This window comes from Desmodus rotundus, chromosome 12 (assembly GCF_022682495.2).
Source record: "Desmodus rotundus isolate HL8 chromosome 12, HLdesRot8A.1, whole genome shotgun sequence".
In the NCBI taxonomy this organism is placed as follows: Eukaryota; Metazoa; Chordata; class Mammalia; order Chiroptera; family Phyllostomidae; genus Desmodus; species Desmodus rotundus.
Genome location: NC_071398.1, coordinates 34,810,594 through 34,954,772, shown reverse-complemented (window position 1 = coordinate 34,954,772; position 144,179 = coordinate 34,810,594). Strand labels below are relative to the sequence as shown.

Genomic DNA, 144,179 nt, shown 5'->3' with positions numbered 1-144,179 from the left:
ATCAAACCCTTGTCCAAGGTATCATTGGCAAATATGTTTTCCCATACAGTCCCTTTTCATTTTGCTGTTTTCTTGTATTCTCATATGTATTCAATTCCATGTGCTTTTTCATCTCTCTTAAGATGATGATGTGAAATTTAAACTGTAACTTGGATAATGAGTTAGCCAATATAAGTGAAGAGTAAAAAAAGAAAGCATTAGATTGGGGGGTTGAAACTACATCACCCAATCTTTCTCTCTAAATAACAAAATAAATGAAAGCTCCTAAAAACTAGTAATCATATTCTCCATCAGGAAACAAACAAATATAGGTTCCTAATATAATATAATACAGTCACCTTATACACCACAATAACTTCAAAAGCTGGTGAGCCATAGACATGGGAAGCAGAATACCATTAGTCAGGGCAGGCTTTCTGGGCATTCAACCCATATAGTAACAAAGGGCCATGCTCAAAAGGGACCCAAGTTCAGCTTAATGCTCTGTTGTCACCATCTTGGAATTCTCAATAATTTTATGTTTGAAAGTGAAGTCAGATGGGACAATTGGGTGTGCTGATGAACAGAAGAGATAATGCAATATGCTTGACCCCCATTTCTTGCCCGTTTTGCAAACAGTGTTCATGATACCCCATAATGTTTGAGAATTCAATGAGAATCAAAGCAAGTACAAGATAAGTATGTTCCTTCTATAACTGAGGAAGCAGGAACACTGATAACCCCAACTTTCCATTCAAAACAGAACTTGCTTCAAATACAGAAAGAAGGCAATGTTGTTCTAAGAAAACACTAAATGACCAAGAAACCTTACTGTAACCTTTCTCATCCATGTCATTGCCCTGTATTAGCCAACCACTTATGCTGGAAATGATGACATAGAGGAAGAAGAAAATAAGGTAATCTAACGTTCCTTTTTTTCCCCATTTTTACTCAACAGTGACCTGAAAGTTGATAGTGTGGGTGGAATGTGCACATATAAATAAGTGAAATAAAAACAATTCACCTAGTTTTGTGCCACTTTTCTGCTGTTCTGGTAAGAACAAAATACAGATACAGGCACAAGCTGTAAAATATATATTGTATAATTTTGGTAATTCTACATTAAATGCTTGTAGATATACATTTAAAACTAGCCTTCTGCAATATAAAGATCAACAGTAAAATTCTTGCTAATAACTTAAATTTTTTATTTTTCTTTACCTAGTATGATTTTAAATAGCTAACAACAGCAACAACAACAAAAAAAACACCATGACAAGTCAAGAGAGAGACCACTGAAGAAAAAAAGTGTTACATATATATATATATATTTGTAGTACCTTTAATGGTACTTTTATTCTACTATTTTTTAACATAGATCCCCATATTTTCATTTTGCACTGGGCCTTGCAAATTATACAGCCAGTCCTAATTGTCACAGCCTGTAACTATTCTTAACAGTTCTAGAAACCATTGCATCAAAAGGAAGCTCTGTTTCAAAATTTAAAATTATCAAAAATTATGACACCAAAAATATTATTTTTGTAATTTGTAAGTTTATGTTGTTATTCATGGACCACTATTGTCCTATTAGGTTTGATAAGTAATAGAAATATTGTTAAAGGAAAAAACTTTATATTTTGGTACCTGTTGTGGTACATTTTTCCTACTTTTTGAACTAGGGCCCCACATTTCCTTTAGCCCTTGGTCCCACAAATTATGTAGTTGACCTTGTTTGCAGATCAAGCTCTCAACCAAGCAATCCCCCCAACTCATACCTCCACGCCACCCTCCTCTGCCATTCCTTCAGAGCACAGAAAAGTGAATAACACAGGAAATATCCAGCCGTCTCACTCTGTGGCTCCTGAAGGAAAACAAATTGCCCAGATACTATAGAAAGACTGTGAAGAAGTCACCTCTCCTGAGTCACCTCAATAATGGCTAGATGGGCTTACGCACATGCTGAGCTGCCTAAGCACGAGCAGGCTGAAAGAAAACATCATGCAATGTGCAAACACAATCCCAGGAACTCAGCATACAAAACTCACCCTGAAGAAAATTAATGCAAGAACACAAGAACACTTTCCCACAACTGTTTCTCACTATAGAAAGTCCAAAAGTAGTTTGAATTTAGTAAAGCTCAAGGACATGATGAAAAACAACATAATGGCATAAAAAATTAAGATTGTAGGCTTAAGGAAAATGTGAATTTGAACAACATTACAGAACTAATTAAGACATTGGAAATGGCAAGTAACAGACTAGATCACAGCTGATGATCAAATCAATAACAAGGGTGGGGTGGGGAAATGTTTTGCAGGAACAGCAGTGAACAAAGACTCAAACATAAAAAAATAAAAAATAAACAAACCCAACCCTAAAGCAGTTACAGGGAAACATACAGCTATGGAGATCAGATGAAGATGATCACGTATTAGGATGATCAGTGTCCCTGCACAGAAAATCCCAACCAATGGAACAGAAGTTTTCAAAGACAAAGTGCAATATAATTTCCCTCAATTAGAAGAAGTCTACATATCGAAAGGACATATCATACAACAAGAAATTTGATATAAAGAGCTCAAGTTCTATGAAGCCACCGAACTTCAATCATAAGGATTTCTTCAGGTATCAAGTAAAAGAATCAGGATGACCTCAGACTTCCCCACAGCAACATTCATAGCCACAAGACAACACAGAAATGTCCTACAGTGGTGAAAGAAAGAATGTGAATACATGCACATGTGTGTGTCTGATATGATGCTCATTTAATGTTAATAAGTTATTTCTGGGGAGTGAGGTATAAGAAGGGTTATATTTTTTCAGGTTTTATCAATGCAGTTTTCTGTATTATTTCAACTCTTTAAAATGAACAAATATCATTATCAAGCTGATGGTGGTGTTTCTTTTTTTTTCTTTTTTAAAAATATATTTATTGATTATGCTATTACAGTTGTCCCATTTCCCCCCCCACTCCACTCCATCCTGCCCACCCCCTCCCTCCCACATTCCCCCCCTATAGTTCATGTCCATGGGTCATACCCATAAGTTCTTTGGCTTCTACATTTCCTACACTATCCTCACCCTCCCCCTGTCTATTTTCCACCTATCATCTATGCTACTTATTCTCTGTACCTTCCCCCCACTCCCCTTCCCACTCCCCTATTGACACCCCTCCATGTGATCTCCATTTCTATGGTTCTGTTCCTGTTCTAGTTGTTTGCCTAGTTTGCTCTTGTTTTTGTTTTAGGTGTGGTCGTTAATAACTGTGAGTTTGCTGTCATTTTTACTGTTCCTATTTTTGATCTTCTTTTTCTTAGATAAATCCCTTTTAACATTTCATATAACAAGGGCTTGGTGATGATGAACTTCTTTAACTTGACCTTATCTGCGAAACACTTTATCTTCCCTTCCATTCTAAATGATAGCTTTGCTGGATACAGTAATCTTGGATGTAGGTCCTTGCGTTTAATCTTGGGTAATGTAATTATGATGTGCCTTGTTGTGTTCTTCCTTGGGTCCAGCTTCTTTGGGACTCTCTGAGCTTCCTGGACTTCCAGAAAGTCTATTTCCTTTGCCAGATGAGGGAAGTTCTCCTTCATTATTTGTTCAAATAAGTTTTCAATTTTTTGTTCTTCCTCTTCTCCTTCTGGCACCCCTATAATTCGGATGTTGGAATGTTTCAAGATGTCCTGGAGGTTCCTAAGCCTCTCCTCATTTTTCCAAATTCTTGTTTCTTCATTCTTTTCTGGTTGGATGTTTCTTTCTTCCTCCTGGTCCACACCGTTGATTTGAGTCCCAGTTTCCTTCTCATCACTATTGGTTCCCTGTACATTTTCCTTTGTTTCTCTTAGCATAGGCTTCATTTTTTCATCTGGTTTTCAAACAGATTCAACCAATTCTGTGAGCATCTTGATAACCAGTGTTTTGAACTGTGCATCCGATAGGTTGGCTATCTCTTCCTCTCTTAGTTGTATTTTTTCTGGAGCTTTGATCTGTTCTTTCATTTGGGCCATTTTTTTTGTCTTGGTGCATCTGTTACTTTAAGGGGCGGAGCCTTAGGTGTTCACTGGGGTTGGGTAAGGCTGGTTCGCTGAGCTGTGACACTGTACGTGGGGGAGGGGCTGAGAGGGAGCAATGGTACCCGCTCCACTCTCCACCGGACCTCAATCTTTCACTCCGCTACCCACAATCAAACTGGGCCCCTCTGGTGCTGGTTCCCGAGTGGGTGGGCTTGTGCACACTCTAGGCCCCTGTGGGTCTCTTCAACAACCTCTCCTGTGAGGCTGGGAGTCTCTCCTGCTGCTGCCCCAACCCCCACAGGCATTTTCAATCAGAGGTTTGAGGCTTTATTTCCCCGAGCTGGAGCCGTGGGTTGCTTGGTATGCTTTGCTCCCTGCCATTCGTCCGGTTTATCTATGCGCGAATGTGGGGCCGCGGGGTGCTACCCACTGCTCTGCCTGCCCCTCTCTCTGCCACTCTGAGTCCGGCCCTCGGTTTATCTGTGCCCGAATGTAGGGCTGCAGGGCCTGCTAGTGCTCGGACTGCCTGCGCCGTTCCTCCCACACTCCACCAGTCTCAGTCCCGCCACAGCAACGCGAGTCCTCTCTGCCCCGGTGCCCATCTCTGCCCCTCCTACCAGTCTGGATGAATGTTTATTTTATTTCCTTGATGTCGGACCCCCTTGCCGTTCGATTCTCTGTCAGTTCTGGTTGTGCAAGGAGGCGCAGTGTGTCTACCTATGCCGCCATCTTGGTTCTCCTCGGTGGTGTTTCTTTAACCCTGCAGAGGTTGAAGTCAAAAAAATTACAGCGAAGGGACTTCCAGCCAGGACGGAGGCGTAAGTAGACACACTGTGCCTCTTTGCACAACCAAAAGAAGGACAACAACAGTTTAAAAACAAAAAACAACCAGAACTGACAGAAAATCAGACTATATGGAAGTCCAACAACCAAGGAGATAAAGAAGAAACATTCCTCCAGACCAGTAGGAGGGGAGGAGATGGGCAGCCAGGGCAGAGAGGACTCCAGGCAACGTGGCAGCTGGCAGACCCAGCAAGGTGGCAGATTGTAGAGTGGGGTGGGCAAAGCTGCAGCTGGCCAGCAAGGGAGAAGCTGGTGGACCAGGTGACAAACTTCAAAATCTAGAGTTCCCGCTCTGGGAAATAAAGCCTCAAACCACTGATTGAAAACACCTATGGGGGTTGAGGCAGCAGCGGGAGGCACTCCCAGCCTCACAGGAGAGTTCCTTGGAGAGATCCACAGGGTCCTAGAACATACACAAACCCACCCAACTGAGAAGTAGCACCAGAAGGGCCCAATTTGACTGTGGGTAGCAGAGGGAGTGACTGAAAACCAGCAGAGAGTGGAGCAAGCGCCATAGCTCCCTATTGAACCCCTCTCCCACGTACAGCATCACAGTGCAGCGACCAGCGTTACCCCACCCTGGTGAGTACCTATGGCTCCACCCCTTTACATAACAGGCATGCCAAGACAAAAAAAAACAAAAGGCCCAAATGAAAGAACAGATCAAAGCTCCAGAAAAAATACAACTAAGAGAGGAAGAGATAGCCAACCTATCAGATGCACAGTTCAAAAACACTGGTAATCAGGAAGCTCACAGAATTGGTTGAATTTGGTCACAAATTAGATGAAAAAATGAAGGCTATGCCAAGAGAAACAAAGGAAAATATACAGGGAACCAATAGTGATGGGAAGGAAACTGGAACTCAAATCAATGATGTGGACCAGGAGGAAGAAAGAAACATCCAACCAGAAAAGAATGAAGAAACAAGAATTCAGAAAAAATGAGGAGAGGCTTAGGAACCTCCAGGACATCTTGAAGTGTTCCAACATCTGAATCATAGGGGTACTAGAAGGAGAAGAGGAAGAACAAAAAATTGAAAACTTATTTGAACAAATAATGAAGGAGAACTTCCCTCATCTGGCAAAGGAAATAGACTTTCGGGAAGTCCAGGAAGCTCAGAGAGTCCCAAAGAAGCTGGACCCAAGGAGGAACACACCAAGGCACATCATAATTACATTACTCAAGATGAAACAGAAGGAGAGAATCTTAAAAGCAGCAAGAGAAAAGGAGACAGTTACCTACAAAGGAATGCACATAAAACTGTCAGCTGATTTCTCAAAAGGAACCTTGCAAGCAAGAAGGGGCTGGAAAGAAGAATTCCAAGTCATGAAAGGCAGGGACCTACATCCAAGATTACTGTATCCAGCAAAGCTATCATTTAGAATGGAAGGGAAGATAAAGTGCTTCTCAGATAAGGTCAAGTTAAAGGAGTTCATCATCACCAAGCCATTATTATATGAAATGTTAAAGGGAGTTACCTAAGAAAAAGAAGATAAAAAACATGAGCAGTAAAAATGACAGCAAACTCAGTTATTAACAACCACACCTAAAACAAAAACAAAAGCAAACTATGCAAACAACTAGAGCAGGAACAGAACCACAGAAATGGAGATCACATGGAAGGTTATCAACAGGGTAGTGGGAGGGAGAGAGGAGGAAGGTACAGAGAATAAGTAGCATAAATGGTAGGTAGAAAATAGACAGGGGGAGGGTAAGAATAGTGTAGGAAATGTAGAAGCCTTAGAACTTATAAGTATGACCAATGGACATTAACTATAGGTGGGGAATGCGGGAGGGAGGGGGTGAGCAGGATGGAATGGAGTGAAGGGGGGAAATGGGACAACTGTAATAGCATAATCAATAAAGTACATTTTTAAAAATTTTTTTAAATAAGAAAATAAAAATACCCCCCCAAAAAAAGAATATTCACAATTGTCCTAAAAAGCTATTAAAATACTCTTCTATCTTCAGAAAAAGAAAATTACAGCATAGGTCATGTGTATCCGAGAGATAAATTCATTACTAGCATGTGCTGAAATGCAAAAAACAAAATTTAAAACACTGCAATGTGCATTTATTATATTCATATAATAAAATACATGGTTTTTATTTAAGTTCAGTTACAATCTAGAGATTATTAAACAAGGAAATATAAAAACATAAAAATAAAAATTTTTCTTTTCAAATAACATAGATATTGCTAAAAAATACAACCAAAAAATGTTTTTAACATTAATTAATCAGAATCTTCAATAGCTGGTTTGCAAAGCATTTGTAACAGTCATCACAAACAATATTGCTGCACTCAAGGCCTAAGTACTTTTCATGACACTTGGAGAAATATTTAGGTAAGTATATTGGGTAGCATTTGATGAAGTTCTTCAACATCTCTTAGATTATCAAATCAATATATTTTCCAGCCATTTTCAATGGAAAATGAAAAAAAACACAACACTGACTTCAAAGTTTGCAAAATAAAGTGCACCAACATTGACTTCGGAGTTCACAGTTTCTCTCAAATACAATTTACTATCGAATATCACACACCCTTCCGAAACACATGTCAGAACCAAACTGATGGCTTAAACGTTATGATTTAACATTAGTCATACAAATGCACAGCTAGTAATGACCTTAAACCTATGCATCGGATATATGTAACGATATTTAAGAGTTGGTTTGTATGTCTCAGATTAGCCTCAACCCATTCAGGGTTATAAAAAAAAAATCTGACTTCCAGTCAAGATGGCAAGCCCTGGCTGGTGTAGCTCAGTGGGTTGAGGACTGGCCTGAGAACCAAAGGGTCACCAGTTTGATTCCCAGTCAGGGCACATGCCTGGGTTGTGGGCTAGTCCCCCAGTAGGGGGCATGTGAGAGGCAACCACACATTGATATTTCTCTCCCTCTTTTTCTTCTACCCTTTACCCTTCTACCCCCTCTGTATAAAAATAAATAAATAAAACCTCTTTTAAAAAGATGGCAGATACATAAAATGTGGTGTTTACATCCTTCCACAACCACATCAAAATCACAGTTAAATGCAGAACAACCATCATTAAGAACCACCTGAAATCTGGCTGAACAGAAGTTCTATAACTAAGGATATAAAAAGAAGTCATGTGGAGACTGGTAGAGGAGGGGCAGAGACACAAAACCGCTGGTCCTACAGCCATGTGTGGTGGTTAAAAATCAGAAGGAAAACCTTGGCTGCAAAGGTACCCCTGAGGAGCAAGGAGTCCCAGCCCCACACCAAGGCTCCCAGCCCAGCGTTCCAGTGCCAGGGAAGTAAAGCCCCCATAACCCCTGGCTGTAAAAAACCAGCAGGGGTTGTGGCTGAATGAGAGCAAGGGCTCCTGGAGTCCCAGGCAGTTCCTCTTAAAGGGCCCACACACGGACTTACTCAGACTCACTCACACTGAGCTCCAGAACTGTGGTAGCAGCTCAAAAGATGTTATCAGGGACACATACAGGGGGAAACTGAATTGTCTGACTTCAGGGTGAGAGCTGAGGGCCAAGCTTTCTCTCAGGCAGAAGTGCTGGCAGAGACCATTGTTCTTTGCTGAGCCCTCCCCAGACAGAGCCAGCAGGCTTTTACCATATCTGAGTCTCCATCAACCTGGCTAACAGTTCCCCCTCTGCCCTGGTGGTTACCTGAGACCCTACCCCACCCAAGTTGCAGGTCCACCCCAGCCTTTTCCAGTGGCTTTTCCATACAAACACCCTCTGCTTATTCATGCTGAACTTCCCTACAATCTCTCAAGTATTCACAAAGCCCAAAAAAGCATCATCTGGCCTCGATGTGCCCTGTACCTCTTGCTAAGTGGCCCCACGCCCGGCATTAGTGGTATCCAGCCTCAGTTTGAAGCTTGGCCTATCCTGGGCACCTCCAAGCCAAGCACAAGTAGTGGTCATCTACAGATTGCTTTGTAGCTAATGCCAAATATCCCCAGGCAGGGCACAGGTAGCAGCTGATCTTGGCCTGTGCATCCCAGGAGGCCAAGAGCCAGCAAACCCGGTGGCCAGCTTCAGACCACCCTGGAGCACTACCCAACCACCTCCGCCAGCAATACACTCAAGAGGCAGGCTCACCAGTCACTAGAGCTCCACTGAACTGTTCCATAGGGTCTGCCCCTACACAGCAGTTTCTCCACTATGGTCGCAGTCAGTCCTTGAAGCAAATCGGCCTGGGGGTAAATCCATCTCAAGTTGCAGGCCCACCCAAGCCATTTCCAGTGACTTTTCCATACAAATGACCTACCTTGGTTCATACTGCAAACTTTTCTAAAATCCCTCAAACAAACAGCATCAAAGTTCCTCCTTTGATGCTAAGCAAAGTGCCACTTTTTGCTAACTGGCCCCAGGCCTGGCACTAGCCACAGCTGTCCTTGGTTCACAGTGTGGCCTCTCCCAGGCATCTCTAAGCCCACCACAAGTAGCAGCCATCTGCAGATCACTCTGTAGCTTATGCTGGGTGGCCCCAGGCATGGCACAAGTGGCAGCTGACCTTGGAAGGCACCTCCCAGGAGGTCTCAGGGCCAGTGTACCCTGTAGAAAACTTCAGAACATACCAAAGCACCATTCAACTACCTCCACAAGTGACACATTTAAGGAACAAACTCAGCGAACAATAGAGTTCTGCTGAAGCAAGTCCTATGTGGTCCCTGAACAGCAGATCTACCACAGTGGTAGCAGCCAGTCTTCACAGCCAATCAGATAGGGATAAATGTCAACAGTATGTCAACCCATTGGCATGTCAACAGCAATCAAGGTTCGCTATAACAGGAAGGTGCACACAGCCCACATAGGGTCATACCTGGAGCACCCAGATCAAGTGACTTGGTAGGCTGTGCCACTGGGACACCTACTACCTAAGAACACTTTACAAAGACCAGGAGACATAGCAGTTCTACCTAAGACATAGAAACAAACTTAGGGAGGCAGCCAACATGAGGAGACAAAAAAAAAAAAAAAGTCCCAAATGTCTTTCCAGAAAAAGAACTAAACAAAATGGAAAAAAACAACCTACAGATGCAGAGTTCAAAATACTGGTTATAAACCAAACAACTACTTGACCTAATAAGTGAATTTGGCAAAATTCAGGATACAAAGTCAATAATCAGAAATCGAAGGCATTCTTATACACCAACAGTGAAATATCAAAAACAGAAATCAGGGGAAAAAATCCCATTTGATATAGCAACAAGAAACATAAAGTACCTAGGAATAAACTTAACCAAGGAGGTAACAAACCTATACTCAGAAAACTACAAACACTGAAGAAAGAAATTAAGGAAGACACAAACAAATGGAAGCATATGCCATGTCCCTGCATTGCAAGAATTAACATCATCAAAATGCCCAAAGCAATGTATAGATTCAACGCAATCCCTATCAAAGTACCAAAGGCATATTTCACAGATATAGAACAAATGTTTCAAAAATATATACGGAATCATAAATGACCCCAAATAGCGGCAGCAATTTTTAAAAAGAAGAACAAAGTAGGTAGAATCACCATACCTGATATCAAACTGTATTATAAGGCCACTGTAATCAAAATAGCCTGGTACTGGCATAAGAACAGACACATAGACCAATGGAACAGATTAGAGAGCCCAGAAATAAATCCAAGTTTCTATGGTCAATTAATATTCAACAAAGGGGGAAAAGCATAAAATGGAGTAAAAATAGCCTCTTCAGCAAATGGTGTTGTGGGAGATCTGGACAGCTACATGCAAAAACAATGAAGCTCCATCACCAACTTACACCATACACAAAAATAAATTCAAGGTGGATAAAGACTTAAATATAAGTTATGGCATCATAAGAGTCCTAGAGGAAAACATTGGCAGAAAAATCTCAGATATTCCACACAGCAGTGTTTTCACTGATATGTCCCCTACAGCAAGGGACATAAAGGAAAGAATAAACAAATGGGATCTCATCACAATAAAAAGCTTCTGCATAGCTAAAGAAAACAGCATTAAAATGAAAAGAGAACCAACCATATGGGAAAACATATTTGTAAATGACACCTTGGACAAGGGTTTGATCTCCAAAATATATAAAGAACTCACATGACCCCACTCCAGGAAGACAAACAACCCAATTAAAAAATGGGCAAAAGACTTGAACAGACACTTCTCCAGGGAAGACATACAGATGGCCCAGAGAGTTATGAAAAGATGCTCAGCATCACTAGCCATCAGAGAGATGCAAACTAAAACCACAATGAGATACCACTTCACACCAGTGAAAATTGCCATCATAAACAAATCAACAAACAAGTGTTAGAGAGGATGTAGAGAAAAGGGAACCCTAGTGCACTGTTGGTGGGAATGCAGACTGGTGCAGCCACTGTGGTAAACAGTATGGAATTGCCTCAGAAAACTAAAAATGGAACTGCCTTTTGACCCAGAAATTCCACTGCTTGGATTATACCATAAGAACCCTGAAACACCAATCCAAAAGAACCTATGCACTCCAATGTTCATAGCAGCACAATTTACAATAGCCAAGTGCTGGAAGCAACCTAAGTGCCCATCAATAAATGAATGGATCAAAAAACTATGGTACATTTACATGGTAGAATTCTACACCATGAGAAAGAAGGAGCTCCTGCCCTTTGCAACAGCATGGATGGAATTTATTTCACCTAAGGGAAATAAGCCAGTCAGTGAAAGACAAATACCATATGATCTCACATATAAATGGAACCTAATCAACAAAACAAACAAGCAAGCAAAACATAACCAGAGACATTAAAATTAAGAACAAACTGACAGTAACCAGAGGGGAGTTGGGAGGGGATAATGGGGGAAAAGAGGGAAGGGTTTTCAGGAACCTGTATAAAGGACACATAGACAAAACCAAAGCGGGGTAGGATCAAGGGTGGGAAGTGGGGATGGCTGGGATGGAGGGGAGTGGTGGGGGGAAAATGGAGACAACTGTACTTGATCAACAATAAAAAAAACACTGGTTTTAAGAATAGTCAATGAACTTCGGGGAAGAATAGATGATCTCAATGAGAACTTCAACAAAGAGATAGGAAACAAAAATGGAGATAGAAAACATAATAAGAACCAGCTAGAAATTAAAAATATACTAACTGAAATGAACTAGAGGCATCAAACTTTTGTTGGTAATACCTAAGGAACCTCTGACACAGGATGTGTGTGTGTGTGTGTGTGTGTCCGACAGTAGGGTGATTTGAAGACTGTCAGCAGATTTTTCAACAGAAACTTGAAAGCCAGAAGGAATTGGCACAAAATATTCAAAGAGACAAAAAGCAAGGACCTACAACCAATATTACTCTACCCAGCAAAGCTGTCATTTAAAATGGAAGGTCAGATACAGAGCCTCCCAGGCAAGAAAAAGCTAAAGATGTTCAGCATCACCAAACCAGTATTACAAGAAATGTTAAAGGGTCTTCTTTAAGAAGAAAATAAAAAACATGAATAATAAAATGGTAATAAATACATATCTATCACAATTACTTTAAATGCAAATGGATTAAATGCTCCAATCAAAAGACATATGGTAGCTGAATGGATAACAAAACAGAACCCTTAAATATTCTGTCTACAAGAGACCCACTTCAGATCAAAAGACACACACAGACTTAAAGTAAATGGACGGAAAAGATATATTATGAAAATGAAAACAAAAAAATTGGGGGCAGCCGTACTTACACCAGACAAAACAGACTTTAAAACAAAAGCTATGACAAGAAACACAGAAGGGCCCAGGAGTTTCATTTCCAGGTATTTATCTGAAGAAACCCAAATTGAAAAGGCATATGCACCCATACATTCATTGCAGCAGCCTAAGTGTCCATCAAGAGATGAATAAGTAAAGGTGTGTGTGTGCATGTGTGTGTATAACTGTCCTTGTATATATGCATATATACAATAGGACACACACATACACATACAATGGAATATTACTCAGCTATAAAAAAGAATGAAATCTTGCCATCTGCAACAACATGGATAGACCTAGAGGGTATTATGCTGAGTGAAATAAGTCAGACAGAGAAAGACAAATGCCAGATGATTTCACTTACATGTGGAATCTATAAAACAAAATAAACAAGCAGAACAGAAACAGACTCACAGATACAGGGAACATTTGGACAGTTGCCAGGTGGGAGAGAGGATAGAGGATGGGTGAAAAAGGTGAAGGGATTAAGAAGTACAAGTTGGTAGTTACAGAAAAGTCATGAGGATGTGAAGTACAACCTAGGGAATATGGTAACATTGTAATATTATGTGTGGTATGAGATGGGTACTACATTTATTGGGGTGATCAATTTGTAAGTTTTATAAATGTCTAATCATGGGGTTGTACAAATGAAACTACAATAATGTAGTATTAAATGTCAACTGCAATTGAAAAATCAAAAAATTATTTAAAAAACAAAACAAAATAGCCCTAGCTGGTGTGGTTCAGCGGATTGAGTGCCAGCCTGTGAACCAAAGGGTTACTGATTGATTCCCAGTCAGGGCACATGCCTGGGTTGCAGTCCAGGTCCCCAGTTGGGGGCACTTGAGAGGCAACCACACATTGACGTTTTTCTCCCTCTCTTTCACACCCCCCTTCCTCTCTCTCTAGAAATAAATTAAATCTTTTTTAAAAAAGAACAAAACAAAATAAATAAACAAAAATAAAGACTTAAAGCAAACGTGAAGATGTGAGCCATAGCTGATCCTAAGTGGCAGAAATGTGGATGACTGTTGTTTTCATCTTTGAATTTGCTGTGCATTTTTCATTTTCAAAAATTAACAAATAAATAAATATGAGAAGAATGTCCTGGTGAAAGAATCGGCTTATCCGCTGAGCCTAAGGGAAGTAGGAGATTGGTGTCACCCAGGAACTAAAAGAACAGTTGGAAAAAGAAGTACCACAAAGTGAAGGAGAGGGAAGGAAAATCACCACCAGAGCTTGCCAGCCACGCTGGAGACTTGGAATGTCATATAACAGCTTTGCCCTGATGAAAATTCAACCCACTCCAAAAACTGCACTTTCCACCCTCAGCCCACACCTAAAGATATTGTTTAAATACTTCAAAATTGACAACAACATCCAGTTGCCCGCTTACCTCCATAGCTGTGCACTTGGAAGACAGCTCTGTTGTTCAGTCCACTAATAGCTGTTCTGTGCACTGGGACAGTTTGAGTGAAAAGGTTATACTAAAGATGTTAAACATGTCACATAATTAAAATGTTAAATCAATGCCAACAAGCTGCAAATAAAACATTCGTTTTGTCCCAGGTCAGTCTCTGATTAGTGTGTCAGAAAGTTTCTCCAGCTGCACTCCAAACGTCAGTGAAGATGATGGTCAAACACATGAAACTAGATGGCAGCACTTGCCTGACTTTGCAGGTCACAAATGGAAGTCACGCTGCTATCATTTTTCAAACGTCAAAAAAATCAGGAATCGAAAAAGATAATTCCATGCGATGACACAGTTTAATTTTGTTTATAAATTCCAAAGAGTGTAAACGTATCACATAGTTAAGTGTTGGGGGAGTCAGAGGCTGTATGCAGATTGTGACTGTGGGGAGTCAGCACCCCTCAGCCCTGTGTTGTCCTAGGGTCAACTGTTGACACTTTTTTTTAACTATTGTGTTTACCTAAATTAAGTGTAAGTTCATGAGTTTTTAGCAGCCATACTTGTGTAGATATGAGAGAAAGAAAAGATCTACAAGGTCAGAAGGATTTTTATTAAAACCGTCATGGATCCCAAAGAGCCCAGAGCAGAAGACAGACACTAAATGAAGAATTGGTGGCTACTCTGCTCCCACGGTGAAAATCCCCTTAACTTGACCTGTTTCCTGGCAGCCGACAGGCAGCTGCCTTCTCAGGAACAGACACCCACAGCTCTTCTGAGAATGCCAGTAGTCCAGAAGCTCAAATGGCCCAGGTCTCTGCTTCAAGGTCCCACCAAAGGGATGTGGCTTGCAACCATCATTACTGCATGAAATCCAAGCAGTCATTTGAGAAAAGGAGTAGCATCATATTTCTACAGCTCTTTTTTTAAGTATAGTTGGTATACGATCTTATATTAGTTACATTATTTTCATGTGTATAGTATAATGATTCAACATTTTTATGCCTCACAAGGTGATCACTCCACTAATTCTAGTAACCAATCATCTGTCACCCTATAAACTTATCACAATATTATTGATTCTATTTCCCTTCCCTTTTTCACCCATTTTCTCACTCCCACTTCTGGAAACCATCCCTTTGGTCTGCATTTCTATGAGTTTGTTTTTGTTTTGTTTTGTTTTGCTTGACTATAGTTCTTTTTAGTTACCGAGCATTTCATATGCACCATCTTATTTAATTTTCACAACACCATATAAGGCAATTATTAATATCTTCATTTTACAAATGAGATACTATGGTTCAGAGATACTGAGCATTTTACATGAGGTCACAGTGGGTAAGCTGGCTAGAGACCAGGACTTCTTGGCTGTAAAATCAGGGAGCTCTTTGCCTCACAATATTGGACAAAGTAGTTGACCATCCTCTCCCTAAAGTAGACTCCTGGCCGCCATCCCTACTTCAGCCCACCCAGTTACTATCTCATCACCCTTTTACTACCTTCTAAAATTATTTTATATTTTGTCTGTCTCCTGCTTCCTCCCTCAAGACCTGATAAAATGGACATGTGTTCACTTTGAACATATCTCCTAGAACATATGTTCCACCAGGGTAGGGACTTTGTCTTGTCCACCGCTGAATCACTGATACCTACAGCAGTGTCTGAAACATAGCAGGCATGCACTAAAAATGAAATGAATGAATGATTTCTGCACAAGACATGTTTAGAGTCTTAGAACCTATAGCATGCCTCAGACTCACTGTCATATGGGACATTAGAAAGTAATACACTTTGAGACTCTTGGTCAGATCAAGAAATTGACCCAATTACTGTCTTCCAATAAGACTGGCCTTCCAGAAGACATGGCATCCTCAGTTCTGTGCACCATCACATCATGTCTGGCCCCAAGAAAACCAATCTGTTTTTCTTATGGAAACCTGGTTTTGTAAGATATCCTTGATGTTTTCTGACATATAGTTTTATTTATCTTCATTTTTACTGTTGAATTAACACACACACACACATATGCCTTTTCTTTATTAAGGGCCTATTACTTATAAATCATTAGCTTAATACAGTGAGACATAAAAAGTAACCTGATTTTTTTTAAGTAACTTGATAGTAGGGACTTTGTCTTAAGGAATTCACAAATTAGTCAGGGGAAAAACAATGAAGAGGTAAGCAAAGAGAAAATTATAAATAGAAGTCCAACAGAAAATATCACATGGTGGCACAAGGTTAGTCACCAAATTAAATATGAACAATTTTTTTTTGCTATAGAAATTCACAAGAAGAAAAACACGTGAAGCTAGACTGAAAGGAAAAATCTTCGTAGAAAACAGAAAATAAATTTGAATCAGCCCTTGAAGACTGAGTAGGCTTTATAAAATCACAAAGAATGAAAAAGTCATGAAATCTCAAGTAAACTAATTTTGCTAAAGAACAGAGTATGGTTTTGTGAATAATCTGAAAGAAGGCTCAACAGAATGAGGTTGACTCAGTGAGGGCCATTAATGCCAAAATGAGAAGTCTGAGATTTATTTTATAGGCAATAAGAGCCACTTAAAGATTTAAGGTAGGGCCTTTCATAATCAACGTGGTATTAGGAAGATTACTCTGGCACAGAGTGAGATGAGAGTAAAGGATGAGAGGAAGCTGTCACTAATCCACTCCACCTCCCTGTAGAGAGATATCATTTATCTTACATAAGCTTTGAGGAGAGTTATTCTCCAACAGCTGTTTCTGGATGAACATCTCTAGGATGTTCACTCCTGTACATACCTTATTTAATCAGAAAAGACCAAAAATAACCAAATCACAGGCTGACACATTAAAACTCTGCTTCACAATGAGGCTAACGAAGACAAGTCACATTCTTACACTGTATACAAGAATAAACTCAAAATGGATTAAAAACTTAAATGTTAGGTTCTAAACCATAAAAATTCTAGAAGAAAACACATGCAGTGAAATCTTATACATTTCTCATGGCAATATTTTTTCTGATATATCTTCTCAGGCAAGGGAAACAAAAGAAAAATTAATCAAATAGGACTACAGCAAACTAAAAAGTTTTCACATAGCAAAGGAAACCATCAACAAAATGTAAAGACAACCCACTGAACAGGAGAACACATTCAACAATGATATATCTGATAAGTGGTTAATATCCAAAATTTATAAGGAACTTATAAAACTCAACACCAAAAAAACAAACAATCCTATTAAAAAATGGGTAAAAGACCTGATAGACACTTCTCCAAAGAGGACATACTGATGACCAATAGAAAAATGAAAAGATACTCAACATCACTAACCATTAGAGAAATGCAAATTAAAACCACAATGAGATATCACCTCGCACCCATCAGAATAGCTGTCATCGATAAATCAACAAACAAAGAGTGTTGGTAAGGATGTGGAGAAAGGGGAACCCTCATGCACTGTTGGTGGGAATGCAGATTGGTGCAGCCACTGTGGAAAAGCAGGATGGAGTTACCTCAAAAAATTAAAAATTGAACTGCTTTATGACCCAGCAATTCCACTTCTAGGAATATATCCAAAGAAATCTGAAACACTAATTTGAAAGAATATATGCACCCTTATGTTCATGGCAGTATTATTTATCATAGCCAAAATTTGGAAGCAGCCCAAGTGCCCATCAGTAGATGAGTGGATACAAACGCTGTGGTAACATTTACACAATGGAATACTACTCAGCCATAATAAAGAAGGAAACCTTACCTTTTGCAACAGCGTGGATAGACACGGAGAGTATTAAGCCAGTCAGAGAAAGACAAGTACCATATTAGTTCACTTATATGTGGAATCTAATAAACAAAATAAACTAACAAACAAAATAGAAATAGACTCATAGATACACAGAATGGACTGACAGCTGTCAGAGGGAAGGGGATTGGAGGGCTGGGTGAAAAAGGTAAAGGGATTCAGAAAAAAAAAACTTCATAGACATAGACAACAGTATGGTGATTACCAGAGGGAAAGGGAGGGGGGAGGTAGAAGAGGGTAAAGGGGTGGGGTAAATGGAAATGGAAGGAGACTTGAGTTGGGGTGGTGAATACACAATACAATATACAGATGGTGTATTATAGAACCGCACACCTGCAACCTATATAATTTTATTAACAAATATCACCCAATAAATTCAATTTAAAAATAACAATAATAAATAACAAATGTGCATCATGGAAAAATAGGAAGACAAGACCTGATTCAACCTGTGTCCACTGGGCAGGCAGGGTTTGTGCTCCACGTGGCTTCCTCCTCCCCTACACCCAGACAAAACACAAACATCTCCAGGCCACCTCATTGTGTTCCAGTCAGGTCCACTCGTTAGTTTTTAAATGAGATCTGTGAATATAAGGTGAAAACCCTAACACTGTCCCTTACCTTCTCCTTGTACCTGACATCAGTGCTTGTGCTATTGGGTCCTAAGACTTTGGGGCTTGAGATCCTTTTGCTTGGCCTTTCTTTGCTGTGACAGCAATGGTCATCTTTCTACAGCTGAGACAAAGACCAATTATTTGCTTCTTGGTCTCTACTCTTTACCTTTTAGGCCTTTATGTTCTGGAGCAAATGCTACAGAAAGAAGAATGCAGAATGCTATTGCTATGTGATGCCAGTAAATTGTTCCTACTCTTCAAAGCACTGTAAATATAGAAGCTAGTCTGTGCTTTCTGCAAAACAGCATCTTGGGAAAGAAGCTTAAAACACACCCACCCCACCCTGTGGTTGGCATAAAATATACCCACCAGCAGAAAATAGGAGATTGAAACTCCAACACTTCAGCCTCAGACTTATCTTCATTTTATTAAACACTTTAAAGGATAGAACAGTTAATGGTATATCTTCTGCTCAAATGTTATTAATATCTCCTAATATGTCCAAATGAAATCATTTGGAAGGAAGAAAGCTAATATTTTAGGAGGTGTCTTAGGTATCAGATCCTCTTCCAAGCAGTTTTCATACATTACTTATTTAACCTTCAAAACAACACTTGTGGGTGGGCATTATCCCCATTTTACAGATGAAAAAGCTAAGGCTGAAGAAGGTTAAATAACATGGCCAAGGTAGCATAGAATATAAGAAGTGGACCCAGATTCAATCCAGCGCCATCTTCGTGGCGAACTCCAACCCACCTTGCCTTGACATGGCATTCAGGCTCCGAACAGTGTTGTCCGAAACTGCCTCTCCAACCTAGTGCACATTTTCACGTATTTTATTTTGCTATATAAATCAAAGTTGTTTCTCCAATCTAATTTCATTATTTCAAAAAATAGCATTGTAGAAAGCCAACTAGCAGTAGTTGCTAAAGCTGAATATACACATACTTCACACCTAGCAATTGTGCTCTTAGGCAAATGTCAACAGCAACATGTTCATGAAAAGACAGGTACAATCCTCATAGCAGCACTACTCACATGAGACAAGAACAGAAAATGGGCATCTTCCAGTGTTATCCGAACACTGCAAACCCCAGTGTAGCAGAAAGGATAAATATTTATACAGGAAAACATAAATAGCAATGAGAAGGAACCAACTGCCCACAACACACCAATGTATGCATCTCACAAACATAATGTTGAGTGAAAGAAGCTGAGTACAAAAAGTACATACTCTATGATTCCACTTATATGAAGTGAAAACAGGCAAAACTTGTCTATCACATTAGAAATTAGGACAGGGGTTATCTGCCCTCAGGTGGAGGAGAACACACAGGTATGACTGGAAGGGAGCTGATAACACAGCACAAATCAAGGCAGCAGCACCAAAGTGCCATTGCCTCACATTGGGGAAAAACAAAAAAAAATTTTTAATTTTCATTGAAGACTATTCTTTTTTTTTTAATCCTCATCTGAGGATATGTTTATTGATTTTAGAGAGAGAGGAAAGGAGAGAGAAAGAGACAAAAACATTGATGAGAGAGAAACAGTGGTCAGCTATCTCCCATACACACCCCAACTGGAGATGAAACCCGCAACCTAGGTATGTGCCCTGACCAGGATCAAACCTGCAACCTTTTCATGTATTGGACAGTGCTCCAACGAACTGAGCCACACAGCCAGTGTTAAAGACTTTTCTTGATGAAGCATAAATACAATTAACTTTGTTAAATCTTGCCCTTGAATATATATTTTTTTAGCGAGAGAGGTGAAAGGAGGGTGAAAGAGAGGCAGAGAAACATCAATATGAGAAACATCGATCGGCTGCCTCCTGCACACAGCTGACCAGGGACCAAACCCACAACCAAGGCATGTGCCTGGACTGGGAATCAAACTGGTGACCTTTTGGTTTATGGGACTATGCCCAACCAACTGAGCCACTGCAGTCAGGGCAGAATATACATCTTTTTAACATTTTGATATAATATGTAATATATGATAAAGTGGCAAGTATAGAAAGTACTTCTGTTACACATTGGGGTACTTTGTCTCAAGGAAAAGCACTTGTGGACAATTTTCATTGCAAGCTGACCCAGTCACTCTTCAGATGGAATGTCATTTTTAGTTAAAGAGCAACCAACAAACAGATTACTCAGTCTTGGGTATACTGCACATATTTGCTCAAAAATGAACAAAGTGGGCCTATCACTTCAAGAAAAACAACTGACAATATTTGTTGGTAATTATAAAATTCAAGCTAACAGCAAAAATTATTTGGGAGAACTTACGCCTGACAAAAAGAGCTTGACAGCTTCCCACTACTTAAGTCTCCTCTGATAGATGAGTGGAAAAGACTTTAATTAATTAATCATTTGTTTTGCTTTGTTTTGTTTTTGTATAATGAAATGTGTCAACATTTGGAAGACCAGCAGAACTCAATGAGCAGAGGTCAAGAGTGAGTAAACCCTGACAGACAGAATAGTGTTGGCTTGGGGCCACAGCACGTGGTGAGGCAGGAATGGAGAGTGACTGCTAATGTGCATGGGGTTTCTTTTCAGAGTGTTCAGAATATTCTAATGTTATATTGTAGTGACATAAATATACAAAAAACCGCACACTATATACTTTATTTGGGTAAACTGTATGGTATGTGAAATATACCTCAAAAAATTTGTAAAATAAAGACTACCAAATGTAATAATATCATAACATCTGGAGTGTACTAAAAAACAAAACAGGTTGTCAATGCACCCACCAAGGTGTGCTAACCCCTCTTTTACTCTAATAATGTACCATTATTTTTGAGTTTCTCACTCTAGAACATCTTTGGTGCCCAGTATTTCTTTTTTTAATTTTTAAAAAGATTTTATTTACTTATTTTTAGAGAGGGGGAGGGAGGGAGAAAGAGAAGGAGAGAAGCATCAATGTGTGGTTGCCTCTCACACGCCCCAAGCTGGGGACCTGGCCTGCAACCCAGGCATGTGCCCTGACTGGGAATCAAACAGGTCACTCAATCCACTGAGCCACACCAGCCAGGGCTGGTGCCCAATATTTCAAAGTATGTATTTAATTTACTATTATGTTATTCTCCCAACATACCCTCCTTTTATCTATACATTAAAACAATTTTCGTTAAAGTTAGAATTGCTCTATTAGTACAGTGTGCTTACTTCCAACTAATGCCCCACAAACCACACACACAACAATAACAATAAAAGATATCAGATGAGGTTCTAATCATCTGAATACTTGATTGGGGCTGAAGGATCATCAGAGCTCACTCACAGGGCTGTTGGCGTGAGGCCGCATTTCCTCAACTCAAGGATTTCTCCCGTAGTAGCCTGAGTTTCCTCATGACATGTAGCTGACTTCCTCCAAAAAAGCAATCTAAGATACCGCAAAGAAGCAACTCAGTGCCTTTGATGACCTCATTTCCAAAATGTACATTACTTTAACTTATTCTTTTTTAACAAGTAGCCAATCTTGCCCACACTCAGGGAGAGAGGAATTAGTCTCCACTTCTTGAAGAGGGGAGTGTCAAAGAATTTGGGAACATATATTAAAACCACCACAGCCTCCTTGGTATTTTTTTTTAAGATTTTATTCATTTATTTTTAGAGAGAGGGGAAGGGAAGGAGAAAGAGAAAGAAATATCAGAGTGTCATTGCCTCTTGCATGCCCCCTACTGGGGACCTGGCCCGCAACCCAGGCATGTGCCCTGATTGGGAATCAAACTGGCAACTCTGGTTTGCAGTCCATGTTCAATCCACTGAGCTACACCACCCAGGGCCCTCCTTGGTATTATACAGACTCTCATCTCCTGTGGAAAGGCAGAGAAACTGAGGACCAGGTCCAAAATTTAATAGTCAGAATGTCCAAAGTTCAAAGAAGGATAAGTTACTAATGAAGGCAGGGCTAGGCCCAAATGGGAAAAATGGGATGGAATGATCTGGATTATGTCCCTGAAAACCTGAAGTCCCCAGATTCCTCTGAACGCTCTGAGCCTGCAGAAGTAACCCACTCCTTCTCAAAAAGAGATAACTTCTCACTCCCCCTGCTTGGAGGTGATGCAGAGCCTGCTCTCCCACAAGACAGTTTACCCACCCACACCCATCCCTGCAGGGGTGTGGATCCTCAGTATCTGTCCTTTCTGGCTACCAGGATTTTAATCCCAAAACTTACTTACTCTCAAAATTAGAATTAAGTCACAGTTTAACCTGTTGGGACTGAGAAGGGGTAAAGGGACTATACCCTGAAGGAGCCATAGAACTTACCAGCATGTGCCAGCAAAAGCCAGGAGTGTACGTGTGAGACTGGATGCTAGAGTGCCTGATCAGGAGGACTGCAACATAAATTGAAGAAGGGAGAGTTCATCCATTTGCAAGTGCTTTCCAAGGATACAGCATTTAACTTTCACTTCATTAAGAATAGGAATAAACAAGCTACAGATTGAGGGAAATATTCTTGATACATGTACATATCTGACAAGTGACTTGTATCTGGAATACACGAAGGACTTCTACAATTCAGTGATAAACAGACAATACAATTTTTTTAAAGAACTTGAGCAGATAATTAACAAAAGATATATTAATGGTCAGTGAGCAGAGGAAAAAGGTCTCAAAATCATAAATCATCAGAAAAATTTGAATTAACCACAGAGACGGCCCTACATACCTATTAGAACAGCTAAAATGAAAAAGACTGGCAATACCAAGTGTTGTTGAAGATGAGAAACAAGGGAAACACTCATATTTTTCTAGTGGAGTGTAAAATGATACAAACACTTTGAAAACTGTTAGGTACTTTCTTAATTTAAACCTAGTAATCCCACTTCTAGGTATTTATCCAAGAGAAATATAAATGTCCACAAAAAGCCTTGTATAGTAATGTTCATAAAAGTTTTATTTATATCAGTGTCAAAATTGAAAACAGCCCAGGTGTCCATAGGCAAAGAGATAAACTGTAGTATAGTCATATTAAGAGAAAACTACTCAGCAATAAAACAGAATGAAATATTGATACACATAACAACATAGATTGATCTCAACAACATTATGTTGAGTGAGAAAAGCCAGGCCCAGAATAGTACCTAGTGCATACTTCCATTCAGAAAGTCTAACACAGGCAAACTTTATCTATGGTGATAGAAATCAGAATAATGGTTGCTTCTGGAGAGGGGACTGACTGGGGAGGTGCACAAGAGAACTCTGAGGGTGAAGAAATGCCCTATATCTTGATAGGGCTATGATTACATGAGTACATACATTTATCAAAATTGACTGAACTGTATACTTAAGATCTATGCATTTCATTATATGATTAAGAAAAAGAATCAAGAGAGAGAACCAAGATGGCGGCGTAAGTAGACACACTGCGCCTCCTTGCACAACCAGAGCTGACAGAGAATCGAATGGCAAGGAAGTCCAACACCAAGTAGATAAAAAAGAAACATACATCCAGACCAGTAGGAGGGGCGGAGACAGGCACCAGGGCGGAGAGGACTCTCGTTGCCATGGTGGGACCGAGACTGGCAGAATGTGGGATGAACGGGGCAGGCAGTCTGACCACTAGCACACCCTGCAGCCCCACATTCATGCACAGATAAACCGGGACAAACGGTGGGGAGCAAAGCAGACCGTGTGGCCCAGGGCTCCAGCGCAGGGAAATAAAGCCTCAAGCCTCTGACTGAAAACGCCCGTGGGGGTTGGGGCGGCAGCAGGGGAGACTCCCAGCCTCACAGGAGGGGTCGTTGGAGAGACCTACAAGGGCCTAGAGTATGCACAGGCCCACCCACTCGGGAGCCAGCCCCAGAGGGGCCCAATTTGATTGTGGGTAGCAGAGGGAGTAACTAAAATCCAGTGGAGAGTGGAGCGGGCACCATTACTCCCTCTGGGCCCCTCCCCCCATGTACAGTGTCACAGCGCATTGACCAGCATTACCCCGCCCAGGTGAACACCTAAGGCTCCACCCCTTAAAGTAACAGAAGCGCCAAGGCCAAAAAAAAAAGGCCCAAATGACAGAACACTTCAAAGCTCCAGAAATAATTCAACTAAGTGTGGAAGAGATAGCCAACCTATTGGATGCACAGTTCAAAACACTGGTTATTAAGACGCTCACAGAATTGGTTGAATTTGTTCGAAAACTAGACAAAACAATGAAGGCTATGCCAAGAGAAACAAAGGAAAATGTACAGGGAACCAATAGTGATGGGAAGGAAACTGGGAGTCAAATCAATGGTGCGGACCAGAAGGAAGAAACAAACATCCAACCAGAAAAGAATGAAGAAACAAGAATTCGGAAAAATGAAGAGAGGCTTAGGAACCTCCAGGACAGCTTGAAACGTTCCAACATCCGAATTATAGGGGTGCCAGAAGGAGAAGAGGAAGAACAAAAAATTGAAAACTTATTTGAACAAATAATGAAGGAGAACTTCCCCAGTCTGGCAAAGGAAATAGACTTCCAGGAAGTCCAGGAAGCTCAGAGAGTCCCAAAGAAGCTGGACCCAAGGAGGAACACACCAAGGCACATCATAATTACATTACCCAAGATTACACAGAAGGAGAGAATCTTAGAAGCAGCAAGAGAAAAGGACACAGTTACCTACAAAGGGAGTCAGCTGCTTTCTCAAAAGAGACCTTACAGGCAACAAGGGGCTGGCAAGAAGTATTCCAAGTCATGAAAGGCAAGGGCCTACATCCAAGATTACTGTATCCAGCAAAGCTATTATTTAGAATGGAAGGGCAGATAAAGTGCTTCTCAGATAAGGTCAAGTTAAAGGAGTTCATCATCACCAAGCCCTTATTATATGAAATGTTAAAGGGAGTTACCTAAGAAAAAGAAGATAAAAAATATGAACAGTAAAAATGACAGCAAACTCATAGTTATTAACAAACACACCTAAAACCAAAACAAAAGAAAACTAAGCAAACAACTAGAACAGAAACAGAACCACAGAAATGGAGATCACATGGAGGGTTATCAATAGGGGATTGGGAGGGGGAGAGAGGGGGGAAAGGTACAGAGAATAAATAGCATAAATGATAGGTGGAAAATAGACAGGGGGAGGGTAAGAATAGTGTAGGAAATGTAGAAGCCAAAGAACTTATAAGTATGACCCATGGACATGAACTATAGGCGGGGAATGTGGGAGGGAGGGGGTGGGCAGGATGGAGTTGAGTGAGGGGGGCGGGAAATGGGACAACTGTAATAGCATAATCAATAAATAAAAAAATATATCAAAGAAAAAGAAAAAGAATCAAACTCATCATTCTTCTTTCCAAACCTTTTCCTCCCACTTTTTATTTAGTTAACACATCACCATCTATTTAGTATTCTTCAAACCCAACACAACCTAGACTTTTCTCTCCCTCTTCCTGACACCCTCTCTACACTATCACCAAGCCCTTTAGAGTGCAGCTCCTAAATAACTCTCAGATGTGTCCCCTCATTTCCATACTAATGGCCCATGTTTCTTTCACTAATGAAGACTTATCATTGGGCCTAGCTTTTCCTAATTAATTCTCTACAATGCCTACAGAATGATCCTCTTAAAATTCTTAATTTATTTTGTCACTCCCTCACTAAAATTCTTTAATAGATTTACGCTCCCTGTAAAAGAGTATCTAAACTCCTGGCAGAACAGCAAGCCAAGAGCTACCTGGTATCATCTATGAACATGCACAAGGGATCTTCATGTCTGAAGTCAACTAGTTCCCATTGGTCCATGGTTAGATTTTCAGCATCCTAGAGATTCCCATTTTCCCTGGGTATCACCATAACTGCTGCTTTAATTGAAGTTTTATATTATAAACTTCAAAAAGATTAGCTAAATAGTGAGGATTCTTAGTGATCACATCAACTGTCCATGTTTATGGTTCACTTTAAGTTACCCTCAGAGGCTGTTCTAACACCAAAAAGAAGGCTCACTTTCATCTTTTTGAAAATGTTGAACTGCTTTTCTTGGGGTTGTTATTTAGAAAAGCATCATCCAGAACATGGCAGGTTAAAAGATATTACCTCTGAGATTCCTTCTAATGAAGATATTTTTCTAATATTCAATGCAGTGGATTAAAGATGGTCGTAAATTAACACTCCTCCCATTACAGGTGGGGTCTTTGTCACCTCCCTTTACATTTGAGCAGATTCCACAACTGCTTTGACCAATAGAATATCACAAGAGTGATACCAGGCCCAGCCCTTAAGGGACAAGCAGCTTCCATTTCTTGTGCTTGAAACAGCCGCTGTTGGAGCCCTCGGCCACCGGGTGAGAATTCCAACGACCCTAAGGCCACCATGCTGTAGGGAGGTCCTGAAACTACATGAATAGAGAGAGACTGCCAGCCACCCCCAGATGAGATCTCAGACATTATGGAGCATAAATGAATCCTCCTCACTGTGTTTTTTCTGAATTCCTGTCCCACAAAATGTGAGAAAAATAACAAAATGATTGTTGTTTTAACTCACTGAGTTGTGGGGTAGTTTGTTAACCAGAAATTAATAACTGGTACAGTAAAAACCTGATATCCCTGGAGGGTGTGGCTCAGTTGGTTGAAGTGTTGTCCCATGGACTGAAGCGTCGCAGGTCAGAGCACGTACAAGAGGCAACCAAATCAATGTTTCTCTCACAACAATATTTCTCCCACTCTCTTTCCCCCTTCCTCCCTCCCTTCCTCCCTTCCTGTCTGTCTGTATCTCTCTCTCTCTCCCTCTCTCTCTCTCTCTGCAATGAAAAAAATGTCCTCCAGTGAGGATTAAATAAATGAATAAATATAAATAAATAAATAAAACCTGCAGAATTAGCCCTGGCTGATGTGGCTTGGTGGATTGAGTGTTGGCCTGCAAACCAAAGGGTCACTGGTTCGATTCCCAGTCAGGGCACATGCCTGGGTTGCAGACCAGGTCTCCAGTTGGGGGCACACAAGAAGCAACCACACATTGATGTTTCTCTCCCTCTCTTTCACCCTCCCTTCCCCTCTCTTTCAAAAATAAATAAATATAATCTTTTTTAAAAGCCTGATAAAATTAGAAGTTTTAAATGGAATTCTCATTCTACAGAAATATTTTGCTCATGAAAAGAATCTGGTCACATGACCTGGGGAAAATGCCTGCATTAACTGCAGAAAACTTTGCAGCACTCCAGAGTCTGCTGAAGGCCTCCTCCAAAGGTGTTGTCAGACAGCTATGCCAAGAGAGCTTTTCTAGTTCAGTCCTTGGCTCAAAAAATCTCTTGGACATCATATGTTCCAACTTGCCTGTGACCTAGGAGGAGGCAGAGCAACTGCTCCAGGCTCTGCACCACCTCACCAGGCTGGCAGCATTTAGTGACCTGACCTCTGCCGAGGCAATTCTGGCTCTCTTTCCTGAAAGCTTCCACCAGAACCTCAAAAATCTGCTGACAAAAATCATCCTGGAACACACATCTACAGGAGAACTGAAGTCCAAGCAAAGCTGATCTTTCAGCCGTGCCTGGTCAACCTGGACTGGACAGTGAATATCAAAACAGCCTCTACAGCATCAGCCACATGACTGTCCCCACCTGCCTGCTCCAGATGAAGATCCAAGAAGATCCCACTCTATGCAGGGACAAACCCTTCATCTCAGCTGTCACCATAGAGCTGAGTAAGAAAAACCTAGACACTATGTTGGATGGGCTGGGTCACACCCTAGATCAGCTTTCTGTCACGGCCAACAAATGACCTGAGTCAGCTGCCAGCCCCAGCTGCTGTCAGGAGTGGAGTGCCTCGCAACACCTGGAGGGATGCCCTGGTTCCAGCAGCTGCAGCCGACTGCTGGCAGGATGGTGGGGATAGAACAGGGCTGCCATCTGGAAGGCACAGTTTCATTGGGAAGAAGTAACCATGCCCCCACACTGTTCTCCTCACTCATCTCCTCTGTCCTCTTTCCAGTGCTGTTGAGCAGAAGCCTCCATCTTTGAAAGGCTCCTGCATGTGACATAATTACCACTGTGGTAGGTGAGAGGGCCTTTGCCTTGTCCACTGCCTCAGCATGGCTGCTTAGAGACCTTGTCTAATAAGTTTCTTTACAGCATTAGCTCAGAATAGTTCATGCCCAGCCCTGGAGCACATGGAAGGAGTCAGGTGGGCAATGCCAGCAGCTCCAGCTTCTCTGTGGGAGAAACCAGGCAGACCCCACAGAGCTGGGTCACCACAGTGGGTCCACCTGCCCTAAGTCCAGAGACTTCCCAGCTCACTCAGCCCTGCTGGACCACCTGTCAGCACAGGAAGTCTGAAAGGGGAGCCAATTCCTTTCTTCATGAAGCTGGTGTTCCCTTGGTAAATGCAGACACTCCAGGGTGAAGAAGTGGGAGTGACTGGGAATAAACAGCAGTTCTGAAAACTTAAAAAAAAAAGAATCTGATTATAATCTTTATAAAATTGTAAAGTACATCAGTTAGAAATGAAATAAAGAGTAGAAAGTTTGTGTGTGTGTGGTCTTGTTTTTTTAATGAGAAAATTAAGAGGTTAATGTTGAAATACTACCACATTTTGCTCTTTAAAATACACACCCTGGAGAACATATCAAATTCCACTTCTGAATGACTCCTAAATTCACACTTTGACACACTCTTTTTCAAAACAAAGCATTTCATTCAATTATTTATCCAATGAATATGTATTGGATTCCTACTATCTGTCAGGATTTATTCTGATTTCTAGAGATATAATGATTAACAAAGCTGACAGTTCCTATCTTCTGAGAGCTTACAATGAGTGGTAAAATATAAAAAGAGAAAACCAACAAGCCACAGCTGTGCTCAAGAATAAGAAAATCATCTCAGTGGACAACATACGGATACACACAGGGGTAACAGGAACGCGGCCCAGGCCTGCTGGTTGCAGCCCACCGCAGGCAGCCAGGAATCCAAATCCTATAGAGTAGAGGAGTTTTGCTCTCTGCAAGATGATAGTCCCAAGCCAAACTTGAAGATTGAGGCCCTTCCTCTTAACAAGAAGCTGAAAAGGAGAGCTACCAACTGGAGGAGGTGCCCTGACTTCACAGGAAGCTGTGGGCCTGGGAAGGTGAAGAACAGAGACTCCAAGCCAAGCTGGACCCGAGATACCCAGATGTGATCACAGAATAAGAGCAGCAAAATATCATAAGATTTGTTTCTGAGCTGAGAGGGGAGAGGGCACAGAGGACAACATGTGATGGCAACTATGAAACCATAAAACCACTCAACAGGAGGAAAGGAGAAGACTCATCCCTAAAACTATGCCTCTGTTCCTAATACACACAAACCATACACCACTGAAAATATCACCAGAACCTCTAAGGTCCACCTAAAATGCTTGGTCTACATGGCAGAAAAGCTATAGTACTACTTCATAAGGGAAGTTTGTGCTTTGGTTTGTCATCTATGGAGAGTTTTTATTTTTGTTCCTAACATGTTCAGCAATCGCTAGAATAGGGAAGCAAAACTCAGCAGCCTGCCAAGCATCAAGAAAAGTCTGGTGGTCATGGTCACTTGAGCCTATTCAGCAGGCTAGCAGGGGCAGTGCCCCCAGGGAGGAGTCCAGGCCAGTCCAAAGTGAAGATAGGGAGCCAGTGTAACTAAGGAATGGACAGAAATTGCAGGTATTCTCATAGATTTGACTACTTTAAGACAAAAGTGAAATTAAGAGTGTTTTGAATCATAAATAAGTATTTTATAATTTGATCTCAAGTAAAATAATTTCCTAACTAAGGTCTTTGAAATTCATATATGAATGGAACACATCAGGTCACCCTGGGTAACTTTTTCCCCATATATTAGTGAGGCAAATTATTATCCAGGATCCACGTTCCAGATTTTTTTTTTTTTAAGCAAATGAGGTAAATGTTCAGCCACAATTTGACAAGAAACTAGCCTGGAGGCACTGCTGAATAGTCAAGAAGAAAATAAGCTCTGAAGTCCAAATGTTGAGATCCCAACCTTGGCTCTGCCACACATTTAAGTGTGAAATATTTGCAAGGCACCTTTGCTCCACTGTGCCTCAGTTTCTTCATGCACTCACTAACTGTATTGGCACTCACATTATACATTTTAAGGTGATCTTCACAGAGCAAACTCAGTAGTAGAACAATAATAAGAATATATTTTATTTTGTTTTGCATCAAGAAAAAAATATGAAAACATACGTTTATTGTGGCGACCTATATACCTTTATTGCACCAGTCTACTTGAGCTGCCCCCTAAGACCTCTCTTTCATTTCCAGATGCGACTGGGGACTCTGTTTTAATTATTAAATAGGTTATCTTTCACAAGCTCAGAAAGGAACAACTGTATTTAAACCTACAACTCCCCACCCAGGAAGAAGCAAACCACCCAGGTATTGCATTTGTTTTACCATAGGGCACCTTAAGCTGGCGGGAGAATAATGGAAGCACCACCTGGGTAGCAGTCCCACTCCCGATGTGACTTGAGGGCTCGGGCCTAATAAGATGAGGGACCCAGGGAGGATTAAAGCGGCCCAGGGCAGCAGGAGCCCTCTCCAGCCCACCTCGCTGAGCGTTGGCTGGAGCTTCTGACTGTCGGTTTTGCTGGCGCTCCTCTTCTGGCTCTCTGAGCCTCCCAGCCTTCCCAGCCCTCAACCCTGGACACCCCTGCTGTACCCCCTTGGTCTCCCTGCTTCAGATTTCCCGGCAACCAGCCAGAGTCTCCCCAGCGGGATGCGTCTACCGCCCCCTGCTCTTTCCTAGGACACCACTGATGCTCGTCTCCTCACATGCACCTGGCACTACGCCAGTTACATATGTTGTGTCATTCAATCCCCTCTACAACTGAGACAGTGACACAGAGAAATTAAAGAACTTGCTTAAAGTCACAGATCCAAAATGCACTAGAGCTTGAAGTTGATTGCAGGCTGCCTGCTTCCCTTCCACCTTGCATATCACCAAAACTGAACGCCTAGGCAAGTTCCCTAAGCTTTACCTAAGTTTCCACTGTTTCTTAAATCCTGAGAGGGCGGTATTATTTCTACAGCTGAGGGTCCTAAGTGACTTGTCCAAGAATACCAGCCCAGCTTTTCCTGATGGCAAAACCTGGACAATTTACAATATCACACTGGCATCTGTGTTTCTCCATACCTTTTTTTAAACAGCTTCATTAGTGTGAACCCTGAGAAGAAATATATTTACCATAAAGGACTGTTCATGTTTAACTGGACCCAAATTCATAACCAGAGTCTATCGCTGTTGCTGAGGCCTCTCACACTGTGTATTTCAAGAGAAGTCCCAAGCTGAGCTGTCAACCTTCTGCACCGTGCTTGTGCCACCTGACTCAACCCTTATTGGCGGAAGCCAGGTTTCATCTTTCTACCAATGAACTGAGACCTGCCCTATACTATCGTATCAAAACTGGACAACTATATCCTCCTTTGCACCTATACCGACAAATCAGAAGGCACAACGCTGACCAATCAGGACTGCAGATTTTGATTCCTCATTTGCATAAAAAATGTATCAATTGGGAACCAGGGTGGGACCTTTCTCCATAAAAGGTGCTCTCCCCCCTTGTCTTAGTGGCACACTCTCAGTTTTCAACTTCAGCTGAGTTTCCCCTCTTTGCAAAGTGTTCATCTGAATAAAGTTCTCTTTTCCACACCTCAGATGGAGAATTATTGTTGACATTGATATGACATACAAACACCTACACATGTTTAAAGTATATCATTTGATATTACAATAATTATTGATTTTACATATATAAAAATCAAATAAGCCCCTGAAACCTTCAGCACAATCCAGACAGTGAACATATCCACCAACCTCCAAAGTTTCCTTCTCCCGGTCTCAGTCTACTACAACACCTCCTCAAATAACCAGAGCTCTGCTTTTGATCACTCTACATTAGTTTGCATTTCATACAATTGCACATAAATGGAATCATATAATATGTGCTTTTGGAGGGAGGGAAGAATCAGGCTTAATTAATTTGAGATTCATCCATATTGCTGAGTGTCTCAGCAGGTTATTTCTTTCTATTACTAAGCAGTAGTCCGTTACACAGACATACCACACCCTGTTTATCATCACACCATCGTCGGACTTGTCTCCAGTTTCTGGCTCTCACAAACAAAGCCATCAACATTGATGTACGAGTCTTTTGTGCGCACATACGCTTTATTTGGATTAATACCTAGGAGTGAAATGGCTGTCATGTTGTAGGTTTTTGTTTAACTTTTTAAGAAACTACCAAACTATTTTTCAAAGTGGTTGTTCCATTATACATTCCCACCAGCAGTCAATGAGAGTTCTAGATTCTCCATATTCTCAACCATACTTGTTAGACAGTCTAAAATGTGTGTGGTAGTATCTCACGGTAGGTTTAATTTGCATTTATATAATGATGAATAATGTTAAGCACCCTTTCATAAGCTTATTTGCTATCCACATATCTTTTTTAATGATGTGACAATTCAAATCTTTTGCCCATTTTATAAAAGTAGGTTCCTCATTCTCCCACTATTTACTTTTGGAAGTTCTTTCCATAATATGAATGTGCCTTTCAGATATGTGATTTGCAAATATTTTCTTCCAGTGTGTAGCTTGTACCTTCATTCCCTTAAGAGCATATTCCAAAAGCTGATATATTTAATTTTATACTATTTAACTTATAAATTTTTATTTACAGATTGTGCTTCTAGTGTCATATCTAAGAAATCTTAGCCTAACCCAGGCCTCAAAGATTTTGTCTATTTTTTCTCTACAAGTCTTATGGTCACAAATTTTTAATTTTTGCAATTTTAAATTTGTGACTATGATCTATGCTACTTTAATTTTTAATTTATTTATTGATTTTAGAGAAAGATAAGAAGGAAGAGAGAGAAACATTGATTTCCTGTTCCACTCATTTATGCATTCATTGGTTGCTTCTTGTATGTACCCTAACCAGAGATGGAACCTGCAACCATAGAATATCAGGATGATGTTGTAACCAACAGAGCTACTTGGCCAGGGTTTATGCTACATTAATTTTTATATATACAATGTAAGATATGGGTTAATGTTAACTTTTTTGCATATAGATATTCAATTGTTTCAACCACTGTTGAAAACATTATCTTTTCTCCACTGAATTGCCTTAGCTACTTTGTTGAAAATCAATTGGTCATATAAATGTGTGTTTACATAGGATCTCTTCTGTTCACTGATTTATATAGCTATCTCAATATCGATATCAAGTGGTCTTGACTATCATAGCTTTATAACAACTCTTGAAATCAGATTATTTAAATTTCCCAACTTTGTTGTTTTTTCTCAAAGTTCGCATGACTATTCTACATACTGTGCATTTGAAAATGAATTTTTAGAATCAGTTTGTCAGTTTCAACAACTAAAAATCTGTTTTCCTTTTAATTGGAATTGCAATGAATCTACAGATCAATTTAGTAAAACAAATTGACACCTTAAAAACTTTGAGTCTTCCATCCTGGTTGGTGTGGCTCAGTGGATTGAGTGCCAGCCTGCCAAGCAAAAGTTCGCCAGTTCTACTCCCAGTCAGGGCTGCAGGCCAGGTCCCCAGTTGGGGGCATGTGAGAGGCAACAGATTGATGTTTCTCTCACACATTGATGTTTCTCTCCTTCAACCTCCCTTCCTTCCCACTCTCTCTAAAAGATATATAAATCTGGGTGAACAAAGATGGCGGCGTAGGGAGACACACTGCGCCTCCTCGAACAACCAGAACTGACAGAGAATCGAATGGCAAGGGGGTCCGACACCAAGGAAATAAAAAATAAACATTCGTCTAGACCGGTAGGAGGGGCGGAGACGGGCACCAGGGTGGAGAGGACTCCCGTGGCTGTGGCAGGACCGAGACTGGTGGAGTGTGGGACAAACGGCGCAGGCAGTCCGAGCACTAGCAGACCCTGTGGCCACACATCCTCGCAGATAAACTGAGAGGGCCGGACTCGGAGTGGTGGAGAGCGGGGCAGGCAGAGCAGTGGGTAGCACCCCGAGGCCCCACATTCGAACATAGATAAACCGGACGAACGGCGGGGATCAAAGCAGACCACGCAACCCAGGGCTCCAGCTCGGGGAAATAAAGCCTCAAACCTCTGATTGAAAACACCCCTGGGGGTTGGGGCAGCAGCAGGAGAAACTCCCAGCCTCACGGGAGAGGTTGTTGGAGAGCCCACAGGGGCCTAGAGTGTGCACAAGCCCACCTACTTGGGAACCAGCACCAGAGGGGCCCAGTTTGATTGTGGGTAGCGGAGTGAAAGATTGAAATCCGGAGGAGAGTGAAGCAGGCGCCATTGCTCCCTCTCAGCCCCTCCCCCATGTACAGCATCACAGCACAGCAACTGGCGTTACGCCCGCCCGGTGAACACCTAAGGCTCCACCCCTTAAAGTAACAGAAGCGCCAAGACCAAAAAAAAAAAAAAAAAAAAAAAAAAAAAAGGCCCAAATGACAGAACACTTCAAAGCTCCAGAAAAAATACAACTAAGAGAGGAAGAGATAGCCAACCTATCGGATGCACAGTTCAAAACACTGGTTATCAAGATGCTCACAGAATTGGTTGAATCTGTTCGAAAAACAGATGAAAAAATGAAGCCTATGCTAAGAGAAACAAAGGAAAATGTACAGGGAACCAATAGTGATGGGAAGGAAACTGGGACTCAAGTCAACGGTGTGGACCAGAAGGAAGAAAGAAACATCCAACCAGAAAAGAATGAAGAAACAAGAACTTGGAAAAATGAGGAGAGGCTTAGGATCCTCCAGGACATCTTGAAACGTTCCAATATCCGAATTATAGGGGTGCCAGAAGGAGAAGAGGAAGAACAAAAAATTGAAAACTTATTTGAACAAATAATGAAGGAGAACTTCCCTAATCTGGCAAAGGAAATAGACTTCCGGGAAGTCCAGGAAGCTCAGAGAGTCCCAAAGAAGCTGGACCCAAGGAGGAACACACCAAGGCACATCATAATTACATTACCCAAGATGAAACAGAAGGAGAGAATCTTAAAAGCAGCAAGAGAAAAGGAGACAGTTACCTACAAAGGTTTTCCCATAAGACTGTCAGCTGATTTCTCCAAAGAGACCTTACAGGCAAGAAGGGGCTGACAAGAAGTATTCCAAGTCATGAAAGGCAAGGACCTACATCCAAGATAACTGTATCCAGCAAAACTATCATTTAGAATGGAAGGGCAGATAACATGCTTCTCAGATAAGGTCAAGTTCAAGGAGTTCATCATCACCAAGCCCTTATTATATGAAATGTTAAAGGGATTTATCTAAGAAAAAGAAGATCAAAAATAGGAGCAGTAAAAATGACAGCAAACTCACAGTTATTAACGACTACACCTAAAACAAAAACAAGAGCAAACTAGGCAAACAACTAGAACAGGAACAGAACCATAGAGATGGAGATCACATGGAGGGTTGTCAGTAGGGGAGTGGGAGGGGGAGGGGGGGAAAGGTACAGAGTTTAAGAAGCATAGATGGTAGGTGGAAAATAGACAGGGGGAGGGTAAGAATAGTGTAGGAAATGTAGAAGCCAAAGAACTTATAAGTATGACCCATGGACATGAACTATAGGGGGGGAATGTGGGAGGGAGGGGGTGGGCTGGATGGAGTGGAGTGAGGGGGGCGGGAAATGGGACAACTGTAATAGCATAATCAATAAATATATTTTTTAAAAAAATCTTTCCCTGACTGGGCGGCTCACTTGGTTGTGTGTCCTCCTGCAAAGTGAAAGGTTGCCAGTTCAGTTCCTGGTCAGGGCACATGGCTGGGTTTCAGGTTCAGTCCCAAGTAGAGTGCTTGCAAGAGGCAGACAATAGATAAATGCTTCTTTCGCACATTGATGTTTCTCTTCCTCTCTTTTCCCTCACTTCCCCTCTTTCTAAAAATAAATAAAATCTTTTTTTTTTTTAAATCTGGCCATCTTGCTGAACTCCTTCATTCATTTGTGTAGTTTTTTATATGATTCTTTTAATTTCTAGGTTGCGAGTAAAGTATTAAAATCTTCCCTTTTTTGTATGAGAATCTAACTTTTGGTTAATTTTCTATGTTTTCCTTGAAACAGATAAAGATGGTACGTGTCAACTATGTTACTAGACAACACTGCTTATAATAAAAGTGTTTCCTGGTTTGTGAATTTTATTTGACTGGGAGTCACAGCAGCCTTGGGTTCCTTTTCTCACCAGCAAGTCCTTTCGGGGGACCCTGGGAGCCCAGCCTATAGAGTTGTAACCAGAGACATTGTTTGCTGTATGGCATGAAATCAGGGCAACTTGTGCATCTGCCCAGTGTGGATCTTGTCCTTTTTTTAAGTTCTTAGTTTATTAATCCTCTCAAGGAAAATCTGCATAGTCACCAAAGATAAAGTCACCGAAGAATCTTTACTCCTTCTGTTGTTCCATCTCCAGCTCACTTTTTTAAAGATTTTATTTCGTATTTTTAGAGAGAGAGAAAGGGAGGTAAAAAGAGAGGGAGACAAACATCCATCAGTTGCCTCTCACACACCCCTAGCCGAAGACCTGGCCTGCAACCCAGGAATGTCCTGATCAGGAATCAAATCAGTGAACTTTTTGCCCATGGGGCAATACCCAACTCACTGAGCCATACCAGTCAGAGCTCCAGATCACTTTTTGCCAGCACCAATGTTGGCTTTTGCAGTTCCCCTGAGTTTCCTCATTCTGTTCCTGTGTTCCTTTCTATGATTTCTTCCTTCCATACAGGTCATGTCTTGCAAGTCTATGTTTGGATTCTTTTTTCTCTGTGTAATCCAAAGAATCAAAAATCATGCCAAAGCCAGTTGTCTTGACACCATCAGAATAGGTTCTGAACCCAAATACAAAGATGAGCCCTGGCCAGTGTTGCTCAGTTGGTGGGAGCATCGTCCCATAAACTGAAAGGTCGCAGGCTCAATTCCCAATCAGGGGAAATACCTAGGTTGTGGGTTCAGTCCCCAGTCAGGGCACATACAAGAGGCATTCTGTCAATGTTTCTCTCTCACATTGATGTTTCCTCCCTCTCTCTTCCCCTCATTTCCCTTCTCCCTAAAATCAATAAGCATATCTTTTGGTGAGGATTAAAAAAAAAAAAAGATGACATCTGGTATAGTCTTATACATTTAGGCTAGTTTTACCTGAATTTCTGTCTTAGGTATTGTTGCCTTCCCAAGGGTGAAGGATGTCAATGATCATTTTTTCCGCTGAAGTAGTCTGTTGGTCATGAACTTCCTGTTCTGGACAGTTGCTGTGTCATTCATAATGGCAGCTGACCTTCAAGCAGCCAGGGAGGAAAAGGATCTTGTCTTCTTGCACCTGAGAGGTCTGTTGAGTAAACTGCTACAAAGATTTCCACTGCCAGGAATATCTGACACTGCCTTGCCGGCATGTGTGCTTCTGGTCCTATGTCCTTCCAAATAGGCGAGGTCGTGTGTGGCCTCCAATAGTCTTGTGAGTCTGAAAGTCTAGTTGAATCTAAGAAGACCATCCTATAGGCATTGCAGAGTGGTGGCAACAGTCGGGTAGACTTTCACACCTTCGATTCAATTTGACCAATGGACTGAGATAAAGGAATAAAGAAGGAAATGCTGACAAGGCACCGAAAGCCCTGTCACGTACCCATTCTCTAACGTTGAAAGCTCTGCAATATATGACGGGATAAATCATCCCCTGTGGAGCAGATGCAGATTGGAGTAAAACCAGATTCGCACTAAGAACTGCTCACTGTTCATGAAAGGGATGTAGCCAGAAACCCAGCTGCAGCTGGGCTATAGGAATGAACTGATATCTGGCTGAGTGGGTATTGGATGGTGGCTGTGAAGACAAGAGAATGCACCCAAAGATTCCATGCTTGTGATGGGACTGCCACCTGATAAAGCAGGTAGAATGCCAAGCTGACTCCAACTACATTGACACTTTAATCCACATGCAGAAATGTTTGAGAGCACCCAAGAGAGTAGAGAACAAAAAGAGACAAAAGGCTGTCTGGTGGCCAACAGGTCCAATAAGGGCTACAATGAAAACAGTTTAACAGGATTCCCAGGCACCAATAAAATGTTAAGGAAAGCTCTTCATGTGTGTTAATGCCAGACCACCCCCACTCTGACAAAAGCTATGACCTGAGTGCTGAGTGAAGGTAAGGCTGCCTTGAAGCCTGACTGGTGTCCTCTGCTGCCACCTAGTGAAAATTTGATGGGAATGCAAATATTTCTAAAGTGCCAGATGAGATTTTTAAAGCAGTAATTGGTTATTTTAGAGGCCTAAACTGTACTTTCAAACTAAATAAGACCCTTGATTTACACAGGGTATACAGAAAAAGATAGTTTTTCTAAAAAAGTTAAATATATTTCAGAAGTATTTTAGTTTTGCTAAAAACTATCATGTGATATCATTTGATGTAAAATGTATAAAATTCCCATAATAAAAATGGCACTATAAAGACAAATGACCAAAGACTATTTCAGTCACACAAGATACTTAGGAGACAGTCTTACTCCACTGGGTAATAGAAATTTTGATGATCACAAAATTCCCTAACTTGTCATATTCTTGTTAAAGTGTTAATCAGGGGACTCCAGTCAAGATGGTGGCATAGATAAACATGGTACTTGAATCCTCCCACAACCATACCAAAGTTACAACCAAACTACAGAACAACCATCATGCAGAACCACCTGAAATCTTGCTGGGTGGAAGTCCTACAAATAGGGATTTAAAGAAGCCCCATCAAGACTGATAGGAAGGGTGAAGACACGGAATGGGCTAGTCCCCCACCTACATGTGGTGGTTTAAAATTGGGAGGGATATCTTGGCTGCAAAAGTTCCCCCAGAGGAGCAAAGAGTCCCAGCCCCACACCAGGCCCCCACAGCCCAGGGTTCCAGTGCCGGGAAGAGAAGTCCCCACAACTTCTGGCTATAAATACCAGTAGGGATGAAGGCTGAGAGAGATAGAGGGCTTCCAAAGTCCCAGGCAGTTCCTTTTAAAGGGCCCACACATGGACTTATTCAAATTCACTCCCTCTGAGCTCCAGTGCTCAGACAGAAGCTTGAAAAAAAACAGGGGCATATGAGGGAAAACTGAATTGTTTGCATCAGGGGAAGAGTTGGGGGTCAGCACCAGACACAAGTGCTGGTAGAGGCCATTGTTCCTTTTCTGAGAAACCCCTGACATAAAGCCAACAGGCAGACACCATGTCTGAGTCTCCAGCAAGCTGGCTCACATTGTTTGCCCCGCCCTGGTATTCCCTAAGACCCCACCCCACACACACACACAACTCGCAGACCCATGCAAACCATTCCCAGTTGCTTTTCCATACAACTGGCCTTTCTTGCCTCATGCTTCAGACTTTCCTAAAATCTCTAAAACAAGTACCAGCTGGCTTCTGTATACCTTGTACCTCTAAGTGGCCCCAGGGTTAAACACTAACAGCAGCTGGCCTTGGGTCACAGCTTCACTTCTCCTGGACACCTCCAAGCCCAGACCAAGTAACAGCCATCTGCAGATCACTCTATAGCTCATGCTGGCTGGCCCCAGGTAAGGCACAGGCAGTAGCTGACCTTGACCCTACCTTGAGGCCCCAAAACCAGTAGACCTGGTGATCAGCTTCAGACCACACCAGGTTACAACCCAACCACCTCCATGAGTGACACACTCAAGGGGCAGAATCAATGAGCACTGAATCAAAGCCCCACTGAAACATGTCCTGCTCCACAAGGTTGACTCCTCCACAGCAGCTCCTCTGCTGTAGTTGCAGCCAGTCCTCCCAGCCAATTAGCCTGGGAATCAACCCCTCCCAGTGATTCCAACAGCAATCAAGGCTCAACTACAACAGGACAGTGCACACAGCCCACACAGGGGAGCACCAGAACACCCAGATCGAGCAACTGAGGTGGCTGTGCCACTGGGCCATATAGGACTCCTACTACATAAGGTCACCCTACCAAGTCCAAGGGATGTGATAGCTCTACCTATTACATAGAAACAAACACAGGTAATCTGCCAAAATGAGGAGACAAAGAAAAAGGTCCCAAATGAAAACACAGACGAAATCTCCAAAGAAATAACTAAATAAATTGGAGGCAAGCCAACCACCAGATACAGAGTTCAAAACAATGGTTATAAAGATGTTCAAAGAACTTAGTAAGAACTTCAAAAGCATGAAAAAGGACATAGAAACCATAAAAAAGAACCAGTCAGAAATGAAGGATACACTGACTGAAACGAATCAACAGTAAAGGAGATGATGCCAAGAATCAAATCAGTGATTTGGAATATAAGAAGGCAAAAAAAAAAAAAAATGCCCCATCAGAACAGCAAATAGCAGAAAGAATCCAAAAAAAATGAAGATACTGTAAGGAGCCTCTGGGCCAACTTCAAGTGTACCAACATTCATATTATGGGGGTGCCAGAAGGAGAAGAGGAAGAGGAAGAAACTGAAAACCTACTTTAAAAAATAACTACAGAACACTTTCTTAACCTGGTGAAGGAAATAGATGCACAGGTCCAGGAAGCACAGAGAGACCCAGACAAGAAGAATCCAAAGAGGCCCACACCAAGACACATCATAATTAAAATGCTAAAGGTTAAAGACAAAGAGAGAATCTTAAAAGCAGCAACAGAAAAAGTTAGTTACCTTCAAGGGTACTCTCATAAGACTGTGAGATGATTTCTCAACACAAACTCTGTAGGCCAGAAGGGATTGGCACAAAATATTCAAAATGATGAAGAGCAAGGACTTTACAACCAAGATTACTCTACACAGCATAGCTATCATTTAGAATCAAAGGAGAAATAAAGAGCTTCTCGGACAAGAAAAAGCAAAAGAAATTCATCACCACCAAACCAGTTTATATGACATATTAAAAGGTCTTTTTTTTAAAAAAGAAAAAAAAACAGCCAAGATGGAGGTATAAGTAGATACACTTCGCTTCTTCACACAACCAAAAAGGATTAACAACCAATTTAAAAACAAAAAACAATCAGAACTGCCAGAAATCAAACTGTATGGAAGTATGACAACCAAAGAGTTAAAGGAACACTCATTCAGACTGGTAGAAGGGGAGGAGTTGGGAAGCTGAGGTGGTGAGGACTCATGCAACAAGGCTGCGGCTGGCAGACCAGGATATCTCACATTCGCATGCGGATAAGCCAGGAGGAACAACTGGGGAGTGAGACAAACTGCACAACCCAGGGTTTCAGCATGGAGAAATAAGTGCTCAAAACCTCTGGCTGTAAAAATCTGTGAGGACTGTGGTGGTGGAAGAAACTCCCATTCTCACAAGAGTCCATTGGAGGGGTCCACAGGATCCTAGAACATACAAAAGCCCACCCACCCAGGAATCAGCACCTGAAACAGCTCAATCCACTGTGGGAAGTGAGGAAAATGACTGAAAGGGGGCAAGAGCCAAGCAAGTGTCACTGTTCTCTCTCTGACCCCTCCCCCACATACAGTGCCACAAGAGACCAAAGTGGGTTTCCCTGCCCTGGCAAATACCTAAGGCTCCGCCCCTTACAACATAACAGGTGCACTGAGACAAAGATATATGGCCCAAATGAAAGAGCAGATCAAAACTCCAGAAAAAGAACTAAGTGATGAAGAGATAGACAACCTATCAGATGCAAAGTTCAAAACATTGGTAATCGGGGTACTCACAGAAATGATTCAGTACAGACACAAAATAGAGGAAGAAGTGAAGGCTATGCAAAGTGAAATAAAGAAAAATATACAGAGAACCAACAGTGAAGGGAAGGAAACTGAGACTCATCAAAGATTTGGAACAGAAGGAAGAAATAAACATTTAACCAAAACAGAATAAACAAGAATTCAGAAAAATGAGGAGAAGCTGAGGAACCTCTGGGACAACATTAAACGTTCCAATATCTGAATCATAGAAGTGCCAGGAAAAGAAGAGCAGAAACTGAAAACTTATTTGAAAACATAATGAAGGAAAACTTCCTCAATCTGGCAAAAGAAATAGATGTGCAAGTCCAGGAAGCTCAGAGAGTCCCAAAGAAGTTGGATCCAAGAAGAAACACACCAAGACACATCATAGTTACATTACCCAATATTAAAGATAAGGAGAAAATCTTAAAAGCAAGAGACAAGGAGACAGTTACCTACAAAGGAGTTCCCATAAGACTCTCAGCTGATTTCTCAAAAGAAATCTTACAGGCAAGAAGAGACTGGAAAATAAGTATTTGAAGTCATGAAAGGCAAGGACCTACATCCAAGATTACTGTATCCAGCAAAGCTATCATTTAGAATGCATGGGCAGATGCAGTGCTCCCCAGATAAGGTAAAGTTAAAGGAATTCATCATCACAAAGCCCTTATTATATGAAATGTTACAGGGACTTATCTAAGAAGAAGATGATCAAAATATGAACAGTAAAATGACAACAAACTCATAACTATCAACAACTGAGCCTAAAAAACAAAAACAAAAACAAAGTAAGCAAACAAATAGAACAGGAACAGAGTAACAGAAATGGAGATCACATGGAGGGTTATCAGCAGAGAGGGGAAGAGGGAAGAATGGGGGAAAAGGTACAGGGAATAAGAAGCATCATTGGTAGTTACAAAATAGACAGGGGGAGGTTAAGAACAGTATGGAGAAGCCAAAGAACTTCTATGTCTGACCCATGGACATGAACTAAGGGGAGGGAATGCAGGAGAGAGGGTGATATAGGGTGAAGGGGAATAAAGGGGGGGGTTGGAAATGGGACAACTGTAATAGCATAATCAATAAAATATACTTAAAAAGGTCAAAATATAAACAATAAAATGGCGATAAATACATATCTATCAGCAACTGAATCTAAAAATCAAGCAAAAGTGAAACTGATTCATAGATACAGGGAACATTTTGATGGTTGCCAAATGGGAGAGGGGTTGAGGGGATGGATGAAAAGGGAGAAGGGATTAAGAAGTACAAACTGGTTGTTACAGAATAGTCATTGGGTCATAAATAGTCATAAAGTACAGCATAGAAAATATAGTCAACAATCTTTTCATAAAGCTTTTTTAGAAGATCTTATTTATTTATATTTAGAGAGAAGGGGAGGGAGGGAGGAAGAGAGGGAGAGAAACATCAATGTGTGGTTGCCTGTCATTCACCCACAACCGAGAACCTGGCCCACCACCCAGGCATGTGCCCTGACTTGGAATCAAACCGGGGACCCTTTGGTTCATAGGCCAGAGCTCAATCCACTGAGCCACACCAGCCAGGGCCAATAATTCTAATAACTATGTATGGTGTCAGATGCGTATGAGATTTATGTAGACATTCACTTAGTTATATAATGTCTAATCATTGGGGTGTACATCTGAAACTAATATAACATTGTATGTCAATTATAATTTTAAAATAAAAATGATTAAAAAATAAATGAATGGGCATCAAAAAAATGAATGGGCATTAACAACGACAAAGAAAGAACAGCCCTGACCAGTGTGGCTTAACTGGTTGGGCCTTGTCCCACAAAGCAGAAGGTAGCAAGTTCAATTCCCTCTAGGGCACATGCCTAGGTTGCGGGTTTGGTCCTTGGTCAGGGTGCATATGAGAGGCAACCAACTGTTGTTTCTCTTTCACATCAATGTTTTTTTCCCTCTCTTTCTCCTTCCCTTCCTCTCTCTCTAAAAATAAACAAACAAACAAACAAACAAACACAACTGGATATTCCTAGGGGAAAAGAACTTTGCCCCAACTCATTTCACACCACAAATAAAAATTTATTTGAAATGGAAAAAATTATGAAAAGATTAATTAGCTTTAAAATGGTTATGATATAATAAGATGCAAATGTACATAATGATTGTAATCATGTTAAAACACTTAAGCATTTTGACAAAAACTAGCAGGAATTAAAAATGAAAATAGATTCGGGTACCAGACTCACAGATTATTTGTTTTTCCCTATTTTCCCAAACTTTGATTTTATTTGTTTTATAATGGCTGATCTGGAACATAATGAAGTTCAACATCAGCTAGCTCAAAGTTCCAGGATAACTAACCCCCAGTCCCTTAAGACTGAACAGTGCTTACTAAATTCTTCATGACACGTCCATATGGTAGAATGCTATGCAGATAGTTTTGAAATTAGAAAAATACACAATGGCAGAGAGAAATATTGAGAGCATATGGTTAAATATATGATTCCAATTTTACTTGGACGAACAGATGATTGACTGATTGATAGCTAGACACATGACAGAGCACTATGACTTTTGGAATATGTACCAAAACTAAATCTCTAGGTGGTACAATTTCAGATGAGTTTAATTTTCTTTTGTGTGCTTATAGTTTCCAGAATTTCTACAATGAATTTATTTTATATTTATAATTATAAACTATAAATATTATTTTTAAAACTAAAAAAACCTTCTCTGGCTGGTGTGGCTCAGTGGACTGAGTGCTGGCCTGTGAACCAAAGGGTCAAAGGCTTCCCATGCAGATACCCGGGAAGCTACGCCTGTGGAACTGTTGTAAGAATGTCTCCTGCAAGGCATGGGGCTTTTAAATCAGAACAGCTATTGTAAAGGGCCTGGTGTGGATCTCACCCTCTTTTTTTTTTTTAATATATTTATTGATTATGCTATTACAGTTGTCCCATTCCCCCCCCTCACTCCACTCCATCCTGCCCATCCCCTCCCTCCCACATTCCCCCCCTATAGTTCATGTCCATGGGTCATACTTATAAGTTCTTTGGCTTCTACATTTCCTACACTATTCTTACCCTCCCCCTGTCTATTTTCTACCTACCATTTATGCTACTTATTCTCTGTACCTTTCCCCCCTCTCCCCCTCCCACTCCCCTATTGACAACCCTCCATGTGATCTCCATTTCTGTGGTTCTGTTTCTGTTCTAGTTGTTTGCTTAGTTTGCTTTTGTTTTGGTTTTAGGTGTGGTCATTAATAACTGCGAGTTTGCTGTCATTTTACTGTTCATATTTTTTATCTTCTTTTTCTTAGATAAATCCCTTTAACATTTCATATAATAAGGGCTTGGTGATGATGAACTCCTTGAACTTGACCTTATCTGAGAAGCACTTTATCTGCCCTTCCATTCTAAATGATAGCTTTGCTGGATACAGTAATCTTGGATGTAGGTCCTTGCGTTTAATCTTGGGTAATGTAATTATGATGTGCCTTGGTGTGTTCCTCCTTGGGTCTAGCTTCTTTGGGACTCTCTGAGCTTCCTGGACTTCCTGGAAGTCTGTCTCCTTTGCCAAATTAGGGAAGTTCTCCTTCATTATTTGTTCAAATAAGTTTTCAATTTTTTGTTCTTCTTCTTCTCCTGGCACCCCTATAATTCGGATGTTGGAACGTTTCAAGATGTCCTGGAGGATCCTAAGCCTCTCCTCATTTTTCCAAATTCTTGTTTCTTCATTCTTTTCTGGTTGGATGTTTCTTTCTTCCTTCTGGTCCACACCGTTGACTTGAGTCCCAGTTTCCTTCCCATCACTATTGGTTCCCTGTACATTTTCCTTTGTTTCTCTTAGCATAGGCTTCATTTTTTCATCTGGTTTTCGAACAGATTCAACCAATTCTGTGAGCATATTGATAACCAGTGCTTTGAACTGTGCATCCGATAGGTTAGCTATCTCTTCCTCGCTTAGTTGTATTTTTTCTGGAGCTTTGAAGTGTTCTGTCATTTGGGCCTTTTTTTTTTTTGGCCTTGGTGCTTCTGTTACTTTAAGGGGCGGAGCCTTAGGTGTTCACCGGGGCGGGGTAACGCTGGTTGCTGTGCTGTGACGCTGTACATGGGGGAGGGGCTGAGAGGGAGCAATGGCACCTGCTTCACTCTCCTCCGGATTTCAATCTTTCACTCCGCTACCCACAATCAAACTGGGCCCCTCTGGTGCTGGTTCCTGAGTGGGTGGGCTTGTGCACACTCTAGGCCCCTGTGGGTCTCTCCAACGACCTCTCCCGTGAGGCTGGGAGTCTCTCCTGCTGCCGCCCCAACCCCCACGGGCATTTTCAATCAGAGGTTTGAGGCTTTATTTCCCCCGAGCTGGAGCCCTGGGTTGCGTGGTCTGCTTTGATCCCCGCCGTTCGTCCGGTTTATCTATGTTCGAATGTGGGGCTGTGGTGTGCTACCCGCACTCTGCCTGCCCCACTCTCCGCCACTCCGAGTCCGGCCCTCTCGGTTTATCTGCGCGAATGTGTGGCCACAGGGTCTGCTAGTGCTCAGACTGCCTGCGCCGTTAGTCCCACACTCCGCCAGTCTCGGTCCCGCCACAGCTACGTGAGTCCTCTCCACCCCGGTGCCCATCTCCGCCCCTCCTACCGGTCTAGATGAATGTTTATTTTTTATTTCCTTGGTGTCGGACCCCCTTGCCATTCGATTCTCTGTCAGGTCTGGTTGTGCGAGGAGGCGCAGTGTGTCTACCTACGCCGCCATCTTGGTTCTCGGATCTCACCCTCTTGCACCTACAGAGTGAACTGTGGCAAGGACCCTGCTGCAAAGAACACTTGAAGCTGCCCTGCTGATAGCTGGGGGTCCTGCCCTGTATCTTTCTAAATAGACTGAGTGTGACTTCTGGTCACCTTGTAGGTCTGAATAACCCTAAGAACACCTCTGATGGGCCTTGCATAGGTAATTGCATCGGATGCCAAAATGGCTTTTTTTCTTTTCCATAACTATACTAATTTCCTTTTCATTTATTTGTTATAAATTGTTGACTTATGATGAACATAACTTGGGGGAGGGGTGAAGATGAGATAGGAAATGCGTTGTTCCTACATTTTATTTTTTCACTTTTTATTATGAAATAATTTTGAACTTGTAGAAAAGTTGCAAAAAGAATATAAAGAACTCCTAGAAAGACTTCACCAGCTGTTAACATTTTGCCACATTTGCTTTATTTCATTTTCATTTTCTCTCTACATAAATATGTATTATTACTATTATAGAGTAAGGGGCAGCCATCATATCCCTTTACCCTTAAACACTTTATTGTGTATTTTCTAAAAATAAGACATCTATTTACATAATCAGAGTATAATTCTCAAGTTGGGAATCAGCATTAATACAATGCTATTACCGAATCAGCAGACCTTTGAGATTGTACCAGTTGTATCAATATTGTTTATTATAGCACATTTTTTCCTTGTCCCAGATGCAATCTTTTAGTCATCTCGTTGCTTTTAGTTGTCATGTCTCCTTAGCCCTCTTTAGTTGGGAATAGCTCCTCACCCCTTCTTTTGTCTTTCACGGCATGAGCCTTTTGTTGTAACAGAATGCCCTTTAATTTAGATTTGTCTGATGTTTCCTAATGGTCAGATTCAAGTTTGGGGCCCCTAACTTAGGGAACTTCACTCTGGCCCTCCCCTAGCTGCATCCCTCAAGCCTGGAGCCAAAGAGGGCAAGCCCACTGGAGCCTGCCACTCCCCTTCTAGAGCAGATGTCAGCAAACTTTTTCTTTAAACGGCCAGAGAGTAAATACTTTATGCTTTGCAAGCCAAATGATCTCTGTTGTAGCTGAGCCCTGATTGCTGTTTATACATCAATGGGAGGGATTAATTCCCATCTGCTCGGCTGGGAAGATTGACTGCTACCATTGTGGAGGATCTGCTGTGCATGGGCCAACTCCACAGGGTAGGACTTGCTTCAGCGGGGCTCTGGTGAGACCGTCCCTTGAGTGTGTTGCTTGTGGAGGTGGTTGGGCGGTGCTTCAGTGTGGTCTAAAGCTGTTCACTGGATCTGCTGACCCTGAGTGCTGCTGGATGGTGCAAGCCAATGTCAACTGCCATTCATGCCCTATCTGGAGCCACCCAGCATGAGCTACAGAGAGATCCCCAGATGGCTGCTAATTGTGCTGGGCTTAGGGGTGCCCAAGAGAAGCCACACTGTGAGCTAAGGGTGGCTGTGGCTAGTACAGGGCCTCAAGCCACTTAGCAAGAGGTACAGGGTACATGGAGGCCAGATGCTGCTTCTTGGAAGGATTTTAGAAAAGTCCACAGCATGAGGCAAGACAGGCTATTTGTATGGAAAAACCACTGGAAACAGCTTGGGTGAGCAGTGTTAGCCAACTTGATAGAGACTCAGATATGGCACCTGCCTGCCAGCTCTGTGGAAGCAGGGCTCAGCAAAGAAATAATGGCCTCTGCCAGCCAGCACTTCTGTCTGAGAGAAAGCTGCCCTTTTAGTCCTCACCCTGTTGCCAAACTATTCATTTCCTCCCATATGTCCTGGTGCCTTTCCAGATGCTGCCCCAGTGCTAGAGCTCAGAGACTGTGAGTCCAAGTAAGTCCATGCATAGGCCCTTTTAGAGGAATTCCTAGAACTTCAGAAAACCTCTGTCTCATTTAGCTACAATCCCCACTAATTTTCATAGCCAGAAGTTATGGGGGCTTCTCTTCCTGGCACTGGAACCCCCAGTTGGGGGCCTGATATAGAGCTGGGACCCCTGGATCCTCAGTAGGGACCTCCACAGCAGAGATAGCCCCCCCCATTTTAACTGACATATGTATATGTGGGACCAGCCCGTTTCATGTCTCTGGACCACCTACCAGTCTCCATGTGACTTCTTTTTTTTATCCTTAGTTATAGGACTTCTGTTCAGCTAGATTTCAGTCAGTTCTGAATGATGGTTGTTCTATAGCTTAGTTGTTATCTTGATGTGGTTGTAGAAAATACAATCACTGCATTTATCTACTCTGCCCTCTTATAAAATTTCTGTTTTAAATAAAGTACCTAGGAATAAACCTAACCAAGGAGGTAAAAGACCTGTACTCAGAAAACTACACAACATTGAAGAAAGAAATTAAGGAAGACACAAACAAATGGAAGCATGTACCATGCTCATGGATTGGAAGAATTAACATCATCAAAATGGCCATACTACCCAAAGCAATTTATAGATTCAACGCAATCCCCATTAGAGTACCCATGACATATTTCACAGATATAGAACGAACATTTCAGAAATTTATATGGAACCATAAATGACCCCAAATAGCTGCAGCAATTTTGAGAAAGAAGAACAAAGCAGGAGGGATCACAATACCTGATATCAAACTGTATTACAAGGCCACTGTAATCAAAACAGCCTGGTACTGGCATAAAAACAGGCACATAGACCAATGGAACAGAACAGAGAGCCCAGAAATAAGCTCAAGTCTTTACAGTCAATTAATATTTGACAAAGGAGGCAGGAGCATAAAATGGAGCAAAAACAGCCTCTTCAACAGATGGTGTTGAGAGATCTGGACAGCTACGTGCAAAAACATGAAACTCGATCACCAACTTACGTCATACACGAAAATAAACTCAAGATGGATAAAAGACTTAAATATAAGTTGTAACACCATAAAAGTCCTCGAGGAAAACATTGGCAGGAAAATCTCAGACATTCCACGCAGCAACATCCTCACAGACATGTCCCCTAAAGCAAGGGACATAAAGGAAAGAATAAACAAATGGGACCTCATCAAAATAAAAAGCTTCTGCAACGCTAAAGAAAACAGCACCAAATTACAAAGAGAACCAACAGTATGGGAAAACATATTTGCCAGTGATACCTCAGACAAGGGCCTGATCTCCAAAATATATAAAGAACTCACACGACTGCACTCCAGGAAGACAAACAACCCAATTAAAAAATGGGCAAAGGACTTGAACAGACACTTCTCCAAGGAAGACATACAGAGGGCCCAGAGACATATGAAAAGATGCTCAGCATCACTAGCCATCAGAGAGATGCAAATGAAAACCACAATGAGGTACCATCTCACAACAGTCAGAGTGGCCAACATAAACAAATCCACAAACAAATGTTGGAGAGGATGCGGAGAAAAGGGAACCCTAGTGCACTGTTGGTGGGAATGCAGACTGGTGAGGCCACTGTGGAAAACAGTATGGAATTGCCTCAGAAAACTAAAAATGGAACTGCCCTTTGACCCAGCAATTCCACTGCTGGGATTATACCCTAAGAACCCTGAAACACCAATCCAAAAGAACCTGTGCACCCCAATGTTCATAGCAGCACAATTTACAATAGCCAAGTACTGGAAGCAACCAAAGTGCCCATCAGCAAACGAGTGGATCCAAAAACTATGGTATATTTACACAATGGAATTCTATGCAGCAGAGAGAAAGAAGGAGCTTATACCCTTTGCAACAGCATGGATGGAACTGGAGAGCATTATGCTAAGTGAAATAAGCCAGGCGGTGAGGGACAAATACCATATGATCTCACCCTTAACTGGAACATAATCAACAAAAGAAAAAAGCAAACAAAATACAACCAGAGACATTGAGGTTGGGAACAGTCTAGCAGTGGCCAGGGGGGAGTGGGGTGGGGACAGTGGGAAGAGGGGATTGCAGGAACTATTATAAAGGACACATGGACAAAATCGGGGGGGATGGGGGGGTGGGGGAGGGAGGTGGTTTCAGTTGGGGTGGGGGGGAGGGAAGGGGAGAAAAGGCATACAACTGTAATTGAATAACAATAAAAATTTTTTTTTAAAATTCTGTTTTTACTGTACCTCAAATCCTGGCTAATTGTATGGTCTGACGCTTAACCTGACTTATTGAGATATAAGTAAGTAAATTATGAAAATAGGGATAACTATTGGCAAATAAAAGTGATAGAGTAAGTCAGTATATTATTACAAAACACTTTGATAAAAATTTCCTTTTTTTCTTTAAAGATTTCTTTTATTTATTTTTAGAAAGAGTGGAAGGGAGAGAAATATCGATGTGTGAGAGAAACAGTTCAAATGGGGGTAACTGGGGAGGCTGTTCCACTGGACCCTATAGAATGCCTGCTACATAAGGCCATGTTACCAAGACCAGGAGACATAGCAGCTCTACCTAATATAGAGAAACAAACACAGGGAGGCTGCCAAAACGAAGAGACAAAGAAACATGGTCCAAATGAAAGAACAGAACAAAACTCCAGAAAAAGAACTAAACAAAATGAAAACAAGCAATATATAGATGCAGAGTACAAAACACTGGTTATAAGGGTGCTCAATGAACTTAGGGGAAGAATAAATGAACATAGTGAAAAACTTCAACTAAAAGATAGAAAACATAAAAAATAACCAATCAGAAATGAAGACTACAATAACTGAAGTAAAATATTATTATAGGGAGTCAAAAGTAGGGTAGGTAAAGCAAAGGATTAAATCAGTGATTTCAAAGAGAAGGAAGCAGAAAACACCCAATTAGAACATCAAAAATTAATCCAAAAATATAGAGGATAGTGTAAGTAGACTCAGGACAACTTCAAGAATACCAACATTTGCATCATGGGAGTGACAGAAGGAGAAGAGAAAGAGCAAGGAATTGAAAATTTATTTTATAAAATAATAATGAAAAACTCCCCTAACCTGGTGAAGAAAATAGACATGCAAGTCCAGGAATGCAGAGAATCCCAAACAAGATAAACCCAAAGAGGCCCACACCAAGACACATCATAATTAAAATGCCAAAGATTAAAGATATAGAAAGAATCTTAAAAGCAGCAAGAGAAAGCAGTTAGTTGCCTAGAAGGGAGTTCCTGTAAGACTTTCAGCAGATTTTTCAACAGAAACTTTGCAGGCCAGAAGAGATTGGCACAAAATATTCAAAGTGAGGAAAAGCAAGGGCCTACAACAAAGATTACTCTACCAAGCAAAGCTATCATTTACAATCAAAGGACAGATAAAGAGCTTCCCAGACAACAAAAAGAGAAAGGAGTTCATGCCACAAAACCAGAATTAAAAGAAATGTTTAAGGGTATTTTTCAAGAGGAATAAGAAAAAATAAAAATGTGAATAATAAAATGACAATAAATATATATATCTATCAACAATTACTTTAAATACAAATGGAATAAATGCTGTAGTGAAAAAATCTATGGTGGCTCAATGGATAATAAAATGAACTTAGGGGAAGAATAAATGAACATAGTGAAAATGTCAACAAAAAGATAGAAAACATGAAAAACAACCAGTCAGAAATGAAGACTACAATAACTGAAGTGAAAAATTATTATAGGGAATCAAAAGTAGGGTAGGAAAAGCAAAGGATTAAATCAGCAATTTCAAAGAAAAGGAAGCAGAAAACACCCAAACACAAATCTATCCATGTCCCCCTCTCAATGTTCAGCCTTGGCTACTGTGGCTCAGTGGATTGAGTACCAAAGACCCTTACATATGCTGTACAGAAGAGACCTACTTCAGATCAAAAGACACATGTAGAGTGAAAATAAAGGGTTGGAAAAAGATATTTTATGAAAATGGAAACAAAAAAACTGAGGTAGCAATACTTACACCAAACAAAATAGATTTTAAAACAAAAGCTACAACAAGAAGGATCCAGCAATTTCAATTCTGAGTACTTATTTGAAAAACCCCAAAACACTGAATTGAAGACATATACACCCATATGTTCATTGCAGCATTATTTATAATAGCCAAGAAATAGAAGCAACCTATATGTCCATCAATAGGCAAATGGCTGAAGAAATGGTACATATACACAATGGAATATGACTCAGCCATTAAAAAGAATGAAATCTTGCCATGTGCAACAACAAGGATGGACCTAGAGGGTATTATGCTGACTGAAATAAGTCAGACAGAGAAAAATAAATGCCAGATGATTTCACTTACATGTGTAATCTATAAAACAGGATAGAACAGAAACAGACTCAGATACAGAGAACATTTTGACAGTTTCTATATGGGACATGATTAGGAGGGGTAAGTGAAAAAGGTGAAGGAATTAAGAAGTACAAATTGGTAGTTATAAAATAGTCATGGGATGTAAGAGACAGTGTAGGGAATTCAGTCAATAATATTGTCCTAAATATGTATGGTGTCAGCTAGGTACTAGATTTATCAAGGTGATCACTTCATAAGTTATATAAATGTCTAATGTACCTGAAATTAATAAAATATACTTCAACAGTAATTGAATTTTTAAAAAACAGGAATTTTTTACACAACGAAGTACAGCTGAACTAGTTATTGAGTAGATTACTTTCTCCTCTAGCTATAATAGAAAGAGCTGAGATTTGGACTGAAAAGACTCAAGTATAAGTTTTGGCTTAGTTATTGACCACCTAAGGTCAAACCATCACCTTCCCTGGTCTTACTTTTCCCACTCTAAAGAAAGGAGCATAATAATATTGTACTTGCTCTCTGCTCTACAACACTGGTCACGTGAAGATCACAAATGATAAAATACTTTGGTTTTGTTTGTTTGTATTATTTTTAATTTTTTATTGTTTTTCCCATTACCATTTAGTTCCCTTATGCCCCCCCGCCCTGCACCCCTGTAATCACTTCACTATTGTCCATGCCCCTGAGTCCTTTTTCCTTTCTGCTCAATCCCTCCACCCTCTAACCTCCCCCCACCTTAGCTGTCATCCTGCTCTCTATCTATGAATCTGTCTGTATTTTGTTTGTTAATTCAGTTTGTTCCTTAGAGTCCACATATGAGTGAAATCATATAGTATTTGTCTTTCTCTAACTGGTTTATTTCACTTGGCATAATGTTCTACAGGTCCATCTATTATGTCACAAAGGGTAAAATTTTCTTCTTTTTTACAGCCAATTAGTATCCCATTGTGTAAATGTCCCATAGTTGTTTTATCCACTCATCTACTAATGGACATTTGGGCTGCTTCCATACCTTGGCAATTATAAATAATGCTGCAATGAACATAAGGGTGCTTAGGTTCTTTCAAATTAGTGCCTTGGGTTCTTTTGGATATATTCCCAGAAATAGGATCACTGAGTCAAAAACCAGATTCCTCTTTAATTTTTTGAAGTATCTCCATACTCCTTCCAGATAAAATGCTTTGTTAATAGTACATTAATATGCTAGTTGTTATCATCTTACGAATCTAAAGTCTGTTCGTTGGATCATAATCCCTAAAGCTGTAGTTGTATTGATTTCCTTTGACAGATTTTATCTAGACTTCCCTAAACAGGTAGCCATGTGCTGGAGAAGTCCTCTCTCTCTCTTTATTGGAATTATGCCTTGAAAATGAGTTCTTCCTTAAATTTTGCACCCTAGGTGCTTACCTTACCTGACCCTAGCCTGGCCCTGGTACCTTGGAGAAAGATGCTTACAAAGCCTGCAGATGCAGGAATAAACCATTGTAACTGTTTCCTGGCCTATTGCGCTCTGATTACTGAAGTTCCATCATAGTGGGTATGGGTCTACATTCCTCTACATGGGGCTGACAGTGGGCCTAGAACTCATTGAATTTTTTAAAAAGATTTTATTTATTTATTTTTAGAGAGGGGAAGGGAAGAAGAAAAAGAGGGAGAGAAACACCGATGCACTCGAGAGAAACACCGATTGGTTGCCGCTCGCAGGCTCCGAACCAGGGACCTGGCCAGCAATTAAGGCATGTGCCCTAACCAGGAATCAAATCAGTGACGTTTCGGTTTCTGGAAGGATGCCCAACCCACTGAGCCACACCACTCAGGGCTAGAAATCATTGGATTTTAACTTCATGTCCCAGTGTAGCTGCCCACACAGACTATTTCCCTATGCAAACTTTACACCTGCACATACACTTCATAAAAAAAAAAAAGTGCAGAAGCAGCTATGAAGCCCTGCTGTAGACTCCCTTTTGATTTTTGGACATGTGGTTCCATGTATCTCACTGAATTTGGGGAATTTTGAAATGCTCATCTTTGAAATATTTTTTCTGTTCCATCCTTTTCCCGCTCTCCTTTTAGGGCTCTAAATACACATGTATTAGAACACTTGATATTGTCCCAAAGGTCCCTGAGAATGTGCATCTTTTTCAATAATTTTCTCCCTATACTTTATTTGAATAATTACTAATGACATGTCTTCAAGCTGACTGTCCTGTATTCTACAGTTCCAGTTTGCAATTAAATCTATCCATGGATTTTTTATTGCTGATAGCCCTTATCCCTGAGCTTACTTGTAAGGCGTGGCCCTTTTGGATTTCAACAGAAAGCTTTAGGAGTTCACCAAGCCCCTCCTATTTTTCAGAACTAAAACTTCAAACTTGTATTGTCTGCCTAAAATTGTAGCTAAAATTTGCAACTGGTTTCCTGAGGTCTTGCCCTGAGCATATTCCCTTTAGGAGTCAGCCAAGGATTTAAAGGGAATTTATATGCATATTTTATAACTTCTCCCTAGGGCTCCCTCCTTTCTGGGATGTCTCCCCCTCAATTTCCAGCTGTTTTGGCAACCCTAAAATCAAACTCCAGTCTCCAGCTAATAAGACAACCACTTTACATTTTAGCTCCATTTTGCCATGTGTCATGTGTTGCTGATAACTGGACGTACCCTCAGGGGAAAAGCCTAATAAATTAGAACTAACCCAGTTTCCTTCCCTTCTTACAAGACAGTCTCTTCAGTTCCTACATGCTTTAGATTGCTCACCATTGCCTTCAAGCAATACCTTTTTTTTTTTTTTTTGGTTCTGGGTTAATCATTATTATCAGCAAGTAAATGGGTCCAATACAACAAGATACTGTCATTTCCAGAATTAAATCCCCATCTTTCACAGCATTTTGAAGGAGCGGCTTTCCATCAGACACTTGATTATAGTACAATGATATACAGTAAAGATAGATATCTGAAATATTCCCTTTCTTTAAAAATAGTTTTTATTGTGATAAAAATATGTATAACATAAAATTTACCATTTTAAGTATATGATTTAGTGGCATTAAGTGTATTCACCTTATTGTACAACTATCACCACCATCCCACCTCCAGAACTTTTTTATCATCCCAAACTAAGACTCTGTACCCTTGAAACAATAAAATTCCCCACAACTCCCTACTCCCAGTCTCTGGTAACCACCATTCTACTTTTCGTCTCCATAAATTTGACTATTCTAGATACCTCATATAACTGGAATCATATAGTATTAATCCTTTTGTTGGAATATTGCTTTTTCAAAATGAGTAAACTCCTGATAAATGATGGGTCTTTGACCCCAGACTCTTATTTCCAAGTCCTCCCCCTTCTAAAATAATGTAAAGGAGATAAAAGTACAAATCCACAAGAGATGGGCATTTCAAAAGAAATCAAGAGATAAGAAATTTCAACAGGCTTATTAAAGATGTAAAGGGTGGACACAAAGAAATGTTCTGTGATTTCACTTACATGAGGTAGCTAGAGTAGTCAACTTCATAGAGACAGAAAGTAGAATGGTGATTTCCAGAAGCTGTGGGGAGGGGAGAATGGGGACAGAGTTTCGATTTGAGGTGATGAAAAAGTTTTAGAAGCGGATGATGGTGATGGCTGCACAACAATGTGAGTGTAGTTAATGCTACTAATATGCATACTTAAAAATAGTGAAAATTGTAAATTTTATGTTATGTATATTTTACTAAACACACAAAAATAGGGAGTGGAGGTAACTGATGAGGCCAAGTACAGGAGGCCAAGAACTGGAATGCACATGGCAGGAAGTGGAGGGGGAGGGAAACAGCAGCCAAGTGGGAGCAAATTATTCTTTTATCCTCATTACAGCCCACTGTAGCAAAGGGCAGGAAAAAGACATGGGGCTGAATCTTAGATGCAGTGCCCAGGAAAATTGCAGAGGTAATTCTGTAAAAAATAATTGGACACCCCAAAACTTTCACAATCAGTCTGACATTTAGAGGTTCACCAGTTAAACGTCTAGAGAGTGGCTTCCCACCTGATTACCTTAATCGAAGTCTCTCAATCACTTAGACACAGAGGCCTCATCACAGAGATGATTTGTGATCTCCTTTTCATATATGCTCCAATGAAAGCCTCCAACTTGAACAACTCTAAGATAAGCAAATAAAAAATATAACCAAGAGGCATTTGCATATATGGAACTGTCTGTATAGCAAAGGCCTTACACAGTCAGAACAGGCACCACCTGGGCACAACGGGCGCACCTTACAATGCATACAACCTAAACCTCAGTCCTGCATGGATGAAATAAAAAACACTCAGGAATGGAAAAGAACTTTAAAATATATCTAAGTACTTGCCCTGTGAAATAAACCTTCATTTACTATAGCTGAAAGTTAATAGATAATGCTTAAAATGGATGAATCAAAAAATGATGTAAGCATATTACTTAGAGACGAAGATAACCACCAAGAGAAACAGCTGAAAGAGTTAAAAAGTGGTGTCTCTACAGGACCACGGTTGGGGAGAGGTAGGCTGAAAATAATTGTTGTGTATCAAGAGCCCTTCTACATGATTTGATGATTTAACCTTATGCTCGTATTAGCAGCACTTTGATTTTTTTTTTCCCAAAGAAAATGACTAGAAGGTTTTTTCTTGTATAGCATTGTCTCATTCTGGAATTTTCCAATTAAGCTTTTGGCTAAACACATACATATGATAATGATAATTATTCAGGAATAGGGGGGTTTGTAAAAAACATTGTGTGCCATTAGAGTAATCAAGCTCAGCTCTAACACATCTTGGCTTCTCAGAATAATTAGACCACACTGGAGGCCCAGATGGGGTGTTTGAGAAAGCCATGTGCATCTTCCATAATAGTAACAAGAAAACATCACACAGAACTACTCAACTGACAATTGAAATTTGCATGTTAACTTAGTATACAAGAAATGAATGAAAATGCTTAGATTGGGGCAAAACATTAGTTTAAAATCCAAACATAGAACATAGGTGCAGCAATAAATGTCCTACACAACTTATTTTAAATCCCCATGTATTAAAATACAATCTTTAAAGCTAGAAGTAGTTCCCTCTATACCTTCGTTTTTTAAGATTTTATTTATTTATTTTTAGAGCGAGGGAAAGGGAGGGAGAAAGAGAGGGAGAGAAATATCCACGCAAGAGAGAAACATTGATCTGTTGCCTCTCGTATGCACCCCAACCACAACTGAGCCCACAACCCAGGCACGTGTCCTGACTGGAAATCGGACCTGTGGTCTTTTGCTTTACAGGAGAGCGCACAACCAACTGAACCACACTGGTCAGGGCATGTATCTTCTATTTTTAATAAGGGTCACCTCCTACAGTTGTAAATGTACAAAATGCTTAAAAAATCATTAATCTATTAATTCATCAGATAGAAATATATTGCAAATCTGTGTAAATGTTGGCATAGGTAGGTAGTTAGCTAGTTATTAATTAAATAAGGAAGCAAAGGGAATCAGATACTAAGAAGCCTGCTTGTTTCACCAGGAAGCTACAGCTTCACACACTCCAAGGATTGCAGCATTTCCCTGCCAAGGGGATTACTATCCCTCCCTCTCCCATACAGGGACAAAAAACCAGCTTTTCAATCTCCCCAGTCCACCCATACAGACTATGGGCGGGAGCAAAGCACATGCACAATGGGAGCCAGAATGGCAACCACAGAGGCCAGTCAATCTAACTTGGGAAGAGAATAAATACATTGGTGAGGAGGTGGACCCATCAGAAGCCCATGAAAGCTTGAAAAGTTGATTGGTTAGTTTGAAAAAGTGCCTAGTCCTCCCCAAGCCTGAGATAATATCCCAGCTAACAAAGCCCTTCTCTTTGCCCAATAACACTTGCCCCCTTTTGTTCTTGCCTTCTCTCTGTAGCAACCATGTGGATCTAGCCAAGGGCTGGTGGCTGGTGGGCTCCAGAGGACTAAGCTCTAATGTGACACAGAAACTCTGGACACTGGCCTTTGTTTTGGCCTTGATGAAGACAAGATTGGACTTTTTCCACAGTAGGATGCAGAGACAGGACATTGGGAACCCAGAAGGGGCACTCTTTTGGTTTGGCATCTAGCACCACAAATAAATCTTACCATACCACAATCTCCCATACATGGGTCTCCTGGAATGCTTTCTTTGCAACAAAGCAAGAACCCTACTTCCACCAGCAACACAAGGACCTGAGTTGATACTAAGAAGGCAATGGTGGAAGGCACAAATAGTCCCTGCTCTCAGCACAACTTACACACTAGTGTAGAATATGGATAAGTAGCAGCGATTTCACCACAATGTGATTAGCCCAATGGCAGAATTAAGACAGGCTGGATAGGATCCTGTGGAAAGAGTAACTGTCTCAGACAGCTGCTCTCATGAGAGCAGTGAGATGGCTCTGGGACTGAAGTGGTATGTAGGCTGAGAGCTACAGTGGGAAGTCTACAGGGGGAGAATCTGAGAGATGTTTAATATAGCTTCTGGAAGGAAGGACAGGGGCTGGGGGTAGAGGGGAGAGTGGGGGAAAGTGATGGGGAGTGGCAAGAAGTCAGATAGGAGAGTTAAGCAGGAGCCCATTCACACATTTATGTTTTGAAAATGACATACTGAAGGAAATTTGAAGAACAGAGAGCAGTGATAAGCCATTGAAAACTTTTGGTGGGGCTTCTAGCCAGGTCTGGCATCATCAGATTTTCATTTTAGAAATGTATAAATTCATTATAAATTAATTTCCACTATTTTACTTACCGATCACCCACCCTTCTGAAGCATTTCTATTGGTTTTTGTTAAGATCATTTGAACAAATATTTGGGTGATGGTAAGAATAATATAATTATAGATAGAGAGTTATTAGGCTTACAAAGCACTTTACCATATGCACCCTCACTGTGTACACTTGGACGGTAGATGGAATAGAGAGAGACTTGGGCCTGGTTTCATCACTCTTCCATCCTGTGTCCATGGAAGATCCTGATAATTGATCATGACACAAGGTCCTGATTGTCTCAAACACAACCTCAAAATTCTCAGCACAAATCTCCTAGCAAGCAGTGTCATCTGCTTGAGTTGTCACTTGATAAAAATTCAATTTGCCATCCTAAAATAGTGTAAAGCACATATATTATGAAATCATACAGACTTTGTTGAAATTCATGATTTTCCACCTCAATGCTAGATCTAAATTATTTGATTCCTCTAAGCTTCAGTTTCATTATTTTTAAATTAGGAATAAAGACATAATTCTGAGGGCCACTGTTAATCAAAAAGCAGCAAAAAAAATGAAATTATATAATATGTGCATTTAACTATGTAAATTCAATAATTGTGCTCTGAAAATAAAGAGGGAGACAGAAATCAGTAACAATTCCACTCAATGTGCATGAATCCCAGAGCAAACATGAGATGGGAGACATCCTCCACAGTACCATTAATTAGTCTCAATTTCAGTGCGTCTCTCATAGAATGAGCATCTCATCGCATTGAGAGTGGTTCTGGTGTTTGAAGGGATATGTTTTCCAAAAAACACAACCTAAATGTAAGCCAAAACTGTCATGTTATTTAACTGAAGGACTAAGCAATCTATCCCAACTCTAGAGGAAAACCTGGTTGTAAGGGCCTCACCACAGATGTAATGGATATAACCTCAATTGTTATAAACATGGACAAAAAAATCTTCCAAATTCCTCTTCCAAGTAGGCTGTAATCATAGGGGAAAATGGGTAAATATATAGTATTTATTTCTATAAAGATCACAAAGTGGTATAAAGGAACTAAATTCTGGAGCAGGGGACAAGATTCCTTAAGTGAGAAAAGATTAATGGCTACTGGGGGCATTTGCCAAGTCTTGTCATGGGCAGGCAGGTGATGGTGCCTGCCACAGTCAGAGAGTCTGCTTGCTTAAGAAGAAGCAAGTGATACTTTTTCTTTCTTTTTCTTTTTTTATTATTTACATTATTACAGATGTCCCCATTTTTCCTCCCTACCCCCATTTTCCTCTGGACACCACCACACAGTTGTCTATGTCTATGGGCTATACATATATGTTCTTTGGCTAATCCCTGATACTTTAAATATCTGTATGGGCTAAATCAATAGATAAGAATATATAAGAACCCAAAACACAGAGCTATTCCTCCTCTTTGTTTAAATGGGTAGCAGGATAGGAGGCTGGGGTCTGGAATGAAAGAGAAATCTTCAACACTCAGTGCTTGAGTCCAAGTCCCACTAGGAGGAGGGGCCCCTAAGGCCCTCAGAATATATCCTGCCCTTAAGACATGTGAAGCCCAGGTGAACTGAAACTAACTAAAGCTGCACTCTAGCCTTAATTCAGCTCAGCTCTTGTTGGAACAGAATGATCAGCCACTCTATCCAAGTGACCAGCAGAGGAAAAGATATATCCTCTCCAGGGGAAAAAATATATTTGCTCAATTCACTTTGGTTCTTTTAAATACAATGTCCAGCCCTGGCTACTGTGGCTCAGTGGGTTGAGTTCCAAAGGGTCATAGGTTCTATTCACGGTCAGAGCAAATGCCTGGATTGCAGGCCAGGTTCCTAGTAGGGGTTGCAAGAGGTAACCACACACTGATGTTTCTCTCCCTCCCTCCCCCTGTCTTTGAAAAAAAATAAATAAAATCTTTTAAAATAATAATAAAATAAATACAATGTCCAAACATACAATATGAAATTATGAGATATAAAGAAGCAGGGAAATGGGACCCATAATCAAGAGGAAAAAAAGCAATACATGCAGATCCTCAATGACCCAAGTGCAAGAATTAGCAAAAAAGAAATTTTAAATTTTTTCTTAAAGAAATTGGAGCATAAAAAGGAGTGAAAAAGATGCAGAGTTTCAACAGAAAACAATAGACTCTCTTAAAGGACATCTAAATGGACAGTTGAACAAGGGGTGTCCAACCTGTGGCCTGCAGGCTGCATACAGCCCAGAATGGCTATGAATGCGGCCCAACATAAAATCTTAAATTTACTTAAAACCTCATGAGATGTTTTTGTGATTACATGTCACAATGTATTTAATATGTGGCCCAAGACAACTCTCCTTCTTCCAGTGTGGCCCAGAGACACCAAAAGTTTGGACACCCCTGATTCAGTCCATTTATATTTAATATAATTACTGATATCAATCCTCACGGCACATACAAGAGTCAACCAATGAATGCATAAATAAGTGGAACAACAAATGAATGTTATTCTCTTAAAAAGAGAAGTCAATAGAATGACCGAATTTCTTATAAAAAGTAGACCTTCAATAGATGTCATTTGCTTTTCTTTTTGTATCATTTAGGGCATGCATGAACTGGGGTAAGTGGGTTGGAAAAGAATGATCTAACTTGTTTTTATTAATCTTTCTCTTTTTTAAGAATATTTTATTGTTTATGCTATTACAGTTGTCCCTTTTTTTTCTCCCCTTTATCCCCCTCCACCCCCCACCTCCAGCATTAGCCCCCTACTTTGCTCATGTCCATGGGTTGTACATGTAAGTTCTTTGGCTTCTCCATTTATTATACTATTCTTAACCTCCCCCTGTCTATTTGGTATCTACTATTTATGCTTCTTATTCCCTGTACCTTTTTCCCTCATTCTCCCCCCACCTTCTCCCTGCTGATAACCCTCCATGTGATCTCCATTTCTCATACTCTGTTCCTGTTCTAGTTGTTTGCTTACTTTGTTTTTGTTTTTGTTTTTTAGGCTCAGTTGTTGATAGTTATGAGTTTGTTGTAATTTTACTGTTCATATTTTTGATCATCTTCTTCTTAGATAAGTCCCTGTAACATTTCATACAATAAGGGCTTGGTAATAATGAATTCCTTTAACTCCACCCTATCTGGGGAGCACTTTATCTGCCCTTCCATTCTAAATGATAGCTTTGCTGGAAAGAGTAATCTTGGATGTAGGTCCTTGCCTTTCATGACTTGGAATACTTCTTTCCAGCCCCTTCTTGCTTGAAATCAGCAGATAGTCTTATGGGAACTCCTTTGCAGGTAACTGTCTCCTTTTCTCTTGCTGCTTGTTAGATTCTCTCCTTATCTTTAATCTTGGGTAATGTAATTATGATGTGTCTTTATATTTCTCCATGGATCCAACTTCTTTGGGACTCTCTGAGCTTCCTGGACTTGCACATCTAATTCCTTTGCCAGATTGAGGAAGTTTTCCTTCATTATTTGTTCAAATAAGTTTTCAGTTTCTTGTCCTTCCTCTTCTCCTTCTGGCACACCTGATTCTGATGTTGGAACACTTAAAGTTGTCCCAGAGGTTCCTCAGCCTCTCATTTTTCTGAATTCTTGTTTCTTTATTCTGTTATGGTTGAATGTTTATTTCTTCCTTCTGCTCCAAATCATTGATTTGAGTCCCAGTTTCCTTCCCTTCACTGTTGGTTCCCTGTACACTTTTCTTTATTTCACTTTGCATAGCCTTCACTTTTTCCTCTATTTTGCATCCATACTCAATCATTTCTGTGAGCACCCTGATTACCAATGTTTTGAACTCTTCATCTATAGGTTGTCTGTCTCCTCATCACTTAGTTCTTTTTCTGGAGTTTTGATCTGTTCTTTCATTTGGGCCATATTTCTTTGTCTTGGCACACCTGTTACATTGTAAGGGGCAGAGACTTAGGCATTTGCTAGGGTGGGGCAACCCACTTTGCTGCATTGTGGCACTGTATGTGGGGGAGGGGTCAGAGGGGACAATACTGCTTGTTTTGTCTCACCCTGTTTCAGTCACTTCCCTTGCTTCCCACAAGCAGATTGGACCCTTCTGGTGCTGATTCCCAGGTAGGTTAGTTTGTGTATGTTCTAGGACCCTGTGGGTACCTTCAAATGTACCCACAGTCTCCTGTAAGACTGGGAGTTTCTTCCACCACTGTAACTCCCACAGATTTTTACAGGGAAAGGTTGTGAGGTTTTAGTTTCCCACACTGGAACCCTAGGTTGCACGGTGTCTTTGTTCCTCCCAGCTTATCCTCACATGAATGTGGGATGTCCCAGCTCACCTGCTGCCATCTCACCTGCCTAGTCCATCAACCGCCACCCTGTCGAGCATCCTCACCACCGTAGCTTCCCATTTCTACCCCTCCTACCAGTCTGAATGAGTGTTTCTTTAACTACTTGGTGTCGGACTTCCATACAGTTCAACTTCCTGGCAGCTCTGGTTGTTTTTTATTTTTTAATTAGTTGTTATCCTTCTTTTGGTTGTGAGAAAAAGCGAAGCCTATCTACCTACACATCCATCTTGGCCAGAAGCCCTGATTAGTCTTTAAGTGTATGGTTAGATTAAACTTATTTTGATGTTTAATATTAGAAGTGTTTTAGGTCTTTATTTAGAAGTTTTGTGATGGTTTTGTGACCAGAAATATGCTGTAGGAAATTAACTCTTGTTTATATCAATTAGCCTAAGGTAAAATTGGTTTTATTATGGGTCCTTTCACTTAGTCACTGTTTCCAAGACCCTACTGATGACATTGAGCAAGGGCTTACTGTATAATAAAATGGTTTTTGTCTTATAGAATTTAGGGGTGATTTGTTAAACAACAATAGATAACCAGAGCACATCTCCTAACTAATACAGAGAGAAAAAAACTATCATAAAAACCTTACACCTAATACTTTGATACAAAAGCATGTGAAAGTTATTATTTTTCTGATTCGTTTACATATGCTGCCTGTTTTTTCTTTTAAAAAATCTTTTATACCCATGTAATTTTGTATTTAGCTTTTTAATTTAAATATTATAAGCATGGGCCCATGTTGCTACATAACCTTGGTCATAATATGAGACTGAATTTTTTTTATTGTCATGCAATTCACATTTCATATCAATGGAACTATGCAATATGTGGCCTTTGTGTCTAATTTCTTTCACTTAAAATAATGTTTTTAAGGTTCACCCACGTTATAACATGTAGTAGTACATCATTTCTTTTTATGGCTAAATAAGACCCCATTTATGAATATACTGGTATTTTGTTTATCCATTTATCAGCTGGTGGATATTTGGGCTATTTTCACTTTGGTTATTATAAATAGTGTTGCTATCGCTCATTGCGCAGTAGTTCCAGCTGGTTCTGTCTTCTGTCTTGGGAGCCATCGGCCTTCCCTCGTGCTGAGTGGCTAGGAAACCCTTGTCGGCGAGCTGGTAGGAGCTTGAAACCGTGGTCACCCCTCCGACTCTTATCAGGGGGTAAAATGGTTGAAGCTGATCGCCCAGGAAAGCTCTTCATTGGTGGCCTCAATACAGAAACAAATGAGAAAGCCCTTGAAGCAGTATTTGGCAAATATGGACGAATAGTAGAAGTACTCATGAAAGATCGTGAGACCAACAAATCAAGAGGATTTGCTTTTGTCACCTTTGAAAGCCCAGCAGATGCTAAGGATGCAGCCAGAGACATGAATGGAAAGTCCTTAGATGGAAAAGCCATCAAGGTAGAACAAGCCACTAAACCATCATTTGAAAGTGGTAGGCATGGACCACCTCCACCTCCAAGAAGCAGAGGCCCTCCAAGAGGCCTTAGAGGCGGAAGAGGAGGAATTGGAGGAACCAGGGGACCTCCCTCACGTGGAGGGCACATGGATGATGGTGGCTATTCCATGAATTTCAACATGAGTTCTTCCAGGGGACCACTTCCAGTAAAAAGAGGACCACCTCCAAGAAGTGGGGGTCCTCCTCCTAAAAGATCTGCTCCTTCAGGACCAGTTCGCAGCAGCAGTGGAATGGGAGGAAGAGCTCCTGTATCACATGGAAGAGAGAGTTATGGAGGCCTGCCTGGAAGGGAACCCCTGCCTTCTCGTAGAGATGTTTATTTGTCCCGGAGAGACAATGGATATTCTACTAAAGACAGCTATTCAAGCAGAGATTACCCAAGTTCTCGCGATACAAGAGATTACGCACCACCACCGAGAGATTATACTTACCATGATTATGGTCATTCCAGTTCACATGATGACTATCCATCAAGAGGGTACAGTGATAGAGATGGCTATGGTAGTGATCATGACTATTCAGATCATCCAAGTGGTGGTTCCTACAGGGATTCATATGACAGTTATGGTATCTCACGTAGTGCTCCACATACACGAGGGTCCCTGCCATCTTATGGTGGAAGCAGTCGCTATGATGATTACGGCAGCTCACGTGACGGATATGGTGGAAGTCGAGACAGTCACTCAAGCAGCCAAAGTGATCACTACTCAAGTGGTCATGATCGGGTTGGCAGACAAGAAAGAGGGCTTCCCCCTTCTATGGAAAGGGGGTACCCTCCTCCATGTGATTCCTACAGCAATGCAAACCGCAGAGCACCAAAGGGTGGTGGCCCTGGAGGAAGCCGATCTGATAGAGGGGGAGGCAGAAGCAGATATTAAAAACAAAACTTTGGACCAAAATCCCTGTTCAAAGAAACAAACAAAAAGTGGAACCTATTCTGTCATAACTACCCAAGGACTACTAAAAGAAAAAATTGTGTTACCTTTTTTAAATTTCCTGTTAAGTTCCCCTTCCATCATTTTTATGTTCTTGTAAGGAGAAAAGTAAAACATGTTTAATCTCAAGGTATTGCTTTCTTACAAGCAAATGTTAAATGTGTTAAGGCTTGACTTGTGTACTAGTGTTGTGATTTTCCAAGTGAAGGTGTCCCTAAAGGGTCACTTTCTAATTTTTTCCCAGTAAATGAGGCAAGCAATTCTAAGATTTTCTACAAACATCTAGCCATCTAAAATGGAAAGATGAATCCCTCAGCCTATACAAACAAGCTAACTATTAGAGGGTGGTTGGGGTATGCTACTCTTAGGATATCATACTAAAATCTCAAATGTTCTCAGTATGAAAAACCTGAGATCAGATGTTTATGTAAAGAAAGTGCTATTCACCCAGTAAAACCAAAATAAATGGATAGTGCTGGCCATATTTTGCCTTTCTGACATTTCCTTGGGAATCTACAAGAACCTCACCTTCCCTTTCCCCCTCCCCCAATAAGACCATTTAAGTGTGTGTTAAGCAACTACAGAATACCAAATTAAAAGTTTGGCCAAAACCAAAACCAAAATAAAAATAAAATAGTGTTGCTATCAACATCTGTGTAAAAGTTGTGAAGGCATGTGTTTTTAATTCTCCTGAGAATATACCTAGAAAATGGAACAGTTGCATCATATGGTAACCCTACATTCAACTTTTTGAGGAACTGTCAAACTTTCTTCCAAAGTGGAACAAGAAATATGTGAGGGTTTCGACTTCTCCACATCCTAACGCTTATGATTGTCTTTTTAATTACAGCCATCCTAGTAGGTATGAAATGGTTTTGATTTGCATATCCTTAATGATAAATGGTATTAAGCATCTTTTCCTTTGTTTATTTAGCCATTCACATGTCTTCTTTGGTGGAATGTCTATACAAATCCTTTACCTATTTTTACTTTTTTAATATATTTTATTTTTAGAGAGAGGGGAATGGAGGGAGAAAAAGAGGGAGAGAAACATCAATGCCCCGACCAGGGACTGACCCTGCAATGCAGGCATGTGCTTTGACCAGGAATGAAACTGAGGGCGACCTTTTGCTTCACGGGACTATGCCCAACCAACTGAGCCACATCAGTCAGGGCCCTTTACCCATTTTTAAATTCGGCAACTTAATTTATGTTTTTATTGTTGATTGTAAGAATTCTTTATACATTCTGAACACAAGCCCTTATCAGATTTGCAAATCAAGCTTGCTTTGATTTGCAAATAATTTCTACCATTTTATGGGTTATCTTTTTCACTTTCTATATGGTATCCTTTGTAGCATAAAATTTTATATAAACTCCAATTTACCTATTTTTTCTTTGGTTTCTTAAGCTTTTGGTGCTATATCTAAGAATCCATTGCCTAATCCAGGTCACAAAGATTTACTCCAATGTTTTCTTCTAAGAGTTTTATAGTTTTAACTCATACATTTAGGTCTTTGATCTATTCTGAGCTAATTTTTATCTCTAGAATGAGTGTGACTGTGTATTTTGCCTGTAAAATGGAGCTAGGATAGAGATACTTTTATATTAACTTGGAGATTAAGGAATGAGTAAAGGAGGAAGAGTGAGATATATGTTCTAGGCAGCAATTAATTCAGTGTGACCATAGCCTAAGACATGCAGAGAGTATGTTGGGAGTTACAATGAATAACAGCAACCACACCAAAAGATGGTGAGGGGCAGGAGCCTTGTTTCCCCCCTTTTCTTCATCAGCCACTCCCCTGCTTCATCAAGCAAAGACAAATGTAAGAAAAAAAAGTATACTAGCTAGAAATTAGCTTTGGACAAGCCTTCAATCCTCCCCATCACCCCTTCCAACAAGATTGCCTCTCCTTAACTCCTCCAATGTAGAAATTCTAGAGCATCTATTTCTGAAAACATTCAATGGGTGGGAGTTCTTTTTCTGTATACTACCAGAAGTCATTAATGGCTCTTAAACTGGGAAGAAACACAGGATTTGGGTTTTAGGAAGCCATGGTAGTGAAATGTGCCACAGTTCTCAACTTTTTTTCTGGCATATAAATCGAAAAGTCACATGCATGATACACTATGGGCTACCACACCGATTAGCTGCATGTGTGCATAGTTTCTATTGCCCTAGGGTGCAGGAAGCCATGAATTACAAAACATAAAGTAGAATCAACAAGACTGGTGATTGACTGATAAAGGTAGATAGGGACTCTTGGTTTCAGGATTGGACACCCAGGTGAGTCCTTAGGCCAGTTAAGGGGATGGGGAGCATAGGTAAAAAACAAGTTTGTGACTTCTGGTCAAGATGGTGGTATAGGAATCCATGGCTCACATCCTCACACAACCACATCAAAATTATGACTAAAACATAGAACAACCATCACTCAGGAACATCAGAAATCGAGCTGAACAGAAGTCTGACAACAATGGTCTCAAACAACTTCGGAATTCAGAAACCACATCCATCCAGACTGATAGGAGGGGTGCAGACGCAGAACAGGCTGGCCCCACACCCATGTGGACAAAAATTTGAGAGGGATATCTCCAGAATGAGGAGTCCCAGACCCACACCAAGCCCACCAACCCAGGATTCCAGTGCCAGGAAATAAGTCCCCACAAGTTCTGGCTGCAGAAAACAGCAGGGATTGAGTTGGTGGAAGAAACTGCTGGAGCCCCAAGCAGTTCCTCGTAAAGAACCCACACATGGAATCACCTACTCAGACTCACTCCCTCTGAGCTCCAGCACTGCAGTAACAGCTTGAAGGGCACCAGTGGTATACAGGGAGAGACCGAAGTGTCTGGCTTGGGGTGAAGAGAGGCCATGGTCTCTTTGCTAAACCCCACAGAGTCAGTAGGCTGCTGCTGTATCTGAGACTCCCATCAACCTGGCTAACACTGTGTGACCCACCTTGGAGATCCACAGAGGCTCTAATTACCCCACCCAACTTACGGGCCCACCCAAGCTGCTTTTCCAGAAGAATGGCTGGTCTTGGCCCCTAAACGCTATCAAAGAAGCAACTGCTGGCTTCAGTTATCTCCAGTGGCAGCCAGATTAGACTCACAGCTTGGTTTCACCTGGGACCTCCATTCCCAGCAGAAGCAGCAGCCATCTCAGATTGCTTTCCAGCTCAGGTAGGATGCCCTGGGCAAAACACAGGTGGGGGCTGACCTTGGCTTGCACCACCCAGGAAACCCCAGGGCCAGTACATCCAGTGGGCAGCTTCAGAGCACCACTGCTGTGCCCCTGCACCGCTCATCCTCCACAGATGGCAGAGGTTAGTGGTCAGTGATCACAGCCAGTCCTTGCAGCTGGCTGGCCATAAATCCCTCCATTAATCTGCCAACAGCACCAAGTTTCAACTACAAAATGGGGTATATTCAGCTCACATGAAGGGCACACCTTGAATACCCTGCTTGGGTGATAGGGGAGGCTGTGCCACTGGACTCTACAGGACACCTACTACATTAGGCCACACTACAAGATACGGAGTCAAAGCAGCTCTACCTAATACATAGAAACAAACACAGGGAGGCTGCCAAAACGAGGAGACAAAGAAACAAGGCCCACATGAAAGAACAGATCAAAACTCGAGGAAAAGAGCTAAACGAAATGGAGATAAGCAATCTATCAGATGCAGAGTTCAAAGCACTGTTTATAACGATGCTCAAGGAACTCAGTGAGGACCTCAGCAGCATAAAAAAGACCCAGTCAGAACCGAAGGATACAGTAATTGAAATAAATAACAATTTACAGGGAAACAACAGTAGAGTGTATGAAGCTGAGAATCAGATCAATGATTTGGAACATAAGGAACCAAAAAACAACCACAGAACAAGAAGAAAAAATCCAAAAAAGTGAGGGTAGTAGAAGCAGCCTCTGGGACAACTTTAAGAGGCCCAACATTCACATCATAGGGGTGCCAGAAGCAGAAGAGAAGGAGCAAGAAATTGGCAATCTGTCTGAAAAAACAGTGAAAGAACTTTCCTGATTTGGTGAAGGACATAGACTTGCAAGTCCAGGAAGCACGGAGTCCCAGTTATGATGGATGCAGAGGCTCACTTCAAGACACATAATTAAAAGGCCAAAGGTTAAAGAGAGGATCTTAAAAGCAGCAAAAGAAATTAGTTGCCAGGTGGGAGGAGGAAGGGGGGGAATGGGTGAAGAGGCAAGGGGATGGAGAAGTATAAATAGATAGTTATAGAATAGCCATGGGGATATAAAGTACAGTATAGGAAATGGAGTGGTCAAAGAACTTATACATGTGACCCATGGACATGAACAATGGTGGGGTATTGCCTGAGGAAGGAGAGGACCGTGGGGGGAGTAGGGCAAAGGGGAAAATCAAGACAACTCTAATAGCATAATTTATGAAGTATAATTTAAAAAAAAATTTAAAGAACATGTTTGTTTGTGGGAAGGAAGAATGATAGATGTAGATAATCTTTAAAATGTCAAGCTGGAACTGCTAGTGGAACACCCAAGCAATTGCATCTGGTAAATATGTAGTTTATGTGACTCTGGAAGTCAGGAGATCTGGAATAAAGATGTAAATTTAGAAACTGTCAGCTTATTTCAATAGATGGGGGGGGGCGGAATTAGCTCACTTGGCAAGCATGAGAAGGTAAGCTAGGTTCCAGGCCTGGAAGGGGGAGGAAGGAACAGAAATGAGAGTTCATCTCCCTGGCCACAACCTTGCCCTTAATATCATATTTCACAGCCTTCCTTTGAAGCCACTGTGTATCAGCTCTAGCACAGCCTCTAGCGCTTTTCTTTCTCTTCTGCTTCCCCATCTCAGTGTTGCCAGGCTTTTCACCATTTGTTCACTCACCTCACCAGACATCCTGCCTATGATCTGCTTCCTCTAACTGTTCATTCACACGGTCATTTACTGAGTGGCTTCCCTGTGCCAGGTACTGGACTTGGTCCTGACCACCCAGCAGTGACCAAAACAAAGTCCCTCCCTCAAAACATTTACAGTCCAGTGAAGAAAATAGATACACAGAAATAATTAAATAGACATATTGGGGAGAGATAAATGCTTTGAAGAAAAAGCAAGCAGAGTAAGAAGATGTAGAGTGATGCAGGTGTTCTTATTTTAAGTAGGACAGTAGAGAAAGTCATCCCTGAAGGAGTCATTTGAGCAGAGATCTGAATGAATTGTGAAAGCTCTGGGTAAAGAAGGGGTGGCTGAAACAAAATGGGAAAGCAGGGTAACCAGGGGCTAAATCGCATGCCTTTATAAGACAAAGTAAGGAGTCTGGCTTTTCACTCTGTGTGACATGGATTATTGGGTAGAGGAGTATTGAGTAGAGGAGGGATATAATCTGACTCAGATTTTCACAGTATCCTTCTGGCTGCTATGTTGAGAATAAACTATTGGGGGTTAAGGGCAGAAGCTGAGGGACCTTTTAGGCCATTGCAATAATTCTGACCAAAATAATGGTAGCATGTTACAGAGTAGTAGGGAGAAATGGTGAGAAGTGGTTAGATTCAGGTGGGCAGTTAAAAGCAAAAGTCCATTGGACAAGAGTGAGCATTCAGGATGGTGGGAGCCTCTCATGGGCTGAGTGTGGTGGTTTCTCATTTGCTTAGGCTGTTACTGGACAAGGAGAAAAAACTTCCTTCCTCCTGCTGGGGTAGTAAAATAAGCCTCTCCGTGCCCAAATTTGTAAGGTAAGCTATGATGGGTGGTACCATCCAGAAATTTCCCATCCAGGGCTTCCCCACTCCACTTTTTTTCCCCTTTTTGTTGAATTTATTGGTGTGATATCTGTTAAGAAAGTTACACAGTTTTCAGGTGCACAATTCTACAACACATCACCCATACATGGTACTGTGCGTTCACCACCCCAAGTCAAGTCTCTGTCCATCACCATTTATCTCCCCTTACACTCTCTTACATAGCCCCTCTTCCCCCCTGACAATCACCACACTGTTGTTCCTGTCCATGAGTTTTTTTCTTTTGTTCTATCCCTCCACCTCCTCTCTGCTCCCCCTCCCCGACAGCTGTTAGCCTGTTCTCCATCTATGATTGTGTCTCTATTTTGCTTAAGCTGTGGTACATTTACACAATGGAACACTACTCAGCTGTAAAAAAAAAACAGGAAATCTTACCTTTGGCAATAAAATGGATGGACCTGGAGAGCACTATGTCAAGGGAAATAAGCCAGTCAGAGAAAGGCAAGCACCCCATGATCTAACTTCTATGCCCACTCCACTTTTAATGAGGTTTTCCTTTAATCATTTTCACACCTCAATGGAGAACCATGGCGAGAGGTTAGGTTTAGAGAGGAAATCAGGATTAGGGCTTTGGACACACAAAGTTGCCAATTAAACATCCAACTAGAGAGTTTAAGTCTATTGTTTATATAAACCCGGAATTCACAGAGTAAATACGCAGGATTGGTACGTGTATAATGACTTTGAAAGGGGTGGGCCTGAATGGGACCATCTGAAATTGATGGACAGAGTCCCTGCTCCAGCAACCCGGGGCGGGGGGCGCCGAAGGGGAGCTCGTTGGCCGGTGGATGCTGTAAAGGGGCCATGAACCTCTGTAAGGTGCACAGTTGCCTCAACGGGTGAAGGACCGGGCCTCACAGAAATCGTCAGTTTGAAGGCGGGTGGGGAACTTTCGGGCAGAGGGATCAGTGTTTGCAAAGACGTGGGACTCAAGACAAAATACAACCGGTATGGCAATGGTGACGGCCACAGCTGAGGTCAACAGGGCCGCGCGCATCCACAGCGTCGGGGCGCCACGATGCACTTCGCCTCTCCTCAAGCACTTCGCAGCCGACCCAAGTAAGGTCGCGCTAGACCAGGCCCAGCGGCGCTGTTGGGACAACCTAGTCGGCGGCGAACCGCGGAGCACCCGCAGCTGGCCGAGTCTCGCGAGAGCGCGGCCTCTCTGGCCCAGCATACCCTGCGCCGTCGCCGCTGCTGCCGCCGCCGCCGCCGCCGCGCCGCGGCTTGAGGGCGGAAGGCTGGGGGAGGGTAGCGAAGCCGGCGCCGCCGCCATGTTGGGTCTGAGGCGGCAGCTGTAGTCACTGACGAAGCGAGCGGACGTGCGGAGCCTGGACCGCGGCGTGGGTTCTGCCTCTCTGCGAGCAGCCCAGAGCGGCGGCGGCGCCATGAGTGGGGGCACCCCTTATATCGGTAGCAAGATCAGCCTTATCTCCAAGGCGGAGATCCGCTACGAGGGCATCCTCTACACCATCGACACCGAGAACTCCACCGTAGCCCTCGCCAAAGGTACTCCGGGGTGGGATGTCGGTCGGTGCGCTCCGCTCCCGGCTTGCGGCCTCCTCGCTCCCTCCCTGTTCCTTCCGTTTCCTCTGGGAGGCCGCTCCTTTCCTTCCCTCGGGGCCCGAGCTTCGCGGGCCGGGCCGCGGCCTCCCCCAGCGCTCTCCCTGGCTTCCACTGCGGAGGTCCGCGCCTTCCATCCGGGAACTACGCGACCGAGAGCTGGGCGGGAGGGGCGACCCTGAAGTCCCAGAACGGGCCGGAGAACGCGGAGAGACGTGTCTTCTAACTCTGAAATTCGGTGGTCTGTCGTCTCACCACGAAACAAAGCCTGAGTAGTCAAAGAATTTTTCCGCCTCGCTTGAGTTTAATGCCGGTTTCTTGATTCTACAGCTCCATTTTCTCACGTTCTTAATTTCAGTTTGTTGTGATATTCCTCAGGTGAACTGTAAGTAATGTGCTAAAACTTTGGGTTTGCTCTGCGATGCAGATTACATCCCTCGTGTGTCGCATGTGGTATTTACCTGTTAAATCCGAATCCCCCAAAGCCTGTTCAACCATCTCTTTAAAAAGGCTTGCTGCACGCGCGTCAACCTTGTTTCTGGAAAGCCGGTGGGGAGGAGGGGTCAGGCTTGAACCAGGACCCCTGTTCCAGAGGCAGAATTGAGTGGTCCTTGGGCGCCGACTGGCCCTTGTGAAGGCTCCCTGGGACAGGGAGTTCTGGGTGTCGAGAAGGAAGGCGTTGTGGTGTAGTGTTTGGCATCTCAACAGTCTTGTGTGTGGGTTTTGTTTTCCTTCCCGCACGCGCTGGGCCTTCCTTCCGCCAGGAAGCCAAGAGTAAATAAACTTTTTAGCTCCGGCTCTTGAAAGAAATCTCCCAAGTTTGGCGTACTTATGAGAAGGAAGCACGCTAAGGAAGGTAATTTTCCCAGCCTATCTGGTAGACTTACGGAATAAGTAGTTGGATAGGGACAGACATCCAGAGCGAGGAAGGAATTTTCTCATTCTGTTAAAAAAACATTTATCTTTAACTGGGAAGAGATTCATTTCACAGTGTAAAACAAGTATGTAATGATATTTTGGGGGGTGCTCTGGTAGATCTTTTTCAATAGCACTTCTGTTGGGACAAATTTTGACTTAGTTTCCTTTTCTGTTCTTTTTTTTTCCCCAGATGGGTATTTAGCCATATAGTGTTTTAGTTTTAATGACTTTGTGAAATTATGAAAAAGGCTCTCTGAAGTTCTTAGTGACAGCCACATACAGATTGAAAACGCTTTTCCTTAGTAAAGTGATCTGATAACTTTTTAAAAACCACTATTTCACCTAATCTGAATTTTAAGGTATCTTGTTAGTTTAGTGACTTGTCAGTTAGTTTCTGTCACCTCTCAAAGAAAAAAAATCTATACATTTTAAAGATTTCTAATGTATTAACCCCAGTCTATTAAAAATCTAGGAATATACCCTTTCGTGCAAGAATCTTAAAGCGTCTATATCTTGTTAATGGCCCACATTTTTTTTAAATTGTCTTTTAAACAGCTTCTAGAGTCAATAGACATTTTATTAATCTAATAGTTAAATTCATATGCCAAACATAGTTTTTATTTTGTTTCATGACTTGGTAAATATGTGATATAAGGACAGCAACAAAATATTTTTTATCATTTAATTTATATGGCTTTAATATGTAATCCCACATACATAACATATGCTTTTTTAAAATTAGTATGTTATTTAATGTGTTTGGGGATTTGTGTTTGCAAAAAATTAGAGTTATCAAATCTTGGCATACATATTATTCTACTTAGCAGTGTCTAATCTAAAACTGCTTTAAAACTGTCCAGTCAACCCTGGACACTTACTTCAAATTTCAAAAGTGGGTATTCAGTATTAAGATTTTATAATTTACATGACTTGTTGAGTAATTTGATTACTGAAATTCCCCCTTTATTTAGATGAAGAATGACATTCTAATACTAAAGCTCAAAGTTTATTTGTGGAATTTAGAATACAGTATGTATTTGGATTTAGAGATCCTAATTAGTTTTTTCAACTATAGATTGAGTTGTTCTCTTTGAGTAACATTCTTAGAATTCTCTTTAGGATATTAATTTTTTTTAATCCTGTCTGAGGAGAGTATTTTCCTTTTTTTATTGCAAAATATAACCACAGGTATTGAAAAGATACATAGCCCTGGCCAGGTGGCTCAGTTGATTGGAGTGGCATTCCCTACACCAAAAGGTTGTGGGTTGGATCCCTGGTCAGGGCACATAAGCCTAGGTTGTGGGTTTGAGCCCCATTTGGGGCTACTGGGGCAACCAGTTGTTTCTCTCTCTCCCCCAGTCTTCCCCCCTCGCCCCCTCCCCCTTCCATTCTTTTAAAAAAATCAGTGAAAAATATAGCCTCAGGTGAGGACTAAAAAAAAGAAGAAGAAGAAGAAACAGATAAAAATGAAATATTTTAAAACAAAGATTCTTCTAAATACCACCCAGGGCAAAACAGACATTGCCAGAATCCTAGAAGCCTCTCATCCCCTGCATCTCCCCATCATGACTACTACCCTTTTAGGCTAGATATAAACATCATTCTGACATTTATAGTTTTGTCACTGAAGTTTACATCCCTAAATAATAGAGTTTAGTTTTGTCCATTTTTGAACCTTATATAAATGGAAATTCATATATATATATCATCTTGTATATAAAGGGGGGGCAAAAGATTTACAGTTCATATGGAAAATATATAAAGAATAAATAATAATACAAGAATAAACTTGTGTTTCACATACAACTGTAAACTTCTACTTTTTCCCACCCCTGTATTTCATTTTGGGTTTCATTGTAGCATAGTATTCCATTATAAATATAACACAGGTTTTTCTATTCTGCAGTTGTTTTGGATACTCTGCATTTGATGTTTAAATTGCTTACATGTTTTGGTGGTTATGAACAGTGCCTTTATGAACATTGTGTTTAAGTGCACTGATGTACATTTGTGTAAATTTTTGAGGACATATACTTTGAATTGCAGGATCATGAAGAATGCATGTCTTAATTAGGTAATGTCAGGTAGTTTTCCAAAGTAGTTGTTTACTAGTTTTTGTTTCAGTTATTAGTACATGAGAATTCTAATTGTTCCACATCCCTCATCCACAATAATGCTTAGTAGCAAATATTTTAATTCTAGTCAATCTAGTGGGCAGGTAGTTGTACCTGATTTTACTATACCTTATTACTAATGAGGTGCACATCTTCTCATATCTTGGTCATTTGGATTTCATCTTTCATGAAATGCCTTTGAAATCTTTTGCCCGTTTTCCTGTTGAAATGCATGTCTTTTTTCTAGAGTTCAATCTTCTCAATATGAATCTTTTGCTGGATCTGTCTGTTGCAAATAAATTTTCTCATTTAATGGTTTCTTTTGGTGAACAGAGTAGTTCTTCATTTTGATGTAAAGGTGTTTACCACTCTTTATCTTTATGGCTAGTGTTTCTTTCCTTGTCTTTTTTTTTAAGGAATTTTTTTCCACCCCAAGATCATGAAGTTATTTTGATGGCCTTTTCAAAACTTTTTTGCTTTGTCTTTTCACATTTAGGTCTATAATGCATCTGAAATTGATTTTGTGTATGGCGTGAGTTGTTTAAATCTTTAAATTTAGTAAGGGATTTACCTGGTTTATATGGTCCAGATGATAATTTAGGTCCTTTACTTGGATATTACTTATAATTTAAGTTCACCTGGAACTCTAAAATACTCTTGAAATTTGGGGCTAGTGGCATTTGATGTAGTGCATAATTGGGGTGACCATATGGCCTTGTTTGCCCTATGGAAAGTCCTTGTTTGTGCCTATGATCTGGCATAATTGTTAGAACATACCTTTTCTCTCTTGAAAGTATTTTAGTTTGGGTGATAAATTGTGTGGTCAAAAACCCTATCCCAAACATATTGCTAAATAGGTGATGCCCTTTATTTTCTGCTAGAGATTTCACAAATTAGCTCTTAATTCTGTAAAAGTGAAATTGAGGTAAGTTTGATAGGCTTTGATACTTAGAATCTTCTAAATGAATGTCAAGAAGTCTTAAAGGAAACCTCGAAAGACTTTGATGTGAGTCTGAATTGTAATTTGTCATCACATCTCTGAGTTTATTTTATTCCTAGATCATGACCTAAACATAATCTTCTTTGCTTATTTGCATGTGTTTATTTTCTATCTTCACCTCGCCTCCCACATAGAATGAGCTCCTGGGATAAACAAATGTTTATTTAATGAATGTGCAAATGGAAATTATTTAGCATTTTAGTTTATTAATCTTGTAGAATTCTCTTGGGCATATCTCCAAATAATGCTTTTTTATATTCACAGTTGTATTTCTCTTTAAAATTAAAATACCTAACATGTTTCTCCCTTCCCCCCCAAAAAAGTAAGCAGTTTTGGAGAATTGGGATACAGGAGGGTAAAATCTTGTAACAAAATTGATATTGTTGGGGAGACAGTTTTATTTTGTGGCTCAAGTTCGATTGTAATTTTCAAGAATCAGCCAGGATATTTAAGAGAAAGGTAAAGTTGTGACATACATGAATAGTTTGTAGAATATCTCCAATTATATATGTGGATGTGATGCCCAAGCACATACTAGATCCTGGATACCAAGAGATTCCCCACAGAGTGGAAGCTCAGTGAAGTCAGGATTTTTATCTCATTCGTTACTCTGTCTTCAGTGCCTAGAACAGTGCCTTGCAAGCACATAGCAAGCTCTTGGTAAATATTTGAATAAATGAAGGATATTTGTAGTTATTGAAGGTTTCTAACTACGGGAATTTCAAAGTTTGGGGAATACGCATTTCCTATAAGCAATATATAGATTTTAACACTGTTTGAATAAAATGAATGAAATGTATATCTACCATATTTAGTTAGATGTAACTATTTAGTTAGATATAACTGGATAATTCACTTCTCAAGTGAAAACCAGATTGCCATGGTATTAGGAAAAGAAACTTTGTGAATGATTGTGTAAGCCGCTTTTAAAATGGTTTGTCCTTAAAATCAAGAAATTGGTGGAAGAATATAAAAACAGGTAAATTGGTAATAGAATATTACCTTAATTATCTTCTAAGTGTTGCCTATTGGCATTGCTTACCCACTTTTTGATTGTTAATTAGCCACTTAGTCATAAACTCCAGTAAGAGTGGGAGAGCTTTGTATGATGAATGAAATACCTGTGAAGTGCTGTATTGATTTCTTGCATTCTCACACTAGTTAGGGATCTAAAATTAGCAATTTACAAAATTACTACCTAGAATGTCAAAGATCTAGTGAAACTTCAAAGTTGTGGTTTCTTTTGGTTGCCCTATTTAATCAGGTTTCCAGAACTTGGAGTGTTGGAAATAGTTTATTCTTTTTGTGTAGTCCACAGAAATACTTACTAATTATGGGAGTCTGAAGTCAGGTACCAAAAACTAACTAACTGCATTTTCCAGTAGAGTAAGATGAGCTGTGATATTCTGAATCAGAGTAGAGAAAACAGCAGAAAGCCTGAAGAAAATAATAGAAGGCTGGAAATAGGAAGAATAAAGAAGAATTTAAGAATAAATCTTAATCTTGGTATGTGCATGGCATAATAGCAGTAAGTACAGATAGTTTAATTTGAATTTATTACTCCATAGTAGAAGATGCCCTCTATAGGGATAATTTACCTTTTACTTTGTCTATGATGAGTTAAAGTAATATTTCAATTAACCATTTTTAAGTCTGGATGTAATAGAAGTGAAATTTTTGATGGGTAAAGTGTTAGTCTGTAAAGTATTTTATTCTCAAGGTTCTTATTCTAATTTTGTAGGATGTACTTTTGTTTCTGGAAGAAAATGTGATCCCAAAGGTCACTTGAATATTTAGTAGTTCTTTGACCTTGGACAAGTTATTTAACCTTAGCTTTAACTTCTGTCTTTTAAATAAATGTGTGAGTATAATAAGTAAATACGTATAACTGGCATATTGTAGCTTCTCAGTAGTATAGCTGTCTATTGTTAATTATATCAACATAGGATGCTGACCAATTTCTCTCTAAATTTATGTTCGCTAACACCGTAGTCATGTATTTCCATAGTTTGTTCACTGTGTTTTTCTGCTTGACTATTCCATTTCTCCTGTTTTCCTCAGATCTCCAACACTTCCTCCCTCAGCTTCACTTTTAGCCTGTGGACTTGCTTCCTATTTGATTGAGAAAAAAATAGCAAACAGAAGAGAATTTTAATCAACTCATTCTGTATGTACCTACTTACCTGCATCTGTGCCCCAAACCTTAACCTTTTCTCTCAATATAGATAAATTTTTCTTTCTCCTCTCTAAGGCCCTTCACTTGTGCTGTATGTTTTATCCTCTCTTGATAATTCAAGTCCACTGTCCCATCAATTCCTATTCTCTCTCCTGTGTATTGTTTTTCCTTCTCTACCAAATCTTGTCTGTTTAATTACAGATAGGCTGTTGTTTCACCCATCTTAAAAACAGCAGCAACAGCAAAATGCTAGTCTTAACTGCACTTCCTCTTTTCTACCTTTTCATTTATATCCATTTATATACCAAAACTCCTTGAAGGCATTTTCTGCACCACCTGTTTCTATTATTTTTGAACCCACTTTATTTATGTTTTTATTACCACAGATGAGAAACTGTTCTTATCAAGGTTACCAAAGAGTTCTTTGTTGCTAAATCCAGTGATTGCTTCTCATCCTCAGACTGATCAACAATATACTGCACTATTGGTCTTTTCACCTTGTAACACTTGCTTCACTTGACATCATCCTGATTTTCACCCATACCTCACTGGTTGCATCTCAGTCTCCTTCGTAGATTCTCCTAAACCTCTGAATGTTGGAGAGCTCCAAGGCTTAGTTCTCTCTCTGTCTTTTAAAAATTATTTACTTATTTTATCATCTGTACTCTTCTCTTGATGATCCCACCTAATTCATGGCTTCTCGAATACTGTCGATATGTTACTATTATCTCCCACCTGGACCTCTTCTCTTAACTACTGCCTTGTACAGTAAGTCCTCACTTAAGTTTTTGTTAGTGGGTTCTGGGACTTTAAGTGAAACAACACGTAATGAAACCAATTTCACCATAGGCTAGTTGATATAAAAAAGAGTTAAGTGCCTACAGCATCAGAATTATAATGAAAAGATGTTTATTCTAGAACCTGCTGTATATCCAACTGCCTCACTAATATCACCTGGAGGAATGTCTATTGGGCGTGTACCTTTCTATGTGTCTCAGACCTGTTTCTCCATCACACTTCTCCATCAGGCTTCTCCATCTAATTGAATGACAACTTGCTCTTAGTTGGTAAGACCAAAACCTCTGAGTCATCCTTAATTCCTTTATTCCTCTCATACCTCATGTGTTTCTGAACCTATAAGCTAGCTCTATTTTCAATATATATCCAGAATTTGACCTTTTATCACCTCTACAGCTCTACTTTGGTCCATTATCTCTCACCAGTCTATTTATAGATACCCAGGAGTTCCTGTTTCTTGTTCACAGTGTTGACCTCTCACTTGATCCTCTTTTCCCCCCAAAATTGCCTGAGTGCATCTTTGTAATAGCAAAAACAGAAAACATAGAATCTGTGGGTTGCAAACTTTCTTAGGGAACCTGTAGTTTTTTTGATTACTTACTTGATTAGTTGGCTATATTCTAAATTCAGTCTTTTTTTTCTCAATGTAACTTTGAAATTACTGGTTGTTATCTTCTAACATTCAAGTGTTGCTGATGCCAGTGTGATTCGCAGTCACTTTTTTCCTCCAGAAGTTTTATCCTTAGATTTCAGAAGTTTTGTAACACTGCTGTATTTTTTTCCTAATTCATGATTTTATTTTATAATTTTTTTAACTTTAAAAAAATATATTTTATTGATTATGCTATTACAGTTGTCCCATTTTCCCCCTTTTATTCCCCTCCACCCTGCACACCCCCTCCCACCTGCATTATCCCCACTTTAGTTCATGTCCATGCGTCATATATATGTTCTTTGGCTTCTACATTTCCTATACTATTCTTAACCTCCCTCTGTCTTCTACCTACCATTTATGCTACTTATTCTCTGTACCTTTTCCCCCCTCTCCCCTTCCCACTCCCCTGATGATAACCCTCCATGGGATCTCCATTTCTGTGATTCTTTTCCTGTTTTAGTTGTTTGCTTAGTTTGTTTTTGTTTTTTTAGGTTGGGTTGTTGATAGTTGTGAGTCTGTTGTCACTTTACTATTCATATTTTTGATGAACTTCTTTTTCTTAGATAAGTCCCTTTAACATTTCATATAATAAGGGCTTGGTGATGATGAACTCCTTTAACTTGACCTTATCTGGGGAGCACTTTATCTGCCTTTCCTTTCTAAATGAAAGCTTTGCTGGATAGATCAATCTTGGATGTAGGCCCTTGCCTTTCATGACTTGGAATACTTCTTGCCAGCCCCTTCTTGCCTGTAAGGTCTCTTTGGAGAAATCAGCTGACAGTCTTATGGGAACCCCTTTGTAGGTAACTGTCTCCTTTTCTCTTGCTGCTTTTAAGATTCTCTCCTTCTGTTTAATCTTGGATAATGTAATTATGATGTGCCTTGGTGTGTTCCTCCTTGGGTCCAGCTTCTTTGGGACTCTCTGAGCTTCCTGGACTTCCTGGAAGTCTATTTCCTTTGCCAGATTGGGGAAGTTCTCCTTCATTATTTGTTCAAATAAGTTTTCAATTTCTTGCCCTTCCTCGTCTCCTTCTGGCACCCCTGTGATTCAGATATTGGAACGTTGAAAAATGTCCTAGAGGTTCCTCAGCCTCTCCTCATTTTTTTTGAATTCTTCTTTCTTCATTCTGTTCTGGTTGAATGTTACTTTCTTCCTTCTGGTCCACACCATTGATTTGAGTCCCTGTTTCTTTCCCATCACTGTTGGTTCCCTGTACATTTTCCTTTATTTCAATTAGCATAGCCTTCATTTTTTCATCTAATTTGTGACCATGTTCAACCAGTTCTGTGAGCATCCTGATTACCAATGTTTTGAACTGTGCATCTGATAGGTTGGCTATCTCTTCGTCGCTTAGTTGTATTTTTTCCTGGAGCTTTGATCTGTTCTTTCATTTGGGGCTTTTTTGGGGGGGGTCTCTGCCTGTCTGTTGATGTAAAAGGGGCAGAGCCTTAGGTGTTCATGGCGGGGGGGGGGGGGGGGGGCAACCCAGGAGGCTGTGTTGTGATACTGTATGTGGGGGGGGGGGTCCGAGAGGGGGCAGTGCGGCTTGCTCCGCTCTCTGCTGGTTTTTAGTCACTTCCCCCACTACCCACAATCAAATTGGGCCCTTCTGGTGCTGATTCCCAGGTTGGGTGGGTTTGTGTACGTTCTAGGACCCTGTGGGTCTCTCCAACAAACTCCCCTGTGAGGCTGGGAGTTTCTGCCACTGCTGCCTCAACCCCCACAGGTGTTTTCAGTCAGAGGTTTGAGGCTTTATTTCCCCAAGCTGGAACCCTGGATTGCGCAGTCTGTCTCTCTCCTCAGTTGTTCCTCCTAGTTTATCTGCACATGATGTGGGACTGCCCAGTCCGCAATCTGCTGCCTTGCCTGCCCTGTTCCTCCAGCAGCCACCTTGCTGAGAGTCCTCTCCACCTGGCTGCCTGTCTCCGCCCCTCCTACCGGTCTGGGTGAATGTTTCTTCTTTAACTCCTTGGTTATCAGACTTCCATACAGTTTGATTTTCTGTCAGTTCTGGTTGTTTTTTGTTTTTAAATTTGTTATTGCCCTTCTTTTGGTTGTGTGAGGAGGCACAGTGTGTCTACCTTCACCTTCATCTTCACTGGTGTATTTTTTTAACTGAGTGGTTCTCTGGGACCTTGTAAAGCTGAAAACTCAGTCTTTTTAACCTAATAAATTCATTCTCTCTATCTTGTGACTCTCAGTTTCTGTCCCACTTACCCCAGTGTGTGTTTTGGTTTTTAATGCCTATTGATGTGATGCATTTATCTTCTTCTCTTATGTCATATTTTCTCTCTCTGTCTCTTGGTTTTATAGTTTGGGAGATTAAAATATAAAACCAACCAGAGGGAAGAATGCCTAAATGAAAGCACTTTTTAAGAGTCAAGTTTAAATTTAGACTGCAGAGTGGACATGCTTTTACTTTTCCTTCCTGTTGATAAATCCTAGTAAAACTGTATGAGAGGGACTTCTTTTTAAAAGGTATAAACCCATTACGGACAAAGTCAGTTTGAAAGGAGGCAATAGCAGCAATTTTGGAGGCTGAAAAGCTAATGGATGAGTGTAAATGACTTCTTAGCAGAATGGAGAAATCTAAATAAGCAGTGGGTAAAGCCAATAAATAACTTGATTTGCACCCAGTCTCCTCTAAAAGATTTAGGAATTGGCATCACCAGGTGCTACACAAACTAGAAGACTGTGAAGTAATTAGGGGTAAAGATGGAACTAAACACTGGAAAATTAACTCAAAATTTGTTTCAACAGTGGTGGTTTCCAATCCCCTTTTGCATTTCATATAATTGGATACTTATTCTGCAATTCTGGTACTCTCTGGAGAGGATGAGATAAAGGGCCCCTGTGGGCTGCATACAGCTCAGGATGGCTATGAATGTGGCCCAATACAAAATAGTAAATTTACTCAAAACATGAGATTTTTTGTGTATGTGATTGCATGTCAATGTATTTAATGTGATAGCCCAAAACAACTTGTCATCTTCCATTGTGGCCCAGAGACACCAAAAGGTTGGACATTCCTGCAAGACAGCATGAAGCAAATGGGGCAAATAGAGGGGAAGCTTCTATCTGCCTGGTGCTTATTATTTGATAAGCTATTAATTCAGAAGAAGTATTGAGTGCCTGCTATGACTACTAGACACAATGCTAGGTGCTAGGAAACAAAAGAGAGCAATACAGACAAATTTTTTGATGACACAGCATCTAAGCTAGGGCCTGACAGATAAGTCACAATTAGCCACATGAAGGGATATCTAGAGAGAAGTGTTCAATCCCAGGCCACAGGGAGTTTGCAGTCTGTCAGGGAAGCAAACACACAGACAACCACTAAGTCCAAAATTGTTATCCTGGCTCACAACACCTTGCAGTTCATATAAGGTGGGACTACACTCACTAGTTGTCATTTAGGGGTCAGTCAAATTCCTTCAGATCTGGGACCTTTTTACAAGGTTCCCTTGAATTGGAATGTTCTTCCCCTACTCTTTACATGGCTTTGTTAAGAACTGAGCAATGCAACATGTTGAGATAGGAGTCACAAGGGAAAGAGAAGAAGTAACAGCTCTGGAAGGCTCCAGTGCCAATGAAAACATGTCAAATAACAGACTCAGGACCACACCCCTGCCCGTTCCCTTCTACTTAGATTCCTTTGCTAAATTGATCTTAATTTATTCAGTTTGTTATTTGAATGGCAGGCTAACAAGTCTTCAGTTTTCTTGGTGGATTGTAGGGAGCCATTGAAAGTCTTAGCCAATAAAGTGGCATTCCACAATCCAGCTTTAGGAAGTTTATGCTGACAACATTGTAGAAAAATTGACTGGGGGTGAGGGAAGAAACTGACAATATTGAGGTCAGAAGGAATCTTTTAAGAGTTTGGAAAAGAGAAAAATATAGGCCTAAACTAATCAAAATAGAGAGGAAGGAACAGATACATGAGAAATTAGGAGAATGGGTTGGACTTGTAAAAATTGCCTGGACAAGGAACAGGGAGGAATGAACAATGGTCCATATAGATTGGTTTCTATCAACCAAAATTGGATATGGATCAGGAGGGAATCAGGTTTATCCTTTTGGATTTTGCTTGAGCATTAGTACTCTGGCAAAGCATTCCCTGATTCTCCTAGATAGGAATTGTTAGGTGCACCTGTGTTCTCATTTTATCTTCTATTTTTTTAGGGGTGTGCTTTCCAAGCTTTTTTTATTGTTTCACTACTAGACATCAGCATCTTTTCCTCCCTCATATCCCTTGTACATAGCAAATTAACTATTTGTTGATCACATGAAGGGTTATTATTCCTGCAAATTTATCTTGTTCAGAAAAATTCATAGTTGAACAACTTGACATTTTATAGAAAAAGTCTGATAAATGAAGACAGTATTAGGGATAGTGTGTTCTTTCAGGTTGGTAGTAATAAACATAGATCAGTTTTATTTTTGCCGTCCTGTGACTTCCATTTCAAGACATTTCACGATCTTTCTTATCTCCGGTTTCAAAGAGGTTCTTGTAAATGGGTTTTGCATTATTACTTTTGTTATTGTATTACCATCTAAATTTTTAAATAGCTTGGTTTTACAATTTTCTTTTCTTGCCACTCCCCTAAATTTGTTTTAACTTTTATATTTTTTTAAGATTTTATTTATTTTTTTAGAGAGAGGGAAAAGGAGGGGAAAAGAGAAGGAAAGAAACACCGATGTGAAATATTGATTGGTTGCTTTTCACACGCCCCCCCCCCAACCCCCCAACCAAGGACCTGCCAGGCAACCCAGGCATGTGCCCTGAATGGGTGTGCCCTGAGTGGAAATTGAACCTGTGGCCTTTGGGTTCACAGGCTGGTGCTTAATCCACTGAGCCACACCAGCCAGAGTGACTCTCCCTAAATTCTTATTCTCACTAATAATGTTCCCCTTACATTGAGCCTGAAATGCTCATGGTTAAGGAAAGATTTGTCTGAGTAAATCTACATATATTAGTAATCCGAGGGGAAGAATCTGGAAAGTGGATGGAGGAAGCAAGTGAAGTTGCAAATGAGAGGAGCTAATTAACTGAGCAAGGTCTCAGTTTGTAATTGTGGAAGATGACTTTGGGTGAAAAGAAATAAGGGTTCTGCTGGCAGCAGCTCACTGTGATGCAGGGAAGAGCTGGAGGCACTGATTCATCCCCAAGGCCACCCACCAGAGCCTCGTGAGCCAGGAAGGGGAAGCCTTTTAAGCTCCTAGGAATCTTTGATGTCAAGAACATTCCCTGTGCATGGAACATGGTATTATATATGGCTCATTAGGATCTGTTGTGGCTGGCCTTGGACATTTTTTTGTTAGTTGGCAGAATTAGAAGATCATGTGATGTTGGAGTAGGAGGATTTATCTTGGTGACTTAGAATGCTGGTTCCATTGTGGGTATAATAATGCAAAGCTCAGAATCCAGGAAAGAATCACCAGAGAAGAAATTAAAAATAAGAGTTTATATGAAAGTACCCACCTTGTTCCTAAAAGAAAACAAACCATCAGCAACAGCAGCAGTTGAACAGAGTCTCGAGCATAGAAACCCAAATACAACTCACTGAAGTCAGTGTGAACAAAGTAGAGATCAACTATGTAAAACATTATATGTACCATAGATAGCTTTCAATGAAGTAAATAATGTGTAAGTTGTAAAAATAAAAAGAAGAGAAGGAAACAAATATAAGGGTCTTTCTTCCCCCCAAGACTGTAGGAAAGCTTGAAGAACATATTACTTCCACCTGGGAATATCACTGGTAGAGTAATGGGATGGTAAATTTTGTGTCAGCTTGGCTGAGTCTCAGTGCTTAGATATTTGATCAGATATTCTGGATGTTTCTATAAGTAGTTTTTTGGATGAGATTAAGTCTGTGGGCTTTGAGTAAGCAGATTACCCTGCATGGTGAGGGTGAACCTCATCCAGTTGGTTGAAGGCCTTACTAGAACAAAGACTGACTTCCTCAGAGTAAAAAAGAATTCTGCTGGGCAGACCACCTTTGGATTCCAACTACAACTCTTAGGTCTCCAGCCTGCTGGCCTACTATTCATATTTGGGGTTTCACTGCCAGTTCCTTAAAATAAATGTGTGTATGTGCGTGTGCATCATGCTGGTTCTGTTTCTCTTGAGAACCCTGACAAATACAAGTAGTAAAGTATATCTAAGCTGAAATTTAGGATAGGTTGGATGTGGGGAGGAGCTATATATGGTAGAGAAGAGAAAACCTGCTCTGTGTATTGAGACTAATGAGCATGGTTGAAACTTAAGTTAGTATAAATGGGTTTGGACTAGGTCTTACAACTAATACTTGACAGGAATTTTAAATTTAAAACTACATCATAAATCTTATTCTAATTTTTTATTTGAATTTAGCCTCAGTCTCCTTACTTTGGGGCATTTCTTCACTAATTCAGTCTTTTGTTTATTGCTGTCACATACTGGTATTGGATAAACTGGTTTTTCTTCTTTACTAGTTTATATTAGAGTCTAATTTATAATTTTTAATTAGTGTCAAAAAATGAAGGCCCTGGTGTGGCTTGGTTCATTGGAGCATCATCCTGTGCACCGAAGAGTTGCATGTTTGATTCCTGGTCAGGGCATATGCCTGGGTTGCCGGTTCAGTTGCTAGTCAGTGTACATGCAGGAGGTGGCCGATAGATGTTTCTCACATCAGTGCCTGTCTATCTCCTCCCCCCACCAACCAAAATCAATAAATGTATCTTCAAGCGATGGTTTGTGGAAAATATTAATGATGTCATTTGGGGGTACTAAGTATACATAATTACAGATGTGTTTGTTGGATTAGACTTAGAAAGTTTTGGGGTTTTATGCTATAGATACTGTATTGGAAAGTTGGTCACTACAGCTCTTCCCTCTAGCCATACACTATAACTATATATACAAGGGTTAATACACTGATAACCAGGTTTGATTAGTATGATGTTTGAATTTGCCTTGATCTGCACATAAAGGTTTTTTGGATGAATGATTTTGCCAGAAATTTGACCCTATAAATTTTTTTTAAAAATTCATCTGATGCATTTCTGTTAATAAAACTTTGCTATTTGTAGCCATACCAGGAACTTCATTATATTCTTTAAGACTAATAAAGAAAATTCTTTTCCCTGTTTCTCACTCTCTTTTATTAAACTTTGGCCTAAACGTAGCCTTTTCTAGTTTGGGGAATAAGAAAAACTAGAATACCTTTTGAAGCAGTGTGGCAACTTTATCAAGGTTAGAGTGTAAAGAAGAACCACCCCTAGTTTCAATATTCTAACCTAACTATTACCATTTTGTGTATTTTCTTCCAGGCTATATTTGTAAGGAGGGGTGTATGTGTGTGGTTTGTTGAGGTAAAATCTATACGACGTACAGTAACTCTTATAAAGTAAATGATATAAAGTCCCCGATACAGGGGCATTTAGTCTAGGTGTAATGCTGTGCAACCGTCACCTCTTCTTAGTTTCAAATTTTTCTTCACTTTAGAATACCGCTACCCATTAAATAATCCCTCCCCATGACCCCCCAGTAATCATTAATCTCCTTTCCTTCTGTATGGCTTTTCCTATTCTGGATATACAGTATCATATTTAAGGGATCATAAAATATGTGACATTTTGTGTCTGGCTTCTTTCACTTAGCATAATGACTTTGTGGCTTCATTCTAATTATAACAGGTATCAGCATTTCATTCCTTTTTATGGCTGAATAACATTCGTGTGTGTGTGTGTGTGTAAATATTTAAGAAAACAATTGTTTATCTACTCATTCGTTGATGGGCATTTGGGTCGTTTCCACCTTTTGGCTACTATGAGTAATACTGTTTGAAATATTCATGTGCAAGTTTCTGTGTGAACATAGGTTTTCATATATATAAATGAAATTGTTGAGTCATTTGGTAATTCTATGTTTAATTTTTTGAGGAACTATCAAGCTAATTTCCACAGCAGCTACACCATTTTACATTTCCACCAACAGTGTGCAAGGATTCCTGTTTCTCCATATCCTTGTCAGTATTTATTTTCAGTTTTTATTATTGAAGCCATCTTAGTAGTAGTGAAGTGGTATTTAATCATGGTTTTGATTTGCACTTCCATATTGACTAAAGGATTAAACACTTTTTCATGAGATTGGCTGTTTGTATAATCTTTTTATGAGAAGTGTTTCCAAGTTTTTGTACATTTGTAATTGGGTTGTTTGTCTTTTTGTTTTTAAGAATTCTTCATACATTCTAGATATTAAGCCCTTGTGTGTGGCTTACACATTGGGGAGATATTTCTCCCATTCCATAGCTTAACTTTTAACATTCTCGATATTGTTCTTTGATGCACAGGAGGTTTTAATTTTTATGAAGTCTAGTGTATTTATTTTTTCTTTTGTTGCTCGTGGTTTTAGTGTTAAAACTTAGGAATTTGTTGTCAAATTTGAGGTCATAGACTTACTGAAAGTATAGACTTACTGAAAGCATATAGACTATGCTTTCTTCTAATAGTTTTATAGTTTTGGCTCTTGTTTAGGTCGTTAAGCCACTAACAGGAAAATACCTGTGGTTCCCCTCTACTCACCAGTTTACTCTCAGTACATCTTGCCACACGGACTGTGCAAGGGTTTTACCCCTATCAACTAATTCTCCAACTCCCTGGATACCACCTGGGTGCCTTACAGTTCAATTCAATTCTGACACGATCTGACAACCTTTTGGTGTATGGGATGACATTCCAATCCACTGAGCAACCCAGCTAGGGCTAGGTATTTTATTCTTTTGGATACTGTTGTAAGTGGAATTGTTTTCTTAATTTCCTTTTTGGATTTATCATTGTTAGTATGTAGAAATACACCTGATTTGTGTGTGTTGGTGTTGGAACTGGTTCTTTTTAATGAATTTTATGGGGGTTTTTTTATATATATATATGAATTCCTATCATCATCAAAAACAGATAGTTTTACTTCTTCCTCTCCAATTCAAATACATATTATTTCTTTTGCTTAATTGTGCTGTCTGGGACTTCTAATACATGGTTGAATAACAGTGGTAAAAGTGGGCATCCTTGTCTTGTTTCTGATCTTAGGGGAAAGCCTTCAGTCCTTCACTATTGAATACATTAGCTGTAAGTTTTTCATATATGCCCTTCATGTTAAATTCCCTTCTATTCCAAGTTCACCAAGTATTTTTATCATGAAAGTGTGTTAGGTTTTGTCAAATGTTTTTTTTTCCTTTATCTTTTGAGATGATCATGTGGGGTTCCCTCTTTCAGTCTATTAATGTAATATATTACACTGAATCTTTTTTATGTTGAACCACCCTTGCATACTTAGCATAAAATCCCAATTGATCTTGGTATGTAACTTTTTTAATGTATTGTAGGATTCAGTTTGTTAGTATTTTGTTGAGAATTTTTGCATCCATATTCATAAGAGAGATAATCTGTATAATGTATTAGAAAGTGTTTCCTTTTCTTCCCTTTTTTTGGAGGAGTTTTTTTTTGTTTGCTTGTTTGTTTTTTAATGCACAGGTGGCAAACACAAGGCCTATGGGCGGAATCCCGCCCTCCACCTTGTTTTATCCGACCTGGCAGCGCTGAGCTCCAGTTCTAAAATTACTTTTGGCCCTTTGAAGGCAAAACTGCAAGGCTGATGTGGCCCCTGGTGAAAATGAGTTTGACCACCCCTGTTTTAATGGGAATTCACTAGGGAAACCTTCTGGTCCTGGTTCTTTTTTCTCTTTTTGGAGTTGACTTTTTAAAATTAAATTTATTAGGGTGACATTGTTTAATAGGGTCTAGAGGTTTCAAGTGGACGTTACTGTGCTACATGATCTGTATATCATTCTGTGTACCCACCACCCATAGTCAAATCATCTGTCACCATATGTTTGGCCCCCTTTACTCTCCATCACCTCCCTACCCCCTTCCCTCAGGTAACCACCATACTGTTGTCTGCCTGGTCTCTGAGTCTCCATTTTATATCACACATGAGTGAAATAATATCGTTCTTAGCTTTTTCTGACTGACTTATTTAACTTAGTATAATATTCTCAAGGTCCATCCATGTTGTCACAAATGGCAGTATTTCGTGTTTTCTTACGGCTGAGGAGTATTGCACTGTTTATATGTACCACATCTTCTTTATCCAGTCCTCTATCAAAGGACACCTTGGTTGTCTCCCTGTCTTGGCCACTGTGAATAATGCTGTGGTGAACATAGGGTGTATATATCTTTGCGAATAAGTGTTTTTGAGTTCTTTGGGTAGGTAGATACTCAGAAGAGTGGTTGCTGAGTCATATGGTAATTCTATTTTCAGTTTGTTTCTGTTTTTGTTTTTGTTTTTTGAGGAACTGCCAAACTGTTTTCCATACTGGTTGAACCAGTTTTACATTCCCACCAGCAGTGAATGAGGGTTCCTTTTTTCTCCATAATGTTTCTAACACTTGTTATTGCCTGTTTTGTTGATATAGCCATTATAACAGGTGTGAGGTGGTATGTGGTAGTTTTGATTTGCATTTCCCTAATAGCTAGCGAAGTGGAACATTTTATATATCTGATAGCTGTTTGTATGTCGTCTTAGGAGGTGGTCTGTTCAGATCCTCTGCCCATTTTTTAATTGAATCCTTTGGTGTTGAGTTTTATGAGTTCTTCATAAATTTTGGATATTAACTCCTTGTCTGAACTGTTGTTAGCAAATAACATCTCCCATTCAGTTGGTTGTCTTTTTGTTTTTGGTTTTGATTTTTTTTGCTGTGCAGAAGCTTTAAATGGTCCTGGTTTATTGGAGGTTTTTGATTACTGGTACAATCTCCTGTTGTAGATCTGTTGAGATTTTCTGTTTCGTCTTGAGTCACTTTTGGTTAGCTAGGAATTTCTATTTCATCTGGATTATCTAGTTTGTTTGGGCATACAAATTATTATATCTTATAAGCCTTTAAATTTCCATAAGGTTGTTAGTGGGTCCTTGTTTTCATTTCTGATTTTAGTAATTTGCATTTTCTTACCTCTATCCTTAGTCATTCTAGCTAAAGGGTTGTCGGTTTTGTTGATCTTTACACCAACTTTTGGTTTTGTTGATTCTGTTTTTCTATTCTTTGTGTTTAATCACTGCTCTGACCTGTATTATTTCCTTCTGCTGGATTTGAGTTTGTTCTTTTTCTAGTTTCTTAAGGTGTAAAGTTGATTAATTTTCTTAAGGTAGCATTCACAAATACAACTTTTCCTTCTTGAGTATAGCATTCTCAGCACCCTATAATTTTGGCATGTTGTATTTTTCGCATGTTGTATTTTCTTTTTGGTGTGCCTCAAAAAAATTTTTATTTCCCTAGTGATTTCCTCTTTGATTTATTGGTTGTTTGAAAGCGTGTTGTTGGAGAACCAAGATGGCGGCGTAGGTAGACACTGCGCCTCCTCGCACAACCAGAACTGACAGAGAATCGAACAGAAAGGGGGTCGACACCAAGGAAATAAAAAATAAACATTCATCTAGACCAGTAGGAGGGGTGGAGAGGACTCGCGTAGCTGTGGCAGGACCCAGACTGGCGGAGTGTGGGACGTGGGACGACCGGGGCAGGCAGTCCGAGCACTACCAGACCCTGCGGCCACACATTTGCACAGATAAACCCAGAGGGCCGGACTCGGAGTGGTGGAGACTGGGGCAGGCAGAGTGCGGGTAGCATACCACAGCCCCACATTCGAACATAGATAAACCGGACGAACGGCGGGGAGCGAAGCAGACCACGCAACCCAGGGCTACAGCTAGGGGGAAATAAAGCCTCAAACCTTTGATTGAAAATGCCCATGGGGGTTGGGGCGGCAGCAGGAGAGACTCCCAGCCTCACAGGAGAGGTCGTTGGAGAGACCCACAGGGGCCTAGAGTGTGCACAAGCCCACCCACTCAGGAACCAGCACCAGAGGGCCCAGTTTGATTGTGGGTAGCGGAGTGAAAGATTGAAATCCAGAGGAGAGTGAAGCGGGCACCATTGCTCCCTCTGGGCCCCTCCCCCATGTACAGCGTCACTGCACAGCAACCAGCATTACCCCGCCCCGGTGAACACCTAAGGCTCTGCCCCTTAAAGTAACAGAAGCGCCAAGGCCAAAAAAAAAAAAAAAAAAATGGCCCAAATGACAGAACACTTCAAAGCTCCAGAAAAAATACAACTAAGCGAGGAAGAGATAGCTAACCTATCGGATGCACAGTTCAAAGCACTGGTTATCAATATGCTCACAGAATTGGTTGAATCTGTTCGAAAACCAGATGAAAAAATGAAGCCTATGCTAAGAGAAACAAAGGAAAATGTACAGGGAACCAATAGTGATGCGAAGGAAACTGGGACTCAAATCAACGGTGTGGACCAGAAGGAAGAAAGAAACATCCAACCAGAAAAGAATGAAGAAACAAGAATTCGGAAAAATGAGGAGAGGCTTAGGAACCTCCAGGACATCTTGAAACGTTCCAACATCCGAATTATAGGGGTGCCAGGAGAAGAGGAAGAACAAAAAATTGAAAACTCTTTTGAACAAATAATGAAGGAGAACTTCCCTAATCTTGCAAAGGAAATAAACTTCCTGGAAGTCCAGGAAGCTCAGAGAGTCCCAAAGAAGCTGGACCCAAGGAGGAACACACCAAGGCACATCATAATTACATTACCCAAGATTAAGCAGAAGGAGAGAATCTTAGAAGCAGCAAGAGAAAAGGACACAGTTGCCTACAAAGGAGTTCCCATAAGACTGTCAGCTGATTTCTCCAAAGAGACCTTACAGGCAAGAAGGGGCTGGCCAGAAGTATTCCAAGTCATGAAAGGCAAGGACCTACATCCAAGATTGATCTATCCAGCAAAGCTATCATTTAGAATGGAAGGGAAGATAAAGTGCTTCTCAGATAAGGTCAAGTTAAAGAAGTTCATCATCACCAAGCCCTTATTATATGAAATGTTACAGGGAGTTACCTAAGAAAAAGAAGATCAAAAATAGGAACAGTAAAAATGACAGCAAACTCACAGTTATTAACGACCACACCTAAAACCAAAACAAAAGCAAACTAAGCAAACAACTAGAACAGAAACAGAACCACAGAAATGGAGATCACATGGAGGGTTGTCAATAGGGGAGTGGGAGGCGGAGAGGGGGGAAAGGTACAGAGACTTAAGTAGCATAAATGGTAGGTAGAAAATAGACAGTGGGAGGGTAAGAATAGTGTAGGAAATGTAGAAGCCAAAGAACTTACAAGTATGACCCATGGACATGAACTATAGGGGGGGAATGTGGGAGGGAGGGGATGGGCAGGATGGAGTGGAGTGAAGGGGGGGGAAATGGAACAACTGTAATAGCATAATCAATAAATATATTTTTTAAAAAAAAGCGTGTTGTTTAACCTCCATGTACTTGTGAATTTCCCAATATTCTTTCTATTATTGATTTCTAACTTTATTCCATTGTGGTCAGAGAAAATACTTTGTAAAATTTCTGTCTTTTTCAATTTGTTGAGGGCTTTGGTGTAACATGGTCTATCCATGAGAATAATGTGTATTCTGCTGTTGTTGGGGGGCGGGGAGTATTCTATCTCTCTTAAATGCCTTCACCAACACTACAGGGGAAGCTGCTTTCACCCTTGAGGGTTAAAAAAACAGCCGTCCTCTGTTCTGGCCCCTCGGTGAATTGCCAAGCAGTTCAAATCATGCAGCCCCAATTTTTGGAGGACAAGGTTTCTATTGCTCACCTCTTACCAGAAATCTGTACCTAAGAACACGGACTGCCATACCCATACTGCCTATCATGGAGATAGGAGGTGGTGAATGGTAACAGCCATCCACTATGCAAAATGTCATTAACCAAAAGTTACCAGCCTCTCTATGAAGTACCCCAATGGATGCTACAAGTATTTGACTAGACTCTGTAATTCCAAAATGGTTTACCAACTGTGCTTGTCAGCTCAGTAGTTGTATTTGATGTTGCAAATAATGTATCGGTATATTGTAGGGGTGTGTTTGACCAGAATTGTAGAATTTTAAGTAAGAAATTTCATTCAGTAAGTCATGTTATTTTGGTGAGCTTGAGTCTCCATAAGACTGATCCCCCCCTTTCTTGAAGTACCCTCTTCACCAGAACCTCTTCACCAGAACCTCTTCACCATCACTTGCCCAGTTACTTCCAAAGTAGTCTGCTTCCATTTATTTTCCATAGTTACAAGACAAATACTGTTGAATAGTGGCTACCAGGGGCTGGAGGTAACAAAGAGTTGTGGTTCAGCAGGTACGAAGTTTCAGTTAAGCAAGGTAATAAAGTTCTAGAGCTCTACTTTTCAATATTTTGCTTGTAGTTATGATACTGTACACTTAAAAATTTAAGAGGATAGATCTCATGTTATGTTATCACAAATTTTTTTAAAAAATAATTGAAATGAAGACATTAACAAAAATGCTGGTGAAATATAAAATATACCCAACGATTAAGTTGGTTTGGTCAGCTTAAAAGAAAAAAATTGAAGCTAGTCTGATGGAAAAGGGTATAAGAAGAGTTGAGGCCGCTGCTGGAAGAGTGCATCAACATCAGGGAGAACCGTGCAAGAAGTACTTTTAAGATTGAATATGTAGGCAGATTGAGCCAAGAGGAAATTTGTTGTGTGGGCATCTTACACTGTTCTTCCATGGCTTGCTGTTGTTAGTTACTGTTACCTACAAGTACAAAAAATAAATAATAGGTTAGGGAAAATTGGGTGAAACAATGTGATTTCTGACTGTACTGACATGATTTTTATCAAGTGACTCTCTATAGAAGATGAGAGTATTGGTTTTTGTATTACCTTTTGTGTTTTCCTCTTTCTTCCACTCATCCTCATCTCCTAGTTTTTGTTAGAATGTTATGTGTTACTGTGATTTAGGATTCAGAAGTCTCCTAAGACTGTCCTGACTTACCTTGTCACACTTTGTAACTGTAACCTTTTTCAGAACTGTTAAAAGTTACAATTTGTTCTAGGACCATAGTAAATTGTCACATGTTTATGTGCTTAAATGAACTTAACTGTTCATCTCTTATCTTTTGGTACCACTAGTTCTCTGGGTTATTTGTTTGGATACAGCAAAGGATAAGTCTCCATATGTCTTATAGTGTACTAAATTTTTTTCTGCAAGTACAGTGAAACCTTTTGATCAAATTTAGGTCTTCATGTCAGCAAATTTCTGCTCTTTCATATTTTTTTCTCATTCTCTTGTCTTCCTCAGGTATAGCAATTAACTGTTAGGTCTACAGAAAATCATTTTCTAACCATTCGATTGCTATACTTTTTCTTTACATTTTGTTTGCTTCTCTCAACACTGTTAATGCATTGGTTTTACTGCTTTGACTGTTCTGTTGTTGATGTATTTATTACTTCTGCTGTCGTATTTGTGTTGTCTGTTTTTCTCTTAAATCCGTATGCTACGTTTTCGTTTCAGTGTTATTTTGATCATAAAAGTTTTATTTTTCTTGAGAATATAGAGCAATCTTTTAAATATGTGGTTATAGTTTTGATAGGCTGTGGGAAGCTAATTGGAGCTTCTGTTATTTTATGGGGGGAGGGGTGGCCTTTGACTTTTCCCTCCTCTGCTTTGGGATGAGCTAATCTATTACTTCCGAGGACTGGGACATTATACATTGGTGGTGGTAGTGGTGCTGAGGTTAGGAGGGAGATTGATTTATTTGTAGTCTTAGTCTTTTTTTTTTTTTTTTTAACTTTTTTTAGCCTTCCTTTTGGACAAAGGACAAAATGTAGAACCTTGTCACTTACTCCTGCCCTAATAAAGTACTGTTTGGCAACTGGGGAAGGGGAGTTTCCGCTCTTTATCCATGTTTTCTGCCTTATCACATCTGCGTTTCTGTCCCCAACTACCACGTTAGTGGGTGCCCTTGAAAATTTTTAAGGGCATGTTACATATGGTTTCTAGGACTCATCTTCCGTCTGAATCCTAGCATCTGGCGATACTTTTTAACAAAATTTCATGGTACGAGTTTGAGATCATTTCCTAGATTAGGGATATTTTTAACTTTGTTGTTTATTTTGTGTAGTTTTCAGCTTTTCAGCAAACCTATACACTCATGCTACCATCTTCCTTGGGAGCCTTATAAGGAAGGACAAGAAGTAATTTTTAGGATTAAAAAAGTCATTATTTAAACTGAAATAATATTTACCTTCAATCTAGCTCTGTCTGGATCAGTTCTGTGGAAAAATGCATAAATTCTAAACTTCTAACAATGTAGAGGGGTTTACTCCTCTAGAATGCTCTTTAAATGGACAATATATGATTTTCACACTTTCTTATCTGGAACTACTTCTATGGAAACTTTCAGAAGTTTTCCTAAGACAGTGAACATGCACCTTTAATAGTCATAAGAAACTCTTGGGGAATTGTTCAGATTTGTGGACCCTCAGTCACAATCAGAAAATCAGAAAATCTGGTTCAGTATATTTGAATAGGATCCCAGAAATCTTTTTAGTTTACCCTTATACAGGTGGTACACTATTTCACTTTGAGTAATGCTGTTATCTTAAATGTTAAAATAATCACATTTAATTTTGAGATACATAATTTAGGTAACCCAAGCATTTCAGGCTGTCCCAAGGAACTGAATAGCTGATAGCTGCTTGGCTCGTATTCTAGGTGACCTACTACTCACCAGGATAGATGTTCCATTCCTTGTCTTCTCTTAATCGCAAAGTTCAGTTTCCCAGACTTTGGGATTTAGTGGACTAGGTAAATCTTCATTCACTGCCCCTCACCCCCACACACGAATATCATATAGGTTTCCAATTTTTTTTTATTTTGCTGAATGAGGACATTAAAAAATCAACAATGAAAGAAAGGACATTATAACACTTCCTCTTATCCACGAGTACCAAAGGTGTAAATAAATAAATGTAGAAAGAACACAACCTTGTAATACAGTCTTTTAAACACTACATTTAGCTCTAGGCAAAGCCCACTCATTTTCCTCTTTTAAAAAACAAATTATTTAGCTACAGATTAATGAATACTTTCTCATGGATGACATTTAAGAACTACTGCTTAGTACTTAAAACAGTACACGTGTAAGAGGCACTATGTGAATATGGTAAGTAGGCACATGTCTCATATTCTCTGTTCATTCTTAACAGTGCGGTCCTTTGGTACAGAAGACAGACCAACAGATCGTCCAATACCACCTCGAGATGAAGTCTTTGAATACATTATATTCCGTGGAAGTGATATTAAAGACCTCACTGTTTGTGAACCACCAAAACCACAATGTTCTTTGCCTCAAGACCCAGCTATTGTTCAGGTAACTCATAGTAAATTTGTCTTGGAGTTCAAATAAACTTAATACATATGTAGTTAGCCTTGGCTTTTGCCCCTCCCTGGGTTTTCAGGTTTTTTAATTTTCTCAGTTGAATGCTCATATAGCTTACCATTTTCTAGTTCCCTAGATACCTAAAATACCTGGATAATGTTTTCATCTAGGTTTTTCTCTTCAGATCATAAGGGACTAAATGAAGTAAGAAAGAGCTGAGGAATTTATTTTTATCATAAAATATTCTCTTCAAAAACAGTTAAAATAGCTAACATTTATTGAGGTCTAATTACATGAGAAGCACTAGGTCAATACCCTCTAAGTTTGGTTATTATAATTATTCTCAGTGTTTACAAGTGAGATTTCAGTAGAACCACAATCTGAATACACCCAGGCAGTCTGGCTCTGGAATCCAAGATCCATGCACTATATTAATTCTCATATGGTTCATAATACAAACCAAGGTGGTGATGGCTACTCTTTGGTAAGATTATTAGGTTTAAGGGGGTGGGGGAAGCTAAATCACTTTATATTATGTGTTATATGTATGTATGTATGTGTGTGTGTGTGTGTGTATTATATACTATACATGCAATGTTTTAGAAAATAGCCAAACATAAAAAAATTTTAGCATACAGACATGTTCAGTTCCTTAAATAAGGCATTAAAGAAGACTCTACGTGTTCTCAGTAAAAGAACTAAAAGAATTGTGTATTTTATTAAAAACAGAAGCACATGATGTCTAAAAGATTTTAAATTATGGATTAAAGAGGATGTCCATTATAGTACCTGTTTACATTTTAATTGGAAGCATACAGAAATTGTCTGTCAGGGTTCAGAGAGCCAGCTCTTTCTTGGATTCCTGCACAGAAGACACATCCCAGGATTCAGGTCTTATAACAGAATATACACTAGCTGCCCTTTGGCATTTGTGGTTTGGAGAGTGTAAGCTTTAATTCTGCGCAGTCTTATTTTCTATCAGTGGTCCATTTTTCCAGGTCACGTGCAAACTTGTTGAAGGCATGACCACCTGTATATAACAAGACCTAACTTTTTAGCCTAAAATAATCTCCTTATTTTGTTTAATATTTACAGTATCAAATGAATCATTTAATGAGATTTAAGCTTATCTTAATGTTAAAATAAAATAATTAAAGTTTATGGATGACAAAAATGGTCATTATAACAGCAGGGGAAGCAGGTTCACATAAGAGTATTTCTGAGGGCATAGCTGATTAAAAGCTTGTGACCCCCTTAGTTTTCCTCTGAATCCATTTCCTTCTCAGCCTTTTTCCTTAATAGAAGTCTTTGCACTAAAATATGTTTATTAATTTATCAGTGTAATACTTTTAAATCAACTTTACTGTTTTGTGCTGTGAGTGATAAAATCTTAGCCTTCCACAAAACAGATTTCTTAAAATATATACATGGTAAGTCATGAATAATACCCCTTTTTAAATTACAAAACCATAAGCATGTAATTCTGTAACATAACAAAATCAGATTCAAGTATACCATATGACATTTTAGGTGAAATGTTCAAATTAAAACTATGTATTATTACCCTACCAACCACACTCAAACATGTGTTACTTCTGCTGGGTCCTCCTATATTATCTTTCATAGGCTTTGTCTTCTAGTTATTAAAAGAAAATACTTCATGAACTTTTCTAATATGAAATTAAAGGAGAAAAAAGGAAAAAGACCTTTTAACACTTACTATTTATTTTTCCTGTATATCAGATAAGCTTTTTAATAAAAAGTGGTGAATTTGATTGTTGTAACATAAACTGGAGAAATTCTTTACTCTCATGTATCCTCTTCTTTTTAAGTCTTACTTTTGAGGAAGTAAATGTGAAGGAATCCTGAGAAGACCTAAACTTTTTAAATGGAGGTAGAAGAGACACATTCTAATAAAAATAGCCACCTATGCCAGCGATTTTCAACCTATATGCCACAAGAATTTTTAAAACTTGCAATACCTGACTTAGGGACACTGACCTCTTTTTCCTAATATTGTCAAATTTAAAAATGACAACAGCCAACATAACAGTAGCCATCCAGTGTGAATGGATCAAAATTATACTTCTTTTTTGGAGGGGAGTCAGATGGGCAAAAAATAGGTATTTTTGGTGTGCTACAGAATTTTAGTAATTAGTTCATGTGTGCCAGGAGATGAAAAAGGTTGAAAATCTCTGGCCTACACCAAAGAGTGATGGTACCTGTCAGATAGGTAGGAAGGTAGGTAGGTAGGTAGGTAGGTAGGTATGGTAATTCTCCAGGGAACCAGTTATTTAAGTAATCAGTTTTATGGAATGAGAAAAATCAAGAGCACAGATCAAAATGGTATTGAGTAACTTCTTCTAACTGCCATAAATTTTGACTTTTCATCTTTTGACTCATCCTTTTGGTAGTATTTATTGAGCACCTGATACTAGCAGTGAATACAAATACAGGGTCTTGCCATCAGTGAGCTTATGTCCCAGTAGTTATTAGTACACTTCATATTTATATTATGAATGTATTAAGATAAGTTTATATGTAAACTTTGTATATATACGTATTAAATTATATTTCAGGTTCAGTAAGTTAAGGTTTTTAAGTTTTTTCTTTAACTTGATAACTATATTTAAAAATTAAATTTTTGTGTGGGATAGTTTGTTTGCATCTCTTTCCTGTCAACTTAAAGTATACCTCAAATATCAAAAATAAGAGTAAAATCAAAAGTGAGATGTCTTATTTGTCAGCACCAGACTTAAAACTCATTATAACCTATTGTGATTTTTCTTATATATTTTTTAAGCAATTACTTTACTTGATATTCAAATAACTTTTCTTTAGTTCTTCCTAAATCTGCTTTGAAACAATTTACTCAAAGGAAGGGTTTATTGTAGAAAAAAGTTTTTATAAATCATATTGAGTATAATTGGCACATACATTAGACCCTTGAACAATGCAGAACTCAGAGGCACCAATCCCCGCACAGTCAAAAATCTACATGTAGCTTTGACTCCCCCAAAACTTAAGTACAGTTGTCCATCAGATTGCAGAGGGGATTGGTTCCAGGACCACCAGTAGATACTAAAATCCATGGGTCCTCAAGTCCTTTATATAAAACGGCTTAGAATGATGCATACAGTCGGCCCTTTTCATGTGTGGTTTCAACCAACCAGAGATATGGAGGGCCAACTATATTTATTGAAAAAAATTTGCATGTAAGTGGACCTTCACAGTTCAATTTCCTGTTGTTCAAGGGTCAACTGTATATATAAATTGTGAAATTAGAAGGTTATTCAACTGTTGTAATGTTAAGTGTATCTTTTAAGTTATGATTGCTTTTGTATCTAGTAGTTATAATTTAATAGTTTTCTTAAAAATGTAAGTATCCAAATTTCTCTCCATTATATGCGTGTTGTTTAGAGCCTGGAAAAATAACCCACAATTTTTCTTCAGTCTTCACTAGGCTCGTCTACTTCTTCATTCCAGTCAGTGGGTTCCTATGGACCTTTTGGCAGGATGTCAACTTACAGTCAGTTCAGTCCCAGTTCATTAGTTGGGCAGCAGTTTGGTGCTGTTGGTGTTGGTATGTTTAGCTTTTATCTTTCTTTTTTTTTTCTTACCACAAATTTTCAGACATCTTGCTTGGTGTTCCTTTATGTTAAAGCCTATTGTATTAAAGGCTTTATTTAATGTCCTTATTGACTAGTGGTTCTAAAATGGTCATCTCTCAGCCCTGGCCATGTAGCTCAGTTGGTTAGAACATCTTTGTGATACACCAAGTTTATGACCAATGAATGCATAAATAAATGGAACAACAAAATGGATGTTTCTCTTTCAAATCAATAAATAAAATAATCTCTCAGAATACACTTTTTAAAAAAAACCTAGATATATCCAATTATCAAATTTCATTGAATGTTTTTTTAAGTTCTTTTAAAAAGATTTTATTCATTTATTTTTAGACAGAGGGGAAGGGAGAGGGAAAGGGAAAGAAATATCAATGTGTGGTTGCCTCTCGTGCACCCGCAACCAAGACATGTGCCCTGACTGGGAATTGAACTGGTGACCCTTTGGTTCATAGGCCAGCGCTCAATCCACGGAGTTACTCCAACCACGGCATGGATCTGGATTTTTGTAAAAAGTTGATATAAAGAATGTTATAGGGACTACTGAGAAACTGAGTACAGACTAAATGTTGGATGGTGTTATTGTTAATTTTCTTAGAGGAGAATGTTTTTGTTTTGGAATGATGGTTTTCAAGTGTTTAAGGGTGATTGTACTCTATCCAGACGAAAGATAAGTGTATGCTTCATGGTATAAAGAAATGAATAAACAGAATAGGCCTGGCGAGATGTTAGCAGTCCGTGAATGTAGATAAGGAATACATCAGTATTCGGGTGTACACTTTCAATTTTGACATAGGTTTGACATGTTTCAAATTAAAAACTGTAAATATTTAATTCCTTTTAGACTTACTCTTGAATAGGTGAAATAATGTAACTTTGGTTCATGTACCTCCCAAACCTATTTAAGTAGTAAGACCAAAGTTAATTTATACATGTTACATCTGTATGTACTCTATGTTAGCTATAACTGTTAAAACCCTATTCTTAGGATTCAAATAAGAGACAGTTGCAAATTATATTATCCTTTTGAAATTCCTTTCACTAAGTTGAATAGTTGGCTAACACTGGAATTATTATTGTATTGAGATGGCCAAAAATGTTCATTTAGTTTTTTTCCATAAAGTGGTTCTAGTAGTGCCTAGTTGTCTATAACTTCATTCGAAACAATTTTGTTAGATTGTATTGTGACAACTGTAAACATCAGTGTGCATTTTTTTAAAAACTTCAAAATTGGTGAATTTTTGTGCAGCCATTTTAATACCAAAGATGGAAGAAAATACGCATTTTCAGCGTATTATGCTTTATTTCAAGAAAGGTAAAACACAACTGAAATGCAAAAAAGATATGTGCAGTGTGTGGAGAAGGTACTGTGACTGATTGAACATGTCAAAAGTGGTTTGCAAAATTTCTTGGTACTATTGACATTTAGTCCAAATGATTCTTTGCCTGTGGGGCTGTCTTCTGCATTGGAAGATGTTTAGCAGCACCCCTAGCCTCTACCTACTAGAAGCCAATAGTGGGAGATAGCCAACATACTCAAAGTATCCAAATCAATAAAATGTGTCTTTTATTTTATGGAAAAAAACTAAACCGACTTTTTGGCCAAACCAATACTTAACCTCCTACATTACTATGAAGTTTGCATGACATAATATGTGTATGTAGAAAGCATTTGATCAGGGCCTAGCACATAGTGTCTACATAGTAAATACTGCTCTGCCATTCTTCAGATCCTGCCCCTCTAATTAAAGTATTTTGTGGTGGTGAAAATATATGTTCCTTGTGAATGATTTTATCTAATTTTAATATTACTAGGGTTGCTGCTTTAGTATTTTTTAGGTATCACAAAGGCAGAGGATTTTAGTTGTGCTTTCTGTATTAGAGTAATTTTTGCAGTGGCAGATTCTTTTTAGATTGTTTGATTTCTGTATTGATAGGATAATTTGTGGAGCAGCTAATTTGAGAATATATATTTAAAAGTTTTTAAATGAATAGAAAAACTGCAGTGTTGATTAAGGTGACAGATGTTTTATAGAAAAGGATTTAACTCAGAGTTTGTGTTGGCACAAATTAAGCCAGATTTTAAATCATGTCTCTTGTTTTCATTTTTGGTTCCTAGTATTCTGATTTTTTTTAATGGATTTGAGGGGAGAAGGTGGAGAGAAACATTGATTTGTTGTTCCACTTATTTATGCATTCATTGGTTGAATTCTTGTACGGCCCTGACCAGGGATCAAACCCCACAACCTTGGCTTATCAGGACGATGCTCTAACCAACTGAGCTACCCAGCTGGGCCTAGTATTCTGATTTGAAATCAAAGTTTAAATAAATCAGGGTTACACTATTGCTATTTGATTAGGAAAAAATTTTTTCCACTTTAATTTTCACATATTGTTATAGTCTTTCTATAGTTTTATTTGCAATTTATTTCATGAAGGATTAATATCCTTATAGAGCTTTTAAAAATAAAGGACTACAACCCAACAGAAAAATGAGCAAGGGTTAAGAACTAACTTTGCCTTTTTCAAAAAAAAAAAAAAAAATAGAAAGAAATACAGATGTCCCTTAAACATGGGAAGATGCTTAAATCTTGCTTATAATAAGAGATACACAAATTAAATCTACATCAGGACACCATTTTTCACTGTCATTCTGACAAAACCCAAAAGTTTGAGTATATTCTCTTTTGGCAAGATTATGGGGAAACAGCTATAATCACACATTGAAAGGAATGATGTACCAGATGGAATTAAAGCACTATTTAATTTAAGCTAAAATAATTGTTATATGCAAAGATTAGCTCATTATTGACTTTAATAATTTATGGATGCTTAGGAAAAATTAATTATCTCACACTGTATCAAGCAACAAAGCAGCCATGGCCTGCTAAGCCTCATAATACTGTTATGGGCAAGATGAAGGAATATTGGCTGAACAAACAGATAGGCGGGTACATTTTAGCTGGTTAAATAGTCGAACCATATTGCACAATGATTCTTTTAGGTCTCCAGTGTTTTGTACAAGTTAATTTTTAATCACTGAGTTTGATGAATACTTAGAAGACATGCTTATGAATTTTACAGTTAGCGTAAAACCAGGAGGATATTTCATGCATTATGGGTGACAGACTAAAGGATTTTTAAAGATGTATTTTAGTGGTCCTGGTCGGATATCTCAGTTGATTAGAGCAAGGTAGCTAGCAGATTCAACTTGCCATCAGGGCACATACAAGAATCAAACAGTGAATGCATAAATAAGTGAAACAATAAGTCGATGTATCTCTCTCTTTTTTCTGCCTCTCCAAAAATTAACAAAATTTTATGAAAGTTTTTTTTTTAATGTACTTTGTAAAGGGTAAAGGAATTAAACATTCTAGTTAAAAGTCAGAGGTTATCAAACTGAATTTTTATGAAAACAACATCAGGTTATATGATGCTTATAAAATGCACTGTTTATAAGAGAAAGAAAGTAAAAGAAATAGGCATGATGTACTACACAAACAGTGATGACAAGAAAACTGTTAGATAAATGAACATCGGACAAAATAGCTTAAAGATCACAAGTACTATCAGAGATAAAGAGGGATTCTTCATAATGGCACAGGGGGCAATTCATTAGGAAGCTGTAACAATCCTAAATGTGTGTTTAACTTTTATAAAAGAACACACAGCTATTGTAGAAAAGTTTCTTTTCAAGTAAAAATAGACTGGTCGGTAGGATAGATCAACTCTTGGCCATAAAACAAGCTACATTAAATCCAGAAGGATTGAAAGTGTACTAGATCTGTCCAGAAATTATGCAGCCATATACTGTGAAAAATAGAGACATTATTGAAGAAGATACAAGATACAAAAAACATTATACATAGGACAGTAACACCTTAATCCCCTTCAAAATAGGCAGCTTGGGACCTCACACAGTTCTCAATGTCCATCAGCAGCCTGGTGGTATTTTTCTGAATCTCATCGGCATTCTGAAATCTCTTCCCTTTCAAAGATGATTTTAGTTTTGGGAAAAGCCAGAAGTCTCAGGGCACCAAATCTGGGCTGTAGGGGGGCTGAGTCACCTGGGTGATTTGATGCTTTGCCAAAAAACAGCATGAGGTGTGATGCGTGAGCAGGCACGTTGTCATCATGAAGCTGCCAATCACCTGTCGCCCATAGCTATAGCCTTCTGAATCATCAGAATAGTTTCCACCGAGGAATGTTCAAGTTTAACGCAAAATTTGATGTAGATTCATTGTTCTACTCGCTCAGTCATTTTGAAACCAGTGGCCACGCAGTACACATGATCACTCAACAGTGTACCACTCCCACCGACTAGTACAGTGAAGTCATTGTTCACACATGCACATTCCAGTCTACGCCCCTTGGCTTACCAGGTTACATCGATGTCACACAAACCATTCCTGTTGTATTAACAGTGTTTAGACTTTTTCCAGACAAAGATTTCCAGACAAAATCTTGTATGTGGTATCTTATCAAATCATAAAGAAATTAAATTAGGAATTAATAATAAAGATAACTTGAAAATACCCAAATAATTAGAAATTGAGCAAACCTGTAAGCCACTAATGAATCAGAAGAAATCATATGGGAAATTAGAAAATATTTATTAATTTAATGATTATAAAATACAATATACAAAAAAAGAGTGGAGCTGAAGCATTATTTAGGGAAAATTTCATACCTTTAAGTACATGTAGTAGAGCACAGGGATGTTTTAAAATCAGTGTCCTAAGCTTCCCAGCTTACGAAGCTAGAAAGAAGGAAGAAAATTTTTAAAAGCAGAAATCAACAAAATAGAAACAAGCCAAAATATATATAACATCAACAAAGCCAGGAGTTGGTTTGTTGAAAAAATGTCATAAAATTTGGTAATATACAGAGACATTTTTTATTGTCCAACCTGGAGGCTACTCCTAGTATCTAGTGGATAGAAGCCAGGGATACTATAAAATCCTACAACGTATAGGACAACAGGACAACCCCTCACAACAAAGAATTATCTGGCCCAAAGTGTCAGTAGTGTTGAAGTTAAGAACACTGCTCTACAATGAAAACCAGAGAATATTGCTGAAATTAAAGATCTGAATCATTGGAAAGTTAATTCATGCTTATGTGCTGGAAGATTAGATATTTTTAAGATATTTCTCCCCAAAATTAATTTACAGATTGAACATAACCCTAATCACATTCTCATCAGATATATTTTTAAAGATTCATTTTTAGAGAGAGGGCAAGGGAGGGAGAGAAATATCAATGTGTGGTTGCCTCTTGAGTGCCCCCTACTGGGCACCTGGTCTACAAACAGGCATGTGTGCCCTGACTGGGAATCAAACAAATGACCCTTTGGTTTGCAGGCCAGCACTCAATCCACTGAGCCATACCAACAAAGGCCCCATCGGATATTTTTAAGATAGTAATTGACACACTGATTCTAATAATTTTATGGAAGTACAAAACCTAGAATTACCAAAATGGTCTTGAAGAAGAAGAAAATTGGACGTTTTTTACTCAGTTTCAAGATTTACTATAAATTTATAGTAATCAGAACTGTGAATTATTTATACAAATACACAAGAGTAAAGAATGGTGAGTACAGACTTCTGGTCAAGATGGTGGTTTAGGCAGACATGGCTCACCTCTTCACACAGCTACATCAAAATTACAACTAAAATATAGAACATCACTCAGGAAGGACAGAAATCAGGAAGTCTAACAATTACAGAATTGAAGAAACCACATCCATCCAGACTGATAGGAGGGGTGCAGACGCAGAACAGGCTGGCCCCACACCCATGTGGACAAAAATTTGAGAGGGATATCTCCAGAATGAGGAGTCCCAGACCCACACCAAGCCCACCAACCCAGGATTCCAGTGCCAGGAAATAAGTCCCCACAAGTTCTGGCTGCAGAAAACAGCAGGGATTGAGTTGGTGGAAGAAACTGCTGGAGCCCCAAGCAGTTCCTCGTAAAGAACCCACACATGGAATCACCTACTCAGACTCACTCCCTCTGAGCTCCAGCACTGCAGTAACAGCTTGAAGGGCACCAGTGGTATACAGGGAGAGACCGAAGTGTCTGGCTTGAGGTGAAGAGAGGCCATGGTCTCTTTGCTAAACCCCACAGAGTCAGTAGGCTGCTGCTGTATCTGAGACTCCCATCAACCTGGCTAACACTGTGTGACCCACCTTGGAGATCCACAGAGGCTCTAATTACCCCACCCAACTTACGGGCCCACCCAAGCTGCTTTTCCAGAAGAATGGCTGGTCTTGGCCCCTAAACGCTATCAAAGAAGCAACTGCTGGCTTCAGTTATCTCCAGTGGCAGCCAGATTAGACTCACAGCTTGGTTTCACCTGGGACCTCCATTCCCAGCAGAAGCAGCAGCCATCTCAGATTGCTTTCCAGCTCAGGTAGGATGCCCTGGGCAAAACACAGGTGGGGGCTGACCTTGGCTTGCACCACCCAGGAAACCCCAGGGCCAGTACATCCAGTGGGCAGCTTCAGAGCACCACTGCTGTGCCCCTGCACCGCTCATCCTCCACAGATGGCAGAGGTTAGTGGTCAGTGATCACAGCCAGTCCTTGCAGCTGGCTGGCCATAAATCCCTCCATTAATCTGCCAACAGCACCAAGTTTCAACTACAAAATGGGGTATATTCAGCTCACATGAAGGGCACACCTTGAATACCCTGCTTGGGTGATAGGGGAGGCTGTGCCACTGGACTCTACAGGACACCTACTACATTAGGCCACACTACAAGATACGGAGTCAAAGCAGCTCTACCTAATACATAGAAACAAACACAGGGAGGCTGCCAAAACGAGGAGACAAAGAAACAAGGCCCACATGAAAGAACAGATCAAAACTCGAGGAAAAGAGCTAAACGAAATGGAGATAAGCAATCTATCAGATGCAGAGTTCAAAGCACTGTTTATAACGATGCTCAAGGAACTCAGTGAGGACCTCAGCAGCATAAAAAAGACCCAGTCAGAACCGAAGGATACAGTAATTGAAATAAATAACAATTTACAGGGAAACAACAGTAGAGTGTATGAAGCTGAGAATCAGATCAATGATTTGGAACATAAGGAACCAAAAAACAACCACAGAACAAGAAGAAAAAATCCAAAAAAGTGAGGGTAGTAGAAGCAGCCTCTGGGACAACTTTAAGAGGCCCAACATTCACATCATAGGGGTGCCAGAAGCAGAAGAGAAGGAGCAAGAAATTGGCAATCTGTCTGAAAAAACAGTGAAAGAACTTTCCTGATTTGGTGAAGGACATAGACTTGCAAGTCCAGGAAGCACGGAGTCCCAGTTATGATGGATGCAGAGGCTCACTTCAAGACACATAATTAAAAGGCCAAAGGTTAAAGAGAGGATCTTAAAAGCAGCAAAAGAAATTAGTTGCCAGGTGGGAGGAGGAAGGGGGGGAATGGGTGAAGAGGCAAGGGGATGGAGAAGTATAAATAGATAGTTATAGAATAGCCATTGAAATGTAAAGTACAGGGGGAGGGAGGTGGGTTCAGCTGGGGTGGGGTGGAGGGATGGGAAGAAAAGGCATACAACTGTAATTGAATAACAATAAAAATTTTTAAAAAATAAATATTAAAAAAAAAGAAATGTAAAGTACAGTATAGGAAATGAAGTAGCCAAAGAACTTGTACACATGACCCAAGGACATGGACAATATTGGGGGGTTGCCTGATGGCATAGGGGTGTTGGGTATAGCGGGGGACAGGAGGGAAAGTCAGAACAATTCTAATAGCATAATCAAAATATTTTTTAAAAAAGAATAGTGGATACAGCAATAGACCCACTTAAATACTGATTTAAAATAATGATGCCAGTATAGTACATTGGATAGGGGGGACGTCTTTTTCTTCTTCAAGACAGAGCATGAGAGAAACATCAATTTGTTCTACTTATTTATGCATTCATAGGTTGCTTCTTGTATGTGCCCTGATTGGAAATCAAACCCTTAACCTAGACATATCGGGATGACACTCTAAGCAAACTGAGCTTCCTTGCCAGGGCCCTAGACATGGGGATATGTGGCTTGTTTTTTTTAAGAGAATAAAGATTTTATTCACTCTCCAAGAAAGGAGAGGGGCAGGTATGGAGAGATAACACCAGCCAGGGATATGTTTTTAACAAATGATGTTGCAGCAACTGGATATCTATTTGGGGAAAAATTTACATTGACCCTTCCCTCACACCATATATTAAAAAATAATAATTTGAAATAAAAGCAGACCTGGGGGAAGGGATGTGGATGTGGTGTGACCAACTGAGAGAAGAGATGGAGGATACAGAAGAGTTTGCTAACTGGGGGGAAGCAGTGGGAGGTTGAGTCAGGTGAGGAAACAACAACATGGACATACATTATCAGAGTGGCTTATGTCTTGATCATTGCCCAGAAATAGTAGGAATAATGGGATGAATTCCGCTTCCCACAGAATTACTAAGAGCACTGTCCCAACATTTCTGGACATGTTGTGGGAGGTTATATTAGGCCTCTCCTCAGCTAGCTGGGGCTACAGCCTGACTGGATCGCACCTGCAAGAGAGTCCCATTTGTTCTCATCTGAGATCTGTGCTAGATCCTGATGCTCCATTTTAGGATGGCTATTCATTAACTTAGGAGACAAAGGGCGGGGAGTAAATACCATGTGAGGGTGAGTCATGGATAAAGGAACAGGAGTTGCCTAGCTTAAAAATTAGAAGATTGTGATAGGCATGAATATAGTCTTCAAATATTTTGAGAGTAGATGGATAAATCTGTGGAGTAGACTGGTGAAAATAAGGAAAGTGGTAAGAAAAGAAGTAGGCATATGGGGGGAGGTGTGTAGGTAGTTTGACCTTTTCAGAGCAGTGGAAAGCTTTCAGCATTGTAGTAATATGATTATGCAGTATTCGAGTTCCATGAAAGATTTCTCTGGCTGCCGTCTTTAGATTGAATTTCGGGGAGGGTGAAGGGCTAAAGGAATAGTTCCTCCCGGAGAAAACCTACGTAAATTAAATAGTAAGTAAGAGGACAGCACAGCATATGAAAAGTGAATGATCTGTAAGTACTGTAGAAACTTAAAGAAGATTGTCCTAACCTAGCATAGCAAAGAATTGAGCCCTTTCTAGGAATTTATTACTTGCATTACCAAAACTTTGTGGTTGCTGTAGGCCAAGAGTGCCAAACTCATTTTCACCAGGGGTTACATCAGCCTTGTGGTTGCCTTCAAAGGGCCAAATGTAATTTCAGCTCCTTAATAGTTAAGGAGTAGTTACATTTATACAGACCTAAAATTATTTTGGCCCTTTGAAGGCAACTGTGAGGCTGATGTGGCCCCTGGTAAAAATGAGTTTGACACCCCTGCTGTAGGCAGACTGCAGCCCCACAGTGCCATCCCAAGTAGAAGCATTAAAATAGACTGAAGTCCATTGTCTGTTACCTTGGAAATGCTGGGAAAGCACTTCATAGACTTGTCTGCTTATTTGGCTATTTGTGCAGATACTTGGTATTAAAATTATTGAACCTTATTGTTGGTGTAGAATGTACCATTTCTGCTACTACTATCTGATGTGGGTCCCTGCTGTCTTATCTGCACAACTGCTTAGAACAGAATGACATATGTTAGAAAAATTTTTGCATCTGGGATTCTAAAGAATATACTGGCTTGCCTTTCTCCTATACAATATTGTCAGATTTCTCAAATTAATTTTTAATGCATTTTCATTAATTTCTAGGATTAATTTGTGTGATACAGGAGGGTGGTGAAAATTATTAAAATGGTATGTTACTGTATATAATTGAAAAATTTAAAATTTAAAAAAAATATTTTTTTGTCATTAAAAAACTCTTAAAGCTGGAAGCTCCTTGACATCCTTTGGAACAGAAACATCAAACAGCGGTACCTTATCCCAAAGTAGTGCAGTTGGTTCAGCCTTTACACAGGATACAAGATCTGTAAAAACACAGTTATCTCAAGGTAAGCTATTTTTTCCTTCAAGTATTTTCATTCTAAACTTCTATAGTGGTTTTGTCTTTCTCTGAATATAAGAACTTTTGCAGCTTATAAATCACATGTATAATTTCTATTTGGTTGTTTTAAAACTTTTCTTCTAATTGCTGTTACAATAAGTATATTATTGAATGATATCCACTATTTAGACTTTACAATTCATAGATTATGAAACTGAAGGAGTGAACCTTCTGTAAGTTTCATATTTTTTTACAAAGCAAGCATAATATAAATTATATAGTAATATTGTAGTATATCAAATTAATCCCAGAGTCATCACTGAAGATGAACTCTCCTTAATGAATTTGAATTAACAGCTGAGAAAACAAACTATTCATTATGCTCTTGCATCTTTCCTACCATCCTCACAGGATTTAGAGCAATGATTTTCAGCCAATGTGCTGAAAGAATTTTAGGCCCTGACTAGATAATTCAGTTGGTTAGAGTGTTGTCCTGATACACCAAGGTTTCAGGGTTGATCACTGAACAGGGCACATACAGGAATCAACCAACGAATGCATAAATAACTGGAATGAAACAACGAATCAATGTCTCTCTCTCTCTCTCTCTCTCTCTCTCTCTCTCTCTCTCTCTCTCTCTCTCTGTGTCTCTCTCTCAGTCTCAGGCTCTCTCTCTCTCTGTTCCTGTCAGCAAAAAAAAAAAAAAAAATCAATTAAAAAAATTTTTTAATGTATAATTCCAGACTATTTAGTCAGAGGCACTGACCTCTTTTCCCTTAGATTGTCAAAGAAAATGACAACAGCCAACACAATAGCTGTCCCAGGATAAATGGATCAAAATTATATGCATGTTTTGTCAGATCAGCAAAAAATACATATTTTTGGTATGTCACTGAGTTTTGGTAATTTATGTGTGCATGAGATGAAAAAGGCTGAAAGTTGCTGATCTAGAGCAGTAGTTAGTTGTCATTGTGGACCACCTGCAAACAGTCTAGAGTGCTTAAAAAGGTAGATTCTGAGAACTCCTACAACAGAATCCCTGGAGCTTGTGAGGTCTGCATTTAAATAAGCTTCTTAAACTATCCTATTTCTTTTTCTTCCCTCACCCAGTCTTACAGGCTTAAGTGGTCCCAAGATTTCATATCTGTTTTTATCTGCTGCCAAAGTGGATGTTATTAACTTACTGCTCTATGTGGGTGTTTATTTTTTTAATTAAATATAGAGAGAGGGGAAGGGCAGGAGAAAGAGAGGGAGAGAAATAGCTGTGTGTGAAACATCAATCCAACTGTGGACCTGGCCTGCAACCCAGGCATGTGCCCTGACTGGGAATTGAACCGACAACCTTTAGGTTCCTAGGCTGGTGCTTAACTCATTGAGCCACACCAGCCAGGGCTGGATATTTACTTTTAAATAAAAATAATGTGAAGTCATTTCAGAAAGATACCATAATCACAAGACAGTTATTTTTTAAAGCCATTGAGGGTAAAATCAAGCTAATGCTAAACATAATTCTGTCTATTTCACTTTTGAAATAGCTGTAGTTACTATTATTTATATTGATTTAAAATAATTTTTTATAATATTCTAAAGATTTATTATAGAAGAATTAGAAATACAATAAGCATAAGAAATAAAATAGTCTCACTACCCCAAAATAAGAAATATTTGTTTTCTTGTGCATAAATTTTTAATGTATGCAGTGCCCTTAGCATAGTGCCTACCACTTACAACATGACCAGATATTAGCTAACTTAATCAATAACCGACATTAACCTTAATATGAAAGCCCAGAAGAATTCTTATTAAAACCATAAATAAGGATGCCTATTGTCAGTGCTGTTCAGCATTGTTCTGGAAATTTTAGCTTAATCAGAACACATGAAAAAGGAATGAGGCCACACATATTAAAATTAACATTATTTGTCAATGCCATGACTTTCTACTTGGAATTAAGAATTCACTGAAAAGTGAATTCCTAGAACTAATAAGGGACTTAAATTAGAGGGAAAATGTAAAATGTACAAAAGTCAATAGTTGTTCTAACCTAACCTACTGATTAGATAAGAGGATAAAATATGATGTTCATAATAATGAGAAATAGAAATTACGAATAAAATACATAATGAGAAATAAGACCAACTTCTATGAGGAAAAATACAAATAGTAATAGAGGGACCTAATAAGATAATATATGTAATTAGAGAAACATCTTATTCCCAGATACAGAAATAAAGTATTGGGAAGGCTTTACTTGCCATATTAATTAAGTTTTCTGTACTTTTAATAAATTTAAATGGAATGATATGAGAATTTAAACACATACATACTATCTTACATATAAATGTGGATGCCCTGACCAGTGTGGCTCAGCTGGTTGGATGTCATCACACAAAGCAAAGCATTGCCAGTTCAATTCCTGGTTGAGCATTTGCCTGGGTTGAGGGTTTTGTCCCCAGTCAGGATGCACAGGAGAGGCAGCTGCCGATTGATGTTTCTCTCCCTTTCTTTCTCCCTCCCTTTCTCGCTTTCTAAAAGTAAGCAAGTAAAATCTTTAAAAAAATAAACATGGAAGTATAACTAGACATAGTTTAACAATAAAAAGTAATGAGGTGTATAGGGCTTACTTACTCCATGATAAAGTATACATAAAATAAAGCAGTGTAGGAATAAATTGAGATGAATGAACAAAAGTCAAACAGATCCAAGTATAAATAAGTATTTACTATATGATAGAGATACTATTTTTAAATTAGAGAAAGGGTAGTAGCCCTGGCTGGTGTGGCTCAGTGGGTTGAGTGCCAGCCTACAAATCAAATGGTCGTTGGTTCGATTCCCAGTCTGGGGCACATGCCTGTGTTGTGGGCTAGGTCCCCAGTACGGGAAACACGAGAAGCAACCACGTGTTAATGTTTCTCTCCCTCTCTCCCTCTCTTCCTCTCTTCCCCTCTCTAAAAATAAGTAAATAAAATCTTTAAAAAATAAAAAAAGAAAGGCTAGCTGTTCAATAAATGATGTTGGGACAGAAAAAACTGCCTGATCATTTGGGAAAAATAACTAGATTCCTTCCCTCATAGTTAGGACTAAACTAAATTTTAAATACAATTTTAAAAATTTTAAGTACATATTTATATTTATTAGAAGAAAGGGGTATATTTATATAAAGAATGGCAGGGAAGGCCTGGGAATCTGCATTTTAATTTTGCCAGCTATAATTTCTGGATTTTACAAAATCAAAACAATTCTTTTTAATATAAAGAATGGGAAGAGAGGAGAACCAAGATGGCGGCGTAGGTAGACACACTGCGCCTCCTCGCACAACCAGAACTGACAGAGAATCGAACGGCAAGGGGGTCGACACCAAGGAAATAAAAAATAAACATTCATCTAGACCGGTAGGAGGGGCGGAGACGGGCACCGGGGTGGAGAGGACTCGCGTAGCTGTGGCAGGACCCAGACTGGCGGAGTGTGGGAGGCAGTCCGAGCACTAGCAGACCCTGCGGCCACACATTTGCACAGATAAACCCAGAGGGCCGGACTCGGAGTGGTGGAGAGCGGGGCAGGCAGAGTGCGGGTAGCACACCACAGCCCCACATTCGAACATAGATAAACCGGACGAATGGCGGGGAGCAAAGCAGACCACGCAACCCAGGGCTACAGCTCGGGGGGAAATAAAGCCTCAAACCTTTGATTGAAAATGCCCATGGGGGTTGGGGCGGCAGCAGGAGAGACTCCCAGCCTCACGGGAGAGGTCGTTGGAGAGACCCACAGGGGCCTAGAGTGTGCACAAGCCCACCTACTCAGGAACCAGCACCAGAGGGGCCCAGTTTGATTGTGGGTAGCGGAGTGAAAGATTGAAAGCCAGAGGAGAGTGAAGCAGGCGCCATTGCTCCCCCTGGGCCCCTCCCCCACATACAGCGTCACAGCACAGCGACCAGCGTTACCCCGCCCCGGTGAACACCTAAGGCTCTGCCCCTTAAAGTAACAGAAGCGCCAAGACCAAAAAAAAAAAAAAAAAAAAAGGCCCAAATGACAGAACACTTCAAAGCTCCAGAAAAAATACAACTAAGCGAGGAAGAGATAGCCAACCTATCGGATGCACAGTTCAAAGCACTGGTTATCAATATGCTCACAGAATTGGTTGAATCTGTTCGAAAACCAGATGAAAAAATGAAGCCTATGCTAAGAGAAACAAAGGAAAATGTACAGGGAACCAATAGTGATGCGAAGGAAACTGGGACTCAAATCAACTGTGTGGACCAGAAGGAAGAAACAAACATCCAACTAGAAAAGAATGAAGAAACAAGAACTTGGAAAAATGACGAGAGGTTAGGAACCTCCAGGACATCTCAAAACGTTCCAACATCCGAATTATAGGGGTGCCAGAAGGAGAAGAGGAAGAACAAAAAATTGAAAACTTATTTGAACAAATAATGAAGGAGAACTTCCCTAATATGGCAAAGGAAATAGACTTCCAGGAAGTCCAGGAAGCTCAAGAGAGTCCCAAAGAAGCTGGACCCAAGGAGGAACACACCAAGGCACATCATAATTACATTACCCAAGATTAAACGCAAGGACCTACATCCAAGATTACTGTATCCAGCAAAGCTATCATTTAGAATGGAAGGGAAGATCAAGTGCTTCTCAGATAAGGTCAAGTTAAATAAGTTCATCATCACCAAACCCTTATTATATGAAATGTTAAAGGGAGTTACCTAAGAAAAAGAAGATCAAAAACAGGAACAGTAAAAATGACAGCAAACTCACAGTTATTAACGACCACACCTAAAACAAAAACAAGAGCAAACTAGGCAAACAACTAGAACAGGAACAGAACCATAGAGATGGAGATCACATGGAGGGGTGTCAATAGGGGAGTGGGAGAGGGAGAGGGGGGGAAAGGTACAGAGAATAAGTAGCATAGATGATAGGTGGAAAATAGACAGGGGGAGGGTAAGAATAGTGTAGGAAATGTAGAAGCCAAAGAACTTACAAGTATGACCCATGGACATGAACTATAGGGGGGAATGTGGGAGGGAGGGGGTGGGCAGGATGGAGTGGAGTGTGGGGGGGAAATGGGACAACTGTAATAGCATAATCAATAAATATATTAAAAAGAATGGGAAGAGAGTGCAAGGGATGTGTTTTTATTATTCTAAAATAGCTATTGTGTTTATTCCTAATAATATGTCTAGTATGGCCTATATTTTCATATTCATAACAAAATTGCCATCATGACTAATAGACTTTAATTATAGTGGTTTTAAAGTACACAAAAAATGAGTTCTTACTTGCTGTGATTGTCCTATTGCGTGTAGTTCTGCAATACTTGCAGTAGGGTCTTTTCTCAAAGAAAAGTCTGATAAAGTAAGTTTTATAAACTTAGAAGATCATTTAATGTAGAATTATAAAACTTAACTAAAGAATAGGATTTTCAAAAAACTTAGTACTTATTTTATAAAATAAACCCCTTTGTAAGCCTGTAAGTGATTACAGAGTCTTTTCATAGGCCAAAACTTATGTAAACCACCATGATTTCCCATTATACCTAACGGGAAAGTTACAGTGTTTCTATTAAGGCCAGAGGAAACTTTGGCATTAATAGCTGGAAATGTTGATATACATTTGCAGTTGCATACTTTTGATAACCATAAATTGGGGGGGTATTACTGATAAGTGGTTCCTGAAGCATCCAGTGCATAACAACCAATGCTCTGTCGCCACTCACCAATTCACCAATTGTTTGGAGCCTGTGCAGACATGCACAGTGGGTAGTGACATTTGCAGCATATTTGGGATTTTTTTTTAATAAAATGAGCATAATTTATTTTAAGCAAAGTATTTTGGTGCAGTATCATGGGATATGAGAGTACCTTGAACAGAAATTTATCACAAACATTATAGGGACAAATATGATGGGAGCACCTGATGTTGCATTCTTCTGTTCATTTTGTAAGTACAAACCTATATTAAGCAAAAACTTGACCAGAGATCTTTTAAATGGCAAGGAATGAATATCACTGCTGTGTAATTATCTTAAGGGCCTTTTAGTATTGATGTTTACCTAAGCCCCTAAGGTATTGAAGAATTTCACCTAACTTTCTAGTTCTTTACTTCCTTTATAGAAGTAGTTTATTGGAACTAGTACCTGTAGACATAAAGATACCACTTTAAACATATCTTCAGAAAGTGCTAAAAAGTATCAGAGCCTCTGGAAATAATAGCTAAAATATCAATAGAATCTTGTGGTTACGGTTACTGGGGGGAACTGGCATCTAACCTACAGCATGATTTTTTGGTAATACTCCTAGGGAATCTTGTAATAAGCAGAAGTTTTTGAAAAACTTATTTAAACCTTATTTCAGTGGATAGAAATACAGATAAGAGTTTTTTGTTTTGGGGGTTTTTGTTTTGTTTTTACTTTTTTTTAAAAAGTGACCAGCCCACCGAAGAGAATCAGTTTTAAACTCTGGTCTAGTAAGTAGATGAATTGAAATTTGTGCTAAGGATTTGAATTGGTAGAAGTGAAACTAGACTTTTTTTAGGGTCTAGTTTATTTTGAAATCCCGAAAGGATAGGGTAGTTTCTTATCTTTTGGTTACGTTTTAGGTCGTTCAAGCCCTCAGTTAGATCCTTTGAGAAAAAGCCCTACCATGGAACAAGCAGTACAGACCGCCTCGGCCCACTTACCTGCTCCAGCACCTGTTGGGAGAAGGAGCCCTGTATCAACCAGGCCTTTACCATCTACCAGCCAAAAAGCAATAGAGAATCAAGAGCACAGGCGAGGTAGAACTTTAGCTATTTACTAATTCCTTAATTGACTCATCGACATTTTCCATTCACCTTATTTTCATTAAAAAGATACACTTTATATGAATGATCTAGAAGGTTTAAACTGAACTTGATAGAATGTTCATTCTTTCAAATTTGGCTCAAAGTAGTGATGGTGGTGGGGGTATAGATTTGGGGGTGGTTGTTCTGGGTTTTTTTCCCCTCATTTCTAACTTTACAGAAGTTTTTGATTATGTGTCCTGAGTTAATTTTTTACTCTCTATGTTCTTTATAGCTGAAGTACACAAAGTTTCAAGACCAGAAAATGAGCAACTCAGAAATGATAACAAGAGACAAATAGGTAAGTTACTCGGATCTGAAATCTATATTTTATGCTCCTCAATAGAAAGAACATTTGAAATGTGTAGTGAATAATTACAATTAAAAAAAATGAATGGCAAGGATTGGTGGCTATAAAGGAGTAGCGCAGGGTAGTTTCATTGTGGTAACAGAACAGTTTTTTATCTTATTTTTTTGGTGGTAGTTGTGTGGATCCGCATGTATGGCAAAGTATCATGGAACTATACATAAAGACTACCAAAAAATGAGTACATGCAATGTTGCTGAAAACTGAATGACATCTGTAATGTGGTTAATTGTACTGTGCCAGTGTCAATTTCCTGGTTTTTATAATGTATAGTAGTTAACCAAAATGTTAGCTTTAGAAGAGAAGCTGGATGATGGGAGTGTAGAACCACTCTGTACGATTTTTTAGGGTTTTTTTCCTAATTATTTTAAAATAAAAGTTTCTTTTAAGCATCACTACATTTACAGAATAAACCCTACTTGATAGTAGGCATTTTGTCTTTTAATATATTCTTGAATATTAATCTGCTTGTAGGATTTGTAGTTATATTTACATTGTTGTATGGCTTTCTCTTTTGTATTCACTTTTTACAGTTTTGTGTCCATTTCATATTATCATTATAAAACTTTTTCCATTGTTTTCTGTGCTTTTAAGAATGGAATTATCTGTACCTTAAAAGTTTGATGTTTTCTCATTTAAATTATTTAAGCCCTGAGCCTTTTTTGAAGTAATTGTTTAAGAACTTTAACTTTCTCTCATGGTTACTAATTGAATAAGGTTGTATATTTTATTTGCTTTGTAATCTATATTATTTATCCCAAATTTATCTATTTTATTAATATTTTCTAATTTATTAATACAGAATAAATTATAATTTAAAGCTCTTTCAAATTAAAAAATTAAGGCAACGTGTAATCACCTGACTTAGTTAAGAATTGGAAAGTGATCTTTCACTTAATTTTAGAAAGATATATTTTAAATGTATAAACACCTCATATGTTCTGTACATTTTTATATGTGTTTTTGTTTGTGCTATGTGCCATAGAATACAGAGTTTCTGGTTTGATTTATTATATTTCACTTTTTTTTAATTTGGAAAAAGACAAACCCCCTTCTCTCAGAATGAAATAATTACTATACTTTCATCATTTAAAAATTATATAAAATAGCCCTGGCCAGGTGACTCAGTTGTTTGGAGCTTTGTCCCATGTACCAAAGGGTTGCAGGTTCAGTCCCCTATTGAGACGCATGTGGGAGGCAACCAGTCAGTGTTTCTTGCATCAGTGCTTCCTTCTCTCCCCCACCCCGGCCCCTTCCTCTCTTTGAAACAAATTACATACAATATGCCCTGGCTAGGGTGGCTCAGTGGATTGAGCACCAGCCTGTGAACCAAAACATCACAGATTCAATTCCCACTCAGGGCAGGTGCCTGGGCTACAGGCCAGGTCCCCAGTTGGGGGTGTGCAAGAGGCAACCAATTGGTGTATCTCTCGCACATCAGTGTTTCTCTCCTTCTTTCTCATCTCTCTAAAATAAATAAAGAAAATCTAAAAAAATAAATTATATCAAATACTAAATAAAAGTATCTTTCATTCCTCTTCAAAACTCATCATCCAGAGGCTCATTAAGAAAGCAGTGGTTAATTTACTAGATTTTTTCCTTATAATTTTACAGATAAAGACTATATTAAAACTTTTTTTTTGAAATTTTAAAGATTTTATTTATTTATTTTTTAGACAGAGGGGAAGGGAGGGAGAAAGAGAGGGAGAGAAACATCAGTATGCTGTTGCCTCTTGCACACTCCCAACCGGTGACCTGGCCTTCAACCAAGGCATGTGTCCTGACCGGGAATCAAACTGGCGACCCTTTGGTTCACAGGCTAATGCTCAAACGCTGAGCCATACCAGCCAGGGCTAAACTTAGTGTTTTGTTTTTGGTTTTGTTTTGTTTTGTTTTGTTTGAGACAGAAAGATCATGCTATAATTTCTGGCTTCTGGCCCCAAGGCATTTTTAATAGTAAAGTTTCATGTTATAAATATCCTGTTTAACTAGATTGAAGTGTCTGTATATGCTGCTGGCAGGGGTTGTGATTTGTTTTCTCAAACTTGGGCAGTTTGCCAAACTTTGTGAACACAAATCTGTCACTCTGTAGTCACTTCTGATCTTCGTCAGTATGTATTAAACATTATACATAATTGTAGTCATTGAATTCATACTGCTTTGTGCTCTATATGTTTCTGTTAACTCACATCAAGTACTACTCAATGTTCCTGTTTTGCTTTGTTTCTTTCTTAACTATTACTCTTACTTGTGGATATTTGGGTTCTCGAGTTTTCACTATAATTCGTGCTGCTTTGGTGTTGCTTTATCATATCTTATAAATCCTGTTATCATTATATTGCAGAAAAAGACTAGGTACAGAAGACTTGAATATTATGGAGCCACTTAGAGAGAGACAATAAAGATGGAATAGGAAGTAGCTGAGACCTGGTGCTTCTTGTCTTTTATGATATCTGTGATGTAGAAATAACACCTCCTACCTTGCAGCTTGTTCTTCCTCCTGTTCATTTATTTCTCTTACTATAAATCTTGGTCCCTGTGATCTTTTCCACAAAAGGCCTCCTAAATTTTGAGAACACACTTTGTGTTTGACACTCTAGGTATTAGGGATGTGAGCAAAACATAGCTCCTGCCCTCAAAGAATATACAGTAATTTTGTACCAAATTGTTTGGCTGTGCATTGTATATGTATTACATATATGAGCGTGGACCTCATAAATATAAATTTCATGTGTGTTATATATTAAATGTTAGTTAAAATTCATTTTTATATAAAAATACAAATACAGTAATGTGTAGAGATTTGTAAGCATTTCTGTTGACCATTTAATATAAAAACCACAATAATGACTTCTGTCTTAAACTGCTTATTTTTTCTTTATTAACTAGTTCCAGGTGCTCCTTCAGCTCCAAGGAGAGGGCGTGGGGGTCATCGAGGTGGCAGGGGAAGATTTGGTATTCGGCGAGATGGTCCTATGAAATTTGAGAAAGACTTTGACTTTGAAAGTGCAAATGCACAATTTAACAAGGAAGAAATTGACAGAGAGTTTCATAATAAACTTAAATTGAAAGGTGAATTTTTATTTTCTACTCAGAAAATACTCTTATTTGACTTGGGAATCATCGGTGTTTAGTACAAGTCTTGACTTTTATGGTATGTGCCCTTTTTTTCCAGTAGAAGATAAACTTGAGAAACAAGAGAAGCCTGTAAATGGTGAAGATAAAGGAGACTCAGGAGTTGATACTCAAAACAGTGAAGGAAATGCAGATGAAGAATATCCACTCGGACCTAATTGCTATTATGACAAAACTAAATCCTTCTTCGATAATATTTCTTGTGATGATAATAGGTACAGTCTTTTAAGCTGCTTTTAAGGTCTTAGGAGGTTGAAGTGTGAAATAATTTCTTACAAATTCACAGTTTAATGGCTACTTAAAAATACCTAGTGACTGTTATTTTTTAATGTTTTATTTTGCTAAAAGAAAATAACTACTAACATTAAAATTAGTAATTAAAACGGAAGTGGTCATCTAACATCTAAGTAAGACCTTTTACTTCACCCCGCTACAATGTAGTTCAAATAAAGCCAGGGCCAAAAGTACCAATGTTACTTTGAAGTTTGCTGATGTAGTAAAACTCTGCCACATTTTAGTCAGTATGGATCCAGAAAATTGTAAAGTTAATAAAAGGACACAGCATAACAAACTAAAGAGTTTCAGGGTTTCTGCTGACCAATCCAAATTGTCCTTCTGCTGGCTGCAATTTAGTGCCACCTGGTGGCAGTTGTGTACTTCAGTTTATACATGTATGGGGCGGATTCTGAGCCCTGTGATTGGGCTCTAAGATAGGAGCAACAAGCAGCAGTTCAGAGACTTGCTTCAGTCATCAGGTCCAGGAATTGGACCAGGATCATGGTGAGAATTCAGGGACCTACCCTCCTGCTCCCAGATTGCTGAGACGGTTTCTTTTACTGGCTTTGCCTTCTCTTCCACTGGGGCTGAGTGGAGGATGAAGTTAATTGCCAATCCCATTATATCAGTGCTGTTATTGTGTTCCTTTGTTTTATCAACTGTATTTGCAAGAATATAAATACTAGTCATTTTCATATGAAATTTAACAATATTATAGGAGATATTGCCGTGCATAACTTGTGATGACTTAGATAAGGTGCTTGTTCTTACTTGATCTTTAGAGATTGCTTCAGCTTAATTTGGAAATTAATGCACATAGTTTTGCTTGAAAATGTCCTTTAAAACTTGATATACACTAAAAATTATTTGTTCTTATAATAGAGAACGAAGACCAACCTGGGCTGAAGAAAGAAGATTAAATGCTGAAACATTTGGAATCCCACTTCGTCCAAACCGTGGCCGTGGGGGGTACAGAGGCAGAGGAGGTCTTGGTTTCCGTGGTAGCAGAGGGCGTGGTGGTGGCAGAGGTGGTACTTTCACCACCCCTCGAGGATTTCGTGGTGGATTCAGAGGAGGTCGTGGGGGCAGGGAATTTGCAGATTTTGAATATAGGGTAAATATATGCTTTTCATGAAACTACATGCCAAACAGCATGCATTTCATTGAAACTCAAAATGTTTTATCTATTTTGGGTGAACATTTTTAAGGCATTTGCATAACTTTTATTTTCACCTGATTAGGATATTTATTATAATTTTACAGAGTAGCAACTTCTTGGCTAATAAGTGTTTTTTTTGTCTATTATAAAACTATGATTTTAGATTTTATGGACTGGTAAAATTTCCTCCCAGAAAACTATTCGAGACTGACTCAGGATTATTTCTTTTTTTTTATTTCTTCTTTTAAAACTATTTTTTGCTAGAAGGTCAGGGGATCATTAAAGGCATTATCCAAAAAAAGGATTATATCATTCCATCTATATTTCGGATTACAAAGTATGCTGTAACACCAAAAGAGTCTAGGAAGGATTGTACTTCACAATGGAAGACAAACCTATGCGTTTAATAGCAGCTAACATTTACATAGTATTTTTTATGTAATAGCCATTGTTCTAAATGTTTTTCATACATTAACTCACTTAAACCTCACAGCAATTCTGTGGTGTAGGTTTTCTTTTTAATCCCCATTTTACAAATGAGGAAATAGGTATAGAGATATTAAATAATTTGCCTAAGGTCAGCTAGTAAATGATGATACTAAGTCTTGTACCTAGTAAATTTGTTTCTCAGTCAGTGCTGTTAATTTAGTTCTGTAGGAAACTCAACTACATTTTCTTATTTTGTCATGGTCTTGAAAATCTCATGATACATTGACATTTGGGAACCGTTGCTAAAAAATTGTATAGCTCTGTATAGTAGTATGTTTATATGTATTATTTATTTAAAGGCATCTGTAAATCAGTTTCACTATCCTAGTTTATTGATTTTTAGGGATAGTGGAGAGGAAGGTAATCACAGAAAGATCAAAATCCCCTTGTAAAGCAGTCTAGGGATTGCCAAGGGCAGCTAGAAACAAAAACACCTGCTGGCAAGAATTTCATTGTCCAATATTTAAAACTGACCATTGTTGAGATCCTCCTTAAATGTTCAGTTTTAGTGACTTTTGGGTCTGGTTTATTAATTTTGAGGCCTTTGGTATTGTCTCATCACAGCCAAGACTGCCTTGTCATTAGCTCAGTCTGTCCAGCCATGGTGGCCTAATGGATCTGCAGCACATCTAACTTGCAAAATTTCCATTGCACCTGGGAGACTAGAAAATGTCTTCTGCTTGTCACTATTCCTGCTCTTGCCAGTGACATTTTCCTTACAGAATTCAGTAGCTTTTTCACAGATACTTGCCCTTAATTCCCCTACAGTAATTGACACTGGTGACCTTCCCCATCTTGAAATGTGTCTATTTTTTTTAACACTTGATTTTTTTAAACACAGCAACACGTTTCTCAACACAGCCTGTAAGGTGCTTCATGATCTTCCTGGTTTTCCAGTTTAAGTCTAGTGCTGTCTGTAGTCCTTTTTGCCAGTGGGTCTCCCCTTCACTTACTCTGCCACAGTTAATGTGGGCCTTCTTGCTCTTGTTTAGTGACAAGCTTCTTCCTATCTCAGGACTCTTTTATCTATTCCTTCTGCCTGGAACATTCAGTTTGCTTCTTACTGCAAACATTCATCTCATGTTTTGCACTCTTGCAAGTGGTCGACCATGCCTGAGTGTGTTCTCTCCCTCCCTCCCTCCCTCTGCCTACCTTCCTCCATCTCTCACTTTTTCCTTTTCCCCTTTCCCTTTGTGAGCTTGTGGATGCATAGCTTCTAATTAGTTTTTCAGCTTGGACCTGGTATTCTTCCACCTGCATTGCTCCATTTCATCTGCTTTGTGTCTGTGATCAACTTAAACTTAGCCTTCCTCAGAATGACCTCATCATCTTCTTGCCTTCCCGTCATCTCAGCTATGCCTCTTCCCAGTGTGTGATTGGCTAGTGATATACCATTGCTTTTGTTTCCTGGGTGGTGGCAGTATGCACAATCATGACCCATTTCCACTTCATATATTCATTCCTTTGACATGTCCCTGTCAACTGCCACAGTAACCCACTGATTGATCTTCAGACCATCAGTCTCTCTCTAAGTCTCTCTCTACCTCACTTCAGGCATGTCATCTACCTTTTGAAGAACTTAACTACAACTCCTTGTTGAAGACTACATTGAGTCAGCTTGGTTTGAGGAAAAAGTACATTTAAATTAGACTTGGGTTAGAATGAGAATTTCAGTAATTATTGCTAGTGTGACCTCAGCTGAGCTGTTAAACCTTTCAGGCTCTCAGTGTTGACATTTGTGGAAAGAGAGTTGCATAGTCTTTATCTCATATACACATTTTAAAGATCATTAAGTCTCAGGGTTGGAAACTGAGAGGTCTGACCTCCTGGCCAAATTGTCCAACATTTGTGTAGTATCCCTTGTAGGAGTTGGAACCTTACTCTTTCTGAGGGCATCATTCCACTCCAGGGATGCTCTAACTGTTTGGGTTTCACAGTCATACACACAATCTGAGTGAAAATCCTTTTCCTGTTTCTTCAAACTATTAGTTTAACTCTGTCCTTGTAAACACGCAGAGTATGTATACTCTTCGTAGTTTTTATATATTTGAAAGAATAGCTGTCATGTTGTCTGTGTAAGATGTGACTGTTACTTCTCTATAACTAAACTTTGAGTAACCACTGTATGCGTGATAAGTGCACTTATCAGTGCAAACGTGTTTTTGAAGCCATGTCTCACTGTGGAGTCATTTTGAGCCATTTAGTTAAAACCCCTGTCACATACAGGATGGGGCAAAATAGGCTTATGGTTGTGCGTACATCTTGTGCGTACAAGAAAGTTTATTCTTATTTATTAATTATTGTATTATTTTCCATATGAACAACTGTAAACTTACTTTTGCCCCACCCTGTATATTGCAGAATTAGAATGCATTGTAGAGGTAGTCTTCATGGGTTTTTATTTGTACTAGTGTATCCCTGACAAAGTGATCTTGGATGTTTCAAGGAGTGACAGAGTTACTGGACCCTAAGGCATTATCCCAGTGGTTAAAAGATTTTAATGTGACATTGCACTGCCTCCTCTTCTTACTGTGAGTGTCCCACTTGACATATCCAGCCCCATTTCTCATTAACCTTTAACTTATTCACGCAAATTGATTCATGGTCATCTCTCATAAACACTGTGCTTGATTCCAACTCTGACCTCATTCATTGACCAAATATATTGAATTCTTCATAGATGCCAAGCCCTGAGCTGGACATTGGTGCGAAGCAGAACAGACTTGGTCCCAGCCTTCTTGTTGTTTACAGTACAGGGGGAAGTCAGACACAGCCAAAAGTCAGGGTTTCCCTTTCACTTACCCTTCACATTCTTGCCCAAGATTTCCTCTATCCTTGGAAACTTCTCTTCCTACCTCCACTGATTTCTTCTTTTCCTCACATTCTTGTTGTATCTGCTTTCATTAGCATACATTTTAAATACATTCATGTTCCCTATTTCATGTGTTTTGTTCTTCATCATCAGCTAGATCAAGGGTGTCAAACTCATTTTCATTAGGGTCCACATCAGCCTCACAGTTGCCTTTAAAGTGCTGAATTTAATTTCAACTCTTTAACAGTTAAGGAGTAGTTACATTTATACAGTCCTAAAATTATTTCAGCCCTTTGAAGGTAACTGCAAGGCTGATGTGGCCCCCAGTGAAAATGAGTTTGACACCCCTGAGCTAGATACAAGCCTCTTGGCATCATTGAATGTGTATTCTACATTTTTTACCAAAACACCTGGCTCAGCATGGAGCGTAATGAGCTTGAGTAAATGCTTAGCATTTGTCACATAGAAGTACACTACTTTAGCCTTTAATGATGCCGAAGGTCCCTCAGTGCGGCTAGCCCTTGACTGTCCATTCCAAAGTTGAATGATCCTTCCATCTGCCAGGAAAGCCCTGGCCTTCTCAGTAGCCTGTGCCTTCTAAATTATATCATCTGGCACCTGTAAAGGTAGAAATAGTGAGTAATGACTATGAGATAAAGGAGATTTACCTGCAGGGATTAAACTCATTTCTCAAGCATCTAATACTTCTCAGAAGTAGATGCCTGTGGAATTTGCAGCAGCCTTCATGTAACGGCTAGCTTTGTTTTTTGTGGCATGAAGCATTACAGTTTTAGTGTGAACATAAGCATATCTGATTGTTTAATGAGAATATGGGTTTGATAGGATTATCAGGCTTTAGAACTTTTTTAAAGTATCAGCAAAACTTGAACCTCTCTCCCACCCCACCCCATTACATGCTTAGGGAACCAAGTACCCAGAGAGGTTAACTCTTGATATAGGTACAAGCTAATATATACAGTAAAGCCAAAACTCAACTGTCTTCGATTTCCAGCCCGATTTTCCTTAAGAATAACATCAGAAACATAAACTTGTAATGATTTTGGTCCTATGGTGCTTTCCTTTTATTTCTTTTTGGGGGGTGAAGAAATCAGTCCAGGGGTTACAGGAGGACAGCCAGCTCCTGTTTTATGTGCTGCTACGAAGAGGTTAAGCCACCAGGGTAGATGAGACAGATTGCCTCCCATTTGTGTATGTTTTTCTTCAGAGAGTGTCCAGAGACAACGGGGTATCCCCAATAACTCATCATGGTTCTCTCCATCCCTTTCACCCTTTTCTTGTCTCTATCCCTCTAGTTCTCTGTCTCTCCCCTTTTTCCTTCTCTCCTACTCTTCCTTCCTCCCTTCCTCCCTCCCTCCCATCCTCCTTTCAGAAAACCACAGCTTTTGGACCTTAATATGCCTGGATTAATCAAATAGCTTTCTGAAAGACTTAAAAAAAGAAATTGGGGCATATGAAGGTTGGCTTTGGTGGGGGGTAGCAGGATCATCTTTAGCTTAATTCTTTCAGCACCAACTTACACCATGCTATATGTATTCCAATTTAATAACATTGTACAAATGGTTTGGTGTTATATGCAGAGATCAAGTTAAGGATACATGTGTTGCTAATAATCAGGGTGAGAATCAGCGGTAAAAGCCAGGTACGTGGTAGCAACCAGTGCTGAGGAAAATGGAAGCCCCAGCTCCGATGCTGTGTGTGTACAGGCTTTTAGTTTAGGGTTAGTCTCACTGGAAAGCTAGAGGCTCCTTGAGATTTTTACTGCTTTTTCCCTAGTTACTTTTTGAACGTTCCCAGTCAACTCTCTGATTTTCAGAGCTTACTTCAAATGTAAAAATTGTCCTTTAAAATGCATTTCTTTTTTTTTTTTTTTTTTTTTTTTAATGACTTTATTTATTTATTTATTTTTAGACAGAGGGGAAAGGAAGGAGAGAAACATCCATGTGGGGTTACTTCTTGCTCGCCCCATACTAGGAACCTGGCGCTGAACCCAGGCATGTGCCCTTACTGGGAATTGAACCAGTGACCCTTTGGTTCATAGGCTGTTGCTCAATCCACTCAGCCACACAACAGCCAGGGCTAAAATGCATTTCTAAATCACTGCTTGCTTCTGTTATGACCCTTTGGCAAGAAATGTTGTTTTACTGTCTGGATATTTTATTACTTAGTAAAGATGTCAAAGGCTTAGATTTTATTAAGATTTTATTAATCTTCTTCCAAAATATGTTGTTGGTTGTATTTGATGAATTTGACTAGTATGTTGAAGATTGAAGTTTTGTCATTGTTCTTAAAGACTATTCGGGTGGCAACCAAAGATAGTGGGGTACACCGGTATCTTGGAGGGGGGGTGCTTGCTGGGGCCAGCCCACAACACTGCTGCTTTAAACTCTACTAATGAGAAAATGCAGTTAACAAATAATGAGATCCTGTTGTGTGTGGAAGTTGTTAAAAGTATTTCCTGGAACTCAGTGGTACAGATTTTATACATGAAAGTAAAAGGAGGGTATATTTAAAGTTAATATAAAATATACTTAAGCAAATTAGAAAGAAGTAATTATTAATAACCAATAATTTGAAGCATAAGCTAATTTTTTTTTCCTTTTTTAGAAAGACAACAAAGTTGCTGCGTGACCTACAAACAAGTCTTTGAAAATAGGTGAATTTCTAGTTCTTCATGGTCCTGAGAATTGGTTTCAGTCTTTACCAAGAATGAAGAAGTGAATTCACTGTATATTTGTCACCAGCACTGGGTTTTTGTTATTTGTTTGTGTTTTTCTACTTAATTTCAAAGATACAATGCAGTTATATTGAGCGGGGCGGTGGGGGACAGCTCATCTTTAAAAATGAGCATTAAATATATTTGAAATAGCAGAAGGTTAAGTAATTTCTTATGTATAGTTAAACTAAAGCAGTACTTCAGCAGGACTTATAAAGTATTTTTTCATCACTGAAGGGATTTTTCTTATCATTAAATTGTATTTGGCAATTACTGCAACTTGCCTGCAGATAGGGCCGTGATACTGTGTTTTGAGCCACAGAAGGTTGTGTGTGTGTGTGTGTGTGTGTGCGCGCGCTCGTGCGCGCGTGTCCTTTTCCCTTCCTTTCTTTCTTTTTGGAAACACTGTAACATCCTTTTTGAGCTAGCTTATTTCGTCAATTAATTAGGTTGCTGGGTGGTAGAGAATTTTGTCAGTCAACTATGTACACACAGTAAATACTGTTTCTTAGGCAAAGGTAACTTTTTTATATAGTTGTAAAATTCCATTATATTCCATTGCCAAAGAAACATTAAGAACTTTGTATAGCTGTATAAAAAGCAACTAATTTTTTAAAGAATAAACATTTTAAAGTCAGCAAACATACTGTGTCCTTGCAGAAGTTGATGTTCTGAGGAGCAGAGTTATGGGTGGGTCTTTTATTCATAGTTTTCCAGGATTAAGATTTTTTATTTTCATTTTTAATGTTTGGAACATGAAAATTTGATACATTCTTTCTTTACATAAAAAAAATAAATTACTCATGCTCATTGGAAGAACTTAATTTTATAGTAAATGGCACATCACAGGATTTGTCCAAATAATAGATATTTTCAGTATATGAATGTAAATAATCATAGATAAGTATGTACTTAGCTATATTTTCAAATAAGTAACTCCTCCTCCTTTTTAAGACAATAAAACTAGGCATCAATTAACCTGTTCTTCTGATAATGCCTGGAATTTGGTCGTGATAAGTTGACTCGTTCCATTATTATTCCAGAGTAGTCAAGGTGTTAGAAATTATTGTGGCAACCTATGAGATAATAACACTCGTCTTAGGTATATAATCCACAAATGACTCAGAGTTCATTTCTAATACAAATTATTAATAAATCTTTTATGATATTTTAAGCTATAGCAGGAAAAAATCTGGCCACTTTAAGGTATTTTTATGGAGGCCATGGAATAAAGGGATCCAAAGATTTAAATATTTTTATCTCTTGATTTTATTAACTTTCTCCTTAAACTATTTAATAGTGATGAAGATGTGGGAAACGGCACTGTAGAAGAATATACTTAAAAATGGTTGATATTTTTAATTTTATATCTTTTGTATAGCTGTACAAGAAAATGTTTTGTAATTTGGTTTCATTATTAAGCTTTAGTACTTGGCAGCCATAATTTAGATAATATTGCTTAATAGTGTTTGCTTGCATGTTAACAAACCTTCTGGAGGACCCACAAATCATGACATGGAACACATTTCTGAGTCGTTCTGAACATCAAAGTAAGTGCTATGGCAATACCTGTAGACCGTTTCAGATGTCCTTAGCTGATTTCAAGAAGAAAAACTATAAATACCAGTTTTACATGCTCTAAAAGTATGAATTCACACATTTTCTAAGCCCTCTGGGTCACTGACTAGGGCACCTGGTGCCCCAGTAATAACTGACAGCATGGCATACCTGCAGTGCACCTTACAATATTAAAGCAAGGTTCTTAATCTGAGACATAATAAAACTCCTCAATAAAAAATGTTCATCAAAGTTCTTTCTCTTTGAACAGTAATATTCTCTTATATAGAAATAATGAAAGGCATCTTTAAAGTGTCAGCAGATTATGGTCGTATTTATATTCTCTAAATTAATTTCTCTTATTCTAAGATTGATTTATTGCTGTAGGAATTTAGGTAAAGGCAGAAGCCCAAGGCCCCTTTTCTCCCTAAGTTCAAATCTGACAGGAGGAGACAGCCAAGTGGGAAACCTCAGAATAGAATGCTCCCTCTGTGGGCAGGCAGGTACAAAAAACAGAGGAAAGGGCTGGCTCCTCCTAAAATCACCTATTGGACAGGCCCTTCCTCCCTCCAAAAGTGGAATTTAATGTGAAGTATAGGGAGATAGGGATGTTAATCCAGCTCACTGACTCTCGATTGGGCTGAATTGACAATCCTGGGAGAGTATTTAGTAATGTGAAGGAGGTGGTTTTCATTGTCCCAATGACTAGAAAATACCGTTGTCATAAAAAGTAAGGAGCAGGCATGGTAAATGTCCTACACTATGCTGGATAGTACCACATACTCAATCGTCCAGCCCAAAGTGCAGCCGTGGCCTGTCCGCTTAGCCAAATTCGGAAGACGATCAGTGGGGAATTAACTCCACTCTGCCCCAACTTTACATAGGACATGGAAAGACAGGTATAACAGGACCTTACTTCAGTAGCAGTGTCAACATTTTGGAAACCAATTATCACAGTAGAGTTACCACTCCATCCAGTTCTCTCTCACTGTTTTACAAATCTCTTACAAGAATCATCTGAGGAGTGTTTTTAAAGTACAAATTTCCATGCTGCACACCTGTAGAGTCTGATTCTGAAGTTTAGTAGAGCCTGGAAATCTGGCTAAGTCCCACAGGTAGTTCTGGTCAGCCAGGTGTAGAAAGACAAGCTTTTGGTTTTGGTTTTGGTTTTGGTTTTTAACATAAGTTGTTGACCCTATTACAGATGTCCCCATTTTCCCTATCTTGCCCATATCCACCCGCCGCCCCCCCTTCCCTCTGCCATCACCACCACACTTGTCGGTGTCTGTGGGTTATGCATGTATTTTCTTTGGCTAATCCCTTCACCTTTCATCCAGTCCACCCCCCTCTGACAGCTGTTAGTCTGTTCCATGTACCCATGCCTGTTTCCATCCAGTTTGGCAGTTAGTTTTATTCATTAGGTTCCACAGATAAGTGAGATCATACGGTATTTGTAGAAAGACAGTTTTAAAACATTACAGCTGGCTCATCTAATCCAGCCCTGTCACTTAAGGGCCTTGGTGAACTTTTCTCAGGATCAGTAGGATTATTTTTTCATTTCCCCATCCTTCTAAATCCAGTATATTCAGGTTGTGACTGGGGCATGAAGAGAGTGAAAAGACTATGTGCAAGGGGGTGGGACATATCTGCAAGAGAGAATTTGGGGCAAACAGAGATTAAGACTGAAGTTTCCTCCAGGGTTTGGCTGCTTTGAGTACTGAGATTGAGTATTTTGTTCCTAGCACACAGGAAATGGACATGTGTAGTGTCTGTGTCTCAGATTTACATGTCCCTGCTTCTGGGTTATCTGTCTGAAAAACCTTTTCCTTCTGTAAGCCCCTGTGTTAATAGTTCAGATCTACTGTCTGGATTCAGTGTTGCAGAATACTCCTGCCTTATTAATTTAGAGACTATAAGCTGGTTTGAACTGACCATGGGGAGAGTATCACAATATAATCAAGATGAATTAATCTCTTAAAGGAGTTCAGATGCCTCCAGTTTGCTTAGTTTACCTGTTCTGACTGTTTTTAAAAGATGACAAGTACTAGTACAGTTGGACTCAAACTTACAAAAGTAGAGTAGCACCATTTATCTCTGATTCTGAGGATGCTAAATAGGTATTTGCTCAGAGAGGCTGCCGTAGCTTCTCTCAAGATGGAGACACAGGGACAACTTCTTGCAAGAGGTATCCCCTGAGTAGGAGGAGTTAATCAAGTGAGAGAAGTAAGGGAGAATGTAGCTTTGAGCAGCAGAGGTCTGCAGAGGCCAACCGCAGGCAGCCAACCAATGTGCACTAGGAAGCTAGAGATGCAGGTCCCAGTCTCTGCTCTTGAGGTAATTCCAGCCTTTTGAGGAGGGGCGCTGCAAACATACCCTATTTCTCAGAGCCAGTATTAGTGAAAGCAAGGTTCTGGTTTTGGGACATTTATAAATCTGGCTTCGAGAGCACATAGTGAGGCTATGAATCTAATGTGGTTTCCATTCTCAGTGATGGTGCAGAGCTGTGAGCCAGTGGTGTGGGTGTCCTTTAAATTTTAGCTGTCTTCATATTTAATGAACTTGGCTGACTGGTAAAAATATTCTTAGATTTAGATCATAAACATCAAAACAGACCTGAATCTGATTCCAGGTCATAATGAATGTTGGTTTTAAAATGCACTGATGTCCGGTGTTGTGGTTTGTAAAGAAACAAAGCAGTTCTGTGAGACCAAAGCACATTTCATTTCAAAAATGAGGCTTTCTTAGAGTGATTCATACTAGGTGCACAGAGACAACTGAGAGCAGCCAACAAGGAGCTCCTGGCCCAGAAAGTCTTGCCTTTGCCTCCAGACTTGAAGAGCAGTCTGGGAGTACAAGGGGGAGAGCAAAAAATGCCAAACCAGAGAAGCCTGGGCCCAGCCAAAATTGTAGTGATTGTAAATGGTTTACAGTTATCCTAGTACAGAGGGCATTAATATGTTTACTAGATGACTGGAGTGTGCTTCTGTAATCCTGGTACTCACCTAATCCCGATAATCCTTGGGTGTTAGCTGCACACAGGATCGTTGAGAATGCAAATCCCAATGTTGCAATTCAGGATTTTGCTTGTGCTGGAATTGTTCTGTAAAATTTTTTTATGGGTTGGTTGAGTGATGGTTAATCCCTTTTTCCATTCCCCAGTATATAATAGTGTTTTTTTGGTCCCAAAGTGGGTGTGTGGAGTCTTACATGTTGCAGTTCATAAAATGCAATTAGGTATAGTTTTGTTTTTGTAAAAGTAAGACACCGTAGCCCTGGCCAGGTGGCTCAGTTGGTTGGAGCCCTCCTTACACTAAACGGTTATAGATTTTGATCATACAAGAGGCAACCTATCATTGTTTCTCTCTCCCTTCCTCTCTCTCTAAAATCGATTTAAAAATATATCCTTGGGTGAAGATTTTAAAAAGAAAAAGGTTATACGTTGTATAACCTTTGTTCAGGTTGTAAAAAGAATATGGGAAGTATGGAAGATGTTTTTTTTAAATAGGTGGAAGAAAAGAAAGGGAAAAAAATCTCCCAGAGCTAACAATTGTTAACACTATTTGAGTGTATATTCTGCCTGGCATTGTTCTGTACAGTCATGTGCTTTTCAACAAAAATAGAGCTATGGTAAATGTACCATTGTAAAATATGTACTTGCTTTTTTTTACATATATTGAGTATCACTGGTTTGAAATACATGACACAGCAAAGGACACATACCATAGTTAAACAACGTAACAAACACCCAGATTAGGAGTCAGAATATCAACTACTCCCATCCTATAAACCGTCCCATCACACATGCACAGGGGGCTTCCAGTAGCTCCCTGCATCCTCAAGGGTAACTACTATTCTGACTTCTTACAGTATAGGTTGTTTTTCGTTCTTTATATAAATGGAATCATACAATACATACTTTTGTTGTGCTTTAGCTTCTTTGCTCAACATTTTTTTGGGAGAGTTGACCATATTGTTGCGTTTGGCTGTGGACTGTTCATTTCCGTTGCAGTATTACATTCCATTGTGTTAAGACCACAACTTATCCATTCTGATGTCACATTTGGGTAATTTCTATCTTTTGGCTGTTAAAATAATGCTGGCAATGTCTTTTCCTCCGTGAGAGAATCCAAAGCTAAAGTGAGTGAGAGGAACATTGATTTACACTTGAGGCCTTAGAGTATGGTGCAAGATTGTGCCCAGCTACAGTGCCCCTCTACGCCAGTGCGCTCAGCAGATAATTTGTTACCATAGAGTACAAAAAAACGCTGATGTACTGTCAATGTAGACATAGGTAGATGTGTGTATTAGAGCAGATTCAGGGTTAATCCTCTATATGCCTAACCTTTGACCCCTAAGATTACTGCTCCCACCAACCACCTTTCCTAGTGGTAGCACTGGAGTATTTCTTGCCCTACAAACCTCTGTGTTCAGGATGTGGGCCTGATGTCCTTGTTCCCTTCCCTTTCCTGGTAAAAACCTCTGTTGCTCTCTTGAGACTTTAGTGATCCTCTCAACTCTCCTGATGTGTGATTATCTAATTACCTGATTACTGCCCATCATCCTGAAAAACCTGATACCTGCCTTCCTTTCCCTCTACATTGCTATCCTTCCAAGTGATTTTAACATCTGTGCGGTTTACCCATGATAACCATACTCATGACTGTGATTTCTTATAGCAAAAAGATAACAAAACAAAATTAGCAAAGGGGAAAGATGAATGGGCAAAATCTGGGGGAAGCTAGGCTCAAACTTTCAGAGGGGTCTTTGAAAGGAGTCACACAGGATATGCAAACAGTTCAGGCTTAGTGAGCCACTCTTACTAGTTTGGGGAATGGTGGAAAACCTGAAATCCAAGTTTTTAGATGTCAGCCAAGGGACAAATTTGTACACAGGCCTTACAAAGCATAGTGCTCAAGCCTGCTATGTTAACTCTTCTGGACCCACCCTGGTTCTTGTTCCTTGTCCTGTGATTTTCCTTTCATCTGCTTCCACCCAAAACTGTGGATATACCTGGACCTTCTCCATCAACCTCAGTTGCATCACCTCTGAATCATGGATTTAGACACCCTGTACTTAGATCTTCCAAATGGCTTGCTCAAGAAAAAAAGAAGAAAAAACATTTAAAAAACAGAGCTTTCTACTTGGGATTCATTAGTTCCCCACCCCACCCCCTTTTTTTTTGTATATGAACATGTTTAACTCCCTTCTTTCTTTTGCTTTCCCCATCACTATATCCAAGCAGCCTAGACTCCATGATCCTTCATCTGTCTTGTGAATACTCCAAACTCCCTTGCCCCTCTTTTGAGCTTCTTGTGCTCCTGCCAAGAGAGACTTCAGCCCTGAAAGCAGCTGTCCATTCCCATTGTTACTATTCACCCAGAGGGCTGAGTCCTAAGGAAGAGAATCATAAATGAGTAAATAAAGTACCTCTGTAAATCCAATTACTCCTCTTTACTTGGCCCTCAACATTGCCTGCAAAACTTAGTACTTTTTTGTAATCACTTCTCTGCAGTCAGCAAATGGACTTGCCATCTAATTTAAAGAGAACTAGAAGACTAAATGGAATCTGTATCATGCACTTACCCTACTCTCTAAACCAACCTCATCTGCAATCCAGCCTTTTCCTGGTAGCCCAATGAAAAGAAAAAAAACACCAAAAAATGGCTTGTGCTTTTGCTCCCTAATTCCCAGATTTAAAATACTGATTTATCTTTTTCTGCCTATGTCTTCAACTTCTTTCTTGATAATGGATCATTTCTATTCACATTTAATTTTTTAAACTGGCATACTACATAGCATATTAATGTGTTAATATTCATATGTTAATACATAATTGTAATTACGTAGCATATTTAGTAATTAGGCTGCAAACTTAAATCCTGCATCCTATCTACTCCTGCTTAGCTCTTTATCAAGATGCCTGATCTCCCTTTCACTTCTTAATGCTCTTAATCCCCTTTTGGTAAGATCACCAGTGATGTCCAGTGAGCCTTTGCAGTTTTCTCTTGTTTGCTTTTTAGAAGCATTCCATTCAGTTGACCTCTTCTTAAAAATACTCTTATCTTCCTGGTTGCTATGTTTATCTGGTTTTCCTCCTCCCCTCTAGCTGCTATTCCTCAGTCTGTTTACCTGTTTCTTCCACCTCCCCATCTTGAACTAATTGTGTTCCTCAAAGTTCTACATTAGCTTTTTTTCTCCTTTTTTAGCTGTTATATTCTCTGGCATCAACCCCTATGGTCTTAATTATATGAAGACCATATTTTCAAATTCATATATCTAACACAGTTCTCTTTTCTGAATCTAGAGCTGACCTTTTTTTTTTTTTTTTTTTTAATCCTCATTTAAGGATTGAACCCGCTACCTTTTGGTGCATGGGATGGTGCTCCAACCAACAGCCACCCAGCCAAGGCTAGATCTGACTTTGATATCTGTATTTGAAGGCCTCTCAAATTTAATGTTCCCAAACTGAAGTAATCTCTCCTCTACTTTTCGTCCAGTGTTCTTGATCCCAGTGTTTAGCAACTAACCTGAGTATGCCAGAAATATGGAAGTCACTTTTGACACTGTTTGTTTCAATTTTGCACCAGCCTCACACCTGTTACCAAATTCCATCAATTCTACTTCCTAAATATATCTAATAATCTATTTCTATTAAAAATTTTCATAATTTCATAGGTATCTGTGCATGTATGTGTTTTAATTTAAATCCCTTGGAAAGGTAGTTTGGTTTTGTTTTAATCCTCAACCAAGGAGTTTTTTAAAAAGTGATTTCAGAAGGGAAGGGGGAGAAAAACATCAATATGAGAGAAACATCAATCACAGGGAATCAAAACTGCAACCTAGGTGTGTGCCCTGACCAGGGATCAAATCCACAACCTTTTGGTGGTCAGGACAGTGCTCCAACTAACTGAGCCACCCAGCCAGGGCCCTCAGAAAGGTTTATAAGGAAAGGCAGAAGTCATGATAACAATCTCACTCCTTCCTACCTCTAGTATTCTGTTTTTAGTTTTGCTGATTTACTGTGGGCCAGGAAGGGGGGCACCTAGAGGCGGGATTGCTGCTTCCAATTTAAAATAGGTTAGGATATACTCTGGTTTCTCTTCAGAAAGTATAAATCTTTGGCCTTTTAAAATAGGTTAGGGAAGCTGACATTTGAGAAGTGACTCAAAAAGGTGATTGGACATTCAAGCAAAAGAAATTGTAAAGCAAAGATCCTGAAGCAGGAGTGAACCTAGTATGGAGGGAGGGAGGGAGGGAGGAGGGGTTGGTTGGTAGAACATGAGGTTAGAGAGGGAACAGTGGGGACAACTATAATGATTGTCATTTATTCTGAGGTGGAAGCAGTTGTAGGGTTTTGAACATAGAAGTGACAGTGTAGCTTTAAAAAGAATTTGTGGCTGCTGTGTTGAGAATAAGCTACATAGTAGGGCAAGAAGCAAGAGGCCAGTGCACTAATCCAGAGTGATTCTCCCTGCTCACTGGCAGTTGGAACATGGCCTCAGACTCTCAATACTGAATCTGTTGCAGAGGTCTTGGTGGTGGAGTCTCGTGGTGTGGGGACCGGGGTAGTATCCTTAGCAAATGGTTTCTCTGGCCAGGATTTTAATGTATGCATTCATACCATTCAAAAATAATAGGATACAGTCAAGTCTTCCTCTTCTTGTTGTCCTTCAGATTTAGTTACCCTCTCCACGTACAGTGGGGTTGTTTCCAATTTTGCTAGTACAAACAGTGCTGTAATGAAGAACCTTCATGAATCATTTTGCAAATGGGTGAATGTATCTATAAAATAAATCCAATAACTGGAAATGCTTGATAGCAAGAGACATAGCCTTGTAATTCTAATAAGTTTTCCTGTGTCCCTCTTAATAGATATTACAGCAGTTTACACTTTAACCAGTTTTTGAGGAGGTCTCTTACCCCATGTTCACCAGTATGATATTACCAAACTTCAGAAAACTTTTCTCAGTTCCCCATGCATTTCACTTTGTGTGAGGTTGAACATTTTTTTTCATAAGTTTAAGTTAGTACTTCTGTGAATGACATATAAGAACTGTTTATTTTTCTCCTTGGATAGTCTTGATTAATCTTTTTCTTATTTATAGGAGCTCTTTTTTTCATTAGGGAAAAATTTGTTTTGGGGTTTTTTTTTTAAGATTTTATTTATTTATTTTTAGAGAGGGGGAAAGAGGAAGAGAAACATCAATGTGTGGTTGCCACTCATGCACCCCCTCCTGGGGACCTGGCCCTCAACCAAGGCATGTGCCCTGACTGGGAATTGAACCGGCAGCCCTTTGGTTCATAGGCCCATGCTCAATCAAGAGCAAAATTTGGTTTTTTAAATCGAATAGTACCTATACATAATACCTGCAAATGAAACAAAATATATACATTCAGTCTACTACTTTTCCTTAAAGGCAAATACTATTGTTTATTCTAGAAATTGTTCTTCTCCAAATTGTGTGTGCACACACACACATGTGTGAAAGATACCCATATCCCCCTTTTTACTAATATATCAGTAGGAAGAGCCTGTATAAACTGTTCTTCGGTTTTTTTCACCTGTTTGTCAACTACAGGCCTCCTGATGTGAAGATACACTGTTTTAACACCTCACACATTCACGTATTTGCACATCATTGCTCTGTAGTTTCTTAAATATACTTACCATAATACTTGGTTATAGTAAATAGATATTATGTAAGTAAACATAATTATGAATGACCCAAGTAGTATAAATTCAGCCTATATTTCCTTTCTTACAAAATGTTAGTCTTCCTGCCATTAAAAATTGCCTTAATTACACATGTTGGTTGACTTTAAAAGCTGAAAACCAACAAACAATATCCTGCTATGACTTTATAAGAATTCTTCAGCACAAAACCAACTGGTATGCCTTCCCTACAGTTCTAATTATAAATACTATAACTTTAAAAAATGTATTACTGTGATCAGCCCTGGCTGGTGTGGCTTAGTGGATTGAGTGCCAGCCTGCGAACCAATGGGTCGCTGGTTAGATTCCCACAGCACATGCCTAGGTTGTGGGCCAGGTCCCCAGTAGGGGGCGTGTGAGAGGCAACCACACGTTGATGTTTCTTTCTCTCCCCCTCTAAAAATCTTAAAAAATATATATATATTACTATGATCAAGATTAAATGGATTGTCTTAGGTTCAAAATCATCTACATTTTAATTTGCTTCATGATTGGACTCTCTCCAATTTTTAAATTGTTTTTCCTTTATTTTTCCTTTTGCACATTTAATAAATACACCAGAATATGTGGCCCATAATATGATGAGTAGCTGTGAACCTATCACTTAACCCAAAAACTGGAGTGTTTCCAACAACCTGCATCTACATACTTACCTACCCTGTTTCTGCTTCACCAAAAAGGAAACCATTCTCCTGAATTTTGTATGTATTATTATCTTGATTTTGATTTTATTTACAAGATTTTCCCCTAGAACTTCCAATTGGCTGTTACACATATTTTCTTCCTCTCATGCTCCCCCCCCCACATGAGTGTGTTTTCCTCCCACCCTCTCCTCCCCCTCCTCCTCTCTCTTCCTGTCATCTTTGTCTCACCTCTATATCTTTTCTTCATATTCTCTATTATTTGGAATCTATTTCATTCTTGAGCTCACCGATTTTCCAATCTAGACAATTTTTTTCTTGGACCATTATTTTCTCTACATTTTTTTGCTTGTTTTTCCTGGAATTTCTGAATTCTGTTCCTTTTTGCTTATATTTGTTTCTTTTATCATATAAGAAAGACTTCCCTAACCTTCAACTATACTATTTATTTTATTTAGTCTATGAAGCCTCCTTTATTCCCTAGAGATGGTTGTCCTATAACCTTCCACCATCCTGCTAAAATCCAAACAAGTCACTTTTGAAATCTTCAGCAAAGTTAGTATCCTGGGATTTCTCTTCATTGCTCTTGTAAATTAGAGTCACAGTTGCCTGGATGCCATATTTTCTATTCCATTTCTACAATCCTTCCTTAGGAAACTTTCTAAGAAAGTATAGAGGGACAAGTAATAATGTTTCTGACACATCTTCCTCTCCCTTTTACTTAACAACCCTTTAAAAATATAAAAAGACATTCTTAGCTCAATTGCTGATCCTTCCTCTAACATGCAGTGGTGCTAAATCCAATGCCAGTCGGATTCTTTTTCTTTAAAGATGCTTTTTCTTTCTCTCTCCCTCTCTGTCTCTCTGTCTCTCTCTCGTCTGTCTCTCAACTTAGAACTGTCTTTTTTGTTAAAAATTTTTACAATGATTTTGGCTATGGGTCATCTTTGTGTTATCCCAGTGTTACGCTGGACAGTTCATAGACCCTTTGACTTAAAGATTTGTGTCTTTCCTTTAGTTCATTTTATTATTTCTTAGATAATTTCTTTGATACCATCCACCATGTTCTTTTACTCAAATATAAGAGCTGTGGGATCCATTCTTAAGGTCTTAGTTTTTTCTTATTTTCTTTCCTTATCCTTGTTGTTAATCTTTGTCTCCTTTCTGTAGTAGGCAGCAGAGTTAGCTGCCATTGAGCTCTGTATATGGCCAGATTTGTCTTCTGGCAGAGTTTGCTTTAAGGTAGTGATCTTTATCCTTGAGAGCTCTGAACTTCAGAGGGCTTTGTTTAAAGGTGCCATTATTTCCAGATCCCACTGATACCTGCAGAGGAGAGTCTTCCTTTTACTTGTTTGTGTTTCCCAGGAGTGTGTGGGCTAAATACAGGTCATTCTAATTGCAGCAGTGAGAAGGGGATTGTTCACTGCTTGTGTGGGCAGACCTTAGATTAGCATTCCTGTTTTCAAGCTTCCTTTTCACTCTGGCCCTCTGTCATATCTGCTGCCTCAAATCTGAAGCACTTCAGAGTTCCAGGCAAGTGGCTCCTCCTGCACGCTCACACTCCGAGACTGGTCCAGGTGGCAGCACCTTCTGCTCTGCCCTGGATCCCCATTCTGCCACCCCTCTCATCAGTCTAGAAATTTTTTGGAAAATATCTCAAAGATTCCTCCCTGCCCAATTCTATTTGTATTATAAATATCATTTTACTCATTTATTGCTATTTTAATGTGGCCTTTTTTTAAAAAAAGTAAACATTTGTAGTCATTTACCATCTTAAAGCAGCAATCTGTTTGCTTCTAGTGTGAAGCACCTTCAACTCTTGCCTGTACTATTACCTCACTACCTCTCCATTGGTCACCTTCCATCTGTCCTGCACTCTAAATCATTTTCTATGCAGTAGCCAGAATGAACCTTTGGGAACACAAATCTGACTGTCAAATTATATCACATGTTTTAGAGAAGACATCTAATGTGGAGGCCTCGAGATGGTGTCCTACTGGAAGTATCATTGCAACTATGGTCTGATATGGATGTGAACATGGTGTCGAACAAGACCTGTACTCAAAAGAACTAGGCTCTGAATAGGGCCTCCTCTCTCTGTAAGACCTCAGCCCTGGTCTAGGCCTCTGAGTCAAAGATCTAAAAATAAGTCACGGGGCTGTGAAGCAGCAGGCAGCTACACAGCTCTGGTTCTGTGGCTAGCTGCTGTTCAGCAGCGGTGAGTACACAATGTCCAGCAATGCCACTGCTCTGGACAGCCTGGAGACCCAGCTCAGCTTCTGACTTGGCCTCAGAGCTGCCCATAATCTGGTGCTGGGCTTATCTCTAGGTGTGAATGATCAGAACCCCAGACCTATTCTCTGTAAGTGTCTAAAGGGCTTCTTGACAAAGTAGGAAGTGCCAGGCTAACTCATTCTTAGTGTAACTTCTCCTGGATGTATCTCTGTCAGATTCCTCTCTGAGTCTTGATTCCATACCATCAGTGGATTTCCTCTGTAGCTTTCATCCTAGGTCATGATTTCTGCTCGAAGTATACATAGTGTCTGGGCCAGCTTTTCTCTTCCAGCTGCTACTTGGTCTAAATCTGGAAATCCTGGAGTCTTCAGACTTCTACTGAACTGAGATGGGAGCTATCAGACATGCTCATTTTTGCATTATGCCAACTTGAACTTATCTTCTCACTTAAGGAGTCAAGGAAGTATAGAACCAGTTACTGAGTGCAAGTAATGTCTGCCACAGCCAACTACTAGAACAGGACAGCCAGATGGCCTGGCAATGACAAGCCCACAGAGACTCCGTAAGCCTGACAGTATGCCAACAATTGCTGGCATGAGTCCCAGGGTGCCTCCTGGAGTAGGCTCTCTCTTCACATTTGATTGCCCCACTGCCACCAACATCAAATGAACAAACTGGCTGTGCACACAGTCTTCAGCCTGTCAAAACCAAAGGAGAGTAAGAAAACAGCAAGTTAGGAATAGGTGAAAATTTCCCTAATCTAGTAAAGGATATTTACCCCCAAAATGTACAGCCAACATTATGTATAATGATGAAATACTGAACTCTTTCCTCTTGAGACTGGTGTCAAATCTGCAAACTGCTGCAATTAATAAGTGGACTGTCAACATACACAAAAATCACTTGTTTCTATGTACAAGCAAAAAGTAATCAGAAAATGAAAAA

At 39.6% G+C, this 144,179-nt stretch overlaps 2 protein-coding genes and 1 pseudogene across 5 annotated transcripts; all 3 read left to right on the top strand.

Moving 5' to 3' along the window:
* The first annotated feature begins 27,463 nt into the window (after positions 1–27,463).
* Positions 27,464–28,058, top strand: LOC112319960 (COMM domain-containing protein 9 pseudogene; annotated as a pseudogene).
* A 36,950-nt stretch (positions 28,059–65,008) lies between these two features.
* LOC112320152 (RNA-binding motif protein, X chromosome) lies at positions 65,009–66,772 on the top strand. The gene has a single exon (XM_024577596.4). It carries the CDS (start codon positions 65,151–65,153, stop codon positions 66,321–66,323), a length of 1,173 nt encoding a protein of 390 aa, XP_024433364.2. The 5' UTR covers positions 65,009–65,150; the 3' UTR covers positions 66,324–66,772.
* A 6,578-nt stretch (positions 66,773–73,350) lies between these two features.
* LSM14A (LSM14A mRNA processing body assembly factor) lies at positions 73,351–131,910 on the top strand. Of its 4 annotated transcripts, none has more exons than XM_024577720.4 (10): positions 73,351–73,680; positions 98,510–98,673; positions 102,136–102,265; positions 112,173–112,295; positions 118,895–119,071; positions 119,352–119,417; positions 122,373–122,555; positions 122,659–122,833; positions 123,777–124,008; positions 129,980–131,910. In XM_024577720.4, exons 1-10 carry the CDS (start codon positions 73,560–73,562, stop codon positions 130,001–130,003), a joined length of 1,395 nt encoding a protein of 464 aa, XP_024433488.1. In that variant the 5' UTR covers positions 73,351–73,559; the 3' UTR covers positions 130,004–131,910. The 4 variants fall into 4 exon arrangements, with proteins under 4 accessions (XP_024433488.1, XP_024433490.1, XP_024433489.1 ...); XM_024577721.4 differs by having other exon boundaries at positions 73,352–73,680; positions 122,662–122,833; XM_024577722.4 differs by lacking the exon at positions 118,895–119,071.
* Positions 131,911–144,179: the final 12,269 nt, after the last annotated feature.

Excerpts from the sequence above, each read along its gene's own strand:
- LOC112320152 (XM_024577596.4), top strand. The coding sequence starts at position 65,151 with ATGGTTGAAGCTGATCGCCCAGGAAAGCTCTTCATTGGTGGCCTCAAT.
- LSM14A (XM_024577720.4), top strand. The coding sequence starts at position 73,560 with ATGAGTGGGGGCACCCCTTATATCGGTAGCAAGATCAGCCTTATCTCC. Across the intron at positions 102,266-112,172 it reads GTTTGGTGCTGTTGGTGTTG|CTGGAAGCTCCTTGACATCC; the intron begins GTATGTTTAGCT and ends AAACTCTTAAAG. Across the intron at positions 119,418-122,372 it reads TGATAACAAGAGACAAATAG|TTCCAGGTGCTCCTTCAGCT; the intron begins GTAAGTTACTCG and ends TTTATTAACTAG.